The sequence below is a fragment of the Salvelinus fontinalis genome, chromosome 4 (genome assembly GCF_029448725.1).
Source record: "Salvelinus fontinalis isolate EN_2023a chromosome 4, ASM2944872v1, whole genome shotgun sequence".
Classification (NCBI taxonomy): Eukaryota; Metazoa; Chordata; class Actinopteri; order Salmoniformes; family Salmonidae; genus Salvelinus; species Salvelinus fontinalis.
Window position 1 is genome coordinate 35,903,970 of NC_074668.1, and position 144,179 is coordinate 36,048,148.

The following is a 144,179-nucleotide window of genomic DNA, read 5'->3' on the forward strand; positions in this document are numbered from 1 at the left end:
GATTTGAGTGTTTACACAGGCAGCCCAATTCGGATATTTTTTTTTCACTAATTGGTCTTTTGACCAAACACATGCAATCTTTTCAAGTCTGCGCTTTTCATAGCTGATCTGATTTATTAAAAGACCAATTAGTGAAAAAAATGGGTCTGCCTGTGTGAACGCAGCCTTTAAAACAGGGACGTCAGACATCGCACCAATGGTTTATATATACACTTGATGATTTATAAGGGGCACTGTTTTGAAGCCCCCGCGCCTCCATCTTGGCACTCCCTCACTATCGTAAAACACATTTTGGAGCTATAGAAATGCATTTATTAATGTCTCAATTCGTTTCTGCCACGTTTATTATATAAAAGACCCCTTAATGCAACTTTTAAATTATATAATGTGAGCTAAACATACAAACAAAACCTGAAAAAATATATTAAAAAACATTTTCCCTAAAGTATAATTATTAGAGACTACTAATGTTACGGTCGTCTCCACTACAACAAAATAAAAATAGAATGTAATTTTGTAAATACATGTGACACTTAATTGAAATACTGTGGAATGTCATTCATTCTTAAGGAGGACTGTGCCTACAGGGTAGAGCCAATATGGCCGACCGGTGGCTCCAGAGCCTGTCAATGGCCAATACATAGCATCAGCAATCCAGGGATTATATACATAATTGCATCACACTCGACTCAGACCAAATCTTAACTTTAACCACACTGCTAACCTTATGCCTAACCCTAACCTTAAATTAAGACCATTTTTGTGTTTATTAATTTTGACTGCCAATTTGTAGTTTGTGGCTGTGGTAACTAGTGGAAACGCACAACAAGGGCTTCGCTAGGAAACTACGGCACGTAGGGGCGGGTTCCCGATTTTTTTTTATGACGGTACATAAGCAGGTAGAATGACATTTTTTAGGTCAATGTTTCGGTGGGTTCATTGAGATATAATAAGAACGGGTAGGTTACCGGGAGTTTAGTGCATATTATCCTGCATGTGAATTGATGGTAAATCGGGGCATTAGTTGTGATATGTCAGGCAGTCGTCGAATGAGGTGTCATCTGATGCCTACAGTAAGATAGCGCACGTTGTAGGCTAAAGCTAGTATACCAATATAATTGTGTTTCATAAGGGAATTGAGTTGTCCAGATTGTCTGTAGCCTATTTGGTTTAGACATTTTAGTCGTGCGGCTATTATATATTTCCTGCTATAGGCTTTGTTCATAATATTCAGTATTATCCTACTGATTTATTCTGTTATAAAGATTCTCGTCACATTTAGCCTATTGATTAAGCTTAACATTCGACTGTTATCTGTTAGTAAGTGGCATAATAGCCCATAACTTAATTGAAATTGTTGGTGAGAGTTAAGACTATTACACTTTACAATGGGAGTGGGGTCCGAAAAGACATCATCCACCACCAAGGCGGTCTTCAAAGAGGAGACTGCTATTGCTTTGAAAGCACCCTTAAACGTAGATGCTATGTTATCAAAGAAAGTGGGGCACGCGACAGCAGAAAGAGCCACCTGGGGTTGCCGCATTGAGTTCGTCCTCGCGTCAGTGGGGTACGCGGTGGGACTTGGGAACGTGTGGCGCTTTCCATACCTCTGCTACAGGAGCGGTGGAGGTAAGCATGTATATGTGGAAGTATAAATCCAGAAAGATTTTTCGGTTTGTTTAATTTAGAAATTAGTTTAATTACTGAGCACAGTCACATGAAGTTTGCAATCCTGTTTGTTGCAATTTTTTTATTGCAACATACACATGATCAGTGCAGTGAAATGTGTTGTTTTACGGTGTCAGCCATAGTAGTATAGAACCCCTGGAGCAAATTACGGTTAAGTGCCTTGCTCAAGGGCACATCAACAGACTTTTCACTTTGTAGTCTCGGGTATTCAAACTGGCGACCTTCGGTTACTGGACCAACATTCTAACTGCTAGTCTACCTGGCAACAGGTATGAGCAATCTGTGATGTAGCCTACATAAACTTTACTTGTGGTGTATTTGCCTTTTGGTTGAACAATAGCCTTACTAATTTAAAAAGGAGAGGCCTTTTCACTATGCAATAACAAGGTTGCTTTCAGAATAAAGATAATGTATTAATTTTTTTCGGATGTTTGTTTCTTGAAGATGTATGACATTTTGCTTACTTGCTGATTTTAATCTTTCTTGCATGCCTTTTATAGAATATAGGATTGAGCCAAATGCTGCCATATGGATTCTGTTTTTAATAAAATGTTGAAACTTGGATCTCAGGGATTCTATCTGCCCCAACCTCTGAAATACACCGCAAAGGAAGACTTTCAGGTTGAGATTAAGGTCAAGATGATATTAATATAAACTGGACTTCTTGAAGGAGCCAGGAGACACACGACTATTTTTGCTGGGACTGTCTTGGAGTGGTCTAAGTGGGGAGGGGAAAACTGAAAACGAGCTGTTATTGGCAGAGGTTTGGAACTCTTGTTTGTATTGTTCTATTAACGAACTATCACCAGGCAGGCAAAAACTCTATCCCAAACTCTATCTTTTCGAACAGATCTTACACTAAAATTATATGATCATTTTCACAGTATTATTCAAACCACATAGGTGGAAATATATATATATATATTTTTGTATTTATTTTATTTAACCTTTTTTTAACTAGGCAAGTCTAACGAGGAAATACAACAGAACACAATCATCAGTGTCTGTTGTTTGGGAAGGTCTGATGTTTTGCTAAGTCACACATGCCTAGATCTCAGCTGTGCCAGATGTAAGCCAAGGCAATGCAAAGTAATGATGATGATGCAACAGTAAAGGACCAGTGCAGTCAAAAACGTGATTTTTCTATGATATATATATATATATATATGTCAAAAACGTGATTTTTCTATGATATATATATATATATATATATATATATATATATATATATATATATATATATATATATATATATCATAGAAAAATCACGTTTTTGGTTCAATTCAATTGAAATTGTTTTTGGTTCAATTCAATTGAAATTGAAATCCTTTACTGTACCTATGCAAAGTCATACCTTTGCTGTACCTAAAGGTACAGTAAAGGATTTCAATTTCAATTGAATTGAACCAAAAACAATTTCAATTGAATTGAACCAAAAACGTGATTTTTCTATGATATGTATATATATATATCATAGAAAAATCACGTTTTTGACTGCACTGGTCCTTTACTGTTGCATCATCATCATGACTTTGCATTGCCTTGGCTTACATCTGGCACAGCTGAGATCTAGGCATGTGTGACTTGGCAAAACATCAGACCTTCCCAAACAACAGACACTGATGATTGTGTTCTGTTGTATTTCCTCGTTAGACTTGCCTAGTTAAAAAATGGTTAAATAAAATAAATACAAATAGTTTACTTCTTCTCCTGCTTTGCCACGGACCTCACTGTATAACAGAAATGTGCTACCTTGACAGATACCATCACACTGGTTTGCTCAGGCACTTAGAAGGCACTAAATTAATCTGGCATTCATTCACATCCCTGGTTTATGTAGCAGACATAAATTGGATTTATAATCTCGTGGGGGAATTGCCTCTTGGTCTAATGGTCAAGATGTATGTTTCTCCTGTGAGGAACCAGGGTTCAGATCCTGTCTGTGACAACTACAATAAGGGGTCTGTATCTCATTCCCTCACCCGAGAGCTTAAAACAAGTATAAGGACATTTCTAGTTGTAGTTTAGGGAATTAAGACTGTCTGTCTTGTTTTTATTACAGTAAGACATACCATGTGTTGCCTATTCATCCTCCTTGGTGTTAAGCTATCTGTCATGGTAATTACCATATATGACCGTTTCCTAGGCTAGCAGTCCAGACCTCTATCCAGTTACTGAGATAGGGTGGATCTGCTCTGTAAACGGAGATGCTGTATTAGTGGTAGTAGTAGACAATAGTTGATGGTGCACTGCCTGGGTCGAGTTTCAATTGAATTGAACCAACATTGAGAGTTCATTGTTTCTTGTATTTGAGTGCTAGCAAAGCAACTTCTCTAAACCCATGATCACTACTGGGTAGGGCTGGGAATTGCCAGGGACCTCACGATACGACATTATCACAGTATTTAGGTGCAGGTATGATTTATGTATTGCGATTTTCACGATTCTATATGTATTGAGAATTGATGTTCCAAACATATTGCTCACTATATGTCTGCTGCAGAAAAGACAAGAGAGCATGAGCTCTGTCATGGAAATAAGTGCTCAAAACATGTTGGCCTACTTTTTAAAAAGAAAATGGAGAACAAGCTATAGGATGAAAAATACCAGAGTTTTGGCACATGTATAGCAGACTAGCGCCAGCTAACGCTCCCTACAGTAGCAAAAACAAAAATCCGTAATTGCTGTCAAATATCAATGTAATATCATCCCAAAATGATATTGCAATATGTAACTATATCGATTTCCCCTCCCCCTCCCCACACCAGTGCCATGGATCTGGGTGGGGGGGGGGGGGGGGGGGGGGGGGGGGGCTTGGGCCTCAGGCCGTGAAAAATTCAAAATTCAACTGATTGAAAGTATAAGGGGATATCAGTGAGAAATGGCGTGGTCAAGGCTACGACGGTGCCAGTGCAATGAGTGGAGCTTACTCAGGTGTTCAAAAGCGCATATCACGGGCCTCCTTTGCTCTGACATGCACTGCCAACTGTGGCACCTTATATAAACCGATGCCTTTCCAAATCATGTCCAATCAATTGAATTTACCACAGGTAGATTCCAAGTTGTAGAAATATCTCAAGGATGATCAATGGAAACAGGATGTACCTGAGCTCAATTTCGAGACTCATAGCAAAATACTTAAATAAGGTAAATAAGGTATTTGTTTTTATTTTTGTATAAATTTGCAAAAATGTCTAAACCTGTTTTCACTTTGTCATTATGGGGTACTGTGTGTAGATTGAGGGGGGGGGGGGGATTATTGAATACATTTTAGAATAAGGCTGTAAGGTAACAAAATGTGGAAAAAGAGAATGGGTCTTAATATTTTCCAAAGCCGCTGTATCTTAGCACGCATCATTCAAGACTAAGTTTAAGTTGTGTGCAGCGCAATGGACCTACAGGCCGTAGTGAAAACATTTGCACACAAAAAAGGAGGACTTCAGGAGACCGTGGAGTCTCTCTTGTTGGATTTGATTTCATTTCATTTACCTTGAATATTGCAGCCCATTTGTGTAGGCTATAAGCCAGACAAAATCCGCTGAGCTCAACAATAAATAATGGCTGAATTTATCCTCACTTTTTTTCTCTCATTGTTTGGCTATGTGTTTCATGTGGCATTTAAAAAAAGTGTATAAATAGCAGCCAAATACAGTATATAGCTATAGATTGTACACTGCAGAATGAAACAATCCCCACTAAGCTAGTGATTTGAGGGTGGACTGAGTGTATTATTTGGCATTAATAGACTGGTTTCACAACAACTTTCTATCCAAGCTGGGAGGTAGCGTGAGGACGGCTCATGTCATGCAGGTTCAAGTAGCCTATACAGGACAGTTGTATATTAAAATAAAAATATATATTGGTAGTTGATTAGTATGTTGCATCAAACATTTATTTTACAATCAGCAATGTTTGAATTTCCAACATACGTTATTGCCACCAGCCAGCAAATTGTGACACTGTATAGCTTTGTGAAATGTTAGACTTAACAAACTCCGACCTTGCGGGGGTCCAGAGAAACTGCAAATAAAACAAAACATTTATTGTTTATCTTGAACACTTCTTGTGTTACTAATCTATTTGGCTCCATATCTCCCTTCGTTTAGGTGCCTTTCTCATTCCTTACTTTCTGATGCTGTTTCTGTGTGGCATCCCCCTTCTCTTCATGGAGTTTGCTATTGGGCAGTACACCCGTCTGGGACCGGTGCATGCTCTAGCCACAATCTGCCCCTTGTTCAAAGGTGAGTGATATCCACAGGCCTATGGTTCCCAAGACCTCACACATGTTTAACCTTTATCCACCATTTTCTGTTGGTTTTAGTCAACCTGGAAGAGTCCAGCAAAGAGACAATGATATTTGAATGAGCGCATATGTACAGTAGGCCTACTTGGCACAGGTAAAGGGATTAACATGTGGAGGTTCAGGTTGCTCCTTTGTTCAAAAGGGGAAGGGTTTAATAAACTGTTATCAGGTTCCGGTGTTACTCGACAATGTCATATGACTCAAAATTGGCTTTAAACAATAGTCTACATCTTTGTTGACATGTTATCAATTATTTAGACATTACACATGAATAGCCTATTGGGTTTATACTAGGTGTTCACAGAATAAAATAATAATAGAAAGATTTATGCAATTAACTGCCACTCATAAGTATTTACACTATACCACCCATGCAATAATTTTGCACCATTACTTTCACCCTTAAGTGTTCTTCACTAATTAACCTTTTTTTCGAAAACAAGGTACACCCTGTTGTTTAGCTCTAATTTAAGCTAGAGACTCCTACGTTAGAGACGTTAGAGACTCCTGCCCATGTGCTACAAGTTATAAAAGGAATGGCCTTTGTACAAACAGTCCTTTATAAATAAGATGTTTCTTAAAAGCTGTGCATGTTCACAGCTTTTTTTCCATTTTTTTTTTTTATCTGTCACATGTTCAGTTTCATACCTACTGTTCATGGGTAACACTTCATGTGTTATACATAAGCTTTCCAGTACACATAGTGTCTGATGGATTATTTTTAAATGAACTATTTCCAAATATCATTATTAGTATGGACAAAGCCTAAATCATTGTTGTAACTTGTTATGGACGTTTATCACACATCATAATGTTATACATTTTCTTTTGTGTTAACGTTGATCTGAAAGGCTTATTGATGCCACTAGAAATTAAACGTTACCAATAATGTACATAGTATTATGTAACAGACCCATCCTTATAGACCAACTAAGGAGAAATGTGATGAATTGTATCAAGTAATTCTTTAAAGTTTCAGTTTATTTTGGTTAGATGGGTTTGCACCTGTTATTTTCTGAAGTGAATAAAATCATATTCCTTCTTAACCTCATGTTCAATGTTTTATGTTTCAGGCCCCTCTGAAAAGAACAGGTGCCAATGTGAAGTAATACAGAGTAAAATCCACATTTGTGAGATTTTTTTTATCCGTGACAATTAACTGTTGGCCAGTCTTCTTTCCATCTAGTTAAATAGTACACTGACATGATGTTTGCCCCATTTTGGCTTCACCTCACAGTGAAAGGAGTGATCCTACAATGTGGGCCTAATTAGTTCAAAAGGAAACCTGTCGTGTGAGTGTACTTATGCCCAGTCTGGTTTGGTATTATAAAGTGATGTGCTGATAAACAGGAATCCAAGTGCACAGGTTAAAAACATAGACTTAACCTTCCCACTGGGCACAAACTGCCCAAACGTATAGTGTCAACGTATAGTGATGTGGAAAATACATTGGATTTGAAAAAAGTAATCAACTGTTTTGAGGGTGACATTTTAACCACTGGATTATGTCATCATGGTAATCAAGTTTCTACAAAGACAAACCTTGTATAAAATATGTTGAATCTGTACCTTAAAACAATGTACTGGATAATTGATTTGTCTACAGCTACCCTCTGGTCTCCTATCAAGGGTTTTAACCAAGCAATGTGCTATTTTGACAATGACTGTTGTGAAATCTCCACATAAAAACTAAATAGATTCACAGTCATTCCAAGGAGTAGGTCTAACAGAGCAAATGAATCATCAATGATGCCATTTAGGCCTATATAACCTTTGCAAAGTCATCTACATCTATTGTTTGAATTCAACCCAGTATTCAACAAACAAAAGGCCTAGCGAAATGTAATGATATTTAGGGCTCAATTCAATCTAAATATCAGGTATCACTGAAGCGTTACAGATTTCCCAATTTGAAATTTCCAATGGAGCCTACTTACAGTGCCTTCAGAAAGTAACATTCACTGTCTTCTTGGTTAGCAACTCCAGTGTAGATTTGGCCTTGTATTTTGGGTTTCCAGTGTCTGGTGGAAAGCAGACGGAACCAGGTATTTGGTTTCTTTTTTTATCCTGAAAAATTATTACAAGCATGCCCATAACGTGATGCAGCCACCACTATGCTTGAAAATATGGAGAGTGGTCCTCAGTAATGTGTTGTATTGGATTTGCCCCCAAACATAACACTTTGTATTCAGGACAAAAAGTAAATTGCCTTGCCACATTTTTTGCAGTATTACATTATTGCCTTGTTGCAAACAGGATGCTTGTTTTGGAATATTTTTATTCTGTACAGGAGTACCTACAATGTTGATCCATCCTCAGTTTTCTCCCTCATGGTGAAATCCCTGAGCGGTTTCCTTCCTCTTCGGCAATTGAGTTAGGAAGGATGCCTGTATCTTTTGTAGTGACTGGGTGTATTGATACGCCATCCAAAGTGTAATGAATAACTTCACCATCCTCAAAGGGATATTCAATGTCTGCTTTTTTTAAATATATTTTTTTACCCATCTACCAATAGGTGCCCTTCTCTGCAAGGCATTGGATAACCTCTGTGGTCTTTGTGATTGAATCAGTTTTTGACATTCACTGCTTGACTGAGGGATCTTACAATTATCTGTATGTATGAGGTACAGAGATGAGGTAGTCATTAAAAAATCATGTTAAACACTATTGCACACAGAGTGAGTCCATACAACTTATTACGTGACTTGTTAAGCACATTTTTACTCCTGAACTTTAGGCTTGTCATAATAAAGGGATTGAAAATGTATTGACTCAGGACATTTCAGCTTTAATTTTTAATTAATTTGTATACATTTTGAAAAACATTTCTACTTTGACATTATGAGGTATTGTATGTAGGCCAGTGACCCAAAAAATCAAAATGTAATCAATTTTAAATTCAGGCTGTAACTCATCAAAATGTGGAAAAAGAAAAGTGGTGTGAATACTTCCTGAAGGCTCTGAATGCAGCATTTACTGTGAATGTGGTCTCCGCTAACAAGGGAACATAGCCTTTAAATTCCGATCAACTGAAGTTCAGCATTACAGCGTGATGTTGCGTTGATGTCAACACAACCAAATATCAACATTTGAAGGAGATCCCACCCAGGGATGTACTGTAACTACGCCTTGGATAGTTCCATCTGTGCCACTGACAGTCTGCCATAATCCAATTTATAAATTATTAATTTGCAGAAAAAATTGAATTAATGTCTCCATCTCAACCAAACATCTATGTTAAAGAATGTAAAGTGCATTTAAAATTTGATTTGATTTAGTCCTATTCTTTAACTTAGATTTTTGGTTGAGATGGAGACGTGAATCCAACATATCAGTTATTAATTTGTAGACTAACTGGAATTAAAGCCAGACTATAAGTCAGTGGAACTATCCAAGCAGAAAATAAATCTCCTTCAAATGTTGATATTTGGTTGCGTTGACGACCAAACCCAATTCAATATCACTTTTAAAATACAATAAATAGCCCATATCAAGTTAACAAATTATATGTTAGATTCACGTCTCCAACTCAACCAAAAATACAAGTTAAAGAATGGGATTAAGCCAGTTAAGAATGGGATTAAGACTCCGTTAATATTTGGTTGCGTTGTCAACCAAACACAGTTCAATATTACATTTGTAATACAGTAAATACCCTAAAGTTAATCTTAATGTAACATTCAACCTTTTAAAATTAGTAACACATCCATGGCCACATTTTGAGTTTACTGTAACTGTATACATTTCTTCTTATGTAATCATATAAAACATGCATGTTCAAGATAGCATGCGTAAGTCTGGGGAGATGGTTGCACCATATACTATTAATGTAGACCAGTGATAACACAATCTGTTATATAAATAAACAAAATATCTTACGTTGTATTCTCATTTTAACCTTATGCTTTTAAGTGGTTGAAAGCGCATTGATAGGCAGTTGGGTGACAACTAAACCAAACATCTGACATTGTCAGAGTTGAAAAGAAAAAGCCACATCTCAGACTGGCCAATAAAAATAAAATATTAAAATGGGCAAAAGAACACAGACACTGGACAGAGGAACTCTGTGGACAAAAAATGAGCTTTTCTTTCAAAAACATGGACTTTTCTGTGACCCCAACTTTTGAACGGTAGTGTAGGTTGCAATCTCATTGATCAACGTCTCAACCAAATATTACCCAATTATCCACTTTGAAATGACATATTGTGCCCAGTGGATTGTCCTTAAATTCATGTTAAGAAGTTGGGATGTAAGTTAATGTTTGCGATATCAACAGTACATTTTATGGCATTGGCATCAGTATCATCAATTATTAGAACAATGTCAATAGAAGTAACACCAATGCAGTGGTTTTCTTCGAGGGGTAAGTTGTTTAAACATGTTGCACAAAGCACCAGTTTGCTCTTTAGGGTGACAATGTACAAACAAATAAGACCAACCTCAAATTGTTTCAGATTAATAAACACAAAGTTTATTAATAGTGAATAATAATTTAGCACAACATTTTCAGGTTATACTGTAGTTCCACTTCACTTTGAACTATTTGTCATGATATACATTTCATGGTGCAATTCATTAGAATTGTTCATGCAAGTTTGTGGCAAATGACATTTTTCTGTTACCTTGACACATCCACGCTATGTTATCCAACCTAATCGCTGAATGTGTATTAACATTATTTTATTATATTATTATTTTATGAGCTGACAAACTGTTATTAATGGTAATTACAGGTGCCATGTTTTCCATATTTCTTACACTTGCTTCATGGCAGATAATTGAAGTGAAGTGTTTGTATATGTTCATAGTAGTTATAGTAGGTTGGCTTCTGTCAAACTATCTTTCACATCTCGTTGATTGATTCATTGAATAGGGGGATGGGACTTCCGCCATGATTTGAGGGGGCCGTGTCCAGTTGTAATTAAATGAGAAGCAAGTGGTTTCACCCATGATTTGGGAGGTTGGTAATTAGGTTTTGTTATGTTTAATTAAGACTCTATAATTAGGTTTGTGTGGGTGTTGTCTGTGATTTAATGTCTGTTTATATCATCTGACGTAATGTTAGGTAGAACTTGACCCGGGAGTCGTGATTTATGACTCCAGATGTCAAATCTTGGATTAGGGACTGATTTCTATAGAAGGATGTTTGTACTCACAAAAAGATAGTTACACATATTAACATATGTAACATTTAAAATATTATTACATTTGTAAGATAATTGAAGATCTCTTGCCCATATGAATATAATTCTATCCACTGACGCTGCAGACAACAATTTTCAAGAAGTTACATTGGTGATGGAAAATGTCTGATGTTCAAAGATCTACATCATCACACGGGATACATTAGATCACCCGCATAAGCCTTTGCGAGGGTTAAATCTGCATAAGCATTGTTGATTCGCTGTTACCTTAAGACAAGACAGTGTAACGGTCCTGACCTGTTTTATGTTGTTTTTTGTATGTGTTTAGGTCAGGGCATGTGTTTTGGGTGGGCAGTCTATGTTATCTGTTTCTATGTTGGTTTTGGTTGCCTGGTATGGCTCTTAATTAGAGGCAGGTGTTTTGCGTTCTCCTCTAATTAAGAGTCATATTTAGGTAGGGTGTTCGCACTGTTTGTTGGTGGGTGATTCTGTAAGGGCTGTCGCTCTCCTCATCCTCGGACGAGGAGAGGAGAGAAGGATCATCAGACCAAAATGCAGCATTAGGGAAATAAGCCATCTTTTATTTGAAACGACGGCAACACGAAAACACAAAACACTTTCAAAAATACAAAACAAGAAAACGACGTAGACGAAACCTGAACATAAACTTACATAACTAAACGTAACACTTACGGACAGGAAACAGACTACATCGAAACGAAACGAACAACTGAACAGTCCCGTATGGTGCAAGACATAACACAGATACGGAAAACAATCACCCACAAACAAACAGTGAGAACACCCTACCTAAATATGACTCTTAATTAGAGGAGAACGCAAAACACCTGCCTCTAATTAAGAGCCATACCAGGCAACCAAAACCAACATAGAAACAGATAACATAGACTGCCCACCCAAAACACATGCCCTGACCTAAACACATACAAAAAACAACATAAAACAGGTCAGGACCGTTACAGACAGGCCCTCTCCCCCTCTGTAAATAAGGGGTGGTGTGTCTTGACTTGTAGCCTGGTTGTGAGTCTGTGTGGTAGATGTAAATAGGGAGAAATGGGGTGACAGGTGAAAGTGGATATTGTCTGATAGTACCAATTTGATAACCTCAAAGTCTGGTTTCACAGAATTGATTGATGTACTACGATCATATTACATTTCAAATATTATTCGATCAGATTTTTAAGATGACAAAGGATCTCTCACACACAATTATATCCACTGATGTAGCATACATCCATTTTCTAGAATTATGGTTTACATTTTTACATCCCATACACTAATACTAGTAGATCGGGGGGGTAGATCAGCTTTAATTTTGCAGATTGTGGCTTCTATCAATTCAATTGTCTGCATAATTCACAAGCCCCTGTATGTGTGTGTGTGTATATGTGTATGTATATATATATATATATACACACTTAGGTTGGCGTCATTAACTCGTTTTTCAACCACTCCACAAATTTCTTGTTCACAAACTATAGTTTTGGTCGGTTAGGACTTTGGTTAGACAAACTATAGTTTTGGTCGTTTATCTACTTTGTGCATGACACGTAATTTTTCCAACAATTGTTTGCAGACAGATTATTTCACTTATAACTCACTGTATCACAATTCCAGTGGGTCAGACGTTTACATACACTAAATTGATTGTGCCTTTAAACGGCTTGGAAAATTCCGTAAAATGATGTCATGGCTTTAGAAGCTTCTGATAGGCTAATTTACATAATTTGAGTCAATTGGAGGTGTACCTGTGGATGTATTTCAAGGCCTACCTTCAAACTCAGTGCCTCTTTGCTTGACATCATGGGAAAATCAAAAGAAATCAGCCAAGACCTCAGAATTTTTTTTGTAGACCTCAACATGTCTGGTTCATCCTTGGGAGCAATTTCCAAACACCTGAAGGTACCACATTCATCTGTACAAACAATAGGACGCAAGTATAAACACCATGGGACCACGCAGCCATCATACCGCTCAAGAAAAATACGCATTCTGTCTCCTAGAGATGAACGTACTTTGGTGCGAAAAGTGCAAATCAATCCCAGAACAACAGCAAAGGACATTGTGAAGTTGCTGGAGGAAACGGGTACAAAGGTATCTATATCCACAGTAAAACGAGTCCTATATCGACATAACCTGAAAGGCCCCTCGGCAAGGAAGAAGCCACTGCTCCAAAACCGCCATAAAAAAAGCCAGATTACAATTTGCAACTGCACATGGAGACAAAGATCATACTATTTGGAGAAATGTCCTCCGGTCTGATGAAACTAAAATAGAACTGTTTGGCCATAATGACCATCGTTATGTTTGGAGGAAAAAAGGAGAGGCTTGCAAGCCGAAGAACACCATTCCAACCGTGAAGCATGGGGGTGGCAGCATCATGTTGTGGGGGTGCTTTGCTGCAGTAGGGACTGGTGCACTTCACAAAATAGATGGCATCAAGAGGCAGGAAGTTAAAGCTTGGTCGCAAATGGGTCTTCCAAATGGACAATGACCCCAAGCATACTTCCAAAGTTGTGGCAAAATGGCTTAAGGACAACAAAATCAAGGTATTGGAGTGGCCATCACAGAGCCCTGACCTCAATCCCATAGAAAATGTGTGGGCAGAACTGAAAAAAGCGTGTGCAAGCAAGAAGGCCTACAAACCTGACTCAGTTACACCAGCGCTGTCAGGAGGAATAGGCCAAAATTCACCCAACTTATTGTGGGAAGCTTGTGGAAGGCTACCCAAAATGTTTGACCCAAGTCAAACAATTTAAAGGCAGTACTCTCAATTAGTATTTGGTAGCATTTAAACTTCTGACCCACTGGGAGTGTGATGAAAGAAATAAAAGCTGAAATAAATAATTCTCTCTCCTATTATTCTGACATTTCACATTCTTAAAATAAAGTGGTGAACCTAACTGACCTAAGACAGGGAATTTTTACTAGGATTAAATATCAGGAATTGTGAAACACTTTAGCCAAATACATTTAAACTCAGTTTATGTAAACTTCCGACTTCAACTATATAAATTATATATATATATATATATATATATAATTGATATATATATATATATATATATTATTTTTTAAATAGCTAACATTTCGATAGCCATAATAAATAGGTTTGCTGACAGTGGACAACCTTGTTTTTCTCCACTAGACAGTTGTTAATACTTTCTGAGAAGCAGCCATTATTTACTATTTTACAACTAGGGTGACTATACATAACTTTAACCCATTGTATAAGAGATTGTCCAGGCCCTTTATATATAAATTCCAGTCGTACTTTATCAAAGGCCTTTTCAAGGTTGGCTATGAATACCAGACCTGGTTTCTCAAATGTGTTCTATTGTTTCTAGTACTTGTCTTATATTATCTCCAATGTATCGTCCATGTTAAAAGCTGTCTGCCTAGGATAAATCGTATCCGACAATACCTTTTTTAATTCAATGCGCTATGCATTTTGATCGGATTTTGGCATCAGAACAAGTGTAAGGGGTCTCCAGTTTTTTACCATTTTTATTGGAGTAGTAATAACATCTTAATAATGGTAGTTTGAGTACAATGAAAAATATTTGTTATGCCTCAACTGGTATACCATCAAGCCCTGGAGTTTTCCCTGACTATAAGTCTTTAATTGCATCTAGAAGTTCATCCTCTGTAATTAGGCCTTCACATGAGTCACTTAGTTAGTTAAGTCCAATATATGTTCTAACACCGTATCCAAACCGTCCACGCACCATTGTGCCCAAATAGATTTTTGTCCCCCCTCACCAAACACGATCACGGCACGCAGGTAGAAATATCAAAACAAACTCTGAACCAATTGTTATTTTGGGGAAGGGTCAAAAAGCATTAAACATTTATGGCAATTTAGTTAGCTAGCTTGCAGTTGCTAGCTAATTTGTCCTATTTAGCTAGCATGCTGTTTCTAGATAATTTGTTCTGGGATATAAACGTTGAGTTGTTATTTTACCTGAAATGCACAAGGTCCTCTACTCTGACAATTAATCCACACATAAAACGGTCAACCGAATCGTTTCAAGTCATCTCCTCCTTCCAGTCTTTTTCTTCTTTGGACTTTATATGGCGATTGGCATCTAACTTTCCTAGTTACCACGACGACCGACCGAACTCAGTTCATCTTTCAATCACCCACGTGGGTATAACCAATGAGGAGATGGCACGTTGGTATCTGCTTCTATAAACCAATGAGGAGATGGGAGAGGCAGGACTTGCACCGCGTTCAGTGTCACAAATAGAACTGACTTCTACTTAAGTGCTTGGCAACGCAGACGCTCGTTGGCGCGTGCGAGCAGTGTTGGTGCAATAATTTAATAACATGTAACACGCGATGTGAGCGGTGTGGTCAGCATGTTAAGGTAAGCTTTAGTGTAGCTTAACTTCTTCCAGCGTGAAGTACAGTACCAGTCAAAAGTTTGGACACACCTACTCATTCAAGGGTTTTTCTTTATTTTTACTATTTTCTTCATTGTAGACTAATAGTGAAGACATCAAAACTATGAAATAATACACATGGAATCATGTAGTAACCAAAAAAAGTGTTAAGGATCTCAAATATAAAATATATTTTGATTTGCTTCAAAGTAGCCACCCTTTGCCTTGATGACAGCTTTGCACACTCTTGGAATTCTCAGGTTCACGAGGAAGGATTTTCCAACCGTCTTGAAGGAGTTCCCACATATGCTGAGCACTTGTTGGCTGCTTTTCCTTCACTCTGCGGTCCAACTCATCCCAAACCATGACAATTGGGTTGAGGTCGAGTGATCGTGGAGGCCAGGTCATCTGATGCATCACTCCATCACTCTCCTTCTTGGTCAAAAAGCCTTTACACAGCCAGGAGTTGTGTTGGGTCATTGTCCTGTTGAAAAACAAATGATAGTCCCACTAAGTGCAAACCAGATGGGATGGCGTATTGCTGCAGAATGCTGTGGTAGCTGCCACACCCTGAGCAGTTTCACCTGTCTTCTGTTTGTCTCCACCCCCCTCTAGGTGTCGCCCATTTCCCAAATTATCCCTTGTGCATTTATACCTGTGTTTTCTGTTTGTCTGTTGACAGTTCGTCTTTTCTCGTCAAGCCTACCAGCAGTTTTTTTCCCCGTACTCCTGTTTCTTGTTAGTTCCTGTTTTCTAGTTGTCCCAGTTTTTGACTATTCTGCCTGCCTTGACCCTGAGCCTGCCTGAGATGTGTCTGTTACATAAACTGAATAATTATTTTGGGCTGCAATTTATGAGGCTGATAACTTTAATGAACTTATCCTATGGGTCTTCCTTTCCTGTGACGGTCCTCATGAGAGCCAGTTTCATCATAGCGCTTGATGGTTTTTGCAACTGCACTTGAAAAACTTTCAAAGTTCTTGAAATTTTCCATATTGACTGACCTTCATGTCTTAAAGTTAAGATGGATTGTTGTTTCTCTTTGCTTATTTGAGCTGTTCTTGCCATAATATGGACTTTTTACCAAATAGGGCTATCTTCTGTATTCCACCCTTGACTTGTTACAACACAACTGATTGGCTTTAACGCATTAAGGAGGAAAGAAATTCCACAAATTAACTTAACAAGGCACACCTGTTCATTGAAATGCATTCCAGTTGACTACCTCATGAAGCTAGTTGAGAGAATGCCAAGAGTGTGCAAAGCTGTCATCAAGATTCTACTTTGAAGAATCTCAAATATAAAATATATTTTGATTTGTTTAACACATTTTCTTTGGTTACTACTTGATTCCATATGTGTTATTTCAAAGTTTTGATGTCCTCACTATTATTTTACAATGTAGAAAATAGTAAAAATAGAGAGAAAAACCTTGAATGAGTACGTGTGTCCAAACTTTTGACTGGTACTGTAATTGGTAGCTTGGTAAAATATTTGTTCAGAGTACTTTTCTCCTAACACTGACTATATACAGTATATAACATGACTATCTTACAGACCTTCTCAAAGGCTCTCAACTTAGCATACATTCCTAATTGTCTGTTGATGGGCCCCCAAATTGTATTCAAACTGGTTGGGTATATTTAAGCCCTAGAGCACTTGTTTTTTATTTATAATTATGGGGTATTGTAATTGACTTAACTAACTAACGTTAGATTGAAAAGTTGTTCACTACATCCAAACTACTTTGACAAATTATCACATCTAAGTCTGAAATGTCGTAGACTACAAATAGCAAGAACAGATCACACTGGAGTCCAGTGTAAATTTAGCAGCTCTGATGCCGAAAGAGAAAGGACATTCTTTCCCACTTCACACATTTTATTTTAGCGACAAATAAAATAGTGTATAGCTTCAGTAGTTATCTACACCGCTACGTGGGGGGAAAAGTCATTAACTACTGAAAACACTACCAAAATTTGAATTTAGTTTAACTACCACCAAGCTACTGCAAACTGCATTTAAATGACTAATATTAGTGTATGGGATGTAAGATAATCCTTAATTCATGAAAACAGATGTATGCAGCATCGGTGGATATAGTTGTGTGAGAGATCCTTTGTGATCTTAAATCTGATCTAATAATATTTTAAATGTAATATGTTAAATGTGTGTACACATACCCTTATATGCATTTTACCTTTTGAGGTTACGTCATTAATCAATTCTATGTGAACCCAGACTTTGAGGTTATCAAATTGGTACCATCCGACAATATCCACTTTAACATGTCACCCACTTTCTCCCCATTTACATCTACCACCCAGACTCACAACCAGGCTACAAGTCCAGACACACCACCCCTTAATTACAAAGGGGTCTAGAGAGGGCCTGTCTTATCGTAAGGTAACAGCGAATCAACAATGTTTATGCAGATTTAACCCTTGCAAAGGTTTCTCGGGGTGAGCTACTGTATCCCGTGAGTGAAAAGACCATTCAAAAAAGTACCCCAACCTCCCTTATACCAATTTCTCTCCAACTTTTCACCCTACCTCTGTTGGGATAAGTGGTGTATTCACTTGATGGTTAACAGGGAGCCCTGTAGGATTAAGACCTGTCAATTAATCACTGGCAGGACTGAGTTCCTAACATAAGCTTCACTGACGGCAATGTGAAAGATGTGATGGTCTTTGAATATCTGACATTTTCCATCACCAATGTAACTTCTTGAAAACTGTTGTCTGCAGCATCCGTGGATATAATTATATTCATATGTGCAAGAGATCTTCAATGATCTTACACATTCATTATAATAATATTTTACATGTTACATATGATAATATGTGTATCATAATCTTCTTGTGCAAATACCCTTCTATAAAAATCTGTCCCTAATCCCAGATTTGACATCTGTGGTCATAAATCACGACTTCCGGGTCAGGTTCTACCTGACATTATGCCATATGATATGAAAATACGTCAATCACAGACAACACCCAGACAAACCTAATTCACTCTAACTTATAGTCTTAATTAACATAACTTAACCTAATTACCAACCCCTTCCAAATCCGTCCCCCACAAACCGGATGTTTACAATGTTTGAAACCCCCTGGTTATCTCATTTCATTTACCTAATTTGATTACCTCTGGACATGCCCGCCTCATAAATAAAGGCGGAAGTCCTGCCTCCTCAGTCAACAAGGTTTGAAAGATAGTTTGTCAGAAGCCACCCTACAAAACTACTGTTCATCATGGTACATTTCTTTGAATTACAGAGATTCCCTAGGTTCTGATTCTGTGAAAGCACTCATTTGGCATTTTGCTGGACTGTGGTAGTAGGAACACACGTTATCCTGAGAACCGTCTGTGCTGCATGCTTGTTTAATCAATTATGTGTATTGTATTGAATAAAACATCTGTCACAAAACCAAATGATTTCAGATGCTGTGTTGATGGCTGAGACCTTGTACAATTTACATTGTAGTGCCTGAATTAGTTTCTCAAATTCTTTGGCCCATGCTTTCTGGAAGAGTTGTTTTGATCAAAATCTACTACAAAACAGTTGGGGCTACGTTTTTGAGTTGACACATGTTAAAATTACTAAAGGAGTGAAATGGTGTACATTCTGAACATATAAAAGTAGCAAATTCTAATCTTAATTTGGAATCAAATATGGGTGATTCAACATGTGTTCTTGATATTCACAGATTCACAACAAATTGTTTTTATCAGAAAAAAACCTGGCACATTTACTTTTGAAACATCAAATAAGCTTATAGGATCAGAGTCAGTGGCTCCCAACAAATCCCTTCAAAGTCCTCAGTGTTTTGAGAGAAGAGAGCACAGTATGTTCTATTTCTAGTGTCAACTGCAGGGTACTACTCTCCATCTAAGTTAAAGATTTCAAACTTTCTGCCTGGATCTCGTTTTGCAGTCCAGTAGGGACACTGTTAGATAATACAACTTTCACTATTTAGAGAGTTGAATATGTTTCAAATCATACTGAAGAATTCTGATTGGTTTAATCCAAATGCCTTTGAACACCAAATGGCCTCTGACTCTGGTAGTCTGGAAGATTGCACTATTTTTGTCCATAGAATGTGTGGATCTACAGAACACTAGCAGTCACCTAATGCTCCCTCAATGTACAAGGCCCAGCCATCAACAGCCATTGCTCATCTTGGGTTTGAATCAATAAGGTATTCTGTCACCTGTTCTAACTTAAGACTTTTCTCCATAGTTTTTATCTCCTCAAAGACAGAGATAGTCTACCCGGTCAAAACTTTTGGGTCCGTCCCTTGATTTATCGCTCATTTCAGCCTGGTAATGGCTCTGTGCTAAGCGAAGGCCAAAAGCAGGTAGTTCTTTCTGTATATATCTTTTTAATTTATATTACTATGCCACACATAGTAACTGTGATATTTCTGTCATCAGTTCTCCCAATCAATTCCCCACAAACCTCTCTGCTCAACCAACACAATTTTCACTCTGGACTAATGCCTACAGTATACTTACTCAGTAGTATATGAATGTATCATTGTAAAATCCTCTACCCCATTCCTCTCCTGACCCACCATTGTACCTTTATCTGTGGGTTGTATTTGTAATGTAATTTTGTAATTCCATAGAGTAATATACAATTTGTCACTTTTGTGGTTGAGCTTGGATACAGAATGCAGTATAATCCTGTTGACCCCTAATGTGATTCTTTTCCACATTCTATTCCACGTAGCCTTGTGGATTTTATCATACACCAAACTCATATTCTCACATTCTATACAACTACGTCTTTCCAGTTTCACAGCAGCTCAAACTGAGCTAACAGTTATTCCTTTGCTAAATGCTTTCCTATGTCTAAAAACCCTCTGGTTTGGGCACACATGTTGTATTTTATTTGTTAGACCAAGATTTCCTTTGTTTTATTTATACTTTGAGTGGCCTCACGTGTACTGTATGTTTTGACTGATTGTCTCCTTGGTATCCTGGTGTCCCTGAGATGTGTCTTGTAATTCCTCAGAGAGTTTGTCTAAGAAGGCCTACCCAAAATTTGATTGATAGTAATACATAGATGAATCTGAAGGTATAAATTCTTTGAGAATAAATTTGAGTTTTCCCAGAATAACGAGATAAAAACAAGTTCTTTATACATTCAAGATACTTTTGTGTATATAGTGTATGTGGACACCCCTTCAAATTAGTGGATTCGGCAATTTCAGCCACACCCGTTGCTGATAGATGTATACAATTGAGCACACATCCATGCAACCTCCATAGATTCCAAGAACACAGGATGAGATGTTACTATCCTTTGTGCAAGCACTTCCAAGAGTTCATGAACAGTGAGACTGGTGAAATTTGGGGAGCGCATCGTCAGTAGTGTACCTTTGGTTCCTAGGGTGTTTCGGCCTTTCACACTATACACCCTCCCCAAAGGCGGCCAGCGACAGGGTGATCAATCCTACCCTTGCGTCCCATTCCCAATTAATCATAGGAGTTGCCTTGTTGTTGATAGCCAACATCCCATGGGACTATGCATGGCAGGGGCGTCTTCCTCCCTGAGTCAAGCATTGTTGACCGCATACCTCCTGGCCCTCTCACTTCGGGGCCCAGCTGGGGTCTTTCCTCTTCATCCAGAGCCATTGACTGCTGCCTTCTGCCGCCTCTGATACAGCTTTGATTGCCGAACGCTGGCTCTGGCCCTTAATTCCCAGGTCTCTAAGCAGTCTAGTTGTAGATGTTGCCACAAAACCTCTGCAGCCCACCTCCACTGGTCGGACTTCTGTGTTCCAGCCATGATGCCGTGCTTCGGCAGCTAGATCGGCATAGCGCAGATGTTTCCGCTCATAAGCCTCATCTACTGAGTCCTCCCAGGGTACTGTGAGCTCAATGATGAAGACCTTCTTGAGCGAATGGGACCAGAGCACCATGTCAGGTCTTAGGGTGGTGGTTGCTATCTCCGGAGGAAACACAAGTTGCCGGCCAATGTCAGCTAGCATTTTCCAGTCGCGGGCCAAGCGCAGCTGGTCTCGCTCTAATGGTGTAGAGCCGCCCTTCGGTGGTTTAGCCCCTTCGCGGACAAAGGTCGTCCGTAAGGGTTGTGATGCTGCTGGGGGTGGTAGGGAGTTGGTGGCAGCTCGATTGTCCTCCAGGGCGGACGCAAGGTTTTTAAGGACTTGGTTGTGACGCCAAGTGTAGCGTCCTTGGGTGAGGCTTGTTTTACACCCTGTGAGAATGTGCCTGAGGTTGGCTGGCATGGAACAGAGGGCACAGTCCGGATCTTCACCATACCATTGGTGAAGATTAACTGGTGTTGGAAGGACGTCATATGTTGCTCTGATGGAAAAGCTCAACCGCCTCGCTTCCATGGCCCACAGATCCTTCCAGCTGATCTTCCTCTTCTCCACACTGTCCCATCGAGTCCACTGTCCCTGTTTGGCAAGAGAGACTGCCTTGGCCCACCTTGCAGCCTCCTCCTGATGGCGTACTTCCTGCACTACCATCTTCCGCCGCTCTGGTGCAGTGGCCTTACTCCAAGCAGTACGGCTAGTTAGCCCAAAGCCTCCTCTCCCTTGCTGAACATGACCCACAATGTCAGCATGTCTGAGGGCTGCTGTTGCCTCCTGGACTGCTTTTCCTGGCCTCCATTTGCGCCCAGTTGCCAAGGTCGGCGCGTTGTTGCTCACCACTGGGTCTCGAGATTCATTCAGTGTCATCTGGAGCCTGGTTTTTGCACACTTGAATTCCTCTGTTAGACTGGTGAGGGGCAGCTTGAGGACACCATCTCCATAGAGGCCTATGGTGGTAAGGCATCGTGGAACTCTGAGCCACTTCTTTAAGTAGCCTGTGACTCCTCTTTCCATCTTCTCCACTGTTGAGATTGGAACCTCATACACTGCTAGGGGCCACAACACCTGGGGTAGGAGACCAAACTGCAGACACCAGGCCTTTAACTTTCCAGGTAGCTGGGTGTTGTCGATGGACTGTAGGCTACTACTGATGTCTTTGCGCAGCTGTTGCACCCGGTCTTTATCCTTCAGGCTTGCATCATACCACCTTCCAAGGCTTTTTACCGGCTGCTCAGACACTGTTGGGATTTGGTCATCTCCGATGAAGAATTTCAGGTCAGAGAGTACTCCCTTCACAATCGAGATGCTGCGTGACTTGGATGGTTTAATCTTCATACGGGCCCAGCTGATGTTCTCCTCGAGTTTTCTGAGCAGTCTCCTGGTGCATGGGACAGTGGTGGTCAATGTTGTAATGTCGTCCATGTAGGCTCTGAGTGAAGGGAGTCGGAAACCAGAGTCGACTCGCTGTCCACCAGCAACCCATTTTGAGGATCTGATGATAACCTCCATTGCCATTATGAATGCCAATGGAGAAATGCTACATCCCGCCATTATACCTACATTCAGGCACTGCCATGAGGTGGTGAACTCTGAGGTGGTGAAGCAGAACTGCAGATCCTTGAAGTACGACTTCACCAGCGTTGTGATGGTGTCCGGTATGTGGAAAAATCTGAAGGCAGACCACAGGAGTTCATGGGGCACAGAGCCAAATGCATTGGCGAGGTTGAGGAAGACTACATGGAGGTCCCTTTTCTCCACCTTGGCCATTTGGATCTGGTGTCAGATCATGCTGGAGTGTTCCAAGCAGCCAGAGAACCCTGATATGCCTGCCTTCTGTACAGATGTATCGACGTACGCATTCCTTTGCAGGTACTCGGACATCCTCTGGGCAATGACCCTAAAGAAGATTTTACCCTCGACATTCAGTAAGGAGATTGGGCGGAATTGGCTGATGTTCACTGCATCCTTCTCCTTAGGGATCAGGACCCCACCTGCCCTACGCCACACTTTGGGTATTATCTTCTTCTGCCAAGCTGTTCTCATAAGCCTCCAGAGGACCCTCAGGACGTCTGGTGCGTTCTTATACACTTTGTACGGGACTCCATTTGGCCCCGGGGCTGATGCTGTTCTTGCCCGTCGAACTGTGTTTTCCACCTCTTTCCATGTCGGAGGGCTGGTCTCAATATGATGTTCCGGGGGTTCAATGGGTGGGATAGCTGATGGGATGGCCAGATGTTCATGTCGCTTTGAGTCAAAGTTTGTTGTTATCAGGTGCTCCTCTAGGTCTTTCTTTGTTGTTTTTAGAGCTCCACTTTTTTCCTTCGTGAAGAGACTTTTAAGGAACTTGAAGGGATCTTTATAGAATCGAGTTCTAGTTTGTTCTTTCTTCCTTCTGCGTTTCCGTAGGTTCTCTGCTCTACGGAGGGATGCCAACCGGGTTTTAATGTCAGCCTGAAGTGCCTCTATGCCCTTCTTTTCCACTTCCGAGGCCTTCTTCCACTGTTTCTTAAGCTGTCTCCTTTCTTGAACGAGGCGCTTGATTTCTTGTTGCCTCCTGGAAACTGGTGGGGTTGGAACCTTTCTCCCGCCTTTTGCCTCTTGCACTCCAAAGCTTTCTGCCCCGTACTCATAGATGATGTCCCCCATCCTCTCCAACTTCTTCTCCACTGTGCCTCGAAGTTTCTCGAGGGTCAAGGTAAGGTCAGTATTCACTGCTTCCCACAACTTCTTGTCACTGGCGCCAGGCCACTTCACATACGGTCTGTGCCCTGGTAGTCTCCTCTCGACTGCAGGTCTGGGAGGCTGGGTGAGTTCCACTCCTGTTGTTGGTTCCACCTCAGTTGTTACTTCGGTGCTTGAGTTTACGTCCTCCATGACAGTGGTACTGATGCACTGCAAACTATGGTTTGCGTCCAGTTGCTGTGCTTCATTCGACTGATTTGATCGCTTTCGCAGAAAGTGATCAATGCGAGGCCTCTGTCTCTCTTTACCCAAACACCCCTTCTCCCCCTGGTGGATCCTCAACCCATGGTGTGATGTAACTTTCCTCCAACCACAGACACATACCTGCATCTGTTTGTGGCCCGCTGTTGCAGCGGAACTCGTTTCCGGTCCAGTCGTTACCATGTTGTCAGCCAATAGACTAAAACATTGGCAGTAGAATGGCTTTACTAAAGAGCTCATTGACTTTCAACATGCACCGTCATATGATGTCACCTTTCCAACAAGTCAGTTCGTCAAATTTCTGCCCTGCTGCCTCTGCCCTGGTCAACTGTTAGTGCTGTTATTATGAAGTGGAAACGTCTAGAATCAACAACGGCTCAGCCACGAAGTTGTAGGCCACACAAGCTCACAGAATGGGACCGCCGAGTGCTGAGGCGTGTAAAAATTGTCTGTCCTTTCTTGCAACACTCACTACAGAGTTTCAAACTGTCTCTTGAAGCAACGTCAGCACAATAACTTGTTTGTTGGGAGCTTCATGAAATGGGTTTCCATGGCCGAGCAGCTGCACAAAAGCCTAAGATCACCATGTGCAATACCAAGCGTCGGCTGGAGTGGTGTAAAGCTCGTCGCCATTGTACTCTGGCGCAGTAGAAACGCGTTCTCTGGAGTGATGAATCACACTTCACCATCTGGCAGTCCGACGGAGGAATCTGGGTTTGGCGGATGCCAGGAGAACGCTACCTGCACCAATGCGTAGTGACAACTGGGAAGTTTGGTGGAGGAGAAATAATGGTCTGGGGATGTTTTTAGTTCCAGTAAAGGGAAATCTTAACGTTACAGCATACAATGACATTCTAGATAATTCTGTGCTTCCAACTTTGTGGCAACAGTTTGGGGAATGCCCTTTCCTGTTTCAGCATGACAATGAGGTCCATACAGAAATGGGTTGTTGAGATCGATGTGGAAGAACTTGACTGGCCTGCATAGAGTCCTGACCTCAACCCCATCGAACACCTTTGGGATGAATTGGAACACCGACTGTGAGCCAGGCCTAATCGCCCAACATCAGTGCCCCGACCTCACTAATGCTCTTGTGGCTGAATGGAAGCAAGTCCCCGCAGAAATGTTCCAACATCTAGTGGAAAGCCTTCCCTGAAGAGTGGAGGCTGTTATAGTACCAAAGGGGGGACCAACTCCATATTAATGCCCATGATTTTAGAATGGGTTGTTAGATGAGCAGCTGTCCACATACTTATTGTCATGTAGTGTATAATAACTCTAATCAAGATATTTACAATCATAATGAGAGGGATCATGAAAAGGTAGGAAATAGAATGAAAGACAAGAGACCTCAATATATCTGAATATTTAAAGATGTGATAGTCTGTTGTCCTTGGCTCTGGTTAGGCCGCATGGAGGTGAACAAAGGAAAGATGGCAGTGTGTCCTCATTTTCCCTGAGTTGAGGGGTTCCTTGGTGGTGGTTTCTTGCTCCTTTCCTCTGAGTTTGGATGGTTCCTCGTGGACTGCTACTTTGGGTTTTGTCCCTGCTTGTTCTACCTGATGGCTCTTCCTTTGAGTTGCAGAGGCTGTGCTCTAAATGGTCTTCTCCTTCTTTCTTTGAAGAAGGTTAGCTTAAATGAAAACTGTTTAGTGCATGGGCTCTTCGGTCCCAATTTCTATAAATGTACTTTTCCTAACTTATCAGTTTACCAGTTCTTGCCATTTAAGGCGAAGGTCCTTCCTTATGGTCAGCCTACTGAAGATGAAGGTTCTTCTCCCTCATCGAGGAAGGTCCAGCAGGATAAGAGGCTAAATGGGGGAGACAGCAGGGTCCTTTTGGTAGTCCTGTGAGGTCACATGGTATTTACCTGGGTGTGAAGGGCCACTTTTCTGACCCTTTGTCTTAGAGAGAGAGTAGAGTGCGCTTGGAGGAAGGAGCTCGGCAGTTCATAACAGTTCAACATTCTAGACAGACAATAAATGTATGTTTAGGGCTCCCGAGTGGTGCAGCGGTCTAAGGCACTGCATCTCAGGGCTAGAGGCGTCACTACAGACACCCTGGTTCGTATCCAGGCTGTATCACAACCAGCCGTGATTGGGAGTTTCATAGGGCAGCGCACAATTGGCCCAGCGTCGTCTGGATTTGACCGGTGTATGCCGTCATTGTAAATAAGAATTTGTTCTTAACTGACTTTCCTAGTTAAATAAAATGTTCATCATTGTTCAACATACAACATTAAAATGACATGTCGCTACAATGGCATGTAAATGCACGTAAAAAATGCACTGTTAATTCAATCTGGTGGAACCTGTTCTTCTTCACTACAATCAGATGCCCAACAACAAAATAGGCACATAGGTCATGTCAGGTGAAATCACCATGACTTAGCAACTTTGCAGGTGCAGTAGCAGAATCTACACAGGGAGACTTGGGTCATGAAAAGGTTAACATTAACACAAAGGGTTAACATTTGAATAATAGGTGTACAAGTAGCATTGCATTAGAAGAGCCTTTGTGTTTCTCAAATTGTAAACCCAGCCAATTGGGTTTTCCTTGCTGGCAATATCATCCCAAAATATATTGCAATGTTGCTGTAGTGAAAGATAGAGATCGGCTACTGGACTTGTGTTGGCTTATGAGGTTCCCTAGCTTTAGATTAGTAAACTGAGAATGTATTTTACCTGCTTTTACTTAGTTATTTCTTGACAAAATAATGATAACAGTAACTGTACATTTGGAGATCAACCCCTGATCCCTTACAATTCACATTATTATTGTATTGCAGTACATACAATTAAGCAATTCTTCTTCAAATATTCCAATGCTTTGGACCACTCCCACGGAATTCTTCCTCGTCTGCAGTATAGCGGCGCTGGGTTGTTATTGAACACTGTAGATTAAACTCATTTTGACAGGGAGAACGCAAACACCATTACGCCACTCTGGGTGTGTTAGGATGAGCCAATAAATTAGCGTGAAGGGAAAGAGCAAACTCGGGGATGGATGACAAAAGAAGAGGCTTATGGTGTACCACGTGTAGTAGTTCCAACTGATCCGGGAGATCAGTGGGGTTAGATTGGGCTCCATCATTGTGTTGACATAGGTGTTTTCCAGCCCACCCCTCCATATTGTCAGCAGCATTCCATAATTCTTTCTCTGCTAGCAATGCCAAAATATTTTGTTTTCTTTTGTGAGGCACCAAACATGACCTGATCTTAATCAAGATGGCGCCGTATTGGATGTCCGCCTTTTTGCAAGCTCCGACCCAACTTTTACTTTATTTTCACTAAATGTATCCACCATCATTTCTTGCAATAACTTTGAACATCAAATCGGCAATTACATACGTCAATTCCGGCTTCGACTTCGACTCATCTGCCCTGGGCTCTTTCTGTAATTCCAACACAATGTTCGGGCTACCCAAGAAGAAATGCTGGCATTACAGAGGCAAGAGACATCCTGGAGAGATTAAGGCGAAGGGAAAACCGGCCACCTCTTCCCTGCATTTTTTTATTGGCCTAAAATGGATGACCTCAGATCGCGGATTAGCTACCAATGGGACTCTAGAAACTGCAATATTCTCTGCTTTTCTGAAACGTGGCTCTCGGACAAGATGCTATCCAACTCAATGGATTCTCCATTAACCGTGCGGACAGGACAGTGGAGTTCACCTGTCATGGAATACCAGATGTTCAAATGCCAACCCTTCTACCTCCCAGGGGATTTTCAGCTGTTATCGTGACTGTTGTATACATTCCACTTCAGGACAAGAAAATAACAAGCTGGCACTTAACAAACTGTATGAGACTATAAACAAGCAGGAAAACGTACCTCCATAGGCTGCTTTTCTGGTTGCCTGCGATATTAATTCTGCGTCATTAAGACACGTGATGCCCAACATCCATCAACACGTCTCCTTCACCACTAGGAGCGATAAAGGCTTAGACCACTGTTATTCTACCCACAAGGAAGCATACAAGGCCCTCCCTCATCCGCAATTTGTAAAATCAGATCATGTATGTTTCCTGTTTACAAGCAGAATCTCAAACAGGAAGTACCCGTGACTCGTTCCATTGAGAAATTGTCACCCAGAATCAGAGGTTATGCTACAGTTCTGATTTGTTAGTGCTGATTGGAATATGTTTTGAGACTCCACAGATAACATCAACAAGCTAACCACCTCCGTCACCAGCTTCATTAGGAAATGCATCGACCACGTTGCTTCCCCAATCGAAAGCCCTGGATTAACACTGAGGATGACACTAAACTGGGGCGGCAGGTAGCCTAGTGGTTAGAGCGTTGGACTTGTAACCAAAAGGTTGCAAGATCGGAGATCCGAGCTGACAAGGTAAAAATCTGTTGTTCTGCCTTTGAACAAGGTAGTTAACCCACTGTTCCTAGGCCTTCATTGAAAATAAGAATTTGTTCTTAACTGACTTGCCTATGTCACACATCAACTCCATCTCAGACACCCTAGATCCTCTCCGATGTTCATACCGCCCCAACAGCTCCATAGATGATGTAATCTCAACTGCACTTCACATGGCCCTCACCCACCTAGATAAAATGAATACTGTACCTATGTGAGAATGCTGTTCATTGACTACAGCTCAGCGTTCCAACACCATTGTCCCCTCCAAGCTCGTCACCAAGTTTAGGACCCTGGGACTGAACACCTCCCTCTGCAACATGGATCCTGGACTTCCTGATGGTCCTACCTCAGGTAGTGAGGGTAGGCAACATCACCTTCGCCCCACACTGACCCTCTACACGGGGGCCCCACAGAGGTGTTTGCTTAGTCCCTTATTGTACTCCCTGTTCACCCATGACTGCGAGGCCATGCACGACTCCAACACCATCATCAAGTTTGCTGACGACACGACGATGGTACTGTAGGCCTGATCACCAGCGACGATGAGACAGCCTACAGGGAGGAGGTCAATGACCTGGCAGTGCTGTGCCGGAACAACAACCTTTCCCTCAACGTTTGTAAGACCATGGAGCTGATCATGGTCTACAGGAAACGCTGGGGTGAGCACGTCCCCATCCATATTGATGGGGCTGGAGTGGAGCAGGTCGAGTTCCTCTGTGTCCAAATCACTTTTGTGTGGCGAAGGTGATGTTGCCTACCCTCACTACCTGAGGTTGGTGTGTGTGGACTTAATGGTCCACACACACCCGCACAGTCATGAAGATTGCGTGACAGCGCCTCTTCCCCCTCAGGAGGTTGAAGAAGTTTGACATGGGCCCTAAAATCGTCAAAAAGTTCTACAGCTATACTATTGAGAGCATCTTGGCTGGCTACATCGTTGCTTGGTATGGCAATAGTAGCGCCCTCGATTGCATGGCACTACAGAGGGTGGTGCAGACAACGCACTACATCCAGGACCTCTATATCAGTAGATGTGAAAGGAAGGCCCGGGAAATCGTTGAATACACCAGCCACCCAAGCCATAGACTGTTCTCTCTGCTTCCTATCCCCAATCCATAAGACTGCTAAAAAAACTAGCCAAATGTCTACATGGACTATCAGAGTTGACCCTTGTGTTTTTTAATTGATTTATGTTTTTGCACTGTCTACGCACACTCACAGGGCCCTACTCACGCACACTGACACTTCAACACACACACTCACTTCATAATTTGCTCACACACAAACAAACACACACACATAATATGCACATACATTTATACTGACTCTACTCCAGAGGTTCCCAAACTTTTTGGGCCCACGACCCCATGTTGATATTTGACAATTCTCGGAATCCCAACAATGTGAAAAAAATTATGTAATTAACAGCCAATGTTTACTTTTTTATTTGGTGCTATGGCAGTCTTAAAAACTCACCATCACATACTTTTAATGTAAGTAGTTGACCGTCATTTGCAAATTAGTCTGACATAATGTATCATATCTCACCACCACTAATGAGATGGGTGTGCTTGATGCATGTCACGTCGAAGCTTCTCAAAGTCAAGGGGCTTGGTCGACAGTGCGCGCCTCATCTCTGCTGTCACATCCAACCTGGATCGATATTTGGTTTTAATGCAGACGAGAGCTCTGAATCCAGCTTCACACAGATATGAGCTGACAAAGGCTACCATGAGTTTTATGGTGCTTTCAAGAAACGGGGAAAAATACGAGGTCAAATCATGACGTCAGTGATCTTCAGGTCGGAAAGTCTGAGCTTTAAAAAGAGGCCCGAGTTGGAATTCCAAGTTGGATGACCTTTCAAAACGTTTTTTCCCACTCAGAGCTTGCATTTTTTTTAGTTCGGCAGGGTATTATTCCATTTGAGCAAGGAACCAAAACTCCTTTTTAGTGACCTGTGAATGCATTCGGTCACATGACAGCTCGATCAGCTGTTCGATTTGCCAATGTGCTCCTCTAAGCGATGGAGGTGAGCAGTCATCACTCGTTTGGGACAGTTACGGATTCTGTTAGAAATATGCTCAGCCGAGGGAATAGCATGATTCGCTTTTGAAAGACTCTCTCCAATAAGAATTATTTCCTCTGAATCCACTGATTCAGTCATTCATCTGTAGAATGTCTTTGTATTTCCCCTGCAAACTTCCGTTCAGTTTGTTCAGTTTTCCAAATATGTCTGTTACATTTTCATGGACTACACAGCAAATGTATTCATTACACACAGTCAACCAAGTATTTCATTTTTTTTTATTTATGTAAAAACCATTGTGAATGACAACAGTTCCCCTCTCAATGTGAAAAATCTTTCCAACACTCCCCTCAATAACCACCAAGCCTCAGTATTAAATAGAACATTGTCATGCTCTAGATCCCCGTCTGTGCCACCATTCCATCCCATGAAATCTGTTTTTTCGTCAATACAGCCACACCACACTGAACATCCTCTGTGCCCTTTCATTCTCGTGAGACGGAACAGGATGTCTTCAGGAATAGCATCCCCGACATGTATAGCGAACAAAAGCATTTTAGCCCTCAAAGCTAACATCCATTTGGAGAGCATAAGCTGGGCGAGTTTGAGTCATTTCAGACCGTTTCCTCTGTATTGCTAGCGATAGCAATTCTTCATTTAACAGTGATGTCTGACAAAGGTATTGATGTGAGTTCTGTGCCTCTGCCTCCCCACACTTTGTTTTCACCATATCAATTGCGGCCGGTAATATCAAAGTCTCTGCAATAATGTGTGGTTTCATAGCGTAGCGGACCTAGTCATTCACCGTGAGAATGATTCAAGTGCAATGGTCAAGTTTTGCCCTTTCCCACATTACAATGATTTTGAGATACAAAGACGATATTATAAAATATTTTTTTTCTTCTTCAGGATTTTGGAAAATTCTCCCTAGACTCCATTTTCATATCAGGTGACCCCCGACCCCGTAGTTTTGGAACCGCTGCTCTACACACACGCACACCCACTCACATACAATTATCATATACGCTGTTGTTACTCTGTTTATCAGCCTGATGCCTAGTCGCCTTACCCCTTGACATATCTACCTCTATCACTCCAGTATCCTTGCATATTTTTCTTATTTTTCTTTGTGCTATTTTGTTCTACCTTTGCTATTTTTAGTATTACATTGTTATTGATTACTGCACTATTGTGGTTAGAGCATTTCACTGTACTTGTCCACGTGACAAACACTTGTAACCTCACAGATTTGTTTGTAAAGATTTAGTTCTTCTCTGAGTACATTTATGTATATTCTGTAATGCAGAGTCCCAGTGGAAAGATTTATGAACAGTAGACAGTCATTAAGACACTACTGCTAAACTGTTGTCTCCACATATTTTAGGCGATAAGGACTTTTCTAATCCAAACTATTCAGAGAAGAGAAACTGGGCTTAACTGTGTCAGCCAGCCAATTCACAATTATCAAAAAGTTTAATTAGTCAGAAACAGTGTGATGTCTTGTGAAAATTTGCACAATGTTTGGTTATTCAGTGTTCAACTGAGAGACACTTGACCCAGCACAGCAGGGGACCCAGGTCAAGTCCGTGTAGTGAACCTGAACTGCTTTAATCATTAGGTCTAATTATAAGATCTAATCATGTCACAGGGATGTAGTTATGATACTTGAGTCATTGTGTAAACCAACAGAAACAAGAACTGCAACAAAAAGCTAAGACATAAACCCAATAGAAACTATACTATATATACAAAAGTATGTGGATACCGCTTCAAATGAGTGGATTCGGCTATGCAGCCATGCCTGTTGCTGACGGGTGTATAAAATCGAGCACACAGCCATGCAATCTCCATAGACAAACATTGGCAGTTGAATGGCCTTACTGAAGAGCTCAGTGACTTTCAACGTGGCACTGTCATAGGATGCCACCTTTCCAACAAGTCAGTTAGTCACATTTCTGCCCTGCTAGAGTTGCCCCAGTCGACTGTAACTGCTGTTATTGTCAAATGGAATTGTCTGGAAGCAGCAACGGCTCAGCCGCTAAGTGGTGGGCCACAAATGCTCACAGAACAGGACTGCAGAGTGCTGAAGCGCGTAACGTGTAAAACCGTCTGTCCTCTGTTGCAACACTCACTACCGAGTTCCTAACTGCCTCTGGAAGCAACTTCAGCACAATAACTGTTCGTTGGGCGCTTCATGAAATTGGTTTCCATGGCCGAGCAGCCGCACACAATGTACTGTGTGTATGTACAGTTGAAGTCGGAAGTTTGCATACACCTTTGCCAAGTACATTTAAACTCAGTTTTTCACAATTCCCGACATTTAATCCTTGTAAAAATTCCCTGTCTTAGGTCAGTTAGGATCACCACTTTATTTTAAGTGAATAATAGTAGAGAGAATGATTTATATCAGCTTTTATTTATTTCTTCACATTCCCAGTGGGTCAGAAGTTTATATACACTCAATTAGTATTTGGTAGCATTGCCTTTAATTGTTTAACTTCGGTCAAATGTTTTGGGTAGCCTTCCACAAGCTTCCCACAATAAGTTGGGTGAATTTTGGCCCATTCCTCCTGACAGAGCTGGTGTAACTGAGTCAGGTTTGTAGGCCTCCTTGCTCGCACACACCTTTTCAGTTCTGCCCACACATTTTCTATGGGATTGAGGTCAGGACTTTGTGATGGCCACTCCAATACCTTGCTTTTGTTGTCCTTAAGCCATTTTGCCACAACTTTGGAAGTATGCTTTGGGTCATTGTCCATTTGGAAGACCCATTTGCAACCAAGCTTTAACTTCCTGACTGATCTCTTGAGATGTTGCTTCAATATATCCACATAATTTTCCTGCCTCTTGATGCCATCTATTTTGTGAAGTGCACCAGTCCCTCCTGCAGCAAAGCACCCCCACAACATGATGCTGCCACCCCTGTGCTTCACGGTTGGAATGGTGTTCTTTGACTTGCAAGCCTCCCCCTTTTTCCTCCAAACATAACGATGGCCATTATGGCCAAACAGTTATATTTTCATTTCATCAGAGCAGAGGACATTTCTCCAAAAAGTACGATCTTTGTTCCCATGTGCAGTTGCAAACCGTAGTCTGGCTTTTTTTATGGAGGTTTTGGAGCAGTGGCTTATTCCTTGCTGAGCGGCCTTTCAGGTTATGTTAAAATTGGACTCGTTTTACTGTGGATATAGATACTTTTGTACCTGTTTCCTCCAGCATCTTCACAAGGTCCTTTGCTGTTGTTCTGGGATTGATTTGCACTTTTCGCACCAAAGTATGTTCATCTCTAGGAGACAGAACGCGTCTTTTTCCTGAGCGGTATGATGGCTGCGTGGTCCCGTGGTGTTTATACTTGCGTACTATTGTTTAAATATATATATTGTATTTTAAATATGTATATATATATACGTTGTGCTGTTGTTGAAGGACTGTGTCGCAAAAGAAATCCCAACTCAATATATCCACAGATGCCAGAAGGCCTGGAACAGGATGTCGATATATGACTCTTCTTTAGTTCCCACAAAATAGTGGAATTATTCTAAGTTAGGAACTGCTGGCCTACAGTATTTATTTGTGATCCGGTTATGGCCAATGTTGCGTTCCCTTCCCACCTCTGGTTTTTATGGTTTGCATGGTTTTGAATGGGTCCTGTTACTGAACCTTTTTGAAAGAAATATTAGAGAAAGCTGGACTGGGCTCTCAAATTCATTCCATGTAGGGCCTAGTGTCTGCTGTTTTTTTCTTCTTCCCCTTTCAATTAAGACATAGACCTCCAGGTGAGTGGAGTTCTTTACTAATTAGTGACCTCAATCAATCAAGTACAAGGGAGGAGCAAATACCCACAGACACTCGGCCCGCCGTGGAATGAGTTTGGAACGTGCTCTAAGGACTTATTTTTCTTGAGCTTGTGCTTTCCTGGAAAGTGTTTGTCGGATTGCACACTCAGCGGGTCGGTAACAACCGGATGCATCTAGTTTTCAGGGGAAATGGAAAGAGAGCATGTGACGCGACATCTGCTTTCGACGCGACTTCCGCTTTTGAGCGACATTCCATCTGAACCCCTCCTCGACATTTAATGGATTGGCTGAACAGTGCAGAAGAGAACCATCCCCCGACCAGAAAGATCGAAACGCTGCTCAGGCATTTATTTTACGCCTGCTATGCTAGTTTAGTTGGATTGTAGCAACATGCATGTCTAAAACCCTACCATAGCAGCTATTCATCTTTCTTGGAACCTCACATTCTTGCTGGATGAATTTATCCAAGTACCCCACTAACTGGAAGTGTACTTATTTTGTACAGTATCTTTAAAAAAAAACTTTGTCCACAGCTAATTGTAAATGGGAGCACTACCATTGTTGTTTACCCAGGCCTACCTTTACAGATCCACATACAGTTCAGTACACTGCCGAAGGAGGTCCATACACAAGAGACACCAGAGGAGAAAGTAGCTACTGCTGCTTGGCCATCACCACTGTAGGAAAGGTATCTTACTTTGTCCTCTGTGCCCTCCCTGTTGCTCTACAGGTGTGGGCATTGCCACAGTTGTGATCTCCTTTGTGCTCTGCACCTACTACAACGTTCTTATGAGCTGGGCGCTCTACTACTTCTTCAACTCATTCCGAGCCATCCTCCCCTGGCAGACCTGCAACAACACCTGGAATGCCGTGGGTAACTGCTCCAGCGGTTTCCCTGGAAATGCCACCCACCTGCAATCAGCCAGTCAGCAGTACTTTGAGTAAGCACTGACCAGCTGGGCACAAACTGGTTGACTTGACGTTGTTTCATTGTAATTTGTCAACATATTGTGCCATGGAGTCTGTTTTAAAATACATTGGATTTGCAAAAAGTAATCAACGTTAACTGTTGTTTTGGGTAAAACTTCAACCACAGGATTATGTCCTAGCAGCAGTTACCCATTTTCAACATTGACAAACCTATTGTATTAAATATGTTGAATTTGTCCCTTTGAAACAACGTCAGATCTTCAAATGTTATATCCACTATCAAAAACATGAACATTAGGCTGGGCAGCACCTGCGGAAGAGTTGATCTACAGCTATTCATTTGGTCTCCCATCCAGGGTTTTAACCAAGCCAAGCCCAGCCATGCTTATATTTTATATCTGCCACTGACTACTACCAATGTGCTATTGTGAGAATGATTATTGAGTGGCCTCTTAGCAACAGTGAATATATTTAGTTATTATCAGTCATTCCAGAAGGGTAGGTTTAACAGAGCAAATGAAATGGAACCATAGTTTATAAGTCATATCACCAATGATACCATTTAGGCCTATATAGCATTTGCAAAATCAGCAGCAGCTATTGTTAAACTAAAAAGAAACAAATATAGGCCTATGGTTTCAAGCTTTTCTTGACTTCAAATGTAATCTTCAAGTGAATCATTAATATGATGGATTCACATCTCTATCTCAACCAACAACCTAAGTTAAAGAATAGGACTAAATCAAATCAAACTTTATTTAAAGTGCATTTAAAGTTTGATTAGATTTATTCCTATTCTTAAACTTCAATTTTTTTTGTTGTGATTGAGATGGAGATGTGAATCCAACAAATAAATTATTAATTTGTAGGCAAACTGGATACTGAATTGTGTTTGGTTGTCAACACAACTAAATATCAACCTTAGAAGGAGATGTATCTTCTGCTTGGATAGTTCCATCTGTGCCACTGACTTGGTCTCTCTTTTTTTTTTGCTGTCTATAAATGAATAATTGATATGTTGGATTCATGTCTCAATCTCAACCCCAAAAATCTAAGTTAAAGAATAGGACTAAATATAACTTTAAATGCACTTTAAATAAAGTTTGATGTAATTTAGTTCTATTCTTTAACTTTGATCATTGGTTGAGATGAAGATGTGAATCCAACATATAAATTATTAATTTATAGTCAAACTGGAATTTGATATCACTTTTGCAATACAGTTAATTGCCTATTATCTTTACGTCTCCAACTAAAGCAAAATTAAAAGTTAAAGAATAAGATTAAACCAGTGGCTGAGATCAAACTTTTCAAGCATTAGATGTTCTTTAAATGTTAACATTTGGATTCATTGTCAACCACACAATTCATTGTCAACCAACACAATTCAATAATATTTTTGTAATGCAGTAAATAGTGTAAAGTTAGGGCTATCTTACAAACTAATGTAACAGTATTTATTCAACCGGAGTAACACATCCATGGCCACATTTTGAGGTTAGCCTAATGTAACTATAAATGTATTTTTATGTGATCATAGAAAGCGTGCATGTTCAAGATAGCATGCAAAGATAGCAGATTCTTGAACAGCATTGATCACTTGCACTATGTACTTTGTCATGTGGTTGTGATATTAGATGAAGCACAGTGATAATCCATTAAGTAATTGTGTTAATACAAAATATCAGAAATTTTATTCCCATTTGATCTTTGTTGTGCATTTTAATGGTTGAAAGCGCAGCAATAACACATTTAGATGATCACTAAACCAAAAATCCGACATTGTTTTTCCATTGGAATTTGGTTGTACTTTTAGATGGTTGAAAGCAGTAATAACACATTGGGAATTCAACAAACTTCTGGCTGTCTTTTTGAGTTGGTTAATAAAGGTTGAAATCTCATTGGGAATCTTCATTTAATATTTTTTTTATTGACGTAGTGGTAGGGCCTGAAAGTCGCAGACATGGGTAGGGGTCAGGACTCTTGTGGTTATTGTTATAGCTTGTTTTTATCGCAGAGGGTTTGTACTCTCTTTGGGTAATCATATGGTGAGAAAAGTAATGAAAACCCCAAGTTGGATGTGAATTGGAGCAGGACAGATTACTGTAAAGTCAGGGATTTTGTGTTATTGAATGAAAACAGTATGATAAGCTATGAAGGTTTCTTTAGCTTTGTTTCCCATCCTGACCCTTCCTTCCTCAGTCACAGGCTTCTGGAGATAACCAACGGTATTGAGGATGCAGGAGGACTACGCTGGGAGCTGTTTGGCATCCTCATCCTGGCCTGGGTCATTGTCTACTTGTGCATCTTTAAAGGCGTCAAATCCACTGGCAAGGTCAGAGTGCATTCTCTTCCCTCACAACAGAAGCTGCTTATTGTTAGTCCTCCTCAGAGCAGTACACTATTTGAAAAAAGTTGCTATCTAGAACCTGAAAGGGTTATTTGTTTGTTCCCATAGGATAACCCTTGTTGGTTCCATGTAGAACCCGTTTGGTTCCATGTAGAACCCTTTTGGGTTCCATATAGAACCCTTTCCACAGAGGGTTTTACATGGAATCCAAAATGGTTCTACCCGGAACCAAGAAGGGTTCTCCTATGGGGACAGCCGAATAACCTTTTTGTAACTAAGAGTGTAGATTATTTAGTGGTTGTAATTTGTGGTATAGTTTAACTGAAGTGTATAGCTGCTGTTTCATTTGAAATGGTTGCACTCACCAGTGATACTCTTAGTCCTTAAATGTATACGTTTAGAACTTTTGTATACTCTCAGGCTGTCTCGTTAGTGGGGAATCATTATACATGTTAAAGGGTTTTCCATTGCCTTGTGTGGCCTACATTGTTGGTAGTAGTGGGAGGAGCACTGATGGTGTTTAAATATCATGTTTCTCCTCCTGGAGTTCAGAGGAGACAGAATCTGTTCCACCTCTGTTGTTTCATACATTTTTCTTTTACGTTTTGATCAAAAATATGAATGTGTTAACTCCAAACTGTCTATTCGATCAACTAACATATAAACTACATGACCAAAAGTATGTGGAACTTCTTATTCCAAAATCATGGGCATTACTATGGAGTTGGTCCCCCCTTTGCTACTATAACTGCCTACACTCTTCTGGGAAGGCTTTCCATGAGACATTGTAACATTGCTGCGGGGACTTGCGGCATTCCAGAGTCGGCATTCCAATTCATCCCAACGGTGTTCGATGGGGTTTAGGTCAGGGCTCTGTGCAGGCCAGTCAAGTTCTTCCACACCGCTCTCGACAAGCCATTTCTGGACCTTGCTTGTCATTGCTGAAACAGGAAAGGGCCTTCCCCAAACTGTTGCCACAAAGTTGGAAGCACAGAATCGACTAGAATGTCATTGAATGCTGTAGCATTAAGATTTCCCTTCACTGGAACTAAGGGGCCTAGCATGAACCATGAAAAACAGTCCCAGACCACTATTCCTCCTCCACCAAACTTTGCAGTTGGGTCTATGCATTGGGGCATGTAGCGTTCACCTGGCGTCCGCCAAACCCAGATTCGTCAGTCGGACTGCTAGATGGTGAAGCGTGGTTCATCACTCCAGAGAACGCGTATCCACTGCTCCAGAGTCCAATGGAAGCGAGCTTTACACCACTCCAGCCGACGCTTGACATTGCACACGGTGATCTTAGGCTGTGTGCGGCTGCTCGGCCATGGAAACCCATTTCGTGAAGCTCCCGACTAACAGTTTTTGTGCTGACGTTGCTTCCAGAGGCAGTTTGCAACTGGGTAGTGAGGGTGGCAACCGAGGACAGACGAATTTTGCGCACCTAAGCACTCGCCGGTCCCGTTCTGTGAGCTTGTGTGGCCTACCACTTTGTGGCTAAGTCGTTGTTGCTCCTAGACGTTTCCACTTCACAATAACAGCACTTAAAGTTGACCGGGTCAGCTCTAGCAGGGCAGAAATTTGAGGAACTGAATTGTTGGAAAGGTAACACCGTCATAGGATGCCACGTTGAAAGTCACTGAGCTCTTCAGTAAGGCCATTCTACTGCCAATGTTTGTCTAAAATGTTCCGCAACTGGTGTGCCCGAAATAGCCGAATCCACAAATTTGAAGGGGTGTCCACATACTTATGTGTATATATAGTGTAGCTCTGACAGACATTCATATTCCACAAGGCATGCAACTAAAGGTCTCTTCATAGTCCCTAAAGCCAAAATGAATTCAAGGCAAAGCATTTCACTCCTTGCCATCTCAAATCTGAGTAAGCAAGCTGCAAAAGTAGCTTTAAAGAACAAATAAAACAGCACAGCACAACACCTCTGACTTAAATAGCTGTAGCATCTCCCTCCCGAGCACAGCTGGTGTTTGGGTTAAAGATAAGATATGCCCTTGGCATCAGGATATCAGGGCCTACTCAGAGAAAGCAATTGTAAGCAAAGCCTCAGAGTAAGGGCACCCTGCTCCATATTATCAGATTACTGATGTTAGTCAGTAGAGCAAAGTTATATTGAAGTGTATTCTTATTTTGTGTGTGACTGGTGGGTGGTGCTGGGTGTGAGTGTGGTGCGGGGGTTGAATATGGAAATGCAAAACCGGAGGAAACTCCATAAGATAACCAGAGGAAACTCCATATCGAGGAGACTTTATTCATTTTATGAATAAATCCAAAGGCTAAGCACTATACCTTAGCTACCTCTTTACGGGCAGTAGACTGAAAACCATTACACTTTACCACAATTATCCCTTTATGGGTGGTAGACTGTAGCACAGCAAATGTTTAGTTCATTTCTATGCACAAGACAGGGCGAAGGACGTAAGTGAACCCCATCTGATGATATGATGACTCTGTTCAATTTATTGAACAGAGTGGAGTTATGGATCTCTAAAAAGTGAAGTTATGTAGCTAAAGAGAAGGATTCAATTGAAAGTTAAGCTGCAGAAAACTCCAACGCGGTTGCTGAGGTGAAGGATTAAATTGAAGCCTTAGGGGGGAGGAAACTCCATCTGTTGCTCATTTGTGAACTGAATGGCACGGTTGCTAGGGTGAAAACTGTGGTTAAAGCCTTAGCTGGAGGAATTAGTATATTTGACATTGTTGTTTTATTACTCCTGTATGAGAAGACCTAAATAATCGTCAGTGTCACGCCCTGACCTTAGAGCCTTTTTATTTCTCTATTTGGTTAGGTCGTGGTGTGATTTGGGTGGGCATTCTAGTTTTTCTATTTCATTGTTGGCCGATTATTGGGGATCATACTTAGGCAGCCTTTTTCCCCACCTTTAGTTTGTGGGATCTTGTTTGTGTGTAGTTGCTTTCTGCACTGCATGTAGCTTCACGTTCGGTTGTAAGTTTATTATTTTTTCGTGTTCCTCAAAATAAATGATGTACGCTTACCACGCTGCACCTTGGTCTGATTCTTCCGTCAACGAACGTGACAGTCAGTGACATTCATAGCCGCGGGAAGTAGGGGTGCTGAGGGTGCTGCAGCACCCCCTGATAAATCAGAATTTATATATTTAGTATTTATTCTTTCCACAAATTGAGTGCACTGGGGCTTTATTATTCCTGTATGATAAGGCAATAATAGTCGTAAGTAGCACAGGGAGAAGAAATTATCTATTACCCGTATATTAATGTATGTATTGTCATTTTATGTAGTTCTGTCCTTCAGCTGTTGTCACGCCCTGACCTTAGTTATCTATGTTTTCTTTATTATTTTGGTTAGGTCAGGGTGTAACTAGGTTGGGTATGCTAGTTTTGTCTTGTCTAGGGTTTTTGTATATCTAGGGGTTTTGTAGGTCTAGGTATATATATATCTATGGTGGCCTGATATGATGCCCAATCAGAGGCAGGAGTTTATCGTTGTCTCTGATTGGGGACCATATTTAGGTTGCCATTTTCCCTTGGGTATTTGTGGGTTCTTGTCTATGTGTAGTTGCCTGTTCAGCACTCATTTGTATAGCTTCACGGTTCGTTTTGTTATATTGTTAGTTTTGTTCAGTGTTCATTCTTATTAATAAAGAAGAATGTACGCATACCACTCTGGTCCTTGGTCTCCACCTTTTGACGGCCGTGACAGCTGTAATTGTCTTAATGTTATGTGTTTTGTGTGGAGCCCAGGAAGAGTAGCTGCAGCTTGGTTGTAGCTAATGTGGATCCTAATAAAATAAGAAATAAATACAATAAATTTAATCTAATATTATGCTTACTGAATATTTTTTCTTCTCACTCTCTGTGCTTTAGGTTGTTTATTTCACAGCCACGTTCCCATACTTCATTCTGTTGGCCTTGCTCATCAACAATGTCCAGCTTCCCGGGGCCAAGAATGGGATGCTCTACTTCCTGAAGCCAAAGTGGAGCAAGCTGCTTGAAGTTCAGGTCTGACATATTGTAGATCAATGAGGATTAAGGGGTGGTTTCCTGGACACACATTAAGCCTACTACACTCTTAGAAAAAATGATTATTTGGCTGTCCACATAGGAGCACCCTTTTATGTTCCAGGTAGAACGCTTTTGGGTTCCATGGCAAACCCTCTGTGGAAAGTGTTCTACATGGAATTCAAAAGAGTTCTACCTGGAAACAATAAGGGTTCTTCAAAGGGTTCTCCTATGGGGACAGCCAAAGAACCCTTTTAGGTTCTAGATATCACCTTTTTTTCTAAGAGTGTAGTCTTGGACAACATTGAAAAAGCATTTTGGTCCAGGATTAGGTTTAATCTGTTACTGGGAAACGACCTAGAAGTGTATTTGTGTTGTTTTACAGTATGAGTAAAGAAGTTGTGTCCCTCTCTCACCTTTATCCGCTCACCTCTGACGTTCTGCAGGTGTGGGTTAACGCTGCAGCCCAGGTATTCAACTCCATTGGAATTGGATTTGGCTCCATGATCTCCATGGCCAGTTACAACAAGTTCAACAATAACATCCTTAGGTTAGACATGCAGTCTCCTATTCCAACCACTACAGTACCACTTTGTCTTCACCATGATTGTCCGCAGATCCACAGTGTAATTCTATAGTTAAAAAATAATAACTGCCTCTCAGTAGTGGTGCGTGGGTAAAATCACTGGGGAAGCCAATTTTGGGGAAAAAAGCCATATTACAACCTATGTGTTTTGATAATTTCGTTGTTTGCTCTATAACATGTTAGTTCATATTCCTTAACAATGTGATATATAGGCCTAGGCCGAAACAAATGAAGACACATTGGCAGAATAAATTTAACCACACCTTTGTTTCATCACACAATCAGAGAGCAACATCTGTCCGGTGGAGTCCACAAAACATATTGCACGTGACAAACAGTTACATAACCTACAGCATGGTCAATCAACTTATTGTTTCTGACATTTTTGGACTACTAAACAACTATTGATTTAGAACACTGGAGAGTTACTGCAAGTCACAAAGAAAACAGGAGTGGCCTCCATTATTCCAGCACCTTTGCCCAATCATTAAATCACCTATGCTTAGTCTAATAAATACACTGACAACTAAAAGATTCCAAAAACAATTTAGTCCATTCAACGTAAGCTAAATATCATGTGGCTGTCCATGGGACTGATTTGTGTGTGTGCGTAAGTCGAAAAAACATGTTGACTCAACCTACTTGTAAAGAAACGCCAATGCCATCCTCCTCTCTGATGTTGCTAAAACGGTCTTTGACGCTGTCATACAGTACACATTTTTAGTTTTTGTTGTTCTAAGGTACCTGGCTAAAATACTTGCTCGCTAGCCTAGCTTCCTTTCATGGACAATGATTATCCAGCTAGTTAACATTAGCCTACTACGTCTAGCTACATATTGAACTTCCATCCTCTCAAGCCAGAGGCACAATGTATGAATTTATGGTTGGATCAGAATCGTATTTATAATCATTGGCCAGTAAGGAGAATTACGTAAGTAAAACCACAAGTCCAAATCTCCGTTCGTGGCTAATTTAGTAAAGGGACAATTTTACCTAGCTAGCTAGCCGCCGGAAGACAACAACACAACGTAATGCATCAAATTTTCTTTCTGTCAAATTACATTTGGCTTGATTTGATGTGAAGCCAAATCCAAACAGGCTTCCCATGATACTTTTATTTTTTTTGTGCGCCAGGACCATTCACAGTTGATCTCACTCAGTTTGGCTCAGCGCTGATCGGCTATTGTATAAAGAAAAATATCAACTGAGGCCAAATGCTCACTGGCTTCCTTTGCATTTAATGCTACGGGTGGCATCAATATCGTACTAATTTTGACCAGATGGCATCAGAAAAATGGGCTACACATACAGAGACCGAGGGAAGCTGTTTCGCTTGCTCGGATGCTTTCTCCGGTGAGATACATTCAGCCTCTTGTGAATTGAGAGAAAATTAAGGAACACAGAGACGAAAGATACATTATTTTATTTTGTATTTTTTTTGTTGTCAATTTTTTGGGGAAGCCTGATTTTCCCTTGGCAACCATGAAGACGTCCCACTGCTGCCTCTCATGGTGACTAAGAGTAGTTAACTGTGTCTTCTCAATAAGTCCCACCATATTTTGTACATCCACAGATCCGTTAATACATTCCTGATTTGTGACCTTAAAAATGTGCCATTGTACACTGTAGTGCTGTTGCCCATGAATGGTATCAATAAAAATGTAAACACAAAAGATCCCTGTGTGAGCATGTAATGTTATCAATGACTAAAACCCCTCCATACATTCTAAGGGAGGCACTGCTGCTCCTCCTTTTTAAAGTCATATCTAGTTCAAATCAGTGTTATTCTTTCTTAGTTCTGTGAGAATAGCTAAATAGACGTAGCATGTGCGATGAGGATGTTGTTTTGCGGACTAAAATGGTATTTCAGAATTGAGAACACTTAGCTTTGACGAAGGCTTAAAGCCTCAGTGGAACTGGTTGATACACAAGTGCTTGGTTACTCCTCAGAAGCAACCAACCATGTTGCTTGTCCCTGGCCAGTTACTGTAGTTACTCACCACAGACTGTCCTTCAAACCAAATGGCTAGTTTTAGCCCTCAGAGCTAAGTGTTCTCCTTAGAGATCCACTTGACTATGATACATCCCATCAGTCTGACTTTTGTGTTTGTTTTCTTGTCCTCCCCTAGGGACACATTGATTGTCTCTTTAGCTAACTCGGCCACCAGTATCCTGGCTGGCTTTGTGATATTCTCAGCAATCGGCTACATGGCTCATATCCACAACCTCCCAGTGGACAACATCGCCACAGATGGTAAGTACTTCCTGTTTAAGTGGGACTTCTTTGATTGCTGTTCATCCATCTACTTCAGTGGAGGCTCCTCAGAGGAGGAAGGGGAGGACCGTACTCCACAGTGAATTTCATAAAAATATATATTTTTAAACATTTAAAAAGTTATCCTTTTTAGATAAAACTATACTAAATATAATCACGTCACCAAATAATTGATTGAAACACACTATTTTGCAAATAAGGTCTACAGTAGCCTCCACAAAACACTCTGTAGAGTAGCACCATGGTGTAGCCAGAGGACAGCTAGCTTCCATCCTCTGGGTACATTGACTTCAATACAAAACCTAGGAGACTCATGGTTCTCACCCCCTTCCGTAGAGTTACACAGTAATTATGACAACTTCCGGAGGACATTCTCCAAACTATCGGAGCTCTTGCAGCATGAACTGATATGTTGTCCACCCAATCAAAGGATCAGAGAATGAATCTAGTACTGAAAGCATAAGTTACAGCTAGCTAGTGCATAAAATGTGGTGAGTATTTAACTCAAAGGGAGAGCAAGACAATAGTTGAACATTCATAGGCTAGGTTGTAGCAACCTCATGATGGGTATAGGGAAAATGTTAGTATCATGTGGTAGCCTAAACCTATTGCTGTTACATTGAACTGGGTTAATGGAATATGAATGACAATCATCCAAATGCTGTAATAGAAATAAAGACATTCTCATTAAAAAAATATGTCCTCCCTCATGTTAAACTGCACTGACCGCCACTGATCAACTTATATGACTCTTTTATTTCCAGAGTAGCTATTTAATGTCTAATTGATGGGTTATCTCCTAAAGCTTCCTCATGGTCCAGGGCATCATGATTCATCACATTTATTTCAGCACTAAGTTTGTAAATACCTTGAATAGTGTTAATTTGTCATAGTCAATAGGTATTGATTGACCAAACAACTCCTCCCATCATTGACAGATGTTTAGTGGGAATGTAGGGAAGGAGGTCAAACATGACCCATGTCACTTTGAAGTATACACATATTGTGAACTTCTAGGAATGACACCCATAGAAGTCGAATTGAGTTCAGAACTAACACCTTCCTCCGTTTATTAGTCCCTGGAAAACTTTGGAGTTGAGTGTTGCCTCCATCCCATGGGGGAAAACAAGAACACAGAGTAGAATACAAAGGGATTAATTCACAAGGATGCACTTCTCTCTGGGATGCCAGAGTGGAAAAATACAGCGTTTGCAGTGGGTGTTTTTGTAGAGTTCTCCCTCCCTACCCAGCAGGCATACGGACAGACGGATGGACAGACAGACGGACAGAGCTCAGAGGCCTGGGCCAGGATGCATCAGACTGGTTGCATTCCACTAATCTTGTTCACTTCCCTTTGTGGATTTGAAAGAAATGACTGGTACATGGAAACTCCCTCCCTCCCTCCAGCCAATGCCAACACCAATCTAATAGTTTTACAATTTTGGGGAGAAAGTAGATTATACACACACATATATTATACTCACCTGGGTGACCAGTTAGCATGCCAGTGAGACCCCACTGGGCACACACTGGTTGAATCAACGTTGTTTCCATGTCATTTCAATGAAATTGACCTTGAACCAACGTGGAATAGCCATTGAATTGAGCTCTATGACCAGTGGGACCACTGGGTTTCCAAAGTAATTGATATCATGATGACCCATCTAAAGATGTTTAAATCAACAGAACAGTTATTCTATTCTCAGTCTTATCCTAAGCTGTGACTCAAGGAATTTCCCCAAAAGTCGCTACCTGGGATTGGGTGAAGCTCCAAAAGTAAACACCACAAAGTTTTAAAACTATAAAAAAATCTGCAAAGCACAGACACATTAGTGTCACTTCTGTCTTGTGGAGTGGGTTGTTTTTTCCCTAGTAAATTGAGAACATGACGCAGTCCGGAAATGAGCCTTATTGAAGTCTTGCTTTGCCCCTTTTTAGTTTTCTCTTTCATTCTCTCTTTTTCTCACTGGAAGTGATTATTACTGGCTCAGTTGTATTATGGTTAAGTAAGTAGTTATTTCATGAATGAGAGTGTCAGTCTTGATGGATAACCAGGACAGAACGTAGTCACTTTAAGTAAATAAGAAATAAAATATGAACAAGTCTGTGTGATGATCTATTTACAAGTGTTTGTATGTGTATACAGTAGAACAGAACGGTTCTCTGAATAGTTTTGCTGATTCACTTGGATGTCTACAACTAGGATTTATTTCAACAACAAAAAAATAATAATAATAAAGAGATAATAATTCATTCATAATTCATTCATAATTAAGATATACAGTACCAGTCAAAAGTTTGGATACACCTACTCATTCAAGGGTTTTTCTTTATTTTTACTATTTTCTACATTGTAGAATAATAGTGAAGACATCAAAACTATGAAAGAGTTAAACAAACCAAAAAGAGTTAAACAAATGAAAATATATTTGAGATTCTTCAAAGTAGCCACTCTTTGCCTTGATGACAGCTTTGCACACTCTTGGCATTCTCTCAACCAGATTCACCTGAAATGCTTTTTCAACAGTCTCGAAGGAATTCCCACATATGCTGAGTACTTGTTGGCTACCTTCCCTTCACTCTGCAGTCCAACTCATCCCAAAGGGTTGAGATCGGGTGATTGTGGAGGCCAGGTCATCTGATGCAGAACCATCACTCTCCTTCTTGGTCAAATAGCCCTTACAAAGCCTGGAGGTGGGTTGGGTCCTTGTCCTGTTGATAAACAAATGATAGTCCCACTAAGCCCAAACCAGATGGGATGGCGTATTGCTTCAGAATGCTGTGGTAGCCATGCTGGTTAAGTGTGCCTTGAATTCTAAATAAATCACTGATAGTGTCACCAGCAGGGCACCATCACACCTCCTCCTCCATGCTTCACGGTGGGAACCACACATGCAGAGATCATCCGTTCACCTACTCTGCATCTTACAAAGACACATCGGTTGGAAACAAAAATTTCACATTTGGACTCATCAGACCAAAGGACAGAATTCCACCGGTCTGAAGTACATTGTTTCTTGGCCCAAGAAAGTCTCTTCTTCTTATTGGTGTTCTTTAGTAGTGGTTTCTTTGCAGCAATTCAACCATGCCCTGATTCAAGTCTCCTCTGAATAGTTGATGTTGAGATGTCTGCTACTTGAACTCTGAAGCATTTATTTGGGCTGCAATTTCTGGGGCTGGTAACTCTAATGAACTTATCCTCTGGAGCAGAGGTAACTCTGTGTCTTCCTTTCCTGTGGCGGTCCTCATGAGTCAGTTTCATCATAGCGCTTGATGATTTTTGCGACTGCACTTGAAGAAACTTTCAAAGTTCTTCAAATTTTCCAAATTGACTGTCCTTCATGTTTTAAAGTAATGATGGACTGTCATTTCTCTTTGCTTATTTGAGCTGTTCTTGCCATAATGTGGACTTGGTCTTTTAACAAATAGGGCTATCTTCTGTATACCCACCCCTACCTTGTCACAACACAACTGATTGGCTCAAACGCATTAAGAAGGAAAGCAATTCCACAAATTAACTTTTAACAAGGCACTTCTGTTAATCGAAATGCATTCCAGGTGACTAACTCATGAAGCTAATTGAGAGAATGCCAAGAGTGTACAAAGCTGTCATCAAAGCAAAGGGTGGCTCTTTGAAGACTCTCAAATATAAAATATAATTTGATTTAACACTTTTATGGTTACTACATGATATATTGACTACAATATGTGCTATTTCATAGTTTTGATGTCTTCACTATTATTCTACAATGTAGAAAATAGCAAAAATAAAGAAAAACCCTTGAATGAGTAGGTGTTCTAAAACTTTTGACCGGTAGAGAGAGAGTGTGTATGTTTTACACACACAATACTCCATAAAGACAAAGCCAAATCAAATTGACGGTGCCATGTTGAAAGTATCTGTTTATTAAAAATAAAACATTTACATAAGCATTCAGACCCTTTACTCATGACTTTGTTGTGAGCGATTACTACCTTGAGTCTTCTTAGGTATGACGCCAAAAGCTTGGCACACCTGTACTTGGGGAGTTTGTCCCATTCTTCTCTGCAGATCCTCTCAAGCTCTGTCAGGTTGGATGGGGAGTGTAGCTGCACAGCCATTTTCAGGTCTCTCCAGAGATGTTCGATCAGGTTCAAGTCTGGGCTCTGGCTCAAACACTCAAGGACATTCAGAGACTTGTCCTGAAGCCACTCCTGCGTTGTCTTGGCTGTGTGCTTAGGGTCGTTGTCCTGTTGGAAGGTGAACCTCCCTGAACAAGGCCCTTCTCCCCCAATTGCTCAGTTTTGAGCAATCGGAATATCTGAGCAGTCTGAATATTTTCCGAATTCACTGTAGGTAGATCTAATTGAAATGAATGGTGAATTAAACTTGGATTAGCTTAAGGTGAACTTCAGGTGAAACAGCAAAACATGTAATTGTTCACACAGTGTATTAGGACCTTTTGGAGCAAGTAAAGTAGGGATTAACCAGTGTGCCTGCCAGGCTCTGCTTATGAGCACCTGCTCAGGCTCGGCTCAGTCCCACATATGGTCTATATACCGGCTTTGAAACACACAATTGTCTCACTGCTGACTGACTATTCTACACCGACTGACATCTGGTGTATGGAAATTCAAGAGATTTGGACTCTAAATTTCTATTGGCAAAAAGAGGATTTTGAGATAATTGGCTTTAAAGTTCCAAACCCTCACTGGTTTGAATGATGTCAGCAATTTTTTATCTTGTATTCTTTTGAACGTAACAACATAAATTGGGATATTTAGAGTACTAAATATGTAAAGAACATTGAATAGAACAAGGCAATGTCAACAACTCAATTTTGACAAAAATGCAGAGAACCTTAGTCCCTAGCGCTCAAATTATTGACTAGATAGTTTGTTCTGTGAGTGTGAAGTAATGGTGGTATACAGTCAGGTGATTGTGATGTGTTCAGGACATTCTATATGATCTGGCTCGGTTTCATTCCCTTCATGATTGTATAAAGAGCACGTCTGTGCTCTAACGTTTTTTGTTAGGTCAAATTACTGATGTGGTCAATTGCATGAATTATTGAAGTATTTTGAGGGTGGAAAAGGTGACCCATTTACATTGTTTTGTTATTGAATGCTTTGACTTCCTTGTTTAGGTTGAGAATAACCACTGGTGTCATTTATCTGTAAAATGTTCTCAACAAAGTACCATTCTATGGTATGTTTGTGTGCCACAGGTCCTGGCTTGGTGTTTGTGGTGTATCCAGAGGTCTTCTCCACTATGCCTCTGCCACAGTTGTGGGCTCCTCTGTTCTTCTTCATGCTTCTCTGCCTGGGACTGGACAGCCAGGTTAGACACATACAACATTTTAGCTCATGAACAATTATAATACCTTTCTAATTTTGATTTATGGTTCGGAGAGATCAAGACAGAGGAGGGAAGAAAGGAAGTGTAGAAATGCCTGACCAGGGAATTGAACCCTGACTGCACATGTACTCTGGAGTCGGCAGTGTTACCACTCAACCAAATACTGGTACAGGCGGTGCTTGTGCATTTTTTTTATTTTTTTATAGCAAATACAGAACAGAATCCACAGGAACCAATTCTACCTCTAAGCTGAGAGAGAGCAATCAACATTTGCTGTATTTACATCACACTACCCAAAAACAGTCCCCAGTCTCAAACCCAGATCTCAGTGTAAATGTCCACTGTGCTGTGCTGTGCCCTGCAGTTTGCCATGGTGGAGGTGGCGGTGACGTCCATAATAGACGGCTTCGGCCCTAGGGTGCTGCGTGTCCTTAAGAGACAGGAGGTCATCGTTCTGGCCGTCTGTGTTATGGGCTTCCTTCTAGGCATTCCTCACATCACTAAGGTAAGGTAATCCTGTCAGATATATTTACTATTCATGGGATAATATCTCTCTCTCATTCTAAAATGGATTAAATAATTTTTTCTCCCCTCATCAATCTACACACAAGACCCCATAATGACAAAGCAAAAATAGGTTTTTAGACATGTTTGCAAAAGTATTACAAATAAAAAACTGAAATATCACATTTACATAAGTATTCAGACCCTTTACTCAGTACTTTGTTGATGCATCTTTGGCAGCGATTCAGGTCAAAGAGTTCAATCTTGGTTTCATCAGACCAGAGAATCTTGTTTCTCATGGTCTGAGAGTCTTTAGCTGGCTTTTGGCAAACTCCAAGTGGGCCGGCATGTGCCTTTTACTAAGGAGTAGCTTCCGTCTGGCAACTCTACCATAAAGGCCTGATTGGTGGAGTGCTGCAGAGATGGTTGTCCTTCTGGAAGTTTCTCTCATCTCCACAGAGGAACTCTAGAGCTCTGTCAGAGTGACCATCGGATACTTGGGCACCTCCCTGACCAAGGCCCTTCTCCCCCAATTGCTCAGTTTGGCCAGGCGCCCAGCGCTAGGAAGAGTCTTGGTGGTTCCAAACTTCTTCCATTTGAGAATGATGAGGCCACTGTGTTCTTGGGGACCTTCAATGCTGCAGAAGTTTTTTGGTACCCTTCCCCAGATCTGTGCCTCGCTACAATCCTGTCTCTGAGCTCTACAGACAATTCCTTCGACCTCATGGCTTGGTTTTTGCTCTGACATGCACTGTCAACTGTGGGACCTTATATAGACAGGTGTGTGCATTTTCAAATCATGCCCAATCAATTTAATTTACCACAGGTGGACTCCAATCAAGTTGTAGAAACATCTCAAGGATGATCAATGGAAACAGAATGCAACCCTTAGTAAACATTTGTAAAAAATTGTGTTTGATCAGATACAATGCTATTTCACAGTAAACAAATTGACAACAGAATTCCAGCATGCTATAGGGAAGGACACTCAACAAGCACAGTAATTACACAAATGACTGATGATAAAATTATTGTGGGGGCTGTCTTGTTAGACTTCAGTGCAGCTTTTGACATTATCGATCATAGTCTGCTGCTGGAAAAACGTATGTGTTATGGCTTTACACCCCCTGCTATAATGTGGATAAAGAGTTACTTGTCTAACAGAACACAGAGGGTGTTCTTTAATGGAAGCCTCTCATATATATATATGGATATATATATTCCAGTTAGAATCAGGAATACCACAGGGTAGCTGTTTAGGCCCCTTGCTTTTTTCAATTTTTACTAACGACATGCCACTGACTTTGAGTAAAGCCAGAGTGTCTATGTATGCGGATGACTCAACACTATACACGTCAGCTACTACAGCTACTACTGAAATAACTGCAACACTCAACAAAGAGCTGCAGTTTGTTTCAGAGTGGGTGGCAAGGAATAAGTTAGCCCTAAATATTTCTAAAACTAAAAGCATTGTATTTGGAACAAAACACTCACTAAACCCTAAACCTCAACTAAATCTTGTAATACATAATGTGGAAATTGAGCAAGTTGAGATGACTAAATTGCTTGGAGTAACCCTATTGTAAACTGTCATGGTCAAAACATATGGATGCAGTAGTAGCTAAGATGGGGAGAAGTCTGTCTATAATAAAGCGATGCTCTGCCTTCTTAACACTATCAACAAGGCAGGTCCTACAGGCCCTAGTTTTGTCACACCTTGACTATTATTCAGTTGTGTGGTCAGGTGCCACAAAAAAGGACTTAGGAAAATTGCAATTGGCTCAGAACAGGGCAGCACATCTGGCCCTTGGATGTACACAAAGAGCTAATATTAATAATATGCATGTTAATCTCTCTTGGCTGAAAGTGGAGGAGAGATTGACTTCATAACTACTTTTATTCATGAGAGGTATTGACATGTTGAATGCACTGAGGGTTCTGTCTAAACTACTGGCACACAGCTTGGACACCCATGCATACCCCACAAGACATGTCACAAGAGGTCTCTTCACAGTCCCCAAGTCCAGAACAGACTATGGGAGGCACACAGTACTACATAGAGCCATGAATACATGGAACTCTATTCCACATCCAAGTAACTAATAATCCCCAGTTTACAATTGGCTCATTCATCCCCCTCCTCTCCCCTGTAACTATTCCCCAGGTCGTTGCTGCAAATGAGAACGTGTTCTCAGTCAACTTACCTGGTAAAATAACGGTAAAATAAATAAATAAAATAAAAAACTGACACAAGCAGTAAAATGAGATTTAAAAAACAGATTAAAAAACACCTTATGGAACAGCGGGGACTGTGAAATAACACTGGCACAGACACATGCATACACACACAAACACACACACACACACACACGATAACATACGCACTATACATACACATGGATTTAGTACTGTAGATATGTGGTAGTGGTGGAGTAGGGGCCTGAGGGCACACAGTGTGTTGTGAAATCTGTGAATGTGTTGTAATGTTTTTAAAATTGTATAAATTGCCTTAATTTTGCTGGAACCCAGGAAGAGTAGCTGCTGCTTTGGCAGCAGCTAATGGGCATCCATAATAAATACGAATACCTGAGCTCAATTTCGAGTCTCATAGAAAAGGGTCTGAATACTTAAGTAAATAAGGTATTTCTGTTTATTATGTTTAATACATTTGCAAAAATTTCTAAAAACCTGTTTTCGCATTGTTATTATGGGGTATTGTGTGTAGATTGCTGAGGAAATGTTTTTATTTAATCCATTTTAGAATAAGGCTGTAATGTAACAAAATGTATAAAAAGTCAAGGGGTCTGAATACTTTCCGAAGGCACTGTATTTAGTTTTTTATCTGTACACGACTAAAACGACTCTGTCTCCACAGGGGGGCATGTATGTGTTCCAGCTTATGGACCACTACACTGCTGTGGTGTCGCTCATGTTCTTGTCCTTCTTTGAAGTCATCGCTGTCTGCTGGGTTTTCGGTAATACCCAGCCCCTTCTTACCCTTATGATGACATTCAACAGCCTGGAAATAATTTTGGTCTTACAGTATTTGATTACATATAACACCCTGATTAAGAGTTAGATCTTACAGGACTTTATTTATACAAGAAAAATACACTATATATACAAAGGTATGTGGACACCCCTTCAAATGTGTAGATTCTGCTATTTCAGCCACACCTGTTGCCGACCGGTGTATAAAATCGAGCACATAGCCATACAATCGTCAGAGACAAACATTGGCAGTAGAATGGCCTTACTGAAGAGATCAGTGACTTTCAATGTGGTACCATCATAGGATGGCAACTTTCCAACAAGTCAGTTCGTCAACGGCTCAGCCGCGAAATGGGAAAACACACATGCTCGCAAAACGGGACCGCCGAGTGCTGAAGCGCGTAAAAAACGCCTGTCCTCGGTTGCGACACTCACTACCGAGTTCCAAACTGCCTCTGTAAGCAACGTTAGCACAAGAACTGTTCGTTGGGAGCTTCATGAAATGGATTTCCATACCCGAACAGCTGCACACAAGCCTAAGATTACCATACGCAATGCCAAGTGTTGGAGCAGTGGATACGCATTCTCTGGAGAGATTAATCACGCTTCACCATCTGGCAGGCCGATGGATGAATCTGGGTTTGGTGGATGCCAGGAGAATGCTACCTGCCCCAATGCATAGTGCCAACTGTAAAGTTTGGTGGAGAAGGAATAATGGTCTGGGGCTGTTTTTCATGGTTCGGGCATGGCCCCTTAGTTCCAGTGAAGGAAAATCTTAAGGCTACAACATACAATGACATTCTAGACAATTCCGTGCTTCCAATTTTGTGGTAACAGTTTGGGGAAGGCCCTTTCCTGTTTCAGCATGACAATACCCCCGTGCAAAAAGTGAGGTCCATTAAAAAATGGTTTGTCGAGATCGGTGTAGAAGAACTTGACCTGCCTGCACAGGGCCCTGACCTCAACCCCATCGAACACCTTTGGGATGAATTGGAATGCCGACTGCAAGCAAGGCCGAATCGCCCAACATCAGTGCCCGACCTCACTAATGGTCTTGTGGCTGAATGGAAGCAAGCAGCAATGTTCCAACAACTAGTGGAAAGCCTTCCCATAAGAGTGGAGGCTGTTATAGCAGAAAAGGGGTTACCAACTCCATATTGATGCCCATGATTTTGGAATGAGATGTTCGACGAGCATGTGTCCACATACACTTTGCTCTTTAAACAGTATGTACTGTATTTCTCTGAGTTAATTTAAGTATTTAATCCAATGCGTTTTTGCAGGACTGCGACGGATTACCATCATGATCAAGAGAATGTTGGGAAAGGCTCCCAACATCTATTTCCGCTCCTGCTGGATGGTCTTCTCCCCTGTGCTGGTCCTGGTGAGTGCTATGGCTGACTGATGCTGAGGAGGAGTACAATTAGCATAATTATGATGGTGATGAGGATTTAATGTGTTTTCTATTTGTGTTGTTTTACTTTTTATAGTCTTTATAGTAGTGATTGTCATAAGGTTTCATCCAAGTCTAACCTGCTCCATGTGGGATTGTTTGCCTCTCGTATCCTCTCCTGCAGTGCATTCTGATCTCCAGCATCATCCAGTACACGCCAGCTCGCTATGGGAAGTCATACACATACCCTGTCTGGGCAGAGGTGGTGGGCTGGGGAATCTCCCTGGTCTCCATCGTGTGGATCCCTCTGGGAGCCCTGCAAGAGATCTGCAGAAATAAGGGCTCACTGCTGCAGGTGAGCGTTCTTTCAGTAAACCAAAACAAACACACATACTGATACTTACAGTGGGCTCCAACATTACATGCACCCCTGACTGGCAATGCACAAACAATACTTAAAAAAATATAAACAATTTAATTATAGAGGTAAACTCAAAGGTCATGTCTGAGGTAAACTCAAAGGTTATAGAGGTCACGTCTGATGGTGCTTTTTTAAACCTGGTGACCCCAAGACGCCACCAAGGCCTGCAATTCTTTCACAGTGATTCGTGGGGATTTTGTTGCTTCTCTCACAATCCTCCTCCCTATCCTGGGGGGCAAAATGCATTTGCGTCTTCTACCCGTGAGGTTTTCAACTGTTCCATATCTATTTAATTTTTAAATAATTGTCCTGACAGTGCTCAGTGGTATATTCAATCGTTTGTGGATCTTCTTGTAGCCATTACCAGATTTATGAAGGTCTACGACCATCTGTCCCTTCTGAACTGCCAGTTCTTTTCTTTTCTTCATGTTGTTGGATGACAAAGGGATATTGCATGCGTTCCCTCATTTTTATACCATAGCGAAAAAGGAAGTGATGTAATGGCTCAATATAGTTCCTTAACACTTAGATACACTTAAATAAGTGAAATTGAATTCCTGGTTTAATTTTGGTAGATGTTATTTACAATAATCTGTAAGGGTGCCATTAATTTTGAAACCTTGATTTGGAACACATTGATTTTTAATTAAATCAATAAATTATTTTGTTGGGTTCCATTGAAACATTAATAAAGTACAGTATTTTTCACATGTTAGTATTTTGAGTTTATCTCTATAATTATATTGTTTATATTTTTTTAAGTATTGTTTGTGCATTGCCAGTCAGGGGTGCCAGTAATTTTGGAGCCCACTGTACATAAATATAGCTCACAGATACTATTGTAGCATCATGCATACATACTCTACTTAAATACTAGTACTCACTCATATGTATGTATGTATAATACGAATTGTATTCGTATTAGAATTGTATTATACATACATACATTGTAATCGTATCATACATACATACATACATACATACATACATACATACATACATACATACATACATACATACATACATACATACATACATACATACATACAGTCGAGGCCAAAAGTTTTGAGAATGACAAAAAAATTAATTATCACAAAATCTGCTGCCTCAGTTTCTATGATGGCAATTTGCATATACTCCAGAATGTTAGGAAGAGGGATCAGATGAATTGCAATTAATTGCAAAGTCCCTCTTTGCCATGCAAATGAACTGAATCCCCCAAAAACATTTCCACTGCATTTCAACCCTTCCACAAAAGGACCACATCATGTCAGTGATTCTCTCAGTAACACAGGTGTGAGTGTTGATGAGGACAAGGCTGGAGATCACTCTGTCATGCTGATTGAGTTTGAATAACAGACTGGAAGCTTCAAAAAGAGGATGGTGCTTGGAATCATTGTTCTTCCTCTGTCAACCATGGTTACCTGCAAGGAAATACGTGCCGTCATCATTGCTTTGCACAAAAAGGGCTTCACAGGCAAGGATATTTCTGCCAGTAAGATTGCACCTAAATCAACCATTTATCGGATCATCAAGAACTTCAAGGAGAGCGGTTCAATTATTGTGAAGAAGGCTTCTGGGCGCCCAAGAAAGTCCAGCAAGCGCCAGGACCGTCTCCTAAAGTTGATTCAGCTGCGATATCGGGGCACCACCAGTACAGAGCTTGCTCAGGATAGGCAGCAGGCAGGTGTGAGTGCATCTGCACGCACAGTGAGGCGAAGACTTTTGGAGGATGGCCTGGTGTCAAGAAGGGCAGCAAAGAAGGCATTTCTCTCCAGGAAAAACATCAGGAACAGACTGATATTCTGCAAAAGGTACAGGGATTGGACTGCTGAGGACTGGGGTAAAGTCATTTTCTCTGATGAATCCCCTTTCCGATTGTTTGGGGCATCCGGAAAAAAGCTTGTCCAGAGAAGACAAGGTGAGCGCTACCATCAGTCCTGTGTCATGCCAACAGTAAAGCATCCTGAGACCATTCATGTGTGGGGTTGCTTCTCAGCCAAGGGAGTGGGCCCACTCACAAATTTGCCTAAGAACACAGGCATGAATAAAGAATGGTACCAACACATCCTCCGAGAGCAACTTCTCCCAACCATCCAGGAACAGTTTGGTGATGATCAATGCCTTTTCCAGCATGATGGAGCACCTTGCCATAAGGCAAAAGTGATAACGAAGTGGCTCCGGGAACAAAACATCGATATTTTGTGTCCATGGCCAGGAAACTCCCCAGACCTTAATCCCATTGAGAACTTGTGGTCAATCCTCAAAAGGCGGGTGGACAAACAAAACCCCATAAATTCTGACAAACTCCAAGCATTGATTATGCAAGAATGTGCTGCCATCAGTCAGGATGTGGCCCAGAAGTTAATTGACAGCATGCCAGGGCGGATTGCAGAGGTCTTGAAAAATAATGGTGAACACTGCAAATATTGACTCTTTGCATCAACTTCATGTAATTGTCAATAAAAGCCTTTGACACTTATGAAATGCTTGTAATTATACTTCAGTATTCCATAGTAATGTCTGACAAAAATATCTAAAGACACTGAAGCAGCAAACTTTGAAAATTAATATTTGTGTCATTCTCAAAACTTTTGGTCACGACTGTACATACATACATACATACCCCCCCCCCCCCCCCCCAACCTGGACTCAGAGCATTTATTATTATTCTGTACGAAAATCCGAGACACTCCATTTAGTACGATATGTTACGTTTCGTATGGTATGTATTTGTGGATGTCCAAAGCTCATTTTGTATATGTTACGAATTACAATTCGTATTATATTTTACAAATTTGCAAAACGTACAATATGTTACAAACCAAGACAGTTGTGTAGAGGGCACGACAAAACCTTTCCCCCTCAGGAGACTGAAAACATTTGGCATGGGTCCCCAGATCCTCAAAAGGTTCTACAGCTGCACCATCGAGAGCATCCTGACCGGTTGCATCACCGCCTGGTATGGCAACTGCTCTGCATCTGACTGAAAGGCACTACAGAGGGTAGTGCGAACGGCCAAGTACATCACTGGGGCCAAGCTTCCTGCCATCCAGGACCTGTATAATAGGCGGTGTCAGAGGAAAGCCCATAAAATTGTCAGAGACTCCAGTCACCCAAGTTATAGACTGTGTTCTCTGCTACCACATGGCAAGCGGTACCGGTGCGCCAAGTCAAGTACCAAAAGGCTCCTCTACAGCTTCTACCCCCAAGCCATAAGACTGCTGAACAATTAATAAAATCTCCACCGGACAATTTACATTTACACCCACCTCCCTTTTGTACACTGCTGCTACTCGCTGTTTATTTTCTATGCATAGTCACTTCACCCCCAACTACATGTACAAATTACATCACCTAACCTGTACCACCGCACACTGACTCGGTACTGGGGCCCCCTGTATATAGCCTTGTTATTGTGTTACTTTTTATTATTACTTTTTATTTTAGTCTACTTGGTAAATATTTTCTTAACTCTTCTTGAACTGCACTGTTGGTTAATGTCATGTAAAGTAAGTATTTCACAGTAAAGTCTACCCTTGTTGTATTCGGAGCATGTGACAAATAAAGTTTGATTTGAAATTCTAGCTTGGTGGCTAACGTTAGCTAGCTGGCTAAAGTTAGCTAAGCTAGGGGTAGGTTTAAGTTTAGGAGTTAGGATAAAAGGTAGGTGTTAGGGTTAGCTAACATGCTAATCAGTTGAAAAGTTGCAAATTATCCAAAATGCTAAAGTTGTCCATGATGAAACTCGAACTCGCAACCTTTGGGTTGCTAGACGTTTGCGTTATAGGCCAACCTGTCCTCCCAACCAACCACACTACTTTAGTTTTTGCCTTAAGTAACCATATATCTAATGTAACCATGCCAAGCGTAACGTATCATACTAATTTGAATGTCCTGGATTTACTATTTCTATGTTACGTTTAGTATACGAGACCAGGCTGCGCACACACTGTACTGATACTGTAAGTTTTATCCCACATGGCAGTCATATCAATAACAAAAGTGCAGTCCGGGCATCAGCAGACACCATAAGAAATTAAATTATTTATGTGATTCTTAACTTGTTCTTTTGTATATTCTATGTGCCCCCAGAGAATAAAAACAGCTGTGACTCCTACAATAGAGTTGGATCCTGTCAACCATCTGCCAGAGGAGCAGAGCGAAGACACACCGGAGTCTGTTTCCTTGTTTATCATCACTCCTCTGTAAACACAGCCAGTATGTCTAAGTGTTTGCGTGCGTGAGTCAGTGTGACTGTGAGTGTTCTATTGGGATGGGGAGGTGTGGGTTGTTAGGTAGTTTAGAGTTTATGTAAATAGCTTTTTTATGTATTTTACCCTTGTCCCTCTGGTAATCTCTTCAACCAACTCCTCTCCCCCTGGACATAACATATTTTGTCTCCGAATTTGATTTTGAATTCCATGACCTCAATGGTCCAGATAGATCTTTGGCTGAGTAACTCTTTGAACCAACATCGCCATCTTGTGGCTGTTTCAAAGTTTTTATTCACACCGTGAGGTTCATTTGAGGCTCATGTGAATAGTGAACTCAGCGATTGACTGAACAACCACCAGGCTGGTCTAATATAGGAACATGCATATGATATTTATTCCTCTCCTAGAAAGATAATATGCAATTAGATGTATGGCGGTTATATGTTGTGCCTTTTACTGATAACTAAGGAGAGGAAGCACTGCAGTGTTGCCATGACCAGTGGTGTAAAGTATTTCAGTAAAAATACTTACGTTTTGTTTTTTGGGTATATGTGCTTTACTTTACTTTGACAAATTTTACTTTTACTTCAGTACATTCCTAAAGAAAATGATGTACTTTTTACTCCATACATTTTCCCTGACACCCAAAAGGTCTCGTTACATTTTGAATACAGTACATAGCAGGACAGGAAAATGGTCTTGTTCACACACTTATCAAGAGAACATCCCTGGTCATCCTTACTGCCTCTGATCTGGCGGACTCACTAAACACATGCTTCATTTGCAAATTATGTGTTGATGCGTGCCCCTGGCTATCTGTAAATTAAAATTAAAATTAAAAAGAAATTGGTGCCATCTGGTTTGCTTAATATAAGGAATTTTTAATTATTTATACTTTTACTTTAAATTTTGATACTTAAGTATTTTTTAACAATTACATTTACTTTTGATGCTTAAGTATATTTAAAACCAAATACTTTTAGATGTTTATTCAAGTAGGATTTTACTAGGTGACTTTAACTTGAGTCATTTTCTATTAAGGTATCTTTACTTTTACTCAAGTATGACAATTGTGTACTTTTTCCACCAGTGGCCATGACATCTGTTAGTGGGGAAAGTCCAGGGTTCTGTCATTATTCATCTGCTTTATTACACTTGAATGGACATGGTATCATTGAAGTCTTAAGGGTTCTGGTTGGAGTTTTCTATTTGAATTGCTCTGCCACAGTCTGGGCCTTTGTCGTATGTCATGTTTGTTTGCAACAATGACAATTGGAGCTCAGCATTACCAGGTGTGCCTTTAGTCATTAAAAGATCCAATGACATTGGAAGTGGCATTGGACTATACGACTGAATTTACAATGGGGTCTCTTTGGAGGGGTCACAGAAATATATAGACGGGTGGGTTGTTTAGCAACAAAACCAATGCATGCGCAACTGTGGAGCAAAACAGTCAGGTTGACTTAGAATCAAAGGATTGTTGACAACATGTCAACTATATTTCCTCTCCAAATCTTTATTGAAAACATAAATACATTTGCACAATGAGCACTTGTTGTCTCTCAAATACATTGTTACATTTGTAATTTTAGCCATATTAGCATAGACGTGACAAGAGTAAAACACCTCAAAATAAGATATGGTATCAATACACAAGGATCTAAAACGAGCTTCTTGTCATTGTTGCTAGCTATCTGACCGTCCAAAATCATAACAACACACAGACTTCTGCCCCATCGACACGCGTGTGTAATTTGTGACGTTGTCATCTAACCTATTTATAAGATCAATTTGGTATAGTGACTAAGTGTAGATAACTTTGCCACTGGCCTTGTGCCCTGTATCAACATTTTTCATTTTTTTGCATGATCAATATTTGATGAAGATACCCCCCAAAAAATATCATAGAGTATATCACCAACCCAGGTTGAGTATAATTTACAAATGCACAAAATATATATTTTAGAGGCGTGTTTACTCTCTTTTGATATAAAACAAGATCCTATTCAGTTTAGTGAGCTGTTAAGAGTGTATTTTGTGCATGTTTGTTTGACAAACGGCATTTTGTTTTCACAAATTACAGTGAGTAAATGTGGGAAGGTGTTTCACCTGTGCTGGCCCAGGTGCCAGTGGTCTTGAAAGACGTAAAGGTTTAACACCTCTAATTTGGGCTCCTTAGTTGAGTTCGAGACGAACAATACTTTATCTGATCTTACCTGTTTTTTTGTTTTGCTCCACCTTTTTGGTTTGTGTCCTGTCTTTAAGTTTGGTGGGTTTTTCTTTTTGCTTGCCTCTTCTTGGGCAAATTTAGTGGGCACTTATGATGGATGGACAGTGGACACCCCCATGGACAGTGGACACCCCCATGAGTGTCTTTCAGAAACGACTCCTAAAATCCCACCTGTTTTGGTTGTTGTCAATGACTCTTTGTAAGTTCCCGCTTCTGTTTGAGCGACATTATTTGGTTTTCTTTCTGGGGAATGTAAAAGTATACTTTCTCTCTGGATGGTTTTCTTTTATAGATAAGGATTTCACCTGGATTCCTTGTTCCTTATACTCTAGCAATGGTGTCGGATCAGAGATTAGTAGACATAATGTTGAAAACATGTTGAATCTTTGTTATATTGGCATCTCAAAATATTTTAGTTTTAGGTTTCTGCTGCTTATTCTTTTTAATTGTTCTCATGTACCTTACAATTAGACCAAATATTTACATGTATTTTAAAATGTAGTTGTTTTTGTATCAAGCAAAAGGGTTTATGGAATAACAAACACTATTTCTGCATTAACTCTGTGATGCCTTTTAATGGTATAAATCAGGGGTGTCAAACTCATTTCGCATCGTGGGCCACATACGGCCTAGGGAGATGTCAAGTGGGCCGGACCATTAAAATTATACCATACTCTGCTATAAATAACCAAAATATCATGTCTTTCCTTTGTTTTGGTGTAAAGAAGCACAAGAACATTAGGAAAATATTGAAATTTAATGAACTATCTTTTTACAAAACATTTCATGAAACACCTCATATTTCCTTAGACAAATGTGCAATTTACTTTTATCATTCACAAATATGCATTGCAACTGATCCCACTGATTGTACAAAGGCACAAAACTTTAATTGGTACTGAAAAATATAGTAATGCACTTTAAGATTAAATGAGACTTTTAAAGAAAGGAATTTTTAAACCACTTACACATACGCATATAAAATCTAAATGTAATCCCTGCGTACACCTTACAAACTAAGGAGAGTGATTTTAAATGTGTAATGAAGAAAGTGTTCGCCTGTCCTGTAAATCTGTAAACTTCATACATGAAACATACATACACATACAATACATACTGAAAATTTATGGAGTTGTATGAACAGTAGAATTCCATCACACAACTGTTGTTTTGAAGCTGCTGACTAACATTAAAGTGCACATTTTTTAAATCACCACAGTAAGGATTCATCTTCACAGAGCTGTATTCTTTGAATGCAAACAGTATCTAAGGCAGCATTTTAAAGGTGTTAGTCTAGTCTGGACTTGTATTTGTTCCTGAAACTTGGCATCTTTTGGCCTGTACAAGTGCATCAACACCAGGTGTCATGTCCTGACTAGCTGTCACTTTCAGAATGTCATTTAAGTGCTTGTTTGTGAGCCTTGAACGCATTTTTGTTTTATTGATTTTCATCACTGAGAAAATTTGTTGACTTGCCCCTGGCTTCTCGGCTCTGGATGAAAGTTGACTGTTGTTTCCTCAGACCCGCCAGCAATTCGTTAATCTTATCTCTTCTCAGTTGTCCTTGCAAGCCGTCATATTTTTCGCTGTGATGAGTCTCGTAGTGGCGTCGAATATTATATTCCTTCAATACCGAAACTTGTTGCAAACACACCAAGCACGAAGGTTTTCCGTGCATCTCTGTAAATAAATAGGACGTGGTCCATTTTTCTTTGAAAATTCTACACTCCTTATCTACTTTTCTCCGTTTGGATAACGACATTTTGGCTAATGAGGGTGTAGCGGAGAGGTAGAGACCAAGGTATTAACAACGTCGTAACAAGCAGCAGATGGCGCATTGATACCGTCTGCTGTTTTCAGTCTGTCTCAGTGATGCGGCTTGTCTTCTACTCTGATGGAAAGAGTGCGCCCCTTAGCGGATAATCCATGAATTGCAGCGAATTAAAAATATTAATTCCATGTCTTTTATGCATTTTTTCCACTTTCAAATTATCCTGCGGGCCTGATCGAACCTCCTTGGGGGCCGGTTCCGGCCCGCGGGCCGTATGTTTGACACCCCTGGTATAAATGTTTATGCTCATTATGCTTTTGAGATAGCAACTGTCTCCTTTTGAAATTTTACACAAGTTTGATTTGTTTCTTTCTTACTCTCTTAAAAAAAATCTGAAACGTGTTTATTGTACAGTGGTATGTGTCAATAAAGAACATTATTGCCAAATAGGCGTGGTTTTCATGAGCCCTGTCAATTCATCAATAATGCATCCGTTATGAAGAACATAACACTAGATGGCAGCATAGTGCACACAGTAACATGCAGCTCAGGTCAGTGGTTTGTTGCCACCAAGGCCAGTACAAATGTCTATGATTCGTCATTACAAGCTAGTTAAAACTTATGTTATTGAAATTTGGAAAATGTATCAATTTGACGTTTTTTTAGCTGTGGTGTTCTGAAAAACTCACTCAACCACTTTGTCTCTTGTATACAGGTGATAACTTCCAGCTAGTGTTTATACTCATAACAAATGTCCAACTGTAATTCTATAGTATAGCGTACCTCGGTAGCTAGTGGAAAATTCTTCCACACTTTAGACCAATACTGTATACTATAGTTATGATTGGGCATGCAGAACAATGTATCTGGCTAACTGCTTACAGTTATGCATCCACAAAATCTTAATTTCTCTGATTGGTCATAATGAATTTTTTTTTTTGACAATGAAGCACAAATCACTTTTCATTCTTCTTTTGAGACATTTTTATTGCACTCTGCAGGAATTCCGCAGGGACAGATCTGTGCATGCATGGGAGAGCAGAGAAGAGTGGAAGTCAGAGGCTAGTTGAATGCAGTGCCTTTGGAGGGTGTTACGTTAATTAGCCTCACAATGGAGCAGTGCAGTTCTCTGAGCATTCAGCAGGGTCTGTGCCATAGGCCTGTACTGTGATCAATATCCCCTTCCTCTCCCCTTCATAACAGAAATGTATCGCGGTCACTACTGCTGGCGGGGATGCTAGATCAATAGCTGGAACACCAGTTGTGTGCAATGAATTATCAGGTAGAATAGAAAACAGCAGTAGTCTGGACCTTGTAGGGCACACGCGTCAAACTCATTCTATGGAGGGCCGAGTGTCTACGGGTTTTTGGTCCACCCTTGTACTTGATTGATGAATTAAGGTCACTAATTAGTAAGGAACTCCCCTGGTTGTCTAGGTCTTAATTGAAAGGAAGAAACAAAAACCCGCAGACACTCGGCCCTCCATGGATTGAGTTTGACACCCCTGTCGTAGGGTAAGATTTGAAAACCCCTGCTGAAGTATTTACTATAGATGTAGGATCTTAATTTGATCCTACATCTTGTAGTGTACTTGAGGTTTAATAAGGCTTCTAAAGTTTGTAATTAAGAAAAAAGAGAAACACTTCTCTGCCAATAAAAGCTAGTTCTCAGTTTTCCCTTCCCCATTCAGACCACTTTAAAACAGTTCTAGCTAAATTCTTGCTTGAGACATTTCTCTTCGCTAAGGACCTATTTTTGTTTATTTTTGATCATTTTAATTGAAAACAATTACAGTAAGGTACTTGATTTTTACACAGAAATTATATGATATTTGAAGCTCAACGCTTCACTAAGGCTTCCTTCCTTTTACAAGTAATACATGGTCTTCAGATTATTTTGTACTCTGAATTTCCATGACTCCCTGCTGAGGATGCTGTTGTGTGTATGCCCAAGTAAATTGGGAGAACAGTGGACTGTATGTGAGAGATACAAAAAGTAAGTTAGCTACTATAAACTCTCATTTCAGTGTATGGCTAAGCCCAACTTACATGTGAATATATCAATGTTTTACATGGGATTTTACAGACTGAAGTTCTACTTATCTGAAAATCAATGTTGCATTTAACATTTCAAGCTTGTTCACCCCGAGTACCCATATTTTCCTATTTGCTATGTGGTGATGGGAGGTGTCCTCTCCAGTTCTCTCCATGCATCCTTGAGATGGCAAATTGTCTGTTTGCTGCTAACAGTCCTGAGTGACTGAGTGCTCTTAGGGCCACTAGATTAATGTGTTTTTCATGTTCCCCCTGATTGAGTGGGAAGCAGGGGTTCTATCTGAAGCCTGGAGGCAGGCGGCAGCAGCTGAATATGCCTGAACTCTGGAGGAGCCTGATTGATTGATCTCCAAGTAATGAGAACATTGGTGAAGTGGGGGCGTGAATCTACCAGCCATCCTCAAAGGAGCACTAAAAGAAGGTTGGTTTGTTCACAAGAAAAATGAGAAAATGATGTGGGGGTGAAGGATGATGGAATAACATAATGCGGACATAGTTGTGAGGTGTTTGGTAGGTGTGAGTAGACATAGCTGTTATGTGTTTGGCTGGTGTGGGTAGACATAGCTGTGTGATGTGTTTGGTTGGTGTGGGTAGACATAGCTGTGTGATGTGTTTGGTTGGTGTGGGTAGATATAGCTGTGTGATGTGTTTGGTTGGTGTGGGTAGACATAGCTGTGGTGATGTGTTTGGCTGGTGTGGGTAGACATAGCTGTTATGTCTTTGGCTGGTGTGGGTAGACATAGCTGTTATGTGTTTGGTTGGTGTGGGTAGACATAGCTGTGTGATGTGTTTGGTTGGTGTGGGTAGACATAGCTGTTATGTGTTTGGTTGGTGTGGGTAGACATAGCTGTGGTGATGTGTTTGGTTGGTGTGGGTAGACATAGCTGTTATGTGTTTGGTTGGTGTGGGTAGACATAGCTGTGGTGATGTGTTTGGTTGGTGTGGGTAGACATAGCTGTTATGCGTTTGGTTGGTGTGGGTAGACATAGTTGTAGTGATGTGTTTGGTTGGTGTGGGTAGACATAGTTGTAGTGATGTGTTTGGTTGGTGTGGGTAGACATAGCTGTTATGTGTTTGGTTGGTGTGGGTAGACATAGCTGTGTGATGTGTTTGGTTGGTGTGGGTAGACATAGCTGTGGTGATGTGTTTGGCTGGTGTGGGTAGACATAGTTGTCATGTGTTTGGTTGGTGTGGGTAGACATAGCTGTGTGATGTGTTTGGTTGGTGTGGGTAGACATAGCTGTGGTGATGTGTTTGGTTGGTGTGGGTAGACATAGCTGTTATGTGTTTGGTTGGTGTGGGTAGGCATAGCTGTTATGTCTTTGGTTGGTGTGGGTAGACATAGCTGTGTGATGTGTTTGGTTGGTGTGGGTAGACATAGCTGTTATGTGTTTGGTTGGTGTGGGTAGACATAGCTGTGTGATGTGTTTGGTTGGTGTGGGTAGACATAGCTGTGGTGATGTGTTTGGCTGGTGTGGGTAGACATAGTTGTCATGTGTTTGGTTGGTGTGGGTAGACATAGCTGTGTGATGTGTTTGGTTGGTGTGGGTAGACATAGCTGTGGTGATGTGTTTGGTTGGTGTGGGTAGACATAGCTGTTATGTGTTTGGTTGGTGTGGGTAGGCATAGCTGTTATGTCTTTGGTTGGTGTGGGTAGACATAGCTGTGTGATGTGTTTGGTTGGTGTGGGTAGACATAGCTGTTATGTCTTTGGTTGGTGTGGGTAGACATAGCTGTGTGATGTGTTTGGTTGGTGTGGGTAGACATAGCTATTATGTGTTTGGTTGGTGTGGGTAGACATAGCTGTGTGATGTGTTTGGTTGGTGTGGGTAGACATAGCTGTTATGTCTTTGGTTGGTGTGGGTAGACATAGCTGTGGTGATGTGTTTGGTTGGTGTGGGTAGACATAGCTGTTATGTCTTTGGTTGGTGTGGGTAGACATAGCTGTGTGATGTGTTTGGTTGGTGTGGGTAGACATAGCTGTTATGTGTTTGGTTGGTGTGGGTAGACATAGCTGTTATGTCTTTGGTTGGTGTGGGTAGACATAGCTGTGTGATGTGTTTGGCTGGTGTGGGTAGACATAGCTGTGTGATGTGTTTGGCTGGTGTGGGTAGACATAGCTGTGTGATGTGTTTGGCTGGTGTGGGTAGACATAGCTGTGTGATGTGTTTGGCTGGTGTGGGTAGACATAGCTGTGTGATGTGTTTGGTTGGTGTGGGTAGACATAGCTGTGTGATGTGTTTGGTTGGTGTGGGTAGACATAGCTGTGGTGATGTGTTTGGTTGGTGTGGGTAGACATAGCTGTGGTGATGTGTTTGGTTGGTGTGGGTAGACATAGCTGTTATGTCTGGTTGGTGTGGGTAGACACAGCTGTGTGATGTGTTTGGTCGGTGTGGGTAGACATAGCTGTGGTGATGTGTTTGGTTGGTGTGGGTAGACATAGCTGTTATGTGTTTGGTTGGTGTGGGTAGACATAGCTGTGGTGATGTGTTTGGTTGGTGTGGGTAGACATAGCTGTGGTGATGTGCTTGGTTGGTGTGGGTAGACGTAGCTGTGTGATGTCTTTGGTTGGTGTGGGTAGACATAGCTGTGTGATGTGTTTGGTTGGTGTGGGTAGACGTAGCTGTGTGATGTCTTTGGTTGGTGTGGGTAGACATAGCTGTGTGATGTGTTTGGTTTGTGTGGGTAGACATAGCTGTGTGATGTGTTTGGTTGGTGTGGGTAGACATAGCTGTGTGATGTGTTTGGTTGGTGTGGGTAGACATAGCTGTGGTGATGTGTTTGGTTGGTGTGGGTAGACATAGCTGTGTGATGTGTTTGGTTTGTGTGGGTAGACATAGCTGTGTGATGTGTTTGGTTGGTGTGGGTAGACATAGCTGTGTGATGTGTTTGGTTGGTGTGGGTAGACATAGCTGTGGTGATGTGTTTGGTTGGTGTGGGTAGACATAGCTGTGTGATGTGTTTGGTTTGTGTGGGTAGACATAGCTGTGTGATGTGTTTGGTTGGTGTGGGTAGACATAGCTGTGTGATGTGTTTGGTTGGTGTGGGTAGACATAGCTGTGGTGATGTGTTTGGTTGGTGTGGGTAGACATAGCTGTGTGATGTGTTTGGTTTGTGTGGGTAGACATAGCTGTGTGATGTGTTTGGTTGGTGTGGGTAGACATAGCTGTGGTGATGTGTTTGGTTTGTGTGGGTAGACATAGCTGTGTGATGTGTTTGGCTGGTGTGGGTAGACATAGCTGTGTGATGTGTTTGGCTGGTGTGGATAGACATAGCTGTTATGTGTTTGGTTGGTGTGGGTAGACATAGCTGTGTGATGTGTTTGGCTGGTGTGGGTAGACATAGCTGTTATGTGTTTGGTTGGTGTGGGCAGGTTGATTACTCCTACCCTTTCTACTTTATTACACTTTCTACTTTGTTTCATCCAGGCTTCCTTGTGATTGTGTAGTCTGGTCAGGTGAACTCCAGTGGCCTTTGGCCTTCTTCTTCACAGGGTGACAGATATGAATGTAGCAGGAGGAGACGGAAGGTGACATGAGCCAGCTCACCCCCTGTTTCATAGGGCTCTGGTCAAAGGTAGTGCACTATGTAGAGAATAGGGTGCCATTTGGGACACATCCTAGACAGGACAAGAGTGGCCAATCAGAGAACTGTCCTCCCACATGAAAAAATACTATAGTGTATACTTTGGTAGAAATACTATTGTATTCCCTTTGGGGTTTTTTGCAGACTTTTCTGTAGTATTAATTGTAGTGTACAGTCAAAAACTGTAGTATTTACAGTTTACTATAGTATAAACACTGAGGTAAAAATAGTAGTGTATAGTATAGTGTATAGTGTATAGTAATTACTGTAGTGTTTTTGAGGATTGTAGTATTTACAGTACTGTAGTGTTTTTGAGGATTGTAGTATTTACTGTAGTGTTTTTGCTGACATTACTGTAGTATTTACTAATGTGTTTTTGTTTTATTATCTTTGACATAGTAGTTGTGGGAACGAATCAGAATTCTGTGAATTTGACTGATACTGCATCTGAAAATGTTTTCCTCTCAGCTGGTACTATTGCAGAGCTATGAGGAGGGGAAGTGTAACTTCTAACGTGGTCAGGTCAGTCGGAAGCAATTCCGTGTTAATCCGCAGTGCTTCTGAGCCAGAAGGAAGAGATGTGTGGTTGTTTACATTACACAGCAGCATTGGGAGGTGCCTCTTGGGTTTCCACAGAATTCTTAGCATCAAATAAATTCACCAGTGTCCCAGACAATGCTAAACAAACTGACACAGTGCAATTTCCCGTAGGGAAACAAACCCCCAATTAGCAGGATGGGTTTCAGTTACACTGCAGGAGCCAAAACAAAGACACGTGTCATGTGTTTCAGTAGGTCAAGACACAAGTGTCATGTGTTTAGGTCATGATGCTTCGGTAGGACATACATGTAGAGCCACAAAGAATTACCACAGTGTTATCCAGTCAGTTAACATTTCCTAAAGGCGACACTGGACGTTAAGATAGAGAGTGAATATTGCATCAGTTCAGATTGATTGTCTAAAATGACAGGAGTCAGATCTTCTTCTTTTTTTTACTATTTACTGTGTCTTACTACACTAATTACAAAGCTGAGCAAGATAAACCTTGAAACCTCGAGAAGAACCAGGCTCAGGAGGGTAAGCCACCCTTTCTGATTTTTGGGGGAGGTTTGACATATACTGACCCTGATCTAAATCATTGCGGTGTATTTATTTTGATCCAAAAAAAAGTTGTGTATATCAAGGCTATGTTTTATATTCATGTTATTGTTTATTGTTGTTGTTTTAAAATCTTGATTTTCAAAAAGTTTCCTTAGATCAAGGTTTTGGTTCCTTAGTGTAAATTCCTTTAATTTCATGTAGATTTGTTTAGTCTTAATAATTTTCTATGACAGCTAGATTCTGTATAGATTTCTTTGAGAAAGGAAATGCAGATAGCTTGGGAATATGAACAAAATATTTTGAGAAAGTAAGACGCTTCTAAATTCAAAGAACAAAACAGACAGAGAACAGAAGCTGAATGTTGCCTCATTTAGACATATTTGGCACCTTCCCTGTTTCTGACGGAGTGAGTTCTGGACATAAAAATGTATATGCAGGAACGGAAACAAACCAATGGACACCCAAACGGCAGGTAGCATACAGGGTTGGGGAGTAACGGATTACATGTAGCCTAATCCATCACATATAACTGATTTACAAAAAAGTATTACTGTAATCTGTTACATTAACAGCAAAAATATTGTAATCCGATTAGATACTTCTGGAAAACCTAGATGATTACTTGTAGGATTCCTTTTAATTTCAGAAAAAAATGTTAGTGAAACAAATATTTGACACCTTTCTGTTTTCTCAGTGACATTCAAATCAGCATTGAAAAAAGTCGCAAGTTTAAGTTTATTCCGCCTGAGCGAGTCTGACCACAAGTCAGAGACCACTATGATGATGCACCAACCGCATTTGATGGATTGCGGGAAAAGAGGAGGAATAGGCTTTTGTAGGCTACAGTTCAACTGCTGTCGGCATCCAAAGACTATCCAATTTGAATGAACGCTTGGCGGTAAGGATTACAGCAGTGGTGTAGCCTCCCACTGGGAACAAACAGGTTGAATCAACATTGTTTCAACGTAATTTGTCAACATATTGTGACGTGGAATCTATGTGGAAAATACTTTGGATTTGAAAGAAGTAATCAAGTGTTGTTTTGAGGGTGAAATTTCAACCACAGGATTATGTCATCATGGTAACCATTTTCCAACATAGGCAAACCTTGAAACAATGTCAAATCTTCAATATTTTATCTACAATCAGAAAAAAAACTCCTACTGGAGAGTTAGTCTATCTACAGCTTTCCATTTGATCTCCCATCCAGGGTTTAAACGAAGCCCAGCACTACTTGGCTTTGATATTTGTCACTGACAAATACCAATGTACTATCGTGAGAATGGTTACTGAGAGGTCTCTTAATAACTAAATAGATTCGCTGTTGCTATCGAAGTCATTACAAAGTGTAGGTTTAACAGAGTAAATGAAATGTAACCATACTTTATCATCAATAGTACTATTTATAACTATATAGCAGTTGCGAAGTCATCAAGAGCTATTGTTTTAAATTCAACCCAGGTTTCAACAAAAAATAGACAATATATGCAGTATACATATTCTCAATGAATGATCATTTGAGACATGGCTCAATTTGGTGAGTTGAAAGAAAAATAATTAAGGGTTACAGAACAAAATCGGTCTTCTTTATGATATACGGCAGGTAGCGTAGTTCGTTAGAGCATTGGACTAGTAACCGAAAGGTTGCAAGATCAAATCCCCGAGCTGACAAGGTCAAAATCAGTTGCTCTGCCTCTGAACAAGGCACTTAACCCACTGTCCCTAGGCTGTCATTGAAAATAAGAATTTGTCTTTAACTGACTTGCCTAGTTAAATGAATAGAGATGTTGAATTTAGTTTATTCTGCCTGTTCTTTGTAATTTTCTAAATGGATGAACAATTCCACATTGAACACTGCATGGTAATGAATTGGTTTGGTAAACATCCGTTTGGTGAGTAGGCTTAGTCTCTATCAAACATTTATTGCATATTTTCAGTGTGGAACCTGTCAATGTTTAGGAGGGTTATAGCCTAGGCTAACACGTTCTAAATGGCACTAGCAGTTTACAAAGTAGCCTCAGCGTGAAAATAGACGGGACGCAATTATTCCAAACCTGCATCTCGTTGTTGGAACACATATTTCCCTACTTCAGTCAACTAGTCCATTTTGAATTTGTGATAAAACTGAAGTCATTTGGCAAGGAATGTAGCTACTGTACGTTTTTATAGGCATTTATTTCTGTAGGTCTAATGGGAGCGTGTGTGCACACTCAGCACCTGTGTGTAGAGGGAGCGGTCAGAATGCAATTGAGTGAGTGAAACATGGAGGGAACTGTGCGATGCTTGGCTTGGTTTATTTTTTGTTGTGCCCCCACTGGGGAAACAGGGTCCATATTAGGGGATATCTTTAGATGACATGTTTTTGTATATTCTAAAGAGTACAGTGCATATTTCCAATGCATATTTTGAGTTTTGTGGATATGCACAATATCTTGAGAAATTCTGAATCCAGATATGTCTTGAAGAAATATACAGTGCCTTTAGAAGGTATTCACACCCCTTGACTTTATCCACCTTTTGTTGTTACAGCTTGAATATAAAATGGATTCAATTGAGATTTGTTTGTCACTGGCCTACACACAATACCCCATAATGTCAAAGTGGAATGATGTTTTTATTTTTTTATTTGTACAAATTTTAAAAAATGAATAGTTGAAATGTCTTGAGTCAATAAGTATATTGTATTTGTCACATGCGCTGAATACAACAGGTGAATACCGTGAAATGCTTACTTAAGCCCTTAACCAACAATGCAGTTTAAAGAAAATAAGAATTAAGAAAATATTGACTAAATAAATAAACTAAAGTAAATAAAAGTAACACACTAATATAACAATGACGAGGCTACAGTGCATTCAGAAAGTTTTCAGACCCCTTGACTTTTTCCACATTTTGTTGCAAAAACAGGTTTTAAAAATGTTTATAACTGAAAAATTACATTTACATAAGTATTCAGAGCCTTTACTCAATACTTTGTTAAAGCACTGTTTTGGAAATTACCACCAGGAACACCTGAAGTCAATCTTAAATGAATCACTCTTTATTGACAGCAAGCTGGAGAGGTCACAGTCAAATGTAGATGCATAAAGCACCGGTCTGATGTGAGGTCTGCCAGGACAGTCCCGTTAGTTCTCTTATATACTTCTTACATAGACAAGCTACATAGGCCTGGTTCATAGGGTTGGTTCCTATATGTGTCTGGCCCCATCTCCTATATTCTGGGTGTTCTGCCAAAAGGTCTGAGGAGGGGGTCATGACTGTCTCCCCCTCATATCTCTACCCAGCACCTACAGGAACCAATGACTGTATGAGACAAGATGTACAATTCAAGGCTGTCTCCAGACTACACATTTTTCCTCCACATTCCCTACTTTTATCACTTCTATGATAATAATCGTTACATTTTTTATGAGATAGACACTTTCAAACCCTTCATTCTGGGTTATACAATCTAATTAGTATAGTAATACTATCATCATAATAAAGGCTTTACTTATATTAATGGGAGTAAATTTATTTAAAAAATCACACACATACACAGCATGTTAATAACATAATTAGAGAAACTAAGCAAAAAACACACGCTGCAGCCCATTTGGCAATTTGGGATCCCCAACTTCTAAACAGGGATTCCAACCAAGTTGCAAGTGCCCACTTTGGTTGTGGGGAATTATTCTTAGCAACAGTGGCAATGTATTTGGTGAGATCAGTCATATTAGAAGAGTGATCTGGGACAAAAGTATAACGTTCATCGCCAATGATTGCACAAGTGCCCCCTTGATCTGCCAAAAGATAGTCTGTTTTGCAGAGCCAAAATTATTTTAGTTCCTCATTCAATTATTCCAGGGCATTTTGAGTAGCATTGCCATTTTTCTCTATGTGTCTAGAGTTTGGTCTAGGACACATTCAACTCCATACCAAGGGGAAAACACACCAAAGAACCTGGAGACAAGTGCCTGTGTTTGAGTGATGTCAGCCAGAGAACTCTTATCTCCTCATTCCAGGAGGATTGTAGTCTTTTAAACAGAGCCTTCAATTCCTTCTTATTGTTTGGAACGGTTCTCATAGCTGTCACCACAAACCCAATAGTGCAAGCATTTGATCCATAAGATTCATAGTACATTGTTGGTCATAGTCTTAATAAAATACATTTTTCCTGCCAATGCAATAGTAAAGTTCACCACCCTAACTTCTGGGCCACTCCAGGCCTGCAATGGTCCCTTTGGCTCATGACTCTTTCTACGATTACCATCTTCTGGGCCACTACTCCGGGCCTGTGTTGGTCCCTTTGGCTCATGACTCTTTCTACGATTACCATCTTCAGGGCCACTACTCCGGGCCTGTGTTGGTCCCTTTGGCTCATGACTCTTTCTACGATTACCATCTTCAGGGCCACTACTCCGGGCCTGTGTTGGTCCCTTTGGCTCGGGACTTACCTCACCCTTATAGAAACATTCTGTCTCAGAATCAGGCCCCCTTTGTACATTGTCTCCTGCCACAAATACATTTGCACATAAATCATTCCATGTAACCAATAACACCTTAATTGCTCCACTTATATAGTTATAAACATACTAATAACTTGCTCAAGTCAATTAGTCAGTCACTGACATGGAACAATGATCCCTCACATGTTCCACACCACCTAGGAACCATATTGAGAGTGAACACATTATACCAGTTTCACACCAACCTTGATAAGAATGAGTTTGGGGTTAACCCAAGCTACAATCTAGTAGCTCTCCTCACATTTTAGTGGCACCGCTCTGTCTCTAGAAGCCTCGCCTTTCCAAATCATAACTAGAACTATTGATTAATTATCCAACCTAAATTTAGAATGACAGTCCTTAGTGCTTCACGTTGGTTCTATCACTCGAATTTAAGACTCTCAATTTAGCACACACCGACACTGGAAGAATGTACATTTACATTGACATACAGTATATTCATCTTATATTTCGAGCATTAACTTTTCTCATCATGGCCCCCATTTGTGGTAATGACAGATTGGTATCTCAATGCATTCTTAGTCTAAATTACTATAAATTCTGCTGTGTGCAGACCTCTTGGACAAGCCTAAATCAAATATGGGCATGGTTGACCACCCCCCTCCTTTACGACATTCATTCTTCTGGCGTTTCTTCAGTTTCTTCTTCAGATAGCTTTACAGTTCCTCCTCTCAATTGCACACATGTTCAAAGTGGATGGCCCTTGATAATGTCCTGATTCCAATATCTGGGGAATAATCAGATTTTCCCAAGCAGACGAATCTCTCACCTGAGCCGCCACCACCATCCTTTACAGTCCATTATGTCATGTTCATTTTCCTACCAGTACACCAGCAGCATGAGAGAAGTTTGGATGGGATCTCTCTCCATGGTCACTCCACATGGACCAATGTCACACTCCTGAGATAAAAGATGTGAGAGAAAAGGCAGTTGATAGCTTCGACTGGATGATGTGTACAGGTTGGCTCGGACTCAGATTTTAGGTAGAAGTAGTGAAAGACCATAGGGAACGCCATTGTCACCATTACTTCAGCCAGTTAGAGGAGATGAGGCTCACACTTTCCTTGGTCAAATGATCCCTTCCATGCATCTAGATACCATCTGTGGTCACCTTCACCATAACCTCAAGAGAGGACAGGCCAGAATAGTTTAGTTTAGCATTTCTGATTCAGTAAATCCAGACAAATTATTCGTTGTATTACAAATGAATTCTACTAAAAATACTCTTAATACAGATTTCTAAGACAAATGTCAAAGAGAATAACAAAACACAGTTGAAACCATTTTTTTTCGGGTTTATACTCCCTTATCATCTTGGCGATCTCACCACAGAGTTACAGGGTCAGGGAGTTATAGGGCTAATCCTTAGGGAGAAATCCCGACCATCCAGCAGACCCAATCTGGTGAGATTTGTATTGAAGCAAGACAAAAAGAAAACAAACACACTACACTTTTTCATATGAAACTCCTTATCCTCATTTGGACAGATGACCCACATTGTGATTAATTCGTCCCAAAAACAGCAACACATTTTAAAAAATGAATTAGAATAACAAATCAAATTAGAATGACAACTCTTGATGACTCCATAAGGAAATAATTGTATCCCATAAGGCAATAGTAAAAGACTAGACTAGAGACAGGTGTCCCTTTATTCAGGGGCAGCGCTCTCTCTCTCTTTCTCGTAGTCCGAATCACACATAGGACTATTGCTAAATTATAAACTTCTTCCTAAATATCAGTGTTTACATATTACATTTAAATCTCACCCAATGTCTCTAGCCTTTCTAGTGAGGGTGATCAGGTCTCACCAGAAAGTCAGAAAAGAGGTCAGAGGTCATTCCATCCCATTAAGTGAGTGTTTCTTTCCCTGTACCTCATACTCATTATTTAACGATATTTCAAACATTTCAAACATTTTGTGTATTAGGTTTATATTGGATTTTTCAGGACATTTCTTATCAAGATCATTTACATGTGTGCAACCAAAACTCGGACAATAGATACTTCAGAAAATGTAATTTTTCTCTTATACCGTCTCTTATGACCGAAAAGAACTTCTGGACATCAGAACTGTGATTACTCACCACGGACTGGCAGAATCCTTTTTATCCTTTAATGAGTCTGACGAGCCCGACGCGAATGATATACTGCTTTCTCAGGAACAGGCCCAGATCCCCGTGATTTGCGTCAAGAGGAGGTGGAGAAAAAGGGGCCAGAGAGCGGGATGCCTTCTGGGAATTCGGAGACGATCGAATAAACCTCCACTTCCTTCCATTCTGCTTGCTAACATGCAATCTTTGGAGAATAAAATAGATGTCTTACGCGGAAGATCAAACTACCAACAGGACCTTCAAAACTATAATATCCTTTTTGGGCTAGGGGGCAGAATTCGGATTTTCGGATGACTGACATGCCCAAAGTAAACTGCCTGTTACTCAGACCCAGATGCTAGGATATGCATATAATTGGAAGCATTGGATAGAAAACACTCTGAAGTTTCTGAAACTGTTAAAATAATGTCTGTGATTATAACAGAACTGATATGGCAGGCGAAAACCAGAGGAAAATCAATCCAGGATATGGGATTTTGTTGATGTGAGTGGTTTTCCATTGAAAGCCTATTGACTATATAAAGGTTTAGGGCCCAGAATGCAGTTCCTATGGCTTCCACTAGATGCCAACAGTCTTTAGACATGGTTTCAGGCTTGTTTTCTGAAAAACGATGAAGAATAAGACCTTTTGGTAAGTGGTCTATGGAATCATGCAGTACTGGTTTGCGCGCGTGACTGTGCGCACTCTTCGTTCTTTTTCCTTTCTATTGAAAGCTATTGGCTATTGTCCGGTTGAAATATTATCAACTATTTAGATAATTGACAACCTGAAGATTAATTATAAACATTGTTTGACATGTTTCGACGAACTTTACCGGTAATATTAGGATGTATTCGTCTGCAGGTTTTGACCGCCTTTGAGCCAGTGGATTACTGAACAAAACGTGCCAACAAAACAGAGTTTTGGGGATATAAAGAGGGACTTAATCAAACAAAACAACAATTTATTGTGTAGCTGGGACCCTTTGGATTGCCAACAGAGGAAGATCTTCAAAGGTAAGTGATATATTTTATCGCTATTTCTGACTTTCGTGACGCCTCTGCTTGGTTGGAAAATGTTTGTATGCTTTTGTATGCGGGGCGCTGTCCTCAGATAATCGCATGGTGTGATTTCGCCGTAAAGCCTTTTTGTAATCTAACGAAGCGGCTGGATTAACAAGAAGTTAATCTTTTAACCGATGTATAACACTTGTATTTTCATTCATGTTTATTATTACTATTTTTGTCATTTGAATTTGGCGCTCTGCAATTTCACCGGATGTTGTCGAGGTGGGACGCTAGCATCCCAATGAGCCCAAAGAAGATATTTTACGCTTCACGGAGTCGTGGCTGAACGATGACACTATCAACATACAGCTGGCTGCTTATACGCTGCACCGGCAGGATGGAACAGCGGCGTCTGGTAAGACCAGGGGCGGTGGACTATGTGTTTTTGTAAATAACAGCTGGTGAACGATATCTAAGGAAGTCTCGAGCTATTGCTCACCTGAGATAGTGTGGTCTACAGCTTGTCATGAGATACTCTATCTACCTAGAGAGTTTTCATCTGTATTTTTCGTAGCTGTTTACATAACACCACAGACTGAGGCTGGCACTAAGACAGCATTGAATGAGCTGTATTCTGCCGTAAGCAAACAAGAAAATGCTCTTCCAAAGGCGGCACTCCTAGTAGCCGGGGACTTTAATGCAGGGAAACTTAAATCCGTTTTACCAAATTTCTATCAGTATGTTAAATGTGCAATCAAAGGGGAAAAAATCTGGACCACCTTTACTCCACACACAGTGAAGCATACAAACCTCACCCTTCATTTGGCAAATCTGACCATAATTCTATCCTCCTGATTCCTGCTTACAAGCAAATATTAAAGCATGAAGCACCAGTGACTAGATCAATAAAAAAGTGGTCAAATGAAGCAGATGCTAAGCTACAGGACTGTTTTGCTAGCACAGACTGTAATATCGATTCCTCCGATGGCATTGAGGAGTACACCACATCAGTCATTGGCTGCATCAATAAGTGCATCGATGATGTCGTCCCCACAGTGACCGTACGTACATACCCCAACCAGAAGCCATGGATTACAGGCAACATCCGCACTGAGCTAAAGGCTAGAGCTGCCGCTTTCAAGGAGTGGGACTCTAACACGGACGCTTATAAGAAATCCCGCTATGCCCTCCAACGAACCATCAAACAGGCAGAGCGTCAATTCAGGACTAAGATCGAATTGTAATACACCGGCTCTGATGCTTGTCAGATGTGGCAGGACTTGCAAACCATTACAGATTACAAAGGGAAGCACAGCCGAGAGCTGCCCAGTGACATGAGCCTACCAGACGAGCTAAACTACTTCTATGTTCGCTTCGAAGCAAATAACACTGAAACATGCATGAGATCACCAGCTGTTCCGGAAGACCTTTAAGCAGGTCTACATTCACAAGGCCGCGGGGCCAGACGGATTACCAGGACGTGTACTGCGAGCATGCGCTGACCAACTGGCAAGTGTCTTCACTGACATTTTCAACCTCTCCCTGTCCGAGTCTGTAATACCAACATGTTGTTTGTGTCCAAGAACATGAAGGTAACCTGCCTAAATGACTACCTACCTGTAGCACTCACGTCTGTAATCATGAAGTGCTTTGAAAGGCTGGTCATGGCTCACATCAACACCATTATCCCAGAAACCCTAGACCCACTCCAATTTGCATACCGCCCCAACAGATCCACAGATGATGCAATCTCTATTGCACTCCACACTGCCCTTTCTCACAATCTCTATATGAGAATGCTATTAATTGACTACAGCTCAGCGTAGTCAGTACATCACTGAGACCAAGCTTCCTGCCATCCAGGACCTCAATACCAGGCGGTGTCAGAGGAAGGCCCCAAAAGTTGTCAAAGACTCCAGCCACCCTAGTCATAGACTGTTCTCTCTGCTACCGCAAGACAAGCGGTACCGGAGCTCCAAGTCTAGTTCCAAGAGGCTTCTAAACAGCTTCTACCCCCAAGCCTTAAGACTCCTGAACATCTAATCAAATGGCTACCCAGACTATTTGCATTGCCCCCCCTCCCCCTCTTCCATACCGCTGCTACTCTCTGTTGTTACCATCTATACATAGTTACTTTAATAACTCTACCTACATGTACATATTACCTCAACTAACCGGTGACCCCGCACATTGACTCAGTACCAGTACCCTGTATATAGTCTCGCTATTGTTATTTTACTGCTGCTCTTTAATTACTTGTTACTTTTATTTCTTATTCTTATCCATACTTTTTTAAACTGCATTGTTGGTCAGGTGCTCGTAAGTAAGCATTTTACTGTAAGGTTTAGACCTGTTGTATTCAGCGCATGTGAAATTGGATTTGATTTGAGTTTACTGCATCTTGGGCAGGAAGTTTTGATAAAACCATGCGTATACAGAATTAGACTTTAGACACATCAGATGATAGTGTCCCGTCAAGCGGAATAGGCACCTTCTAAAGTAAACAATTCCAGAGCCCCTTTCTTGTAATCTTATCATTTTGACCTGTTGCATTGACATATGTCCCTGTGACATCAACTAGTCAAAATATGAAACCTGTTGTTTAACAAATCTGCTAGGTCCTTCGAAAAGTTGGTGCTCGCTTATCAGCTCAATATTTGGTACTAAAAACATTTACTTGGATCTACTTCCGTTCTGGACACAGTTCCACGTAATGGAACCAGATCATTGTTTTAGATGAAATGACCTTCTTACTTACTTAAATCACTGGTATATTCAAACTACTGAATTGAGAAATAATAACTGTAAATGGTCAAAAACATATCTTATTCAATTATTCATAACACATTTTCCTACTGTATCCCTTACAGCCTGTTTGAGTTCAGTGAGTAAAGGGAGCTTATTTCTAACCCAAACCGATGCTTCTAATTTAATATCAGTCCCAATTCTCAATCCCTCTGTTCGTCATATGACCTTGTATTGAAACATTTACATCTTCAAGTTACTAAGACATTGCATTATTAGAGTGCTATCTGAATGCTACTGATATTACCATTCATTTTGCTACTTTCACTAGTCTCCATATCTGTTTCCTTCAACTAGGACTCTCAAGGCCCTCCCAATCACTACTCCTAATACAAACGGATCACTCTCAAATGTTCTGCTTTTACCCCTATTGTAAGGTTTAAAAACAAAACAAGCATTATAACGTTCTCCTTATTGGAAGGCATTGTTCTAATTTTAGTCTACCTTAACAATGTTACTCTATATATTTTTTACCAATTTCTGTTGGATATTCACTTTCTGCTTCACACTTATTAAATGTCTATTATTTTAAGATTGACATGTATTGTGATGAATTTATAAAATACATCAGCCAATTCAAATGGAAGAGAAACGTTGGAGGTAGCTTCCTTTTTTAAGGTAGCTCTCGAGACTAGAGTCTCTTTCTGGGATCAACTTTAACTATAACAGGTCTGGCACTGTCTATCAGTCCCCTATAGATGGCGTGCTATGTCCATAATAAGTCTATACCTAGCAAGTTAAACAGTTGAGTAGGTGAATACAGAAAATCATGTTCAACATTCATTGTTTGCTTTCAACAGGGCATGGGTTTTATTTGAAAATGTATTACAGGGGTGGAGGAAATCCCATAAGCGTTTATAGTTTTATTGGTTAGGGATAAGTCAGGTCCCGTACCTCTACCAAAAGTGGATATGCGCCAATCTTTGTCTGAGACGTTATTTCCCAAACCCTTTAGACTCTAGCTGGGCTCTGGCTGGGCCACTCAAGGACATTTAGAGACTTGTCCCAAAACCACTCCTGCGTTGTCTTGGCTGGGGGCTTAGGGTCGTTGTCCTGTTGGAAGGTGAACCTTCGCCCCAGTCTGAGGTCCTGAGTGCTCTGGAGCAGGTTTCCATCAATGATCTCTCTGTACTTTGCTCCGTTCATCTTTCCCTCAATCCTGACTGGTCTCCCAGTCCCTGCTGCTGAAAAACATCTCCACAGCATGATGCTGCCACCACCATGCTTCACCGTTGGGATGGTGACAGTTTTCCTCCAGACGTGATGCTTGGCATTCAGGCCAAAGAGTTCAATCTTGGTTTCATCAGACCAGAGAATCTAGCTTCTCGTGGTCTGAGAGTTTTTTAGGTGCCTTTTGGCAAACTCCAAGCGGGCTGTCTTGTGCCTTTTACTGAGGAGTGACTTCCGGCAGGCCACTCTACCATAAAGGCCTGATTGGTGGAGTGCTGCAGAGATGGTGGTCTTTCTGGAAGGTTTTCCCATCTCCACAGAGGAACTCTGGAGCTCTGTCAGAGTGACCATCGGGTTCTTGGTCACCTCCCTGACCAAGGCCCTCCCCTGATTGCTCATTTTGGCCAGGCGGCCAGCTCTAGGAAGAGTCTCGGCTCATCCAAACTTCTTCCTTTAAAACCTAGGCAAGTCAGTTAAAGAACAAATTCTTATTTTCAATGACAGCCTAGGAACAGTGGGTTAACTGCCTTGTTCAGAGGCAGAACAACAGAGGTTTTACCTTGTCAGCTCGGGGATTTGATCTTGCAACCTTGCAGTTACTAGTCCACCGCTCTAACCACTAGGCTACCTGCGCCTCACCTGCCGCCCCATTTATAGAATGATGTAGGCCACTGCATTCTTGGGGACCTTCAATGCTACAGAAATGTTTTGGTACCATTCCTCAGATCTGTGCCTCGACACAATCCTGTCTCGGAGCTCTACGGACAATTCCTTCGACCTCATGGCTTGTTTTTTGCTCTGACGTGCACTTTCAACTGTGGGACCTTATATAGACAGGTGTGTGCCTTTCCAAATCATGTTGAATCAATTTAATTTACCACAGGTTGACCCCAATCAAGAAACATCCCAAGGATGATCAATGGAAACAGGATGCACCTGAGCTCAATTACGGGTCTCATAGCAAAGGGACCGAATACTTATGTGCCACGCCCTGATCTGTTTCACCTGTTCCTGTGATTGTCTCCAGCCATTCCAGGTGTCACTTATTTTCACAGTGTATTTATCCCTGTGTTTCCTATCTCTTTGTGCCAGTTCGTCCTGTATGTTAGTCAAGTCAACCAGAGTCTTTATCCAGTTCTCCTTTTGCTATTCTCTTTTTGCTAGTCTTCCCGGTTTTGACCCCTGCCTGACTCTGGACTACTTTCCCGCCTGCCTGATCATCCTGCCTGCCCTGACCTTGATTCTGCCTGCCCTTCGGTACCTTTTGGACTCTGAACTGGTTTTGATCCTTTTCCCTGTCCACGGCCATTCTCTTGCCTTACCCTATTGGATTAATAAATATTTTAAGACTCCAACCATCTGCCTCCTGTGTCTGCATCTGGGTCTCGCCTTGTGCCTTGATACTTATCTAAAAATAATGTATTTCTGTTTTTGTATTTTTCATACATTTGCCCCACAAAATCTAAAAACCAGTTTTCGCTTTGTCATTATTGGGTATTGTGTGTTGATTGATGAGGGGAAAAAATTATTTAATCAATTTTAGAACAAGACTGTAACATAACAAAATGTGGAAAAAGTCAAGGGGTCTGAATACTTTCCGAATGCACTGCATCTGTAAGGTCCCTCAGTCAAGCAGTGCATTTCAAATTACGTTTCAACCACATAGACCAGGGAGGTTTCAAAATGCCTTTCAAAGAAGGGAACCTATTGGTGTATCGGTAAAAATACAAAAAGCAGACCTTGAAGTTATTAATTACACTTTGGATGGTGTGTCAATACACAGAGTAACTACGAAGAAACAGGTGTGCTTCCTAACTCAGTTGCAGTGAGGAAGGAAACCGCACAGGGATTTCACCATGAGGCCAATGGTGACTTTAAAACAGTTGCAGAGTTTAATGGCTGTGATAGGAGAAAACTGAGGATGGATCAGCAACATTTTAGTCACCCCACAATACTATCCTAATTGACAGAGTGAAAAGAAGGAAGCCTGTACAGAATAAAAATATTCCAAAACATGCATCCTGTTTGAAACAAGGGACTAAAGTAATACTACAAAAAATTAGGCAAAGCAATTCACTTTTTTTCCCTGAATACAAAGCTTTATGTTTGGGGCAAATCCAGTACAACACAATACTGAGTATCACTCTCCATATTTTTAAGCATAGTGGGGGCTGCATAATGTTATGGGTATGCTTTTAATCGTTAAGGACTGGGGAGTTTTCCAGATAAAAAAGGCTTTATCCTAAAGAAACAACTGGTTGTCTGCTTTCATTGATTCAGGGGTGTGAATACTTCATTTTCAATAAATATGCCCCTAAAATCTAAAAATATGTTGAATTTTCTGGGGGGACTACCTACAGTAACCATCTCTTTATCACAAATACATTAAACTATTTTCCTCAATAACATACTTCAAAATTTGATATAGCTCTCAGCTATTCATGTAATTACTGATGACATTACACTAAAATATGGTGGTGTACAAAACCACTGAAATAACACCCTTTTATGAAAGATTTTTGTACTACATAAAATTTTCCCTTTATACAGGCTAACAGTCAAATTAAATCTAGAAGAGGTCATTGACAGCTAATAACAGTATCTAAAATAGCTTGAGGGAAATAGAACACTAGGTAGTTGGCGTTTAGCTTAACTAACAAATCGCATGCATTATAATGGGTTGAAGTATAATTGGCGTCTCATATGTACACATAAAAATATAAATAATTTGAGACTTCGTTTGTTCAAACAAAACCATTAGGAGCTTAAAACATTCATAGACTAAATAAAAATCATTGTGGCTGCCATTTTGTCTCACAGAATTGCATCCAGCTATACTCACTTCATTATCTTTGAATGCGAAAATCCTTTCAATATTCAATCAGTCATAACAATTGAACAATACTAAATGACCAATTGAACAAAACTAAGTCTAAATGACACCCAAACTCATCACCGTTATGTTGAACATGTTATCTGAAGATTTCAAAGATGAAAATATTCTTCTATATATTACATATCTTTAAAACAGGATAAATTAATGACACGGGACAGTTAGCTTGCTTCTTTTGGAAATTACGTTGCTGCGTTGTGTTGAGGAGGTGAGGAAGATGACCAAATGCAGTTGTTAAGATATTACCTTCAGATTACGTTGCCACCAGTGGCGGTCGGTGACGTTTAACCTGGATTGGCCCCTTTTTTTCAATTTTCACCTAAAATGACATACCCAAATCTAACTGCCTGTAGCTCAGGCCCTAGCTCAGGTACCATTTGAAAGGAAACACTTTGAAGTTTGTGGAAATACGAAAGGAATGTAAGAGAATGTAACATATTAGTTCTCGTAAAAGATAATACAAAGAATAAAACAACCGTTGTTTTGTATTTGTTTTGTACCATTATCTTTGAAATGCAAGAGAAAGGCCATAATGTATTGTTCCAGCCCAGGTGCAATTTAGATTTTGGCCACTAGATGGCAGCAGTGTATGTGCAACGTTTTAGACTGAGCCAATGAACCATTGCATTTCTGTTCAAAATGTTGTATCAAGAATTTAAGCTTTTTGCCAATTTGAAATGTTTATTTAATTCAAAGTCTTGACATAACCTGCGGGGAGCAGAGAGCATTAAATGCTATTTGTCTGAATACCAGTTCTCCCTCACTCCTTTCTCCTTACATTTTTCATCCTATATTGTGATAGGCTAACCTAAAGGTTATTACAGTGGCAATGGCGGATCAATATTTAGAGTCAGGGTTATGAGGGGAGGGCAGATGAGAAGGGTTGAAACAGGGAGATCTAAATGCAGTTATCATGTCCTTCTCCTTAAATTCCTCCATCTTCTTAACGGGCTTGGTCTTTAAAGAACACATCCCTGCAGGAAAATGTTGAAACCTTGGTACTGTAGATAGAAACAGATCTGAGAAATTATGGCTTCCTCCAAGGCTGATGCTTATGGCTGATACAATCTTCCTAGGGTGCTCTCTGCTCAGGTGTTGTTGTCTTACTGTGGGACATTAGCATTCACCATGTGAGCTGAACCTCTGAGTCCTGGATTGAGTCCCGAATGGCACTCTACTCCCTATACTGAAGTGCACTATTTCTGACCAGGTCCCAGCACTATGTTTCACTGTGAAGGGAATAGGGTGCATTTGGGACAAGGCCCCTGAAGAATCTCCCTGCACTCCCATCCTGGGCACCCTGAACAGCAAGACCCATCTGGACTTCAGTAGACAGCCAGTCCTTCTCAGGTACATACATCAGACACAAGATCTAGCAGCACTCATAGAACAATGATGATGAAACTAGACAACATCATACTGTACACTTCCTGTGCCCCCCCCCCCCCCATGAGAGGGAACCCAATGAGTGTACATTTAGCAGCGAGGGCTACAGGACAATGTCTACAATGCCTAGGAAATGGGGCTGCTGACCGTAACATCACACTCAAGGTTAGACAATGTGGACGAGATACCAAAGAAAAGGAGATGAAAAAGCTAATATTAATTTAACAAAAATTATTATAATTTCTCAGTAATCTTCACACCTCACACCTCACTTCACACCTCGATGTACAGTATTGTTAGCTCAGGGTGCATTCCCGAGAGACACTCCCTGAATGAGAATTCTAAGCTTGGATTCACAAACAGCCCTACTTTACTCTTCATACTGCATCAACCCTTTTTCACCAAGTAAAATCAATGCCTGATCTTTGGTCTGTTGATTTCCCGAGTGTTATAGCTACCGATTATAGTTGAGCACTTAGGATAATCTCATTATTCATTCATAACCCTGCTAATTAAATCTGCATGTCCCTTTAATAATGCAGGGTGTATTCTTCATGGTTTTCAGAGAGAGCCTTGGGAATTATTGATGTTAACAGCCTTCACCAGGTCTAATAAATGTAGATTGCTATTTCAGTTTAGCCCAGGCCTTCTCCTCCTGCGCCAGTCATGACATACTCACTGTCAACTGCCTAGCTTCAAATCAAAATAAATCAAATTTATTTGTCACATACACATGGTTAGCTGATGTTAATGCGAGTGTAGCGAAATGCTTGTGCTTCTAGTTCCGACCATGCAGTAATATCTAACAAGTAATCTAACCTAACAATTTCACAACAACTACCTTAAACACACAAGTGTAAAGGAATGAATAAGAATATGTACATAAAAAGTGATGGCCGAATGACATAGGCAAGATGCAGTAGATGGTATAGAGTACAGTATATACATATGAGATGAGTAATGTAGGGTATGTAAACATTATATAAAGTGGCATTATTTAAAGTGGCTAATGATACATTTATTACATCAATGTTTCCATTATTAAAGTGGCTAGAGTTGAGTCAGTATATTGGCAGCAGCCACTCAATGTTAGTGATGGCTGTTTAACAGTCTGATGACCTTGAGATAGAAGCTGTTTTTCAGTCTCTCGGTCCCCGCTTTGATGCACCTGTACTGACCTCGCCTTCTGGATGATAGCGGGGTGAACTGGCAGTGGCTCGGGTGGTTGTTGTCCTTGATGATCTTTTTGGCCTTCCTGTGACATCGGGTGGTGTAGGTGTCCTGGAGGGCAGGTAGTTTGCCCCCGGTGATGCGTTGTGCAGACCTCACGACCCTCTGGAGAGCCTCATGGTTGTGGGCAGAGCAGTTGCCGTACCAGGCGGTGATACAGCCCGACAGGATGCTCTCGATTGTGCATCTGTAAAAGTTTGAGAGTGTTTTTGGTGACAAGACGAATTTCTTCAGCCTCCTGAGGTTGAAGAGGCGCTGCTGCACCTTCTTCACCACGCTGTCTGTGTGACTATCATTTCATTAACGCTGTTATGTTGCTGTCATCTGCCATTAAGGACTGTGTTAACAAATCAATTTTGATATTGCTTCCACCTTGCAGGGACTGGCCATTTATTCCAGAACCAAAGAACTACAGCTGCGTTGTTAGGAGTGTGTATTGGAGGCAAAGTCAGGTGCAGGAGAGCAGAGTGTAGTGAACAGGCACACTTTTTATTCCGGTCAAAATGACAGCACAAAATACATAAAATGTGCTCAAAATGCACGTAACAATATCCACAATATCAAAATACACGTAACACAAACAATCCTACACAAAGACATGATGAGGAATAAATACATATGAATTGATTGGGGAATGAAAACCAGGTGTGCAGGGAACAAGACAAAACAAATGGATACATGAAAAATGGAGCGGCGATGGCTAGAAAGCCGGTGACGTCGACCGCCGAACGCCGCCCGAACAAGGAGAGGAGCCGACTTCGGCGGAAGTCGTGACATGCGTGCATGGCCTCTAACAGTTGATGTCGATTAAGATAAATAATTGAATGCAACTAAACACATGAGCTTTTGTTTGTGCTTCAGGAGACAAGAGCAGCTTAGCGGAGTTTACATGCACTGTACAGTGGGCTCCAATATTATTGGCACCCCTGACTGGCAATGCACAAACAATACTTTATAAAAATATAAACAATATAATTATAGAGATGAACTCAAAATACCAACATGTGAGAAATACTGTACTTTATTAATGTTTCAATGGAACTCACCAAAATCATTTATTGATTTAATTAAAAATCAATGTCCTCTGAATCAAGGTTTCACAATTAATGGCACCCTTAAAGATGATTGTAAATAACATCTACCAAAATTAAACCAGGAATTAAATTCCACTTATTTAAGTTTATCTAAGTCTTAAGGAACTATATTGAGCCATTGCATCACTTCCGTTTTCACTAGGATATACAAATGAGGTACCACTCATGCAATATCCCTTTGTCATCCAACACCATGAAGAAAACAAAAGAACTGGAGGTTCAAAAGAGATAGATGGTCATAGACCTTCATACATCTGGTAATGGCTCCAAGAAGATCCACAAACGATTGAATATACCACTGAGCACTGTCAGGGCAATTGTAAAAAAAAATCAAAAGATATGGAAAGGTTGAAAACCTCACGGGTAGAGGACGCAAATGCATTTTGCCCCCCAGGATAGGGAGGAGGATTGTGAGAGAAGCAACAAAATCCCCAAGAATCACTGTGAAAGAATTTCAGGCCTTGGGGACATCTTGGGGTCACCAGGTTTCAAAAAGCAACATCAGATGCCACCTCCACAACCACAGGCTCTTTGGAAGGGTTGCTAGAAGAAAGCCCTTTCTGACCCCAAGACACAGACGCAAGCACATCGAGTTTGCAAAGCGTCATTTAAATTATGACTGGAAGAAGGTGCTCTGGTCAGATGAGACAAAAATGTAACGTTTTTGTCAGATACAGCATCGGCATGTTTGGCGGCGAAACAGAGATGCATACAAGGAGAGGCATCTCATACCCACGGTGAAATATGGTGGTGGGTCAGTATTGTTTTGGGGCTGTTTTAATTCCAGAGGTCCAGGGGCACTGGCTAAGATTGATGGCATAATGAACTCCACCAAGTATCAGGCAATTTTGGCTGACAATCTGGTTGCCTCTGCCAGAAGGCTGGGACTTGGCCGTAGGTGGACTTTCCAACAAGACAATGACCCAAAACATACCTCAAGATCCATACAGAAATGGTTCTGTGACAACAAAATCATTGTTCTACCATGGCCATCTCAGTCGCCGGACCTCAATCCAATCGAAAACCTGTGTGCTGAGTTGAAGGGGGCTGTTGATAAGCGTAAACCCAAGAATGTGAAGGATTTTGAAAGGATCTGCATAAAGGAATGGTCCAAAATCCCTCGAAATGTGTTCCTTAACCTTGTCAAACACTACAGGAAAAGACTCCATGCCGTTATCCTTGCCATAGTTGGCTGCACCAAGTACTAAATGAGGAGTGCCAATACTTATGCAACATTGATTTTGGTGAAATGTATTTTGTATTAAATAATTGTATGATTTTGGTTGGTTCCATTGAAACATTAATATACAGTATTTCTCACATGTTGGAATTTTGAGTTTCTCTATAATTATATTGTTTATATTTTTTTAAGTATTGTTTGTGCATCGTCAGTCAGGGGTGCCAGTAATATTGGAGCCCACTGTATATACTACATCCCTGCAGTCCCCCACTACCAGTCACTTTTTATGTATAAAGCTCAAGCACTCCAGTACCCCTGCACATTGAAAAAGATACTGGCACTGACGTGTACACTACCGTTCAAAAGTTTGGGGTCACTTAGAAATGTCCTTGTTTTTGAAAGAAAAGCAAAGATTTTTGTCCATTAAAATATCAAATTGATCATAAATACAGTGTAGACATTGTTAATGTTGTAAATGACTATTTTAGCTGGAAACGGCTGATTTATTTACATAGGCGCACGGAGGCCCATTATCACCAACCATCACTCCTGTGTTCCAATGGCACGTTGTGTTAGCTAATCCAAGTTTATCATTTTAAAAGGCTAATTGATCATTAGAAAACCCTTTTTAGATTCTCTGCAATTATCTTGGTGGCACAATTACTACCAGCCTATATTAATGACTTCAAAATGTAAAAAGTAAATCTTTTCCTCAGAAAAACAGTTTCATGAGAGTGTGCACAGAGTGGTCATGTGAATAATTTTGGTGACATAATGCCACCACCATATTCCCAGTTTAAACCCTTTCTTCCATCCTCCAGCTCTTGGGTGTGAGAGGTCAGTAGTCCATGCATAACAACAGGCTCCTTCAAATGTAGTGAACTATCATGGGATTTTTTATTTTTTATTTAACCAAGCGAGTCAGCTAAGAACAAATTCTTATTTACAATGACGGCCTAGGAACAGTGTCTCTTGACAGCCTTCTGAGATTACTGTATGCCTAACCAAGAACACCTCATATGCTGCCATATGAATGGAATAAATGAAATATTATTATTTATAAATGAATTATTATCATTTATTATTATTTATTCTGCCCTGTTCAGGGGCCAAATGACAGATTTTTACCTTGTCAGCTCAGGGATTCAATCTAGCAACCTTTCGGTTACTGGCCCAATGCTCTAACCCCTAGGCTACCTGCCGCCCAAATAGGGAATAGGGTGCCATTTGGAACGCACACACTGTTGAATATTAAGCATCATTTAGTCGACCGGGCATCTGAATCCTAACAAGGCAAGGTGCAAAATATACAAGCCAATTTACCCCTGGTGGCTGCATATTAAAGCTTCTCATCACTTTCACATTGACACTGCCCACTGCAAGGGTTCAGAGAGGGGCGGACTGAGAGAACACAATGAACCAACATAGACATGTATCACCGTCACAATGTTGTCTGAGGAGCACTGAGTCAGTCCTCAGATTACTGTCAAACAGAACTATCCCACCCTACACACCAGTAATGGCTGATGTAAACAAAGAAGAATAACTATGGGGAGAAAGAGAGGCACACTGCTGCTGCTAGTCTTGTGACATCAGCTAAGAGGTTTAAAGTGAACTGAACTGAAGTAACCTGGAGAGAAGCTGTTTTTAATGAGGACAATGCCAAATCCTGCGTGTCATGATGAAATTGTCTTTATAGTGCATCAAAGCTTAGAGTCAAGGGGTAGTTGATTTACAAAGTCTCCTCAGGCATTTATGAACACAACACATAGCTGAGTGGTCTACAAATGTTTCCTGATGTATGCCATCCCAGTCAGCCATGCTTGTAAGACACATTTAAGGGTTTTCACTTTCCATTTGTGTTGTTCTATTTCTTCATACCTGTAGGTTGATAATAATCTCAAATCCTTTGCATAAACAAGCCGACTGAGTGATATGCACTGCGTAACAGTGACAGATTATCTCAGATAATCTTTCATAGCATATTTTATAGCATTCCAATAAGGAAGGCTGTGGAGGCTGCAGAGTAGAATGCCCTGAGCACAGCTCTCTAGTAATTGTGCCACCAAAATAATTGCAGAGGATCTAAAGCATTTCGTAGAGGTAAACTATTATGGTCCTGGCGGTTGCACAATGGTGTTGTCAGTGCAATGCCATTCCCCAAAGGTCAAATCACACTGAAGCTGACAACCAGATGATTGAGTTTTTTCCACAACTGCTAATCTGCTTGTTTTGAATCAATGCATGCTATTTTGGAAGAGGAAGGAACTAGGGGGAAATAAGATATCATCTGAACGGATGCAACCAATCTCAGTATTCTATATAAGGTTACCACATCCTCTCTAGGCAATGGTGAAGGAAAAACATGGTGAAACAGTTTCCCCCTCTAGAGACTTTTCTCTTCTTTCCTCTGACTCATTAAAACTCATAGTGTCTGTGCCAAATGGCAGCTTGTTCCATATATAGGAAATAGGATGCCATTTGGGACAACCATAAACATCACTATCCATCCACATCCTGTTAGACCTTACTGGACGTTAGCTAGTACACAGCAAGTCCCAGTGAGGGACACTGATTGGCCCCTAGGGAAACAGGCCAAGAGACCCATGGCGATACAGATAATCAATAAACATGACACATGATTACATAAATCACTTTGTGACAACTGCTGATGTAAACAAAATCAATTTTTATTGATTGAATTTGATTGATTATCAGCTGGAACTGACAAGACCAATGATCAGTTTCAACAACATCCTCATGGAGAATGAAAAAAGGTTAATTCATTCAGGACATCAGTTTATGTACAGTGCATTTGGAACATATTCAGACCCTTTGACTTTTCCACATTTTGTTACGTTACAGCCTTATTCTAAAATTGAATAAATATTTTTTTCCCTCATCAATCTACACACAATACCCCATAATGACAAAGCAAAAACAAGTTTTTCGAAATCGTTGCAAATTTATAAAAAACAAAAAACTGAAATATCACATTTACTTAAGTATTCAGACCCTTAACTCAGTACTTTGTTGAAGCACCTTTGGCAGTGATTACATCCTCGAGCCTCCTTGGGTATTACGCTACAAGCTTGGCACACCTGTATTTGGGGAGTTTCTCCCCTTATTCTCTGCAGATCCTTGCAAGCTCTGTCAGGTTGGATGGGAAGCGTAGCTGCACAGCTATTTTCAGGTCTCTCCAGAGATGTTCAATCGGGTTTAAGTCCAGGCTCTGGCTGGGCCAGTGAAGGACATTCAGAGACTTGTCCCGAAGCCACTCCTGCGTTGTCTTGGCTGTGGGCTTAGGGTTCTTAGGGTCCTGTCCAACATTGTCCTATTGGAAGGTGAACCTTCACCCCCCGTTTGAGGTCCTGAGAGCTCTGGAGCAGGTTTTCATCAAGGATCTCTGTACTTTGCTCTGTTCATCATTCCCTCGATCCTGACTAGTTTCCCAATCCCTGCCACTGAAAATCCTCCCCACAGCATGATGCTGCCACCACCATGCTTCACCATAGGGATGGTGCCAGGTTTCTTCCAGATGTGACGCTTGGCATTCAGGCCAGTTTATTGTATTGTATGAAATGTATTGTGACAAGTAACTTAATTTGGCTGATGTCTGCATCTGTTTATTTGTGCTGGATGAGTGTACGTGGGAAGAGAAGGGGGGTTATGGATAGGAAATGACAGTCTTACAGCCATGGGCTCCAGGAATCCATTAGAAGATTGCACCTCTTGGATCCCTATTTTAAATAATTCCTGTCAGTTTGACAAAACGGATAGCTGGGAGACCCACACCCAAACAGCACATTTTCAATTAAATCATCTCTGTACACCTTCCAGCATTTTCACTGTCACCACATTCCACTCGGTATACTATATGTCTCTCTCTCTCTCTCTCTCTCTCTCTCTCTCTATCTCTCTCTCATCCTTTAATATAGGGGAATAGTGTGACGTGAAAAGAGGCATCAATACTGACTGTTATTCTCTTCTCCCCCTCTCAAACAGAATACCATAACTACTGTACTGGTTATAGGAATGGATAATGGAGTAAGAGTTGAACGTGATATATAAATAAGTGTTTTATAGAATATGATGCTACGAATGGATTCCAGAACAGAACTTAGTGATGTTAAAGGGCAGAGGATAAGGTGTTTGGATGACAATGACAAGGTGTTGTTTTGGCAAAGCATTACAAGGACACGTTGCTGTCTCTGTTCCAACCACTGTCAGTAAAAACGTTCTTGTGTGTGGAAGGCCAAACTTGTTTAATTAACAGGACCCTCTTTGTTAAGTAGAGACTCCTGGGAGTAATATTTATGTGATGTTGTAAGTAACTTGTCCAAGGAGAGATATAGCTTTGAAGTTTTTATGCAAATCATATACACGTTTCATAAGAGGAGGTAGAGTTATTTAGATGCCATTGTTACTACATCGCTGGAGGCTACAGGGGAGTTCCCATCCAGGACCATAGTACATTTACCGTAACAGGATCTCACGTGACGATTTATACAGGTGTAACTCTTCATAAACATGCAGTGTGCTTAGGGTTGTTGTCCTGTTGGAAGGTGAACCTTCACCCCAGTCTGAGGTCCTGAGCGCTCTGGAGCAGGTTTTAATCAAGGATCTCTCTGTACTTTGCTCCATTCATCTTTGCCTCGATCCTGACTAGTCTCCCAGTCCTTGCCGCTGAAAAACATCCCCACAGCATGCTTCACTGTGGGACCTTATATAGACAGGTGTGTGCCTTTCCAAATCATGTCCAATCAGTTGAATTTACCACAGGTGGACTCCAATTAAGTTGGAGAAACTTCTCAAGGATAATCAATGGAAACAGGACGCACCTGAGTCTCATAGCAATACGTATGTATACTGAATACTTATGTAAATAAGGTATTTTTATTTATTTTTAATACATTAGCAAAAAATGCTAAAAACCTGTTTTTGCTTTTTTATTATGAGGTATTGTGTGTAGATTGCTGAGGAAATGTTTTTAGTTAATCCATTTTAGAATAAGGCTGTAATGTAACAAAATGTGGAATAAGTCAAGGGGTCTGAATACTTTCTGAAGGCACTGTATATCATCATGGTATCCACATTTCAACACAGACAAACCTTGTATAAAATATGTTGAATTTGTACCTTTAAAACAGTAAATAGGCCGGGCAGCACCTACTGGAAGTTGATCTATCTACTGCTACCGCACCTTTTGGTTTCCTGTTCCTATTTTCAGTGATTATTACCAATGTGCTATCGCAAGAATGATTGTTGAGAGATCTCCATTTAAAAACGAAATAGATTCATTGTTGCTATCGAAGTCATTCCAACAGATAGATTTAACAGAGCAAATTAAATGTGACCATACTTTATAGCGCCTTTTATCAATGATGATATTTAGGCCTACAGTATATAACATTTGCAAAGTCATCAACAGCTATTGGATGGGAGACCAAGCGGTAGCTGTAGGTAGATCAATTCTCCAGTAGGAGGTGCTACCCAGTGTATTAATTTTTGTTCTTCTGATAGGGGATATAACGTTGAAATTCTGACATTGTTTTAAAGGTACAAATTCAACATTTGATACAAGGTTAGTATAAAATATGTTGGTTACCATGATGACATATTCCTGTGGTTGATACTTCACCCTGAAAACAACAATTTACGTTGATGACTTCCACGTAATTTCCACGTAGATTTCGTGTCACAATACGTTGACATATTACGTTGAAACAATGTTAATTCAACCAGTTTTTGCCCAGTTTTTGCCCATTTGTCTACAAGTTAACATATAAAATAAAAGTTATAGAATGGGATTAAGCCTGTAGCTCAGATGGAACTATTCAAGCAGTAGATAGGCCTGCATCTTCTTCAAATGCTTAAATTTGGTTGCGTTGTCAACCAAACACAATTCAATATTAATTTTGTAATACAGTAAATAGCCTAAAGTTAACACTACTTTACAAACTAATGTAACATTCAAACTTAAAATAAGTAACACATCCATGGCCACATTTTGATTTTACTGTAACTATAAATGTCTTCTTATGTTATCATATAAAGTGTGCATGTTCAAGATAGCATGCATAGGTCGCCGCAGGTCTGTGGAGATCTTCACAATTTCTGTGCAGAATCTCGAACGGCATTGATCACTTGCACCATGTACTTGTAATCTCAACTGCAATCCAGGCAATTTGGTTCCGCTATTAGAGTAAGCACAGTGATAACACATTCATCTGTTGGATAAATAAATAAATATCTGACATTGTATTCCCATTTCAAATTTGGTTGTGGTTTTATATGGTTGAAAGCATAGGGACAACACATTGGAAATTCAACTATCTTTTGGCTGGATTTTTGAATGGGTGAATATAGGTTGACTCTAATTTATCAACGCCTCAACCAAATATGACCCAATTATCCATGTTGAAATGACGTGGTGTGCCCAAAGAGAGGTGTTTATTGTTCTAAAGTTATATGATGACAGATGAAGTGCCCTTTCTCTTCCCCATTGCGAAGCAGAGAGTCATGCTGTATGTAGAGTTACACCATGGCTGTAGCCTTAGATTTCCCTTGAGACCTGTGTTTACAGGATAAAAGCAGAGTTAGGTTATTGATGGGAAACCCTCAATGAATACTAATGGGATATAAAATCACACATTTTCCCATGGCAGAGTTTGACATTGGTTGAATTGGATTTCAAGGCCTGTTATTTATATTGTGTTTGAGCAGTGGAAAATGTGAAAAACATTATGCCATACAAATAGAGTATGAATGTGTCTTCCAAGTAAAATATGATCCTGAATTCATTATATCCTTTATACTTCAAATAATGAGTTGTGAAGTTGTATATTCCCTTTAATTTCACATCATCACTAACAGCAGAACATTGACAGAATATTGCCAAGAAAAAACAGTATGTATGACTCAATCTTTAGAAATTAATGTGGTGCTCCCGAGTGGCGCCGTGGTCTTAGGCACTGCATCTCAGTGCAAGAGGCCTCATTACAGACCCTGGTTCGATTCCTGACTGTATCAAAACCGGCCATGATTGGGAGTCCCATAGGGCGGACAACAATTGGCCCAGCGTCATCAGGGTTTGGCCCGAGTAGGCCATCATTGTGAATAATACTTTTTCTTATCTCACTTGCCTGGTTAACTAAAGAATAAATAATGTGATCCAATGAAAATGCCATGAACTCTTCAATGAGTTTTCTTGTAAATCACAGATTATATCATTGTGTTCCTAGTACTTGCCCTGTCGTGTATAATACAAATGTATTATTCCACATGTGTGGATCTTAATTCAAATCCTTTTGAATAATGAAAAGGACTGACCTGGCTCCTTATATCTAGCCAGACAGCCCACTCCCAATGAGTGGGCGGGGTTCTGGAAGAGGGGTTCTGGGAGAGGACAACAGACACAGACCCCATATTTCATTGTGGGCCTACATCCCAAATGGCATTGTTCCCTATAAAGTGAACTACTTTGGCCAGGGCCCATAGGTAAGTGCTCTATATGGACTATGGTGCAATTTGGGATACACCCTGGGTCATCTCCTGAAAGGCACAGGAGGTCATGGATGTGATGTGTACATAAATGGAGGTGATATGTGTCTTAAACTGACAGAATGACATTTCACAACTTTTTGCAGATCAACCCAGGTTTACTGTATTGTTGATGGCAAAAACATTTACAGAAAGAAACCTTACCTTTTGGCATATCAAACAAGCATTAACATGAATGTGCACTGTCATGTCTGTTATGTAGTGTCAGCAGACTGGCTGCTCCTTGTAGATGGATGAATAATAATGCAATGTGTTGACTGTTGAGAAGTGATTTGCTCCTAAAAACCTCTATGGACTGAGGTGAGAGAACTTAAAGAGGCACACATGGCACTGAATTAAGAAGTGAGAAGGCTGTGGTGTGACAGAGAGAAGGACACACCCCCAGAGAAGCCAGCAGAACAGCCCACCTCAGACCCAGACCACAACGGGACAGACAACACAGGACCCACCAACCCAACAGACCAACCCTCCTAACAGCACCCCTGTCAGCGCCTCTGATAGCTGTCTTGACAACCCCCACACATCCACTGAGGACACACAAAAGCCAAAGACTGTGCATTGACCCAAATGGCTAATACATTCAAGAGGATAAACTTTTTCCTAAACACAAAGTGGCTAAGCTCTTGTGCCCAAACACTAGACATGCCCTGGAGCTGTTGTTAGAGGACAGACTAGGGTCCCCCAGCCACATTCACACAGGCACAAGTGACCTGAGTGCCCAGCAGGAAAGGGTGGCCACAGTACTCAAGGGAGTGATTGAAAAAGCTTCTTCCACTTTCCCCAACGCACAAGTGGCTATCTCCACCCTGCTACCACGAAAAGCCCCCATACAGCAGGTGAATGCAAGCATTTCGCAAGACTGTGCCTCAAAACCTAATGTCTACCTGGCCCACCACTCCAACCTGGACAGCCAAGAGGACCTACACCCAATCCACAGCAACACCAGCCACACCCCAATAGGCCCCCCTATATCAGACCTATGCCCCTTCTACCCACCCCATGTCCCTGCGGCAAGGACCTCAACATGACAGCAGGACATATGCCCAAGCCGTGAACAGAGCAACAGGCCCAACTCTCACTATTACACCTGCCCAAGTCCCATCCTGCGACCTACGAGGTACACTACTTTTCAAAAGTTTGGAGTCACTTAGACATGTCCTTGTTTTCCATGAAAACACATTAAATGAGTTGCAAAATGAATAGGAAATACAGTCAAGATGTTGACAAGGTTATAAGTTATGATATTTAATTGAAATAATAATTTTGTCCTCCATTTGCAGCAATTACAGCTTTGAAGACCTTTGGCATTCGTTTTGTCAATTTGTTAAGGTAATCTGAAGAGATTTCATTCAATGCTTCTTGAAGCACCTCCCACAAGTTGGATTGGCTTGATGGGCACTTCTTACGTACCATATAGTCAGGATGATCCCACAACATCTCAATATATAAGGGTACAAGACGAGACCCGGATGCAGACACGGGAGGCAGATGGTTAGAGTCTCTGATATTTATTATAATCGGAGGGGTAGGCAAGAGAAGTGGACAGGCAAAAGATCATAACAAGGTCAGAGTTCAGAAGGTACTGAGTGGCAGGCAGGCAGTATGGTCAGGCAGGCGGGTTCAGAGTCTAGGCAGGCAAGGGTCAAAACCTGGAGGACTAGCAAAAACAGAGAAAAGGAAAAAGCAGGAGCACGGAAAAACACGCTGGTTGACTTGACAAACAAAACGAATTGACACAGAGAGACAGGAAACACAGGGATAAATACACCGGGGAAAATAAGCAACACCTGGAGGGGGTGGAGACAATCACAAGCACAGGTGAAACAGATCCGGACGTGACAGTACCCCCCCTCTAGGAACGCCACCTGCCGTCCTACCTGGGTGCATACATGGCTGACCGGGGAGTCGGCGGTGAAAATCGACAATGAGGGCCAGGTCCAGGATGTCATAAGCAGGAATCCAACACCTCTCCTCTGGGCCATAACCCTCCCAGTCAACCAGGTACTGGAAACCACTGCCCTATGGTCGAACCCTCAGAAGGCGTCTCACCGTTATATGTTGACTGGCCATCGATGACATGGGGGGAGAGATGGGCCTAGAAACAGAAGACAGAGGACTGTGAGACAAGGGCTTAATCCTGGACACATGAAAAGTAGGGTGAACACGGAGGGTACGGGGCAACAGCAGGCGGGCAGCAGTGGGACTAAAGACTCTAGAAATGGGGAAAAGACCAATGAAATGGGTTGAAAGTTTGCAGGATTCTACCTGGAGGGTTAGGTGTCGAGTGGACAACCATACCCTCTGCCCAATACAATAACGGGGAGCCTGAGTCCGGTGGTGATCCGCTTGTCGATGATACCTGGAAGTGGTCTTGAGAAGAGCCGCCCGAGCTCTTTTCCAGGTACGCTGACAGCGGCGGATGAACATCTGGGCTGAAGTTATGTTGACCTCAACTTCTTGTTCTGGGAAGAACAGAGGCTGATACCCCATAGAACATTCGAAGGGGTAGAGTCCAGTGGCCGTGCAGGGGAGAGTGTTCCTGGCACATTCCAGTTCTTCCAAGACGGCGTAGCAGTGTAGACGTCTTTGTCCTGTCGTGTCCCTTGTATATATCTTTTTACATCTTTTTCTTCGCATATCTTTTAAAAATACTTTCTTAAACCTCAACTTCTAAATACTCTCCTGCAACCCGCCTCACCCAATGTGGCGTGGATCTGCTTTTTTCTAAAGTATTTCTATTTACTTCTGATCTGGAATCCATCTACTGAAGATAGCCAGCTAACTGCCTACCAGCTATCAGTTAGCAAACCATTGCTAGCGGTCATCAGCTAACCTTTAGCTCGGAAAGCTCTCGCTAGTTCGAACAACGTGACTAAAACCAGAGCATAACGGACCTATTTCTCTCCATATCCCCGGATTCCTACCGCAAACTCTGAACATTTTCATCTGGATCTTTGCAACTAGCTAACCACAATCCCGGGTGACCACTCCTGGCTAGCGTTTCCATCCCGGAGCAGGCACCGGAGCAGGCACCAATTAGCCTGAAGCTAATTGGCTAGGGCTCCTGTGCTACCACTGAAGCCCACTCCTGGGCTACAAGACCCGGACCCATTTACTGCCGGTACGGAGCACGGAACCCCGCCTATCCTCTACGACTGGAATACCGACATAATCTGCCCGGGGACTCCAAAAGGCCCCTCAGGCGTGACGCCCGCTGAAGGCCCATTCTGCTAACCTACTAGGCCTGTTAGCTACCTAGAGCTACCTGGAACCCTACTAATTCCACGACTGGTCTATCGACGTCACCGCACGAAGAGGCAAAAACAGACTTCCCCCCCCATCGCGACGTCCCCCAAAGGCTAACTTGCCTGCCCCGGTCTGCTAACTGCTAGCTTATCTTGCAGCTAGCGCAGCCAGGAAGCTAGCACCAGTTAGCAAACACAATTCTACAATTCACAACCTCTCTTTCGCCATCGCTATCCGGCTTGGATTCTCTGTCGACACGACCACGTCTGGTTTGCAGACGTGCCTTCAACCGGTGCCCTCAACCGGCCTCCGTCTGAGCAGACCCCCTCCGTCTGAGCAGACCACCCCCCCGGGCTACTAACTTTAAACGCGTGCTAGCTTAGTGGAGGCCTCACTACTCCATCTACGGCTGCCCCCTGGACACTATGATCACTTGGCTACATAGCTGATGCCTGCTTGACTGTCCATTAATTCACGGTACTCCATTCTGTTTATTTGTGTTTTATCTGTCGGCTCTGTGCCTTAACTCAGGATCTGTGTGTAGTTAATCCGACCCTCTCTGCCCAGTCGTCGCCATTTTTACCCTCTGTTGCTGTGTTAGCTGACTAGCTGCTGTTATCTCACCTGCTGTTTTAGCTAGCTCTCCCAATCATGACCTGCAATCACTTTATGCCTTATTGTATGTCTCTCTCAAATATCAATATGCCTTGCATACTGTTGTTCAGGCTAGTTATCATTTTTTTGGTTTGCAATGGACCCCGTAGTTCCACTCTCCGTACCTCTGATACCTCCTTTGTCCCACCCCCCACACATGCGGTGACCTCACCCATTGAGACCAGCATGTCCAGAGATACAACCTCTCTTATCATCACCCAGTGCCTGGGCTTGCCTCCGCTGTACCCGTGCCCCACCATACCCTGGTCTGCACATTATGCCCAGAATCTATTCTACCACGCCCATAAATCTGCTCCTTTTATTCCTTGTCCCCAACGCTCTAGGCGACCAGTTTTGATAGCCTTTAGCCGCACCCTTATCCTACTACTACTCTGTTCCTCGGGTGATGTGGAGGTAAACCCAGGCCCTGCATGTCCCCAGTCACCCTCATTTGTTGACTTCTGTGATCGAAAAAGCCTTGGCCTCATGCATGTCAACATCAGAAGCCTCCTCCCTAAGTTTGCCTTACTCACCGCTTTAGCACACTCTGCCAACCCTGATGTCCTTGCCGTGTCTGAATCCTGGCTTAGGAAGGCCACCAAAAACTCTGAGATTTCCATACCCAACTATAACACTTTCCGTCAAGATAGAACTGCCAAAGGGGGGGGAGTTGCAATCTACTGCAGAGATAGCCTGAAAAGTTCTGTCATACTTTCCAAGTCTATGCCCAAACAGTTCGAACTTCTAATTTTAAAAATTAATCTCTCCAGAAATAAGTCTCTCACTGTTGCCGCCTGCTACCGACCCCCCTCAGCTCCCAGCTGTGCCCTGGACACCATCTGTGAATTGATTGCTCCCCATCTAGCTTCAGAGTTTGTTCTGTTAGGTGACCTAAACTGGGATATGCTTAACACCCCGGCAGTCCTACAATCTAAGCTTGATGCCCTCAATCTCACACAAATCATCAAGGAACCCACCAGGTACAACCCTAAATCCGTAAACATGGGCACCCTAATAGACATTATCCTGACCAACTTGCCCTCCAAATACACCTCTGCTGTCTTCAATCAAGATCTCAGCGATCACTGCCTCATTGCCTGTATCCGCCACGGGTCCACGGTCAAACGACCACCCCTCATCACTGTCAAACGCTCCCTGAAACACTTCTGCGAGCAGGCCTTTCTAATCGACCTGGCCCGGGTACCCTGGAAGGATATTGACCTCATCCCGTCAGTTTAGGATGCCTGGTCATTCTTTAAAAGTTACTTCCTCACCATATTAGACAAGCATGCTCCGTTCAAAAAACGCAGAACCAAGAACAGATATAGCCCTTGGTTCACTCCAGACCTGACTGCCCTCGACCAGCACAAAAACATCCTGTGGCGAACTGCAATAGCATCGAAGAGCCCCCGTGATATGCAACTGTTCAGGGAAGTCAGGAACCAATACACGCAGTCAGTCAGGAAAGCAAAGGCCAGCTTTTTCAAGCAGAAATTTGCATCCTGTAGCTCTAACTCCAAAAAGTTCTGGGATACTGTAAAGTCCATGGAAAACAAGAGCACCTCCTCCCAGCTGCCCACTGCACTGAGGCTAGATAACACGGTCACCACTGATAAGTCCGTGATAATCGAAAACTTCAACAAACATTTCTCAATGGCTGGCCATGCCTTCCACCTGGCGACTCCAACCTTGGCCAACAGCCCCGCCCCCCCCCCGCTGCTACTCGCCCAAGCCTCCCCAGCTTCTCCTTTACCCATATCCAGATAGCAGATGTTCTGAAAGAGCTGGAAAACCTGGACCCATACAAATCAGCTGGGCTTGACAATCTGGACCCCCTATTTCTGAAACTGTCCGCCGCCATTGTCGCACCCCCTATTACCAGCCTGTTCAACCTCTCCTTCGTATCATCTGAGATCCCCAAGGATTGGAAAGCTGCCGCTGTCATCCCCCTCTTCAAAGGGGGAGACACCCTGGACCCAAACTGTTACAGACCTATATCCATCCTGCCCTGCCTAGCTAAGGTCTTCGAAAGCCAAGTCAACAAACAGATCACTGACCATCTCGAATCCCACCGTACCTTCTCCGCTGTGCAATCCGGTTTCCGAGCCGGTCACGGGTGCACCTCAGCCACGCTCAAGGTACTAAACGATATCATAACCGCCATCGATAAAAGACATTACTGTGCAGCCGTCTTCATCGACCTGGCCAAGGCTTTCGACTCTGTCAATCACCATATTCTTATCGGCAGACTCAATAGCCTCGGTTTTTCTAATGACTGCCTTGCCTGGTTCACCAACTACTTTGCAGACAGAGTTCAGTGTGTCAAATCGGAGGGCATGTTGTCCGGTCCTCTGGCAGTCTCTATGGGGGTACCACAGGGTTCAATTCTCGGGCCGACTCTTTTCTCTGTATACATCAATGATGTTGCTCTTGCTGCGGGCGATTCCCTGATCCACCTCTACGCAGACGACACCATTCTGTATACTTCCGGCCCTTCCCTGGACACTGTGCTATCTAACCTCCAAACGAGCTTCAATGCCATACAACACTCCTTCCGTGGCCTCCAACTGCTCTTAAACGCTAGTAAAACCAAATGCATGCTTTTCAACCGCTCGCTGCCTGCACCCGCACGCCCGACTAGCATCACCACCCTGGACGCTTCCGACCTAGAATATGTAGACATCTATAAGTACCTAGGTGTGTGGCTAGACTGCAAACTCTCCTTCCAGACTCATATCAAACATCTCCAATCCAAAATCAAATCTAGAGTCGGCTTTCTATTCCGGAACAAAGCCTCCTTCACTCACGCCGCCAAACTTACCCTAGTAAAACTGACTATCCTACCGATCCTCGACTTCGGCGATGTCATCTACAAAATAGCTTCCAATACTCTACTCAGCAAACTGGATGCAGTTTATCACAGTGCCATCCGTTTTGTTACAAAAGCACCTTATACGACCCACCACTGCGACCTGTATGCCCTAGTCGGCTGGCCCTCGCTACATGTTCGTCGTCAGACCCACTGGCTCCAGGTCATCTACAAGGCTATGCTAGGTAAAGTGCCGCCTTATCTCAGTTCACTGGTCACGATGGCTACACCCACCCGTAGCACGCGCTCCAGCAGGTGTATCTCACTGATCATCCCTAAAGCCAAAACCTCATTTGGACGCCTTTCCTTCCAGTTCTCTGCTGCCTGCGACTGGAACGAATTGCAAAAATCTCTGAAGTTGGAGACTTTTATCTCCCTCAACAACTTTAAAAATCTGCTATCCGAGCAGCTAACCGATCGCTGCAGCTGTACATAGTCCATCTGTAAACTACCCACCCAATTTACCTACCTCACCCCCATACTGCTTTTATTTATTTACTTTTCTGCTCTTTTGCACACCAGTATCTCTTCTTGCACATGATCATCTGATGATTTATCACTCCAGTGTTAATCTGCTAAATTGTAATTATTCGATTTATTGCCTACCTCATGCCTTTTGCACACATTGTATATAGATTCTCTTTTTTCTACCATGTTATTGACTTGTCTATTGTTTACTCCATGTGTAACTCTGTGTTGTTGTCTGTTCACACTGCTATGCTTTATCTTGGCCAGGTCGCAGTTGCAAATGAGAACTTGTTCTCAACTAGCCTACCTGGTTAAATAAAGGTGAAATAAAAAAAATAAAAAACAAAAATAAAAACATTCCACCCAGACCAGATGCTTACTCCAGGTGGTGAGGTTACTGGCAATGAGACACCGGAGTGCTGTTTCCATGTCTTGATTGACTTGCTCCGACTGGCCGTTGTATTGGGGTTGAAACCTGGAGGACAGGCTGGCCGACGACCCGATAAGGATGCAGAACGCCTTCCAGAATCGGGACGAAAACTGAGGACCCCGATTCGAAACAATGTCGACCGGGAGTCCATGGATTGGAAGACGTGCTGCACCATGAACGCTCCCTAGGCGATAATCTAACTCTGCCCAGTTGCATTGGTTCCGGTGTATCTGACTCACCCGTCGCCGATGATTCTCGTGGGAAATCGGGTGGCTTTGGGTCTTCTCAGAAAAACAGTCTTCCGGGTCTTCCGGATTCCTTTGGAGGTGAGCAAGCTACAGCGGATAAACGAGTGTGATCTAGGCCAGACCTCCTCTCACTCCTGCGTTCCTATAGACGTCTATCAATCCTAATGGTGAGAGGTCAACCGGTAATTCCCGAGCAGCTAGCTCATCTTTTATTACCTCTGATAATCCGTGAGGGAAGGTATCGAAAGGGGACTCCGGATTCCAGGCACTCTCGGCGGCCAACGTGCGAAAGTCTACAGAGTAGTCTGCCACACTACGGGACTCTTGAAGTAGTTTTCATGCCGCCTCTCTCGCGGATACCGGAGAATCGAACACCTTCCTCACCTCTGCCAAGAAATCCTCCAGATGACGACAAATGGCAGATTGTTGCTCCCAAACTGCCGTAGCCCAGGAGAGCGCCCTTCCCGACATTAGCGTAATAATATACACTATCTTCGATTGGTCCGAAGAGAACGAAGATGGCTGTAGCTCAAAAATAAGGGAGCACTGAGAAAGAAATCCCCGGCAGGTTCCAGGATCCCCAGAATATCGCTCCAGAGGAGGTAAGCGGGGTTCTCGTGGAGCCGGGGTAGGCTGTACAAACTCACCACTAATAGATAAAAGGTTACTGAGTGGTTGGGGGATCTCAGATGTGGCAGGCTGCCAATGAGCTAACTCCCTGATTTGCTCCATGATTGCCTTAAACCCTTGGTCGTGGTGTTCCGTCAGGGAACGAAGCCCTTCCAAAAAGTCCTTTAGTAGCTCTTCATGTCTCCCAATGGTGGCTCTCTGCAGGGAGTCAGCGTGGCGGAGCTGGGTCTGTCATGGCCAGTTCGTACCTCCATTACAAGGTGAGACCCAGATGCAGATGCAGACACGGGAGGCAGATGGTTCGAGTCTCTGATATTTATTATAAAAAAACAACAACACAAAGAGTTATCTAACCAAAATGGAGATGTATGGATGAACCACTTCTCCAATCTTTTTGGCTCTATAACAAAGAGCAAACAGCAAAAACATATACATGATCAAATACAATTCTTAGAATCAACTATTAAAGACTACCAGAACCCACTGGATTCTCTAAATACATTGAATAAAGTACAGGACAAAATACAAACCCTCCAAGGCCTACGGGGTTTATGGTATCCTGAATTAAATGATAAAATACAGACCACAAATTCCAATTGGCTGTGCTTAAACTCTTTAACATCATCTTCAGCTCTGGCATATTCCCAATATTTGGAACAAAGGACTGATCACCCTAATCCACAAAAGTGTTGAAGAATTTGACTCCAATAACTACCGTGGGACATGCGTCAACAGCAACCTTGGGAAAATCCTCTACATTATCATTAACAGCAGACTCGTACATTTCCTCAGTGAAAACAATGTAATGAGAAAATGTCAAATTTGCTTTTTACCCTCTTTTTAACCTCTTCAACATATACAGTGGCTTGCGAAAGTATTCACTCCCCTTGGCATTTTTCCTATTTTGTTGCCTTACAACCTGGAATTAAAATGTATTTTGGGGGGATTTGTATCATTTGATTTACACAACATGCCTACCACTGTGAAGATGCAAAATATTTTTTATTGTGAAACAAACAATAAATAAGACAAAAAAACAGAGAACTTGAGCGTGCAACTATTCACCCCCCCCCCCCCCCCCCCCCCCCCCCCCCACCCACCTTTTGCAGCAATTACAGCTCCAAGTCTCTTGGGGTATGTTTCTATAAGCTTGGCACATCTAACCCCTGGCATTTTTGCCCATTCTTCAAGGCAAAACTGGTGCAGCTCCTTCAAGTTGGGTGGGTTCCACTGGTGTACAGCAATCTGTAAATCATCCCACTGATTCTCATTTGGATTGAGGTCTGGGCTTTGACTAGGCCATTCCAAGACATTTAAATGTTTCCCCTTAAACTACTCAAGTGTTGCTTTACCACTATGCTTAGGGTCATTGTCCTGCTGGAAGGTGAACCTCCATCCCAGTCTCAAATCTCTGAAAGACTGAAACAGGTTTCCCTCAAGAATTTCCCTGTATTTAGTGCCATCCACCATTCCTTCAATTCTGACCAGTTTCCCAGTCCCTGCGATGAAAAACATCCCCACAGCATGATGCTGCCACCACCATGCTTCACTGTGGGGTTGGTGTTCTCGGAGTGATGGGAGGTGTTGGGCTTGCGCCAGACGTAGCGTTTTCCTTGATGGTCAACAAGCTCAATTTTAGTCTCATCTGACCAGAGTACCTTCTTCCGTATGTTTGGGGAGTCTCCCACATGCCTTTTGGCGAACACCAAACGTGTTTGCTTATTTTTTTCTTTAAGCAAGGTGTTTTTTCTGGTCACTCTTCCATAAAGCCAAGCTCTGTGGAGTGTACGGCTTAAAGTGGTCCTATGGACAGACACTCCAATCTCCGCTGTGGAGCTTTGCAGCTCCTTCAGGATTATCTTTAGTCTCTTTGTTGCCTCTCTGGTTAATGCCCTCCTGACCTGGTCCATGACTTTTGGTGGGCGGCCCTCTCTTGGCAGGTTAGTTGTGGTGCCATATTCTTTCAATTTTTTAATAATGGATTTAATGGTGCTCCGTGGGATGTTCAAAGTTTCTGCTATTTTTTATAACCCAAGCCTGATCTGTACTTCTCCACAACTTTGTCCCTGACCTGTTTGGAGAGCTCCTTGGTCTTCATGGTGCCGCTTGCTTGGTGGTGCCCCTTGCTTCGTGGTGTTGCAGACTCTGGGGCCTTTCAGAACAGGTGTATATATATTGAGATCATGTGACAGATCATGTGGAACTTAAATAAAGTCCACCTGTGTGCAATCTAACTAATTATGTGACTTCTGAAGGTAATTGGTTGCACCAGATCTTATTTAGGGGCTTCATTGCAAAGGGGGTGAATACATATGCACGCACCACTTTTCCGTTTTTTATTTTTTAGAATTTTGACCTATTTTGTGTATGTCCATTACATGGAATCTAAATAAAAATCTATTTAAATGACATGTTGTAATGGAACAAAATAGGAAAAACGCCATTGGGGTTGAATATTTTTGCAAGGCACTGTATATCAACAAATTGGCGAGGGCACTAGAACAGTCTGCAGCACCCGGCCTCACCCTACTAGAATCAAATGTTTACAGCAGCACCTAGATCTTCTGCACAGATTCTGTCAGACCTGGGCCCTGACAGTAAATCTCAGTATGACAAAAAAAGTCAAGTTCCCAGGACCACAAATACAAATTCCATCTAGACACCATTGCCCTAGAGCACACAAAAAACGGGTAACGGGTACGGGTAACTTCCACAAAGCTGTGAACGATCTGAGAGACAAGGCAAGAAGTGCCTTCTGTGCCATCAAAAGGAACATAAAATTTGACATAACTTGAATCAGTTATAGAACCCATTGCCTTTTATGGTTGTAGGGTCTGGGGTCCGCTCACCAACCAAGAATTCACAAAATGGGACAAAAAACTAATTGAGACTCTGCATGCAGAATTCTGCAATAATATCCTCTGTGTACAACGTAAAACACCAAATAACGCTTGCAGAGTAGAATTAGGCCGATACCTGCTAATGATCAAAATCCAGAAAAGAGCTGTTAAAAACATATTCACTTGACACATTGGAAAGAATTTACAAAATAAACTAAGCAAACTGGAATGCTATTTGGCTCTAAACAGAGAGTATACAGGGGCAGAATACCTGACCACGTGACTGACTCAAAATTAAGGAAATCTTTGACTCTGTGTCACACCCTGATCTGTTTCACCTGTCTTGTGCTTGTCTGCCCCCTCCTCCAGGTGTCGTCCATCTTCCCTGTTATCCCCAGTGTATTTATACCTGTCTTCTCTCTTTGTCTGTTGCTAGTACGCTTTGTCAGTCAAGCCTACCAGCGGTTTTCCCCTTGCTCCTGTCATCTAGTTTTCCTGGTTTTGACCATTCTGCCTGCCCTGAACCTGAGACGGCCTGCCGTTCTGTACTTCTTGACTCTGATCTGGATTACTGACCTCTGCCTGCCCTTGACCTGTTGTTTTGTCTGCCCCTGTTCTAGTAATAAACTTTGTTACCTCGACACTGTCTGCATCTGGGTCTTCACTAAAACGTGATTGTCACGGCCGTTGAAAGAACTTGAACAAAGCGCAACGTGGTGAGCGTACATATTCCCTTTTATTAGGTGATGACGCCGACAAAACAATAAACAATACCAAACAACCGTGAAGCTTAAGGCTAAGTGCCACAAACAAAGTTAACTTCTCACAAAGACAGGTGGGAAAAAGGGAGACATTAAAAGGATCTCTAAGGTCATGGCGTAACAGTACCCCCCCAAAGGTGCGCACTCCGGCCACAAAACCTGAACCTATAGGGGAGGGTCTGGGTGGGCATCTATCCGCGGTGGCGGCTCAGGTGCGGGACGCAGGCCCCGCTCCACCATAGGCTCACCCCACTTTGGTGGCACCTCTGGTGCGGGGACCCTCGCCGCGGGCCCCGGACTGGGCACACTCGTCGCGGGCCCCGGACTGGGCACCCTCGTCGCGGACCCCGGACTGGGCACCCTCGTCGCAGGCACCGGACTGGGCACCGTCGCTGGGGGCCCCGGAATGGAGACCGTCGCCGGGGGCCCCGGAATGGAGACCGTCACTGGGGGCCCCGGAATGGAGAACGTCGCTGGAGGCTCCGGACTGGAGAACGTCGCTGGAGGCTCCGGACCGGAGAACGTCGCTGGAGGCTCCGGACTGGAGAACGTCGCTGGAGGCTCCGGAATGGAGACCGTCGCTGGAGGCTCCGGACTGGAGACCGTTGCCGGAGGCTTCGTGCCATGACTCCTCACTGGAGGCTTCGTGCCATGGATCATCACTGGAGGCTTCTTGCCATGGATCATCACTGGAGGCTTCGTGCCTTGGATCATCACTGGAGGCTTCTTGCCATGGATCATCACTGGAGGCTTCGTGCCATGCATCATCACTGGAGTGAGGAGACGTATGGGCAGTCTGGTACGTGGAGCTGCCACAGGGCTCACCAGGCTGGGGAGACATACAGGAGGATTAGTTCTGGGCGCAGGCACAGGACTCACCAGGCTGGAGAGACATACAGGAGGCCTTGTCCTTGGCAGAAGCACCGGATATACTGGGCCGTGGATGCGCACTGGAGGTCTCGAGCTTAGAGCCTGCCTGGCTGGGTGGTTATCTTGTCCTGGCTGGGTGGTTATCTTCACCCTGCAAATGCGGGGCGCTGGCACAGGATGCACTGGGCTGTGTAGACGTACCGGAGACACAGTGCGCAGAGCCGGCGCAGGATATACTGGGCCGAGGAGGTGCACTGGAGGTCTGGAGAGCAGGGCTGGCACAACCCGTCCTGGCTGGATGCTTACCCTAGCCCGGCAGATGCGGGGAGCTGGAATGTAGCGCACCGGGCTAAGAACGCGTACTGGAGACACCGTGCGCTCCACCACATAACACGGTGCCTGACCAGTACAACGCTAGCCACGGTAAGCACGGGGAGTTGGCTCAGGTCTCCAACCTGACTCAGCCAAACTCCCCGTGTGCCCCCTGTAAAAAAAATTGTGGGCTGCCTCTCGGGCTTCCTTGCTAGCCGTGTTCCCTCGTAACGCTGCCGCTCTGCTTTTGCTGCCTCCAGTTCCTCCCGTGGACGGTGATACTCCCCAGCCTGCCTCCAGGGTCTCTAACCATCCAGTATCTCCTCCCATGTCCATTTCTCCAGATAGCGCTGCTCCCCCTTACCACGCTGCTTGGTCCCTTGGTGGTGGGAAGTTCTGTCACGGCCGTTGAAAGAACTTGACCAAAGCGCAGCGTAGTGAACTTACATATTCCCTTTTATTAGGTGATGACGCCGACAAAACAATAAACAATACCAAACAACCGTGAAGCTTAAGGCTAAGTGCCACAAACAAAGTTAACTTCCCACAAAGACAGGTGGGAAAAAGGGATACCTAAGTATGGTTCTCAATCAGAGACAACGATAGACAGCTGTCCCTGATTGAGAACCCTACCCGGCCAAAACATAGAAAAACAAATAATAGAATGAAAGAACATAGAATACCCACCCCAAATCACACCCTGACCAAACCAAATAGAGACATAAAAAGGATCTCTAAGGTCAGGGCGTGACAGTGATACTATGTACAGAGTCAGTGAGCATAGCCTTGCTATTGAGAAAGAGCTTTCAAGAGAAAACAGGCTATGTGCACACTGCCCACAAAATGAGATGGAAACTGAGCTGCACTTCCTAACCTCCTGCCAAATGTATGACCATATTATAGACACATATTTCCCTCAGATTACACAAACTCACAAATAATTTGAAAACAAATCCAATTTTGATAAACTCCCATATCTACTGGGTGAAATACCACAGTGTGCAATCACAGCAGCAATATTTGTGACCTGTTGCCACAAGGAAAAACAGTGAAGAACAAACACCATTGTAAATACAACCTATATTTATGTTTATTAATTTTCCCTTTTTTACTTTAACTATTTGCACGTCATTACAATACTGTATATAGACATATGACATTTGAAATGTCTTTATTCTTTTTGAATGTTTGTAAGTGTGATGTTTACTGTTTATTTCACTTTTGTTTATTATCTATTTCACTTGGCTTGGAAATGTAAACATATGTTTCCCATGCCAATAAAGGCCTTAAATTGAATAGAAAAATAGAATACACATTTTTGGGGAGAATAAAGGGTCACAGTCATGTCTCTTCCCTTGCCCACTGCGGTGCCAGAAAGTTTCTCAGCTCTTAGATTCATACAGTGATGAAAGCAGTAGGGATTAGGTTAGATGGCATTGACTTTCATTAGGCTAGTATGATTCTCAAGCCAACTGTTGTAAACTGTAGAGATTCCATGTTGGAGAATGTTATCACAGTTATATGTTTTTACGAAAACAAAATTAAATGTATGATGTTTTGGTGTATTGCGCTGTTGTAACATTACACAGTAGAAACTAATCTGTCACTCGGGGGGCTCTCGAGTGGCGCAGGGGTCTATTGCACTGCATCTGAAGAATTTGTTCTTAACCGACTTGCCTAGTTAAATAAAGGTTAAATAAAATTACATAAATAAAATAAATAATGTCAAGGTGACCATTACCTGCCCCATACAATTAATTCAAGACAAGAATCATACATTAATACCCATATAATTAATTCAAGACATAAATCATACATGAATACTCAAGGAGAAAGTATTTGTTTTATGGTGTAGGGTGGCCTGTATGGTTTATAATATATGCAATAGAAAAAGTAGTTATTTCAAAACGCACAGTGGAATGCACAGTCACCTCGCCCTTAGTTGCGTGTATTTTCTGCTGTGTCTCTTTAAATACAGTAGGCAGTGCTATCCGCCTGTGTGGAGCGCAGAGCGCGGTTACCGCTGTGGTGTGCGCGATCCACAGGGCTGTTTGACAGGCGGTCTGGACACGAAGAGAATAGACAGGTCGTCTCACCGCGACACGCTGGCTGCATCATTCCGACATTGACCCAAAATGGTTGACAGCGGTGTACAGAAAGGATAGTCTCCCGCCTACCGTGTTCAGTATAATTTCTTCTCTCATTGTAAATTAACGTGTGGCAGCATCCAATGACCGCTTTATTGAACTGGACCAAGATTGGTTTGTAACGGGATTGAGAAACTCAGAGACAGAGGACCCACGCATGGACGTTATGGCGAATTCATAAATGTGTTACCCTATCTCAACATTTAGACTACCACTGGATCTATTGTCTTGATATTGTGAGGAATTTTCCCCGAGTAAGGACCAAGATTGTGCATGAGAGCTGTTCTCAGACCCATTCTTATTTCAGAGTTGCATCTTTCTGTTACCCGCGCATTGGGTTCAACCAAAGATTCCCGAATATGCGGTAATGGATTGTACTCACCTTTGGATGTCTCTCTCATGACTTCTATTTGAGGTAGGTTACAGACCGTATCATATTTTATTCAGTTCAATGAAAGTTGCCAAACATTTATTTTTTATTTTTTATACCAGATATATAATTTTACTAGGCTGTTATATGCATTTTCTACAGGCAGATTTCTATTGTAGGATTTAACATCTACCAGCAGATTTCTACTGGATAACGTCTGTTTCTATCAGCTGGTTTCTACTGTATAGATATCTGAGACATTGATAAGTGCCCCCATCACAATTGTTTTGACGATCAGACAGTGCAGAGTAATTTCAGCAAACCAGCAAACCCACTCTCCCCTCGGATCTTTATGTATACTGGGCCACTGGGCCACTGACATGAATTTAAGTCATACAAATATATGAATGTAGCCTACAGTAGCCTACAGTTTATTATTTTCCAAGCCTACTGAAGGTGGTGGTGGTGAGAGACCATTACCACTGATAATGGTGGAGAGAGTCATTGCCATTGGGCTGAAAATTTCAACAGACATTTCAAGATTTCCCTGAGGGCCTATTAATGGGCCTACCATTACCAACACAGACCAGTATGCCTGTTCTATTTATTCCAACAGACTCTCATATACAGTTCCTTCAGAAAGTATTCACACCCCTTGACTTTTTCCACATTTTGTTGTGTTACAGCCTGAATCTACAATAGAATAAATGTAGATTTTGTGTCACTGGCCTTCACACAAAACCCATAATGCTAAAGTGGAATTATGTTGTTAGAATTGTTTACAAATTAATTAAAAATGAAAAGCTGAAATGTCTTGAGTCCGTAAGAATAGAGGCCATTTGTTATGGCAAGTCTAAATAAGTTCAGGCGTAAAAATGCGCTTGACAAGTCAAATAAGTTGCTTGGACTAATAGTGTTTAAGATGATTTTTGAATGACTACCTCATCGCTGTACCCCACACATACAATTATCTGTAAGGTCCCTCAGTTGAGCAGCGAATTTCAAACACAGATTCAACCACAAAGACCAGGGAGGTTTTCCAATGCCTCACAAAGAAGTGTGATGGGTAAAAAAACCAGACATTGAATATCCCTTTGAGGATGGTGAAGTTATTAATTACACTTTGGATGGTGTATCAATACACGCAGTCACTACAAAGCCCTACAAAGATACAGGCATCCTTCCTAACTCAGTTGCCGGAGAGGAAGGAAACCGCTCAGGGATTTCACCATGAGGCCAATGGTGACTTTAAAACAGTTACAGAGTTTAATGGCTGTGATAGGAGAAACTGACGATGGATCAACAACATTGTAGTTACTCACCAAATACTAACCTAAATGACAGAGTGGAAAGAAGAAAGCCTGTACAGAATAAAAAATATTCCAAAACATGCATCTTGTTTGCAATAAGGCAATAAAGTAAAACTACAAAAAAAATGTGCCAAAGAAAGAACTTTATATCCTGAAAACAAAGTGGTATGTTTGGGCCAAATCCATCACAACAGATCACTGAGTACCACTCTTCATATTTTCAAGCATAGTGGTTGCTGCATCATGTTATGGGTATGCTTGTCAATGGCAAGAGTTAGGGAGTTTTTTAGGACTAAAAGAAACGGAATAGAGCTAAGCACACGCAAAATCCTAGAGGAAAACCTGGTTCAGTCTGCTTTCCAACAGACACTGGGAGACAAATTCACCTTTCAACAGGGCAATAACCTAGAACACAAGGCCAAATATATACTGTAGTTGCTTACCAAGACGACATTTAATGTTCCTGAGTGGCCTAGTTACAGTTTTGACTTAAATTGGCTTGAAAATCTATGACCAGACATCATCAAGGCTGTCTAGCAATGATCAACAACCAACTTGACAGGACATGAAGAATTTGAAAAATAATAATGTTCAAATATTGTACAGTCCATGTGTGCAAATCACTTAGAGACTTACCCAGAAAGACTCACAGCTGGAGGGCACTAATCGCTGCCAAAGGTGATTCTAACATGTATTGACTCAGAGGATTGAATACTTATGAAATCAAGATATGTTTGTTTATTTCTTATATTTTCTTCACAAATGTTAACATTTTTCTTCCACTTTGACATTACAGAGTATTTTGTGTAAATTGTTGCCAAAAATTACAATTCAATCCATGCGTATATTCCCACAAATCAAGTGGAGCTGTCTATAGTCTGTAATCAATTAGACAAAGTCAAGTCAGGAAGAGGTTGTTTGATTTTCTGTGTGTGTGTGTGTGTGTGTGTGTGTGTGTGTGTGTGTGTGTGTGTGTGTGTGTGTGTGTGTGTGTGTGTGTGTGTGTGTGTGTGTGTGTGTGTGTGTGTGTGTGTGTGTGTGTGTGTGTGTGTGCGTGCGTGCGTGCGTGTGTGTGTGTGTGTGTGTGTGTGTGTGTGTGTGTTTGTGTAAAATGATCAGCTCCCCTGAATCTCACAACACCTGATACATGCAGGGTTTATTTGGATTAGTTAGATGTGCTAATGGACATGTGAGAGTATCCTCTGCACCAGTAGCCAACTCATCTCAGTGTGTGTAATCATACCCAGTCAGTGGCTCTACTAGGCTGGATGTCATTATTTCCCTGCCTGTTCTGGAGGGCATGCTCAAGACATCGCAACTCTCACTTTAACCGAAGTGTGAGGCAGCTGAACTTTCATTAGAGCCCTCCTGCTAATGTTTAACTAGCAGAATGACTTGCAGATCCACCTCAGATAGCAGAGGAAACCGGCCTGCCTTTCTGCCTTTCTGACTTCCTGCCTTCCCTTTCTTAACCCTCTGTTATTCTGTTACTGAGGCTAATGACATGATTAGAGATGTGTTAGATGTATTCTTCTTTGTGGCAGCTCAGTAATGGGGAAAGTAACTGAATTGATATTCGGTGGTATTCATAATGAAGCATCATCTGTCAGCAGGTGCTCTCCAGAGGCACAGTGATTCAGTACTGGAAGTGGTCAAACATTCCCACATTTAACCCTAACCCTAACATTCTTCGGTCAGAATAATATAACAGCAATATGTTAAGTCTTTAAAAATGACCACAAGGCTGCTGAACTACCCAGTTATTAATGGGAATTGTTCAGACTGCTGCCATAGTACAGTACAGTAGGCTATAGTAATTACCTTCTGGAGAAAGTAAGTATAAAACCGGGCACACACTATTAATGACAAGTTGTGTATATATTATATGTGTCAACACCTTGTACTTTTAAAAGAAATTGATGAATTACAAGTCACTCATTTTGACAAATGAAATCATTATCTAGCTTAAGTGTAGCTGGCTGTAGCTGTCCCACCCTGCAGCCATCTACTAGCCTGAGGCTGAGAAAGTAGGGGGACAGGCTAGAGATAAGAATGCTCAAGGGGGGTTGGATTCTGAGTGATGCTGTGCCAAACAGCAACAGTATATCTGAATAATGTTCCTCTCGCCCCTTTGCAATTAGATAGGAAAAAGAGACATTCAGGTGCTCTCAATGACTCTTATTGGAATGGTTGTAGTGAAGTAATATTTGATATGCGCATATTATATATGCCTCACATGCGACTCATAATAAGACTAAGCAATTGGCCCATTAAATGAATTATTTGACTCCACAAAGATGATTTAGCAGTATGCAAGTAACTAAAGTTGAGTTACAGTAATAGGCAATCAATAAATGTCTGAAAATGGAATTCTAAATACAAGTGTATTTAATTACTTTGTAAAATGAATGAAATAACATACTGAACAAAACAATTTATCTTTATTTAACTAGGCAAGTCAGTTAAGAACAAATTCTTATTTTACAATGATGGCCTACCACGGCCAAACCCTCCCCTAACCCGGACGACGCTGGGCCAATTGTGCGCCGTTCTATGGGACTCCCGATCACAGACAGCCCGGGATCAACCCAGGGTCTGTAGTGATGCCTCTAGCATTGAGATGCAGTGCCTTAGACCACTGCGCCACTCGGGAGCCTTATGCCATACAAGACATAAAGCTTATGTTACAAAGCATTAACAAGCATTACAAGGCATTATTCTAAGCATGATCGGAGAGGGAGCCCATAGCTCATGGGAGAGGGAGAGAATGAAATAGAAGGAGAGACTGTATCTCACCAGCGCAGATCAGGAACAAAAAAGAGAGCGAGACAATGAATCTAAGACCTTCTTTAAGCCTCAGTTGTTTGGATTCAAAATCTGAGTTGTTGACCAACAGCATTACTAGTTCACCTCCAATCAGATATAATACCTACAGACCTGTAAAGACAACAGAACCTCTGCTTCTAAGAAGTGTGACAATGGGGGTTGGTGAGATCAACACGGAGAATGTTGAATTCCTAAGACAAAACAGAGGAATCCTTGCAGTGTAAATAGTCACTTCGGGGGCTGGGTCGCCCTACATGGTAACTAACCATGGTAATAACAGATGCATGGTACAGTATTTTCCATTATATACTCATTCATTCCAATTACTCACCAGGCCAGCTGACACATTCAAACAGTTGTGAGTACTCATTCCTTTCAACCTTCCAAGAATCATTTTTTTTTAAGTAATACAAATATCTAGTATGTAGGTAGTATTTCATTTACAATTTCAGATTCTAGCAGGCTTAGTACCCAGCCCAATATAGCACTTTAAAGCCCCTCAGATATGCAGCTCTCTGTAGAGCCATGACTAGATAGCAGGAACAGCAGCATAGTGAAGAAGGCTTTGAATACCTTCAGAGTTTATATGGCTTCCTTCTTTATCCTCTTGGTGAACTCTCAGTGACTCCTCATGGATCAGAACAAGTGGCTCTGGTCTGTGAATATAACCAGAGGAGCTGACATAAAGAGAACATCCATGGCTGAGCTGGTCATAGCAATGAAACCCTCTGAACACTGCTGTGTTATGGGAAGGCACTGTACTGTCCTGTACTGTATGTATGTTTGATGATGTGCTCTCTCTCTATTGATATTTCATTATCATGAACGGATGCCAAGATTCTCATTAGTGTGTATACAGAAGTAGCCTGGCTATAGAAACGGAGCTTCAGTGTTGAGTGCTTAAGCTCTGGCATGTGGACAATCGCTCCTCACTGTTCTCTGGGTTTCGTCAGTGCGGTGTCTCAGGGAAGTGGCACATTAGACAGAGGGAGTTGATGGTTTTCTCTGTACTCGTTGTCAAATACTGTTTTGGTGCAGAATAAGCAGTGTTGGAAAAGAGACCCAATTGTCATACTTGAGTAAAATTACAGATACCTTAATAGAAATGAATCAAGTAAGAGTGAAAGTCATCCAGTAAAATACTACTTGAGTAAAAGTATTTGATTTTGTGGCCTGCTGGAGGTCATTTTGCAGGGCTCTGGCAGTGCTCCTCCTTGCACAAAGGCGGAGGTAGCGGTCCTGCTGCTGGGTTGTTGCCCTCCTACGGCCTCCTCCACATCTCCTGATGTACTGGCCTGTCTCCTGGTAGCGCCTCCATGCTCTGGACACTACGCTGACAGACACAGCAAACCTTCTTGCCACAGCTCGCATTGATGTGCCATCCTGGATGAGCAACCACTACCTGAGCCACTTGTGTGGGTTGTAGACTCCGTCTCATGCTACCACTAGAGTGAAAGCACCGCCAGCATTCAAAAGTGACCAAAACATCAGCCAGGAAGCATAGGAACTGAGAAGTGGTCTGTGGTCACCACCTGCAGAATCACTCCTTTATTGGGGGTGTCTTGCTAATTGCCTATAATTTCCACCTGTTGTCTATTCCATTTGCACAACAGCATGTGAAATTTATTGTCAATCAGTGTTGCTTCCTAAGTGGACAGTTTGATTTCACAGAAGTGTGATTGACTTGGAGTTACATTGTGTTGTTTAAGTGTTCCCTTTATTTTTTTGAGCAGTGTATAAAGTTAGTCTAGCCTGCTACTGTATCTAAACTTGTATTAATCATGTCTGAATAGCGACCGTGCACGCTGGGCAAGTGCCCAGGAGCCCTGAACTCCAAGGGAGTTCGTTTTGTTAGTTACTCTCACTCAGATATCATTAACATGACATACGTTTTGACAAAATGGATAGAATTGCAGGAAATTAGCTGTAAAACTGCAATTGTTTTCTCTCTGCCCCATGGCAAATTAAATACAATTGCAAGGCCCTGGAACAGGGAACAGAAATGAAAAACAGAAAATGGCAACAAAATTTGAGGAACAGAGTCAAAACCGGAAGCTAAAGTGATCTAAACTGTTCCGGAACAGAACTGTAATTTTAAAAGCATGGGAACCGGTTAATAACATTATTTTAAATTCAAGGCATTTTTTGGAGTCCCAAAAGAAACACAACTAAGCGCCCATGCAAAGCCTTCACTCTGTCACTCAGAAACGTATTTCAGTGTCTGCCTGCAAGCCGTAAATCTTTGCCAGTGGATGTGTGTGTGTGTAGGCTACCGTCATTTTAAAAGCATGGGAACCGGTTAATAACTTTATTTTACGTTCCAGGCATTTTTATTCCAGTTCCAGAAGAAACACAACTAACCCCCCCCCCCCCCCCCCCCCATATCTTATGCCTGCCCATACCATAACCCACAGTTGAAATTGAGATTCATTTGTGAATAGAACACTTCTCCAGCCTGCCAGTGGCCATCGAATGTGAGCATTTGCTCACTGAAGTTAGGTACGATGCCAAACTGCAGTCAGGTCAAGACCCTGGTGAGGACGACGAGCACACAGATGATTATTCAGCTATGCAACCCAGAGTTTCATCAGCTGTCTGGGTGGCTGGTCTCAGACGATCCCCGCAGGTGAAGAAGCCGGATGTGGAGGTCCTGGGCTGGTGTGGTTACACATGGTCTGCAGTTGTGAGGCTGGTTGGATGAACTGCCAAATTCTGTATATCTGTACATTTCTGACGTTGGAGGTGACTTATGGTAGCGAAATGAACATTCAATTATCTGGTATCAGCTCTGGTGGACATGACATTTTTCCAGCATTCATTTTTCCCATGGGGGATTTTAGAAACACTTACAATAAGGGATATGTTTCTTGCAGGCCTACCTTGGCATGGCATTTTGATAACCATGTATATCTCTTGCGGACAAGGTTACTTTCATCAATATAATCGGCTCTATTTACTCTCAGATTTGAAAATGCTAATTAGAATCAATGTAGACATCATACAAAACTACAAATCCCTGCAAGCGCTTAAACCTTATCTCTAGCTGACACCTTTGCTAACAGTGTTAACTTGCACAAGACAGTTCACAGAATTGTCAATGTAGCCTATTTATTCATTACTACATTTAGCTAACATTAGATAGTTCATCCAGAGATTCTTACCTTTTCCTCAATATGGCAGTCTCGTCCAGATCATCATGGCATTTGTAGTTCTTTATGATAGCCACATTAGAGACTAATTAGCATTACATTTTTGGGGGGTAAATACAGGCGAATATATCGATAATAGTCACCTTGTCCTAGAGAGATTTACACGGCCATCAAAACGTCACGCCAGGGTAAACCTACTCAAAACAGCCCTTTAAGTGTTTCCAAAATCCCCTTTGGGAAAAACGAATGGTGGAAAAACAATTGGAACCATTTCACTGTTTGACCTCTAGGTACTCTATGATCATGCTGTTCAACTAGCTTCTTGATATACCACACCTGTCAAGTTGATGGAATGCTCACTCACAGGGATGTAAACATTTGTGCACAAAATTTGAGCAATAAGCTTTTTGTGTGTATGGAACATGTCTGGAATCTTTCATTTAATTTCAGGTCATGAAACATGGAGCAACACTTTACATATTGTGTTTACATTTTTGTTCAGTTTAGAACTCACCTGCAGCTCACCTCTGCTACAGTCACGCCCCTTTCACCCTCTCCTACGCAACTGACAGTATGCAATTTCGCAATTCATCCTTCCTCGATTCCTCTCCTCACATCCTTCTCAAAACCCATTGGAGAAGAAGGTCAGATGGGAGGGACCTTGTACCTCCTCCTCCAATACAGTTGCGTTACAATACAGGTGAGGAAATAGGATGTGAGTAATCAAGGAAAAACAAAGTGAGACAAAGCCCTAGTAGCCATCGTGAGGAGATGTCACCGGCCCTGAGACCTAAAGTACTGATATCCTAGCCCAACCAAATCAGGGTTTTAGAAGGATAATGTACTCTGCTTTGTGGGTATGAAGTCCTGTTGTGGACAGGGGTTGCCTCCTAGGTCAGCCATAAAGGGATTGTTACACCCACACCAATGATCAAGGACATTAACTTCAGCTGCAAATCTGTGCAATATCATCAGACAAAATGAGAGTAAGTGACACCCAAATAAAAGAGACAATCAGGGAATGTTCAATGACCCAGAAAATACACTATACTTAATTCAAAGAATCAATGCTTTATTTCATATCATACAAAGAATGCCTATATAAATGGTAAGTAGATTTAGACATCCATCTTTCTCCAAAACAAGAGACGATTGAATAGTTAAATGAATTGTGTCTAATAGAAATAATGTCAGGGCTGGGCTTGAACAGAAACTTGCACACCCAGTATTTATTTAATAATATAGATATTTTTTTATTCAACCTTTATTTAACTAGGCAAGTCAGTTAAGAACAAATTTTTAATTACAATGACGGCCTACCAAAAGGCAAAAGGCCTCCTGCGGGGACAGGGGCCTGGGATTAAAAATAAAAAATAAATACAATATAAATATAGGACAAAACAAACATTACAACAAGAGAGACAACACAACACTACATAAAGAGAGACGTAAGACAACAACATAGCATGGCAGCAACACAACATGACAACAACATTGGTAGCAACACGTCCAGGTGGCAGCACAAAACATGATACATACATTATTGGGCACAGACACAAAGGGCAAGAAGGTAGAGACAATAATACATCACATTAAGCAGCCACAACTGTCAGTAAGAGTGTCCATGATTGATTCTTTGAATGAAGAGATTGAGATAAAACTGTTCAGTTTGAGTGTTTGTTGCAGCTCATTCCAGTCACCAGCTGCAGCGAACTGAAAAGAGGAGCGGCCCAAGGATGTGTGTGCTTTGGGGACCTTTAAAAGAATGTGACTGGCAGAACGGGTGTTGTATGTGGAGGATGGGGGCTGCAGTAGATATCTCAGATAGGGGGAGTGAGGCCTAAGAGGGTTTTATAAATAAGCATCAACCAGTGGGTCTTGCGATGGGTATACAGAGATGACCAGTTTACGGAGGAGTATAGAGTGCAGTGATGTGTTCTATAAGGAGCATTGGTGGCAAACCTGATGGCCGAATGGTAAAGAACATCTAGCCGCTCGAGAGCACCCTTACCTGCCGATCTATAAATTATGTCTCCGTAATCTAGCATGGGTAGGATGGTCATCTGAATCAGGGATAGTTTGGCAGGTGGAGTGAAAGAGGAGCGATTACGATAGAGGAAACCTAGATTTCACTTTAGCCTGCAGCTTTGATATGTGCTGAGAGAAGGACAGTGCACCGTCTAGCCATACTCCCAAGTATTTGTATGAGGTGACTACCTCAAACTCTAAACCTTCAGAGGTTGTAATAACACCTGTGAGAAGAGGGGCATTCTTCTTACCAAACCACTAGACCTTTGTTTTGGAGATGTTCACATCAAGGTTAAGGGTAGAGAAAGCTTGTTGGACACTAAGAAAGCTTTGTTGTAGAGCATTTAACACAGAATCCTGGGAGGGGCCAGCTGAGTATAAGACTGTATCATCTGCATATAAATGGCTGAGAGAGCGTCCTACTGCCTGAGCTATGTTATTGATGTAAATTGAAAAGAGCGTGGGGCCTAGGCTCGAGCCTTGGGGTACTCCCTTGGTGACAGGCAGTGGCTGAGACAGCAGATTTTCTGACTTTATACACTGCACTCTTTGAGAGAGGTAGTTAGCAAACCAGGTCAAAGACCCCTCAGAGACACCAATACTCCTTAGCCGACCCACAAGAATGGAATGGTCTACCGTATCAAAAGCTTTGGACAAGTCAATAAAAATAGCCACACAATATTGCTTAGAATCAAGAGCAATGGTTCTCATCATTGAGAACCTTTAAGGTTGCTGTGACACATCCATAACCTGAGCGGAAACCAGATTGCATAACCGAGAGAAAACTATAGACATCAAGAAAGCCAGTCAGTTGATTATTGACAAGTTTTTCCAACACTTTTGATAAACAGGGCAAAATAGAAATAGGCCTATAACAGTTAGGATCAGCTTGAGCTTCCCCTTTACATAAAGGATGAATCGTGGCTGCCTTCCAAGCAATGGGAACCTCCCCAGAAAGGAGAGACAGGTTAAAAAGGTTGGAGATAGGCTTGGCGATAATAGGGGCTGCAACCTTAATGAAGAAAGGGTCTAAACCACCTGACCTAGATGTTTTTTGGGGGTCAAGTTTAAGGAGCTTCTTTAGCACCTCAGACTCAGGGACTGCCTACTGGGCGAAACTTTGTAGTGGGGCAGGGGAAAAAGAGGGAGAAGCATCGGGGATAGTTGCATTAGAAGGGGTGGGAGATTAGGAAATGTTGGATGGGCAAGGAGGCATGGCTGAGTCAAATAGGAATCCTGACTTAATGAAGTGGTGATTAAAGAGCTTAGCCATGTTCTTCTTGTCAGTAACAACCACATCATCAACATTAAGGGACATGGGCAGCTGTGAGGAGGAGGATTTATTCTCCAGGACATTAACCGTTTTCCAGAACTTCTTGGGCTGAGACCCACAGAGAGAGAACTGCTCCTTAAAGTAACTAACTTTGGCCTTCTGGATAGCCTGAGTGCGCTTATTTCTCATTTGCCTGAACGATAGCCAGTCAGCCTGAGTATGCGTGTGCCGAGCCTTTCGCCAAATGCAATTCTTGAGGTGGAGTAACTCTACAAGATCACTGTCGAACCAGGGGCTGAACCTGTTTTTAATTCTCATTTTCTTTATGGGGGCGTGTTTGTTAACAATACCACTGAAAATATCAAAAAATAAGGTCCAAGCGTCTTCAACAGATCAAGCTGATATTATACTATTTTACAGAGGCCAGTTCATGAAGGAAGGCTTGCTCATTAAAGTTTTTTAGCAAGCGTCTATGACAAATCAGGACAGGTCGTTTCACTGAGCAGCCAACAGTAGCTAGTTGACCTTGTATGTTCTATGCACTGTTACTTTTAACAGTACTTTTGTAGTCCTACAACCAACCAAACAATAAACCAATAGCATACATATGGATATGGCTATCCCCTTCAGTCTCTCCAGGACTTGGGACTTTTTTGGGACCTTCATCCGCGGACAGGGTTTAGCAGCTTTCACATGTTTCTGTATCTTAGGTTAGGAAACATAGAAATTAGTCCAGGACTTGGGTATTTATTCTCAAGAGGCAAAACATTTGATATTTCGTTTCAATTCTGTTTTTGTATTGTCATAGATCTATTTTTGGAACTGGAAATCTATTCATTAGCTAGCTAGCTTAGCTACTAGCTTGGTAGCTAACATTGTGGTTTTTAGCAGATCAAGCTTATGTTTATGTCATAAAAAAACAAATATTGGATTGCTGTCTATCCTATTTATGTGTAGCTAGCCAGCTAGCTGACATTACCTAGAATAGATGGTAACTTGACCCTTGTGCTACGCATCATCCTGGTGGCGGCACCTCCTGCTGCTAACGTTTCTATCCATGCCGGCAATGCAGCCCGCTGCGATGCTTCTTTGGGAAGTCTATAAAGTTAAATTTCAAAAAAAAAATAATCGCTGGTCATAATGACCATCCCACCCGTGAATACTATGGTCAACTTGAGAAAACAACTAGACTAAGCTGTTTACAGCCGTGACAGATAGATATTTACAAACACACCGGAAGTTCTTTGTGGTTCCAGGGTTCCCTTCCACGTCTCCTCAAAAAGCCGTTGAAAAGGTCTATATGTTTCTTCTTCTCCTTTGTGGCACATCGGAAAATTATACATTTCCCTGCTAATGTTTCCTCAAATGTCAAGATTATTTTGGAGTGGGGATTATCTGCAAGACTCTTTGATCAGTTACAGGAAGGCCTGAGGAGGGCTAGCCTTGCTGCATACATATCTAGGCAGATTTTTTTGCCTTGACAGTGATAATCCGTAACAGTGGGCTTTTTCAGTAAATAATACTCAAGTAATAGCTGCCTGGACAGGTGATCGGGTAACCTTGAGTGAGGAAAGGCCATTCTGGGTGGTGGGGAAAAACCCCAAGATTTAGGTAACAAGATGATGTCCTAATGAAGTATGACATTGTGCGTGCGTGCATACTTACATGTTTCTCCTTTATACATTTCACTCATTTCATCCTCATCAAACGCTTACATTTTTGGGTTATTCTAATGTTGATGCTCTATGAGGAGTTTCAAGAGCCAGTGTGTGGATAGATGTTCCTCTCGCCCCTCTTTGAAGGATGTGAACCCAGACCTGTCCAATCAAAGTAACACATGTTTCTCCGCTGGGCATCCTCCGGCAGACGCAGATACAGCAGGGCACTGAGGGAGAGGATGTTGTTTAGCCCACCTGCCCGTGACTATTGTTTGGTTTTAGGAAGGGGGTTGTGGTGGTGGGTGGGGCTGGTGTGTGGTTGGGGGTCCAGTATGCTGGGATATAGACGTCAGGATATAGACGTCAGAAAAACAAGTGTTTTCCCTGCGCGATGGGGACTCTGTCACTCTACTTTGTTAACATCTCTAACTGTGTCTACCTGGCCGAGGAGGAAGGACGATGGATCAGCAGCGTTAGAGGCATCCCATGGTGATGGATGACTGCGGAACACCGTAGAAAGGGCAGGGAAACATGCACTGTCACAGAAACAAGGAGATGATTTCTACACCGTGCTTCTACACCTGCATTGCTTGCTCTTTGGGGTTTTAGGCTGGGTTTCTGTACAGCACTTTGAGATATCAGCTGATGTATGAAGGGCTATATAAATACATTTGATTTGATTTGATGCTTTGTCATCATTACCGTCATTAACCAAGGTCGTTACTCTAACACTGCTAGTCGGTGTGTGGAGATGCAATGAATCCACTCTATAAGGACGGTTGTGTTTACAGGCTTGTTTACAGTATATACTATAATGTGGTTCAGCAGGCTCATACTCTCCGTTCCTTATTGGATCATTGAACTTGAATTGGTATTGTGTTTTGATTATTTAAATTTGTTCATATGGCTTTGTCAGTCATCTATACCCAGCATTCACATCATCCTTCAATCAACTGGTTATGTGAGGTTAAAGCCAGGTCTTCTCAGTTGGCAGAGTTGAACTAGATAATGAATATGTTATTAAGCTCTTTCCTGACACACACATGCTTATTAACCCAAAATGGTTGATTAGGTCCGACAGTCAGTCAATGTAGAAGGACCTCCCCAAAGCCGCGATTTCAAGCCTTGTCATGTGAAACTTTACACAGTCATAACCATGTCATAATATGTCATAATAGCTGACATAACTTGTCATAACATGTCATAATATGGTCATAACACTGGCATGACACATGTCACCTGTGGTGACATATATTGAGTTATGTTATGGCTGGTTACATAAGCGTGTCAAAACTCACATTTATTCAAATGTATTTTTTCCCTGACAAGAAGTTTCCTTTCATTTGAAAGTTTGTTTCTTAAGTCCTTTGTTGTTGTTGTAATGAATTCTGTTTACGGACATTTTTTCATTTGAAATAACTTGCAGAAAATACACTTTAGGACACTGTCATGAAGAATTATGACCATCACGTGTCACTTTACTTGGACTAAGAAAATCCACTTTATGACACTGTCAAAAAGCATTATGACCCTCCTGTGTCACTTTATTTGGACTAAGAAAATACACTTTATGACACTGGCAAGAAACATTATGACCACCATAATCATATAAGCCAGATAGGCCTATCACGTACATGCCCTTATGTCAGTCATCAGTCTAAATGAGGGTTTCTTTTCCTGCTCCTGAAATCTGCTCCTGCATTCATCCCATACATCAGCAACAGAGCATTGGGGTAGGTGCGTGTCTGACATCAATTTGTGCGCAATTACAATGATAATTTAATATGGTCAATTTCATAAAATGTTATATCACAAACATACTGTAGACAATGGTGTAATTGAATATTTGGCCTTGTATGGTCGGTTTTGTGGATTTTGACACTCTTATGTAGGTGTCATAACCAGCCGTAAAATAATGCAATATATGTTACAAGAGGTCTAAATATATGATAGTGTTATGACCATATTATGACAGGTTATGACAAGTTATGTCAACTGTTATCACATATTATGACATGGTTATGACTGTGTCATAACTTGTTATGACGCTCGGTGTCAAGTAAAGTGTTACCGAGTTTTCAGGGTTGATTAGGAATCAGGTCCCAGACGTGGCGTTTGCACTGGCTCCTTTTAGGCTCGCCAACTCTCTGCTCCATCCTCCAACTCCCTGTCTGTCCTCTAAAGTGTCATTCAGGCTGACTCTCATATCATTGTAAATGACCAACACTAACTGCCAAGGGGAGTTAGAGGGATCGACATGAAGGAGTGTATGTGACAGAGAGACCGGGAAGAAGAAAGAGTGGGGAGACTAGAGAAATAGAGTGAGGGAAAAGAGAGGAAGAATAGTCTATTATGTAGTCAATGAACAGCACACCTTGAGATGTGGCCAGTCATAGAGATTACAACATCAGCCAATTGTAATTGCTGACCTACAATAATAGACCCTCTTGTTCATTCTTGAACTTGCTGACACACAAACAAGCCTTAGTCTGCGTGAAAGTACTGGAACCTGTTTTTCTACCTGGCTTACCAAGAGGGCGCCACCTGCCAACACCCATCCTCCTAAAACACAGACTTTTAGTTCTCTGGTTCCACTTTCATTGCATTGGAGAAGGGAGCCATTTAGCGAGCCATTTATCTTGGGCTAATGCTGAGCCAAAGCCCCATTGATATTTAACACACAACTACCAAAGCCTGGAGATTTCCGCACTTTTATATTACATTCTGCAAATTAATTCACATATTAAAGTAATGAATGCCTCCTTAGGCTGGATCATGTGGGAGGAAAGATAAACACTGCATTTATTAAATGATTTATCTTTTTGTTTTAAGCTACAGTTTCTGCCTAATGAATTTGGGCTCTGTTTGGTAACAAGTTGCAGATATTACCCAGATATTTGTATTTTATTTATTTAACCTTTATTTAACTAGGCAAGTCAGTTAAGAACAAATTCTTATTTACAATGACGGCATACCAAAAGGCAAAAGGCCTCCTGCGGGTACAGGGGTTGGGATTTAAAAAAAGTAATAGTTAATAAAAATATAAATATAGGACAAAACACACATCATGACAAGAGAGACAACACAACACCACATAAAGAGAGACCTAAGACAATAACATAGCAAGGCAGGAACACATGACAACACAGCATGGTAGCAACACAACATGACAACAACATGGTAGCAACACAACATGGTAGCAGCACAAAACATGGTACAAACATTATTGGGCACAAACAACAGCACAAAGGGCAAGAAGGCAGAGACAACAATACATCACGCAAAGCAGCCACAACTGTCAGTAAGAGTGTCCGTGATTGAGTCTTTGAATGAAGAGATTGAGATAAAACTGTCCAGTTTGAGTGTTTGTTGCAGCTCGTTCCAGTCGCTAGCTGCAGTGAACTGAAAAGAGGTGCGACTCAGGGATTTGTGTGCTTTGGGGACCTTTAAAAGAATGTGACTGGCAGAACGGGTGTTGTATGTGGAGGATGAGGGCTGCAGTAGATATCTCAGATGGGGGAGTGAGGCCTAAGAGCGTTTTATAAATAAGCATCAACCAGTGGGTCTTGTGACAGTTTACAGATGTGTATAGAGTGCAGTGATGTGTCCTATAAGGAGCATTGGTGGCAAATCTGATGGACGAATGGTAAAGAACATCTAGCTGCTTGAGAGCACCCTTACCTGCCGATCTATAAATTATGTCTCCGTAATCTAGCATGGGTAGGATGGTCATCTGAATCAGGGTTAGTTTGGCAGCTGGGGTGAAGGAGGAGCGATTACGATAGAGGAAACCAAGCCTAGATTTAACTGAGAGAAGGACAGTGTGCTGTTTAGTCATACTCCCAAGTACTTGTATGAGGTGACTACCTCAAGCTCTAAACCCTCAGAGGTAGTAATCACACCTGTGGGGAGAGGGGCATTCTTCTTACCAAACCACATGACCTTTTGGAGGTGTTCAGAACAAGGTTAAGGGTTGGACACTAAGAAAGCTTTGTTGTTGAGCATTTAACACAAAATCCGGGGAGGGGCCAGCTGAGCATAAGACTGATTCATTTGCATATAAAGGGAGAAGAGAGCTTCCTACTGCCTGATCTATGTTGTTGCTCTTGCCCCTTGCTGTTAAAAGAATGCAACTATAGTATGGTATGTAGTACATTTCACATACAGTACCTCATCTTCACAATAATATTCATGCCCAAGCATCTATTTTACCAATTTAAGGCCAAATTATGTAGAGAATCATGGTGAATCTGCAATTCCACCCATAGATATCTGGACAGTAGGAAACGGACTGGCACAGCAGATCTAAACCCATATTCAGAAAGCTCTGTGAAAAATCAGACGTTCTTCACTTAAAAGAAGAAAAGGAAGAGATATTTCTGAGCCCTCTCCTCATAATACTCCAGCACCAGTGGTTGTTCTGATAAAGGATATACATTTTAGTCATTTAGCAGACGCTCTTATCCAGAGCGACTTACAGTGGTGAGTGCATACATTTTCATACTTTTTTTCTCATACTGGTCCCCCGTGGGAATCAAACCCACAACCCTGGCATTGCAAGCGCCATGCTCCACCAACTGAGTCACACAGGAGAAGAGAAGAGATCCCCTGTTGATCTGTCTTTCAGCTTGTACAGGGAGAGGCAGCAGCCTCAGATCTCCTCTCCTCTCTGCTCACTGGGCCCTAATTGGGCTGTCACAGCTTCCATGCAGCTTTGTGCGAATGCTGTGAAGTGAAACTCCTGGCAAAATCCCGGGGTGCATCCCACTGTTCCTGCTAAGATTCTCTACCTACAGCAGGCCTGTTACCGCTGTGTAATTATCATGGGATAAGTAGTTACATGTGTATGCACCGTTGGGAACAAGTGCATGAAGGGTGTGGTGAACCTTAAATGTTCTTACAATATGTTTTATGCTCTTCATGACTAAGATTTTGTAATGTAATGTAATGCAGTAGCCAAGCTCTGTCTATTTACAATAAGACCTGCCGTTGCTACTGTTCCACATTGTTCTAAAACGAAGAGTTGGCTCCTGCACTAGAAGCATTAAATAGGATAAGGCTCTAAGCATGTCTTAAGTATTAGCCTAGTTTCCGGTCTGGTGGGGATCAGTAAGCACGCTCATGCAGGTTCCATTCACAAGGCCTATATTCATTATCCATCTGTCGGTGAAGTCACACAAGTCTGGTGAGATGTGTGGGAGTGTCACATTATTACACAGTGCCTGGTCGGGCACGTGGCAGCCAGGGCCCAGGCCATGATGGCTCCCATCAGTTCCTGTGTCTACTCTACTATGTGGTGACTGTGCATGTGTCAGTAACAGGTCTCTTATAGATGTGCTCTGAGGATGACTCAGCTCATTCAGGGCCTCACTGATTCCCTGCCGGAAACATTCACCCATTCACACGGACCTCACTGCAAGGTTAGACTGAGGCCAGGGCTGGGAGTGTGATATTGCTATTAGGGTTGCAAAGCTACCGATAATTTACCAAAGTTACCGGAATCTTCAGTAATGTTGGTAATTGATTTGTCACGTGCTGAATACAACAGGTGTAGTAGACCTTACCGTGAAATGCTTACTTACAAGCCCTTAACCCTCAATGCAGTTTTAACTAAAGTCAATGTGCGGGGGTACAGGTTAGTCGAGGTAATTTGTACATGTAGGTAGGGGTAAAGTGACTATTCATAGACAATAAACAGTAAGTAGCAGCAGTGTAAAAACAAAGGGCGGGGGGTGTCAATGCAAATAGTCTGGGTAGCCATTTGATTAATTGTTCAGCAGTCTTACGGCTTGGGGGTAGAAGCTGTTAAGGAGCCTTTTGGACCTAGACTTGTCGGTCCGATACCGCTTGCCGTGCAGTAGCAGAGTTTTTGACAATTTTTTGGGCCTTCCTCTGACACCGCGTAGTATATACAGTTGAAGTCGGAAGTTTACGTACTGCTTAGCCTAGTAAAAATTCCCTGTCTTAGGTCAGTTAGCATCACCACTTTATTTTAAGAATGTGAAATGTCAGAATAATAGTAGAGGGAATGATTTATTTAAGCTTTTATTTATTTCATCACATTCCCAGTGGGTCAGAAGTTTATTTACACTCAATTAGTATTTGGTAGCATTGCCTATAAATTGTTTAACTTGGGTCAAATGTTTCGGGGAGCCTTCCATAAGCTTCCCACAATAAGTTGGGTGAATTTTGTCCCATTCCTCCTGACAGAGCTGGTGTAACTGAGTCAGGTTTGTAGGCCTCCTTACTCGCACACGCTTTTTCAGATCTGCCCACACATTTCTATAGGATTGAGGTCAGGGCTTTGTGATGGCCACTCCAATACCTTGACTTTGTTGTCCTTAAGCCATTTTGCCACAACTTTCAAAGTATGCTTGGGGTCTTTGTCCATTAGGAAGACCCATTTGCGACCAAGCTTTAACTGCCTGACTGATGTCTTGAGATGTTGCTTCAATATATCCACATAATTTTCTTTCCTCATTATGCCACCTATTTTGTGAAGTGCACCAGTCCCTCTTGCAGCAAATCACCCCCACAGCATGATGCTGCCACCCCCGTGCTTCACGGTTGGGATGGTGTTCTTCGGCTTACAAGCATCCCCCTTTTCCTCCAAACGTAACGATTGTCATTATGGCCAAACAGTTCCATTTTTGTTTCATCAAACCAGAGAACATTTCTCCAAAAAGTACGATCTTTGTCCCCATGTGCAGTTGCAAACCGTAGTCTGGCTTTATTATGGTGGTTTTGGAGCAGTGGCTTCTTCCTTGCTGTGCGGCCTTTCAGGTTATGTTGATGGAGGACTTGTTTTACTGTGGATATAGATACTTTTGTACCTGTTTCCTCCAGCATCTTCACAAGGTCCTTTGCTGTTGTTCTGGGATTGATTTGCACTTTTCACATCAAAGTATGTTCATCTCTAGGACGCGTCTCTTTCCTGAGCGGTATGACGGCTGCGTGGTCCCATGGTGTTTATACTTGCGTACTATTGTTTGTACAGATGAACATGGTACCTTCAGGCATTTGGAAATTGCTCCCAATGATGAAGCAGACTTGTGGTCTACAATTGTTTTCTGAGGTCTTTGCTGATTTCTTTTGATTTTCCCATGATGTCAAGCAAAGAGGCACTGAGTTTGAAGGTAGGCCTTGAAATACATCCACAGGTACACCTCCAATTGACTCAAATGATGTAAATTAGCCTACCAGAAGCTTCTAAAGCCATGACATCATTTTCTGGAATTTTCCAAGCTGTTTAAAGGCACAGTCAACTTAGTGTGTGTAAATTATAATTGAAATAATCTGTCTGTAAACAATTGTTGGAATAATTTATTGTGTCATGCACAAAGTAGATGTCCTAACTGACTTGCCAAAACTATAGTTTGTTTTCAAGAAATTTGTGGAGGGGTTGAAAAAGGAGTTTTAATGACTCCAACCTAAGTGTATGTAAACTTCCAACTTCAACTGTAGGTCCTGGATGGCAGGAAGCTTGGCTTCAGTGATGTTCAGGGCTATACGCACTACCCTCTGTAGCACCATACGTTCTGCCGTGTTGTTGCCTATTCTCACCACCTGGGGGCTTCCCTTCAGGAAGTCCAGGATTCAGTTGCAGAGGTAGGTGTTCAGTCCCAGGGTCCTTAGCCTAGTGCTAAGCTATGGTGTTGAACACTGAGCTGTAGTCAATGAACAGCATTCTCATGTAGGTGTTCCTTTTGTCCAAGTGGGAAAGGGCAGTGTGGGATGCAATAGAGATTGTGTAATCCTTGGATTTGTTGGGGCAGTATGCGAACTGCTCATCTGAATGTTAACCTGTTTTAAAGGTCTTAATCACATTGGCTACGGAGAGTGTGATCACACAGTCGTTCAGAACAGTTGGTGCGCTCACGCATGGTTCGGTGTTGCTTGCTTCGAAGCGAGCATAGATGGCATTTAATTTGTCTGGTAGGCTCGCATCACTGGGCAGCTCGCGGCTGGGTTTCCCTTTGTAATCCGTGATAGTTTGCAAGCCCTGCCACATCCGACGAGCGTCAGAGCCAGTGTAGTAGGATTTGATCTTAGTCCTGTAGAAATTAGTTTTTCTGCATTAAAATCATCGGCAGTTAGGAGCGCCACCACTGGATGAGCATTTTGTTGTTTGCTTATGGGCCTATACAGCTCGTTGAGTACGGTCTTAATGCCAACATCGGTTTGTGGGGGTAAATAGACAGCTACAAAAAATGTAGATGAAAACTCTTGATAAATAGTGTGGTCTACAGCTTATCATGAGGTATTCTAACTCAGGAGAGCAGAATCTCTAGACTTCCTTAATATTAGAGATTGCAGACCAGCTGTTGTTAACAAAGAGATACACACCACCCCCCTTGAGTTTACCCAATGCTGCCGTTCAGTCCTCCCGATGCATATAAAAACCAGCTACAATATTATCCATGTCATTGTTCTTCAGGTCCCGTTGATAGGATAGTCTCAAAGGGAGTTCATCCAGTTTGATCTCCAGTGATTGTACATTCTTCAATAGAACAAAAGGGAGAGGCAGATTATTTACTATCTGGAGTAGCTTCATCAGGGTACCCGCATTGTCTCTTTCTCTTCCGAGTGTCAGGGATTAGGGCCTGGTCCGGGGTGAGCAGTATGTCCTGTGTCGCCTTCTCATTAAATTAGAAATCTTCATCCAAATTGAGGCTAGTTATCCCTGCTATGATGTCCAAAAGCAAAACAATTAAAAAGAATAGCAGAATTGTTCAGGAGTCCCTAAAACGTATTCTATACATTCCAGCTCCATTTTTCATTCTTATTTTCAAGCATGGTGGGGGTTGCATCAAATATACACTGTAGTTGCTTACCAAGAAGACACTGTATGTTCCTGAGTGGCCAAGTTACAGTTTTTACTTAAAGGGTAGTTAGCATAAACGTAACCAAGTGTAACATATGGATTGGCATTAGTATACACATCAAAAGTCCCAATACAAAGTTACACCTCACATTTCTATTTTTGGAGTTATTACATGAAGCCAGTCAGAATTCCAAAGAATACAAAAGTAATGTCCTTATAATGTAAACTCCAACAGAAATAACTTAAAATGCATAACTTAAAATTAAACCAAATCGTTTGCACTCATGACTACTGGTTTCAATTACATTTTCAGCCAACTTACACGCAAATACTTTATTAATGTTTTGTTACAAATCAACTTGCAAGGTTGCTAACCAACTAGCCTGCTAGCGTTATCCCTACTAGCCTGCTAACGCTATCCCTACCAGCCTGCTAACATTACATTAGTCAGCGAGTTGCTATCAACACCTAGCTTGCAGCTACCCTAAAGTAAACCAACATTTTGGACATACACTACCGGTCAAAAGTTTTAGAACACCTACTCATTCATGTTTTTTTTTTTAAAATTTGACTATTTTGTACATTGTAGAATAATAGTGAAGATATCAAATCTATGAAATAACACATATGGAATCATGTTGTAACCAAAAAAGTGTTAAATAAATAAAAATATATGTTATATTTGAGATTCCTCAAATAGCCACCCTTTGCCTTCATGACAGCGTTGCACGCTCTTAGAATTATCTCAACCAGCATCATGAGTTAGTCACCTGGAATGTATTTCAATTAACAGGTGTGCCTTTTTCAAAGTTAATTTGTGGTATGTCGATCCTCCTCAATGTATTTGAGCCAATCAGTTATGTTGTGAGAAGGTAGGGGGGTATACAGAAGATAGCCCTATTTGGTAAAAGACCAAGTCCATATTATGTCAAGAACAGCTCAAATAAGCAAAGAGAAACTACAGTCCATCATTACTTTACGACATGAAGGTCAATCAATTTGGAAAATGTGAAGAACTTTGAAAGTTTCTTCAAGTACAGTCGCAAAAACCCTCAAGCGCTATGATGAAACTGGCTCTCATGAGGATCGCCACAGGAATGGAAGACCCAGAGTTATCTCTGCTGCAGAGGATAAGTTCGTTAGAGTTACCAGCCTCAGAAATTGCAGCCCAAATAAATGCTTCACAGAGTTCAAGTAACAGACACATCTCAACATCAACTGTTCAGAGGAGACTATCAGGCTTTCATGGTCTAATTGCTGCAAAGAAACCACTACTAAAGGACACCAATAATAAGAAGATACTTGTTTGGGCCAAGAAACACAAGTAAATTCGTCCTTTGGTCTGATGAGTCCAAATTGGAGATTTTTTGGTTCCAACCGCCGTGTCTTTGTGAGACGCGGTGTGGGTGAACAGATGATCTCCGCATGTGTAGTTCCACCGTAAAGAATGGAGGAGGAGGTGTTATGGTGTTGGGGTGCTTTGCTGGTGACACTGTCTGTGATCTATTTAGAATTCAAGGCACACTTAACCAGTATGGCTACCACAGCATTCTGCAGTGATACGCCATCCCATCTGGTTTGGGTTTAGTGGGACTATCATTTGTTTTTCAGCAGGACAATGACCCAAAACACATCTACTGTCTATATAAGGGATATTTCACCAAAAAGGAGAGTGATGGAGTGCTGCATCAGATGACCTGGCCTCCACAATCCCCCGACCTTAACCAAATGAGATTGGGATGAGTTGGACCGCAGAGTGAAGGAAAGCAGCTAACAAGTGGTCAGCATATGTGGGAACTCCTTCAAGACTGTTGGAAAAGCATTCCAGGTGAATCTGGTTGAGAGAATGCCAAGAGTGTGCAAAACTGTCATCAAGGCAGAGGGTGGCTATTTGAAGAAATATATAAAATACAAATATAAAATACATTTGGATTGTTTTAACACTTTTTTGGTTACTACTTGATTCCATATGTGTTATATCATAGCTTTGATGTCGTCACTATTATTCAACAATGTAGAAAATAGTAAAAATAAAGAAAAACCATTGAATGAGAAGGTGTTCTAAAACTTTTGACTGGTAGTGTATATAACGCCATCTAACCAAACATAAAATAATGTTAGCTACATGCATTTAACTTAGCAAGCTAGCCAGCCAGCTAACGTAAGCTATTTATCCAAATAACATTTGCTCTTATCCAAAATAGATAGATTCCAGATGTCAGTCAGCTAGCACGCTAGCAGTAAGCCAAGGTGGAAAAAGTTACAGAATTCCCATAGCCTACTTCACAAAGAACATGCTGAGCAGTTGACAGAACAAAAAGGACACACTTTTTTATTTTGTTTTGAGCCCACGGCAAGAAGGCACCAGAGTCTGCAGTGCTAATAGGTTCCCACTAGATAACACAACCACAAAGTCTGTGAAGAGCATGAGGTGTGGCTAACGTTAGCCAGCTTGAGCTAGTTACCGCGCTGGCATACGAACTCAGTAGCACAGAGTAGATCCTCCATATGATGTTGAGAAAAAGTTAATTGTGGGTAGGTCCGAAGATATCCGGAAATAAGTTACAGTTTTTGCCAATTGTTAACACACGTTTGCTGAAACTACATTTCAGGTACTCTAAACTGTAAACACAAAACACTAAACCGTTAGCCAATTCCCCTAAACCCCACAGATATCTTGCAAAATGAAACACAGCAATCAAAATCATGGAAGAGGGTTTTCAATAATCTGTTGTTGACATTATTTTCAACTACCATTTGCACAATGGCAGCCTCCTGTTTGTCTGTAAATAGACGCGTTCTACCACCATGTGGTTACCGTCTTTCAGTTATACAAAAACAAAATAGCATACAGTACAGTAAACACTGCAGTTGTACAGTATACAAGATTAACATGTTACAAAGTAGTATAGCTCCCAATTTTATACATAGAGTAATACATGAAACATTTACTCTGTTTCCCGAAAACTGTGCTTTATGTTGTACTACTGACAAGTAGTAAAAGTAAAAGTAGAGATAGGTTCAATGTCTGCAGTGCATACCTATTCTCATTTTGGAACGTCTGGATGATGGATGCTACGGTGAAGCGGCTCAGATTGGGCTGCACTCTCTACACAGCATCTCTCAAGGTCAAACCATGGTTGACCATATGGTCCACCACAGTCGCCCGAATTTCATCAGAGATTACTCTCCTTGTTCTTGGTCTTCCTCCACCTCCACCTCTGCCTCTACCCCCACCTCTACCCCCACCTCCGCCTCTAACAAGTTTGCTCCCATTGTTCTCCAAACACAGGAGTACTCACCTGTGGCCTTTTTATCCATACCAAAGAAAGGTCTGATTGCAAACTGAACATTTACACAATTGATGTTTGCACATGTGAAGAGTGAAAGTGATCAATTGTTAATTGAGCTTAGCTTGTTGAACAGTGTTGCTTTTCATTTGCACATAAGACATTTTAGTTGTGAAGGTTGTGCCAAAGGTAGAGAATTGTGTGTTGTGTTTTGCCAGATGTTTGTTATAGAATTGCAACCTGAGTATAAAGCAAAACATGTGCCAGTAGTAAATATGTAAAAAAATAAAAACAGAACTATGTTTGTAGTTATAGGTAACCAGATTGTGACTACATCTAAGTTCATAAATCTTTCACCACACTGTGTTGTTACTTTGGTGAGAAAAAACCCATGCTACTTACCCTTTAATCTGCTTGAAAATCTATGGCAAGACTTGAAAATTGCTGTCTAGCCATGACCCCCACACCTTAAAATTAAAAGAGCTTGAATCCAGGTGGGAAAAGCTCTTAGAGACTAACCCAAGAAGACTCACAGCTGTAGTCGCTGCCAAAGCTGTTTCTTACATGTATTGACTCAGGGGGGTGAATACTTATCCAATCAAAGTATGTTAGTGTTACATTTTTCATACAGTTTTAAAACCTGTCTAGGATCAGCGTGGCGCTAGCGGCACACCCCCCCCCCCCCCCCCCCCCCCCCCCCCACTGAAAAACCAGTGCCGCGAAATTCAAAAAAAATATTTTTTTAAAATATTTAACTTTCACACATTAAAGTCCAATACAGCTAATGAAAGACACAGATCTTATGAATCCAGTCAACATTTCCGATTTTTAAAATGTTTTACAGGGAAGACACAATATGTAAAGATGTACATCTATTACCTAAAAACACATTAGCATAATCCACCATCTTTTATTTGTCCACCAACACCAGTAGCCATCACCAATTCGGCTAAACTAAGATATTTATAGCCCCTAACCAACAAAAAAACTCATTAGATGACAGTCTGATAACATATTTATGGTATGGGATAGGTTTTGTTAGAAAAAAGTGCATATTTCAGGTATATGGCATAGTTTACAATTGCACCCACCATCACAAATGGACTAGAATAATTACAATGAGCAACGTGTTTACCTAACTACTAATCATCAAACATTTCGTAAAAATACACAGCATACACGAATCGAAAGACACAGATCCTGTGAATACAGACAATATTTCAGATTTTCTAAGTGTCTTACAGCGAAAACACAATAAATCGTTATATTAGCTTAGCACATAGCAATTAGCAGCCCAGCATTGATTCTAGCCAAAGTGAGCGATAAAAGTCAACATCGCCAAAAGATATTAATTTTTTCACTAACCTTCTCAGAATTCTTCCGATGACACTCCTGTAACATCACATTACAACATGCATATACAGTTTGATCGAAAATGTTTATATTTAGCCACCAAAATCATGGTTAGACAATGTGAAATGTAGACAAGCTGGTAAAGAAAACGTCCTTGCGCCACTTAGACAGTGATCTACTCTTATACATAAATACTCATAAACGTGACTAAAAAATATAGGGTGGACAGGGATTGATAGACAATTTAATTCTTAATACAATTGCGTTATTACATTTTTTAATTTATCCTTACTTTTCAATACAGTTTGCGCCAAGCGAAGCTACGTCAAAAAACATGGCGTCCTAAGCCACTAAAATGTTTCGACAGAAACACGATTTATCATAATAAAAATGTCCTACCTTGAGCTGTTCTTCCATCAGTATCTTGGGCAAAGGATCCTTTCTTGGGAGAAATCGTCTTTTGGTGGAAAGCTGTCCTCTTGCCATGTGGAAATGTCAACTACGTTCGGGATGAACTGAAAAGCGTGCCCAACTTTTCACATCGTTGCAAAAATAAATGTCCCAAAATCGCACTAAACGGATATAAATTGCTATAAAACGCTTTAAATTAACTACTTTGTGATGTTTGTAACTCCTATAACGAGTGAAAAGATGACCGGAGAAATATAACAGGCTAAACTAACGCTTGGAACAGGAGAGGGTCGGTGTCTTCCACGCGCGTTACGCAGCAAGAAAAGACTTGCTAGCTAAAGGTTTTTTTCATTTGTAGGGCCTGTGAACGAGCAATCGAGCCCGTTGGAATCGTCATCACGTAAAGGCATCCAGGGGAAGACGTAAGAAGTGTCCGTATAGTCATAGCAACGACAGAGCCCTTTTAAATGACTTCAGAAAAGTGGCCAACGTTTCTCAAATCTGACTCCATGTCAGGGAAATTGCTGTAGAATGGGCTCTGTTCCACTTAGAGACAAAATTTCAACTCCTATAGAAACTATAGACTGTTTTCTATCCAATAATAATAATAATATGCATATTGTACGATCAAGGATTTTGTGGGAAGCCGTTTAAAAAATTAGCCACATTAGCATAAATAGTCTAAACAGCGCCCCCATCCCCAAGTTAAGACCTGTTATAATTTTTGGGGACATTTTGTATAGATTGTTTACAAAAAATGTAAAATCCATTTTAATCCCACTTTGTAACAATGAAATGTGAAGAAATCCAAAGGGGGTGGATACTTATGATAACCACTGTATCATAAGTAAAATGCAAAAACTGCAGTTTCTTGACTTCCTTTTTCTCAATCACATGTCATGTGATATTTTGTTGCATGGCTGGTGCATTTGAGACCTGAAAAGCAATGATAATGATTCTTAAATGATTAGTATAGAGGTGTGCCTTTTCTTTATGTTTCATCAGTTTACTGAGAATCTGGGAATTTAATATCTAAAGGGCAACACCTACACTAAATTAGTGGTGTGTAACAGGAATGCACTTTTTTGGATACTAATTCTTAACTACCCGTATTGGAGTGGAGATTGAGGTTACAGTAGATGTCACGATGTGCCTCTTCATTATTAAGCAACCTGTTAGCGTCTTCCTTCCTGTCTGAGTGAAGAGGCAAAAAGAGCTACAACAATAACAATAACAACAGTCTGTCCAGAAATAGAAACAGCAGTGAGCAACAGGGACTCACTCTAATGATGGCCCCTCTTTAATTAATGTGGCTGTGATGATATCCGGCTGCCGGCACTACTCTGCCTTTTCAGGCAGATTGGCTTGATGAGGAGGCCCATGGTTCAGTGACTGTTCCGCAAGAGGAGGCATGTTCACAGAACCTTCAACCCCAACCCTACCCCCCATCCCCCTCTCTCCTCCCAAACAAGTGCATCCAGCCCAGTGGGTCCTGGCCACTGCCTGACATGACTGCTCACTGTTGCAGAGCTCATATTAAAAGCCAAAATAGCCTGAGCCTTTGGAGGTGATCCACTGCAGAGATAAAGCAGTGTTCATCAGGGTGAGAGGCAGGTTTGCAAGCTTCCCATTCTCATCATTTACTATTTTTGTGTGCTAAGGTTTAGGCCATGGCCTCTGCAGTCTGCTCAATTTCTATTGCTCAAAATAGTCATCAGGCTGGTCAGGTTATCCTTAAGGAGATCTTTAGACAGAGTATAGAGTCCATGGACATTGTGAGGATGTGTGCTTTCTATACATTGTGCCTTTCAAGCAGTCCACAATGAAGGACGATTTTGAAAGCTGAAATGTATCTCAGTACTTATCTGCTCTTGCAGCTGATTTATGTACAGTTCTGTATGAAATACTCAAGTATTACTGTATTTAGCTCACATTGTGCCAAGTCATTTTTTGTCCAAGCGGGCATTTTCTTCTGCAACTTTAAACTTTATATGTGCGATCTTTGGATGTGCCTTTTGGTTTCATTAGACTCCCAGGATGTTAAGATGGGTTGTTCCTTGTTTAAACCGCCTAGAGTCGATGTCCGCGCCCACGGAAATCTATTTAGCATAATAAAAGGAGGAGATGGCTTTGTCAAAGGGGGATAGGGGACGGGGTTGACGGACAGGTTGGGGGTGGAAGGCTGGTTAACGCTTTACACAATCCAGATTCAACTGCTCATGCCTGCTCTTGCTACGTCTTGACATTATCTACACTGTGTGTGTGTGTGTGTGTGTGTGTGTGTGTGTGTGTGTGTGTGTGTGTGTGTGTGTGTGTGTGTGTGTGTGTGTGTGTGTGTGTGTGTGTGTGTGTGTGTGTGTGTGTGTGTGTGTGTGTGTGTGTGTGTGTGTGTGTGTGTGTGTGTGTGCTTCTGCATGCGTTTGCGTGTGTTCGTGCATGTGTGTGTGTGTTTGTGCGTGTCTATGGACAGAACAGAATAGGGGATTTGGTGATTAATTCTGTCCACAAATAAGCAGACAGGTCAGGTGAGCCCAGGTGAGGTAAGATGGCTGCTTGGCTCTTTAGCTCAGTTTGGGCTTTAGAGGATAATTGGCTGCTGTTGAAGTCAAGTTTTAGTTTGACATTCAAGTTTCCAAATTCAAATTTCATTTATAAGTGCATTCTGTCATTGTCTGAAATCTGAAATCTACATTCAAAAGAATATGTCAGAAGAGACAATATAGCCAAATTAAGAAGAAAAAAACACCATATAAGTACAACACAAGCTCTTTTACTCTTTCAAACTATTAAAATTGGTTTGCTTGTGAATGCACCACCATCTCATTCTCTCTCTCTTTCTCTCGCTCAGTGTCTACTCTCTATGCCAAGGCGTATGCCAGCAACATCCAGATAACTTTGCCCATGTTTGTTGGATCATTAAATCCAGACTGTGTTTAAGAACACAGGCCACTGAGCAGTGGTGTGGAGTACTAAGTAACCAGGATATTGGATTTGGACATACACGTGTGGCTTAGATGCAAAGAAAATCCCTGGAAAGGATTCTGAGCTGGTCTTTTACTCAGGCAAAGCGTAGGAAGGCTGATGTAAGATAAGGTGTAACGTAGAAGCTGGGAAATAGTGGGAGCTGCTTCCTCCTCTCTAGCAAGCTCAGCTAAGTGGCTTCCTGTTCAGTCAACATGGAAAAACTAAGAGCCTTCCTTTCAGTTAATGAATGACTCCAAGTAACTGTGGTGTGTGTGTGTCTGTGCGTGTGTGTGTCAGGTGAATGTGTGTGTGTGTGTGTGTGTGTGTGTGTGTGTGTGTGTGTGTGTGTGTGTGTGTGTGTGTGTGTGTGTGTGTGTGTGTGTGTGTGTGTGTGTGTTTATCGCCATGTGATTTGTGTTGATTTAAGCTAGGTTTCTGTACACCCCTTGCAAATTAAGTAACTACTGTATAGTTAGTAATTTGTTGGGAACCATGAACTCGTCTTGTATTCAGATATGTAATTAGATGTTCAGACTGTTTTTAAAGGGTGTTTAAATATGAAAGGGTGTCTTAAAAAATGTCTCTCCTTCAACCACAGTGGACTGAATTTCCAGAGAGTAACATAGGTATGAGATTTATTTCTTAATTAAAGCCAATCAATCCTGCGAGTGGGAAAGCTGGAAGCAAGGGGAAACGCTTCACTCCAGGGGAAAAATACAGATATTCTGTTGGCCCTGAATAAACGCTTTGTTCAGGCTGGTGAGTGGAAGACATCATTTGATCTCCCATTGACAGAGCTTCCCCATTCAGCATCACTGCAAATAAGGGCTTCTTTAAGGGAGCCCTCAGAGGGCCAATTCACTCAAGTGATTTTAAAATGTCCGTCTAGGGCCGCCGGGCAGGGTGCTGGGCTGGCTAGATGGAGAGACAGCGTGTGGGGGCAGAGGCTCAGACGAGTGGAGGAATCTGAGGTATTTTCTCAGATTTTAGACTGTAGGGTGACACCCGGGTGACACCCGGGTAAGGAGGACAGGATGAAAGAACCTCCTCAGTTGTGCCCATCAATGGCTCCTTTTGGGATTTAAAGGCTCCTTCTCTGGGTTGGTTAATCAGAATCTGTAATGCTGTAAAGGTTGCTACACTGTTTTATTCATTCTCACTCAACCACACTCACTCCCTCTCTTCCTCTATCTCTCTCCTTCCTCCCTCCCCCTCCCTCCCTAAATTGAAAAGCTTCATGAATATATTGTCTTTGCACACAGCCTAGTGTCCTGTGGAACAAAATAAAGCTGACTCAGTTTTTGTGGAAATGGTAGGTGGAACCTGCACAGTCCAGTTTTGATTTGCTTATGGGCTGTGCTTTTGGGCATGTTCTATAATCAAAGGAAGCTATTATCACTACCACCCGTTTATTTTAACTATTCAGTTTCCATGGCACCAATAGGCACCGATATGGTGCCATGGTAACAACAGAGTAAAAACAAATGGGTGGAAACAATAGTCTTTCCTTTGATTCTGCTCAGAAAATGTTTCTCAACACTGATGTAGTTACTCTATTACACCACACTCAGCTAACGCTACTACTGTACAGGGCCCGTTGCTACTGTATAGGATAACGTTATTTTTACAGCCTTTTATTTACCTCTTTCACTGTAAAAAGGACACCAGTGAGCTTAATGGTCCATTGAGTATTATAAGGATTACAATGAGCCTTTTCCCTGCCACCCATGGGCTTAATTTCTCAGCTTTATATGGCTCACCTAAAACCCCATCCTGTGATTGGTCGGTTGGATCCTTTTTGTGCCAAATGCATGGGCATTATTGGCATCTGCCACTTCATTGCGTGCCACTGTGTACGAATTCACTTGTTTACAAACATTATAAATGTGCAATTGCACAAAGTACCTCTTTATGTCTTTCTCAACACTGTACTACCATTTCCTCACATCCTTCAGTTTCTTATGTTTCTCCTTTGACATTACTCTTTCCCTTGGTAGCATTAAATATCATTTCTGTGCTAACCTCACCAAGCGAGGTATTA

General features: G+C 41.6%; 2 protein-coding genes across 3 annotated transcripts in view; both read left to right on the forward strand.

The window, feature by feature from the left end:
- Positions 1 to 818: 818 nt before the first annotated feature.
- si:ch211-225b11.1 (uncharacterized protein LOC561694 homolog) lies at positions 819 to 63,985 on the forward strand. Of its 2 annotated transcripts, none has more exons than XM_055919920.1 (13): positions 819 to 1,629; positions 5,796 to 5,930; positions 35,265 to 35,475; positions 37,667 to 37,799; positions 41,676 to 41,810; positions 42,257 to 42,360; positions 44,526 to 44,650; positions 49,879 to 49,991; positions 50,374 to 50,514; positions 53,389 to 53,488; positions 54,788 to 54,888; positions 55,082 to 55,252; positions 58,219 to 59,407. In XM_055919920.1, exons 1-13 carry the CDS (start codon positions 1,389 to 1,391, stop codon positions 58,306 to 58,308), a joined length of 1,800 nt encoding a protein of 599 aa, XP_055775895.1. In that variant the 5' UTR covers positions 819 to 1,388; the 3' UTR covers positions 58,309 to 59,407. The 2 variants fall into 2 exon arrangements, with proteins under 2 accessions (XP_055775895.1, XP_055775893.1); XM_055919918.1 differs by lacking the exon at positions 58,219 to 59,407 and adding an exon at positions 59,414 to 63,985 and having other exon boundaries at positions 821 to 1,629.
- Positions 63,986 to 112,530: 48,545 nt separating this feature from the next.
- LOC129853644 (WSC domain-containing protein 2-like) overlaps positions 112,531 to 144,179 on the forward strand; it is a 90,326-nt gene continuing 58,677 nt past the window's right edge. Inside the window, exon 1 of the mRNA XM_055919921.1 lies at positions 112,531 to 113,097. The gene's annotated coding sequence lies outside the window, so the exon portion shown is untranslated. The remainder of the gene's footprint in view (positions 113,098 to 144,179) is intronic.

Bases quoted from the DNA above. Each gene is read 5' to 3' on its own strand.
- si:ch211-225b11.1 (XM_055919918.1), top strand. From the start codon at position 1,389: ATGGGAGTGGGGTCCGAAAAGACATCATCCACCACCAAGGCGGTCTTC. The intron at 5,931-35,264 runs GTGAGTGATATC...GTTGCTCTACAG, and splicing joins AATCTGCCCCTTGTTCAAAG to GTGTGGGCATTGCCACAGTT. The intron at 49,992-50,373 runs GTTAGACACATA...TGTGCCCTGCAG, and splicing joins GCCTGGGACTGGACAGCCAG to TTTGCCATGGTGGAGGTGGC.